Genomic DNA, 144179 nt, shown 5'->3' with positions numbered 1-144179 from the left:
AACATAAAAATGCATGTTTAAAAACGCAACAGCTTTCTTATAAATAGTGGTGCTTATTTAACAAATTGCAACTTTGCAACATTAGATACTCTCTTTAAAGAGGCTCTGTCACCAGATTATAGGTGCCCTGTCTCCTACATAATCTGATCGGCGCTGGAATGTAGATAACAGTGGTTTTTATTTTGAAAAAACATCATTTTTGACAAAGTTATGAACAATTTTAGATTTATGCTAATTATTTTCTTAATAGACAACTGGGCGTGTTTTTACTTTTTACCAACTGGGCGTTGTACAGAGGAGTGTATGATGCTGACCAATCAGTGACCGATCAGTGACCAATCCGCGTAATACACTTCTCATTGTTCCAGCCCAGCTTCTTTCACTGCACAATCACACTGTAACAATGGGCTGGAACAATGAGAAGTTTATGACGCTGATTGGTCACTGATTGGTCACTGATTGGTCAGGGTCATACACTTCTCTTCACACGCCCAGTTGGTAAGGCCTCATTCACATGAACGTATTTTTTTCCTCCCGTAAATACTGGCGTAAATACGGGTCCTTGGTCACACATATTCGACCCGTATTCCACCAGTATTTACGGATCCGTGCCCGTAAATACAGGTCCGGTGTCACCAGTTTTCTACCCGTATTTATGAACCCGTTTTCTCTGCACTAATCGGCAGCCCCTTCTCTCTATCAGTGCTGAATAGAGAGAAGGAACAGCCCTTTCGGGCAGAGTTTCCACAGAGATTGAAAGTAAAAGAAGTAAAGTAAAAGAAGATCATACATACCTTGGCTGTTGTCTTGGTGACGCGTCCCTCTTTTGACATCCAGTCCGACCTCCCTGGATGACACGACAGTCCATGTGTCTGCTGCAGCCTGTGATTGGCATGTGATTGGCTGCAGCGGTCACATGGGATGAAACGTCATCCCGGGAGGGCGGACTGGAGGAAGAAGCAGGTAAGTTAACTTTTAATACTATTAACTCAAGCGGTAGTAACTCTCCCGGGTGCTGAAAGAGTTACTGCCGATCAATTAACTCTTTCAGCACCCTGGACAGTGACTATCCCCTGACGCGTAATTACAGGTGCACACATGTAGCCACCCGGAATTACGGGAACCCCATAGACTTCTATGGGCTTGCCCGTGCCGTAATTACGGCCTGAAATAGGACATGTTCCATATTTTTCAACTAACAACAGAATGCCTTCAGGCAAGAATACCCAATTTCAACGGCACGGGCACCATCCCGTAAGCAAACGGGAAGGTTCCCGTGGCCAATAGAAGACTATGGGCAAGTAATAACTGCCGTATTACGGCTCGTAATTACGGGCGTTTTTACGTTTGTGTGCATGAGGCCTCAACAGGTAAAAAACGCCCAGTTGTCTATTAAGAAATACATTAGCATAAATATAAAATTGTTCATAACTTTGTCAAAAATGATAGTTTTTCAAAATAAAAACCTCTACTGTTATCTACATTACAGCGCCAATCATATTATGTAGGAGATAGGGCACTTATATTCTGGTGACAGAGCCTCTTTAAAGAGAGTATCTAATGTTGCAAAGTTGCAATTTGTTAAATAAGCGCCACTATTTATAAGAAAGCTGTTGCGATTTTAAAAATGCATTTTTATGTTTTGACAGATAAACATCCATGTTTTCTCATATATTTTATAATCCGGTGACAGAGCCTCTTCACACAGAAAATTCTGCCTCAAGTGTCCGTCTGGAATTTTGAGGCAGATTTTGATCTGCCTGCACGCCGTGTGCCACGTTTTTTGCCCGCTTTCTTTGCCTCCCATTGATGTCAATAGGAGGTCAGAGATGTAAATGCCCTAAGATAGGGCATGTCGCTCCTCTTTCCCGTGAGCCGGTTTTACCGCCCGTGGGAAAAAAACACCTCCGCCTCCCACCCAATGGCATATTCGGCCATTTTTTTGGCGTGTTTTCTGATGCGGTTTCCATGTCAAAAAATGTGTCAAAAAAACTCTGTGTGAACAGGGCCTAATTGTTTATTGTGTGGTTCCCACATGGGAAAGCTGGTGCAACAGTAGGGTAGTTTAAAACTACACCACTACTACATGAAGAAAATCACAGGGGAAAAAACGTACGCTTGTTGGGCATTTACATTTTTTTTTAAAATAATAACAGTTAGGGTAAGTTCACATGCGTAACTGCTGCAGATTATCCATCCGAATTTGCAGGTGGAAAATCCACAGCATATTACAGTATTAGCAAAGTGGATGAGATTTAACAATCATCCACATCCACACCATGCAGAAAATTTGCATGCAGAAATTGACCCGCGGTGCAGATTTTTTTTAAATTACAAAATCGGCACCACAGGCCAATTTCTGCTTGCAATTTTCTCACAGCATATTCATGATTTTTTAAATCTGTTCCAATTTGTTTCTACTGTAATACACTGCACATTGCAGATTCTCCCCATTGAGTTTAATGGGGAACGGTAACTCCACATCAAATGGCAAATGGAAAAAAAAGACCATAATCACTTCCCCTTTGTTAAGAAGGCTATCTCGGTTTTTCCCATGTGACTGCTGTAGCCAATGAGAGGCTGTAGTGGGAAAAGACGTCATCCCAGGAGGCTGGCTCAATACAGACCAGCCAGGGGGGCAGGGACTCTTTGCAATGGTAGAGCCAGGGGAGGTGATAAAATTTATTTTGGGGGTTTTTCAATCCCCTCTTCTCCTCTTTACTTTTTCACTGCAGCAAATATGCACGAAAATCTGCAATAAGTCAAACACGATTTGGTGCGGACTTTTGGCCGGTATTCCTTGTGTAATCTGGGTCGGATCTGTTGCAGAATTTTCCGCAACAAATCCAACCTGTGTGAACATACAGTATGTAACGTCCGTGGTCGCTGGCCACGAACTTCTTCCATCCAGTCGACGCCCTTCTCTCCAGAGATGTTTGCACATACGGCCGTCCTTTTCCACAGTGACCACCAGGGTGCACTCGCGAGCTCAGTCCAGACACAAGAAGCCAGAGCGCACGCATGTGAGAGATTGTGCTGATTGCTCCCAGAGCACCCTGGGCTATAAGAAAGTCTCAGCCCCTTCCTCCCACGTCTGAGCGTTGTTGTCGTATCCTAAATTTGTCTTGCAAATGGTCCCCTAGTGTTTCCTGCTCCCAGTGTTCCCTGTTCCTGTATCCTGTAACCTGTATACTGATCTAGTACCGTGTTTAGCTGTTGCGGTGCTGTGCTGTATACCACACCTGTCCTGTTACTCCACGCCTGACGTCTATCTGCTGCCTAGTCCCAGCCAAGCCTGCCTTGCTACTGTCTGAGCTACCACAGGTACCCTATATGAACTATAGACTCTGACCTGCACCCTGTTAGCCAGCTGCCATACCGTCAAGGCGGTACGGCTCAGTGGGTCCACGAACCCTACGTGACTGTTCGCTCAGGCCATGGACCCCGCTGGTCGATCCAAGACCATAACGACGTCACAAGAGATGCGGGCGGATATGCTAGACCTCCGGTCTCGACAGGACCAACTCCTCCAGGCCTTGAACATTCTCGCACGTTGGCCGGAGGCACGAGCTGCCATTCCTCCTACTACACCTCCTGGCAATACAGTTCCTCAGACTACACCTCCTGGCAGTGTTGATCCTCATTTTTCTTTGCCACTTCCTGACTGCTTTGATGGAGATGCAAGTTCCTGTCATGGATTTTTGAACCACTGCCAGATCCACTTCAGCCTGAATTCAAAGGCATTTTCATCTGATGGCGCAAGGGTCGCTATCATCATCTCTCTTCTTACTGGCAAGGCCCTTGCATGGGCGAACCCTATCTGGGAGAGACAAGGACCAGAGACCCGTGACTTCCAGGGGTTCCTCCGGACATTTCGCACAGTGTTTGAGGAGCCTGGACCTACGCCAAGGAGACATCTCTCTGGGTGAGTACGCCATCCACTTCCGAACCCTGGCGGGAGAAATGTTGTGGAACAATGAGGCCCTGGTGGCTACATTCTGGCATGTACTGTCTCCTAAGATTAAAGACGAACTTGCCGCTCGAGACCTGCCGTCTACCCTGGATGACCTCATCCTCCTGGCTGCCCGGATTGATAGAAGGCTCCGAGAACGGCTCCAAGATGTTCGTCGGGAGGGAGGCCTTCCTAGTCTGGCCCCTACCTTGCAGCAACCCCTGCCATCCTCAGATGCCGATCCTCCTCAGGAGTCTGTGAGGATGGACCAATGTAAGCTATCTACCCAGGAGAGAAAATGCAGACTCACTTCGGGACTCTTCTGGTGTGTTGTTGTTTGGCATAGCAAGCAGGGTAGCCCGCTCTATGAATTATCAAGGCGTCACAAATAGGCTTCTACCTGGCTATACACGTTGTGCCTCATGACGTACACACTATCCCTCCATGTTTCACTCACTTGCACCCCATTATCCATGTATTTCTATTGAGGCACTTCATTTATTACTGCCCCCTATATTTCACTTATAGTATTACACTTGCACACACACTATTCATTTATTATTTCTTACTACACATCCCATGCACCACACACCACTCCCCTCAAGACTAGTGGGAGTGGCTATTATTATTTAAAGCACCTGCTCGCCCTTTCATCAGCATTTCTGGCCTGGCTGTGTCCATTTGTAAGTATGGCCTTTTTCGGTGTTTTTGTATATGTCCCTGTGTTTTTATCGGTTCTGTTTGTGCATCAGGAACGTTCTGTTCCAGTTTAGGATTTAGGGACTCGCAAGTCTGGGGATCCTTGTCGTGGATTGCGAGCTTGCGTCCTTTTGGCCAAAATGATTACCAATACCCCAGGTATTTTTCATTATTATGTATATTCGCTTCTCTTGGACACAGCCGGGTCTTTGATGCTGGGAGAGCATGGTGTGTTGTTGTTTGGCATAGCAAGCAGGGTAGCCCGCTCTATGAATTATCAAGGCGTCACAAATAGGCTTCTACCTGGCTATACACGTTGTGCCTCATGACGTACACACTATCCCTCCATGTTTCACTCACTTGCACCCCATTATCCATGTATTTCTATTGAGGCACTTCATTTATTACTGCCCCCTATATTTCACTTATAGTATTACACTTGCACACACACTATTCATTTATTATTTCTTACTACACATCCCATGCACCACACACCACTCCCCTCAAGACTAGTGGGAGTGGCTATTATTATTTAAAGCACCTGCTCGCCCTTTCATCAGCATTTCTGGCCTGGCTGTGTCCATTTGTAAGTATGGCCTTTTTCAGTGTTTTTGTATATGTCCCTGTGTTTTTATCGTTTCACTTCGGGACTCTGTCTTTATTGCGGCCTCGGAGGCCATCTTGTACGTCTGTGTCCCCAAAAGCCCCAAAGCCTAGGGTTGGTCGGAGAGACAACCTTGAGACCATTGATGGTTGCATCAGTAAATGGACTACCTCTGCCAGACACAGTTATAGCTGTGACCAAGTAAGCTCCAAGTACGCTCTCCACTCCGAACTTCTACCGTTCTATGTCCTGTCCAAGGCCGTGAACCCTGTGCTGCTGGGTTTGCCTTGGCTCCGACTACATGCCCCATTCCTGGACTGGAGCTCTGGAGAGGTTCTCCAGTGGGGCCCCGAGTGTCACAGCCGATGCCTGGTGCAGATTCGTTCGATCTCTGAATTATTTGATCGTATACGTGATGCTAATTTTTTTTCCAAACTACACCTGCGTGGGGCTTACAACCTAATCCGGATTCGACAGGGAGACGAATGGAAGACTGCATTTAACACCCGTGATGGAAACTTTGAGTATCTAGTAATGCCCTTCGGCCTGTGTAATGATCCCGCGGACTTCCAGCAGTTTATTAATGACATTTTCCGTGACCTCCACTAAGTTTGTGGTGTGGTCTATCTTGATGACGTCTTGATTTTTTCTCCAGATCCCGTGACTCATCAGAGACATGTCTGTCAAGTTTTGCTGCGGTTAAGAGAGAATCGTCTGTACGCTAAATTGGAGAAGTGCGTGTTTGAAAAGGATGCTCTACCCTTCCTCGGCTACATTGCCTTGAATAGAGGTCTCAAGATGGATCCTGAAAAGGTAAAGTCCGTTCTGGAATGGCCACGCCCTCAAGGCTTGAGGGCCATACAGCACTTTCTGGGATTCGCCAATTTTTACAGACAGATCATTCCAAACTTCTCCTCACTGACTTCTCCTATCTCTGACCTCACTAAGAAGGGCATGAACGCCAAGGTGTGGACTCCTGCATTCAATAGCCTAAAGAGTGCCTTCCGGTCAGCTTCTATCCTCCAGCATCTCAACATTTCTCTACAGTACTCGCTGGAGGTGGACGCATCCTTTGTCGGTGCTGGTGTACTCCTGTTCCAGAGAGGTTCCAAGGGCAAGTCTATGGTATGTGGATATTTCTCTAAGCTCTTCTCTTCCACAGAACGCAACTACTCGATTGGGGATCTGGAGTTACTGGCCATCAAGATGGCCCTGGAGAAGTGGAGACATCTACTAGAGGGCACAGCTCATCCCATCCTTATTTTTACGGACCACAAGAACCTCACTTATCTCCAGACGGCCCAACGGCTGAATCCTTGTCAGGCCAGGTGGTCGCTGTTCTTTACCATGTTCCAGCTTGAGCTCCATTATCGCCCGGCCGACAAGAATGTGAAGGCTGATGCCTTGTCCAGGTCTTTCGAGACAGAGGACACCATGGAGATGCCACAGAACATTATTGATCCATCTTGCATTGTCTCTGTCAATCCCCTGCAAGTTGGGGGCATTCCTCCAGGGAGGACTTTTGTGCACCTAGCAGACCGAGAGAATCCTCCGCTGGGGACACTCCTCTAGACTGGCAGGTCACGCGGAGACCCGTAAGACGCGAGATCTGATTGCCCGTCATTTCTGGTGGCCCACGCTGCCCAAGGACATTTTGGACTTTGTTTCGTTCTGCTCAGTGTGTGCAGCTAACAATGTCGCTCACTCCAGACCTGCTGGTCTGCTCCAACCATTGCCTGTGCCCGATGCTCCCTGGCAGCATATAGCTATGGACTTTATTACTGACCTGCCTCTCACTGCTGGATGCAGTGCTGTCTGGGTGGTGGTGGATCGATTTTCGAAGATGGCCCACTTCGTTCCTCTGACCGGTCTTCCTTCTGCTCATCTACTGGCCAAGCTGTTCATCCAACACAACTTCCACCTGCACAGCTTACCGCAGCATATTGTGTCTGATCGGGGGGTTCAGTTCACCTCGAAGTTCTGGAGAGCCCTCTGCGGACTCCTAGGTGTAGAGTTGGACTTTTCCTCGGCCTACCATCCTCAGTCCAATGGTCAGGTCGGGAGGATCAATCAGATACTGGAGAACTACTTACGCCACTTCATCTCCAAGCAGCATGATGAATGGGTGCAGTTGCTTCCGTGGGCAGAATTCTCTTACAACAATTACACCAGCGAGTCCACACAGAAGACACCCACACCCACGAATTCCTCTCCCGGTGCCTGATACGTCTGAAGTACCAGCTGCTGACACGGCTTTTAGGGACTTTCTGCAGATCTGGCAGCGGACTTGATCCTCCATCCTGCTGGCAGTCGACCGCATGAAATGGAAGGCGGACACAAGGAGAAGAGCTGGAGAGAGAATTTAAAAAACACACGGTGCCAACATAGTGCAGGTCACCAGTGGTAAAGGTAGAGCAAGACAATGTAAATTGATAACTGCTCACCTATTAAGGTCGTGCTGCAACAAGCACAACAATGGTAAGGATGAAGATGCAGCTGGGCATAGAGGACCAGCCACATGAGAACAGGGCAACCGCTGGATATGGATATATGCAAAAATTGAACCTCAAAAATAGCGCTGCTAACATCCAAGAAGAAAATCAATAGTTCAAAATGAGACTCCATTTATTGAAGCAAACACAAAATAGACTACGCGTTTCTACTCCGAACTGGCGTCTTCCTCAGGTCAAATACAATGAATACCAGAATTTCATGCTGGTTAAAATTGAAAGACTTCTATGACGTAATGTTGATGAGAAGAAAAAAACACATTACGATTGGTCATATGTAGAACAACACAAGGGGTGGAATACAAATAGAGAGATCAATACATTAGTGAAAACAAAGTTTGCAAGATTAAAATATATATGTTAAAAAGAACAATATAATAGTGAAGCTGTATTTAAATGGCAGGGAAATAGCTATACGGGATTTGAGGTGTATCAGTCATCAAGCCAATGTTTTAATAAAAAAAGTTAAACTCATTCGGAGCAAAGTTCACTAAAATGAATAAAATCCATACAGTAGAAAGGTAATTACAGCTGTAACATTAAAAACATACAGTGCGGTGCAGGCACAGTTGGCAGGCAGCTACGGGTAACACAGGTGAGCGCTCGACAGAGCGTCCCTGGCGTCATTGCAACGCCAATCAGAAGACAGCAGAGGAACGGCGGCCGGAGAGGGCCAAGAGAAAACAGAACGAACCACAGACGGATTCGCAGAGGGAAGTCAAGCGGACAGCAGAATCAAGGTAAGTGATGCAGCAGAATGCAAACAGTATTCAAAGGGATAATTTTATGTTGGTATATAAAGAGGAAATTGGAGGACTAATCTAGGGCAGTTTCAGAAAGCTCATTCAGTCCTTCAGGATGTAAACAAGCCATTTTAAAAATCCAAAAGTTTTCATGTTGTTGGAGTCTAATAAATCGGTAAGGCGTATTGACATCAATTTGTTCTATTGGGGTGATGAAAATAACATTAAAATTACTCTTATGTACAGTAGTGAGGTGCCTTGATACGCTTTGTTTTAAAAACCCAATATGAGTATTGGAGCGATGTTTGTTGATTCTGCATCTTAATGTTTGTACGGTCCTCCCAATGTATTGGAGTTTGCAGGGACATTCAAGTAGATATATCACGTAGTCACTATTGTAATTTAAAAACTATTTTATTGGGAAAGTCTCTCCAGTAGTTGTAGCAGTAAAAGAGCTGATGCGATGTTAGATACTGGAGCAGCAGAGACATCTTTTATAGAACCATCCATTGCTCGATCCAAAGCATCCGATTTTACAAAACACAATTTTATAACTTAAGTTAATATTGCTAATAATTCTATACGAGAAAATTAAAATAAACATTGGCATATTCTAATGAATGACATCCATTTGAAAAAATTGCTGCCATATCGTCCACTAATTACATTTAGGAGATCGCATACGCTTAGGAATCTTATTGCTTCTAGTAGATTACGTTCCCTAGCACCAAAAGTCACGGGTTTGTTCCCCTCACTAAAGGGATCTTATCCATGTAACCATAAAAGAGGTCTCTGCTGCTCCAGTATCCATCGCATCAGCTCTTTTACAGCTACAACTACTTGAGAGACTTTCCCAATAAAATCGGTTTTAAATTGCAATAGTGACTACGTGATATATCTACTTGAATGTTCCTGCAAACTGCAAAACATTGGGAGGACCGTACAAACATTAAGATGCAGAATCAACAAACATCGCTCCAATACTCATATTGGGTTTTTAAATGGCAGGGAAATAGCTATACGGGATTTGAGGTGTATCAGTCATCAAGCCAATGTTTTATAATAAAAAGTTGAACTCATTCGGAGCAAAGTTCACTAAAATGAATAAAATCCATACAGTAGAAAGGTAATTACAGCTGTAACATTAAAAACATACAGTGCGGTGCAGGCACAGTTGGCAGGCAGCTACGGGTAACACAGGTGAGCGCTCGACAGAGCGTCCCTGGCGTCATTGCAACGCCAATCAGAAGACAGCAGAGGAACGGCGGCCGGAGAGGGCCAAGAGAAAACAGAACGAACCACAGACGGATTCGCAGAGGGAAGTCAAGCGGACAGCAGAATCAAGGTAAGTGATGCAGCAGAATGCAAACAGTATTCAAAGGGATAATTTTATGTTGGTATATAAAGAGGTAATTGGAGGACTAATCTAGGGCAGTTTCAGAAAGCTCATTCAATCCTTCAGGATGTAAACAAGCCATTTTAAAAATCCAAAAGTTTTTATGTTGTTGGAGTCTAATAAATCGGTAAGGCGTATTGACATCAATTTGTTCTATTGGGGTGATGAAAATAACATTAAAGTTACTCTTATGTACAGTAGTGAGGTGCCTTGATACGCTTTGTTTTAAAAACCCAATATGAGTATTGGAGCGATGTTTGTTGATTCTGCATCTTAATGTTTGTACGGTCCTCCCAATGTATTGGAGTTTGCAGGGACATTCAAGTAGATATATTACGTAGTCACTATTGTAATTTAAAAACTATTTTATTGGGAAAGTCTCTCCAGTAGTTGTAGCAGTAAAAGAGCTGATGCGATGTTAGATACTGGAGCAGCAGAGACATCTTTTATAGAACCATCCATTGCTCGATCCAAAGCATCCGATTTTACAAAACACAATTTTATAACTTAATTTAATATTGCTAATAATTCTATACGAGAAAATTAAAATAAACATTGGCATATTCTAATGAATGACATCCATTTGAAAAAATTGCTGCCATATCGTCCACTAATTACATTTAGGAGATCGCATACGCTTAGGAATCTTATTGCTTCTAGTAGCACCAAAAGTCACGGGTTTGTTCCCCTCACTAAAGGGATCTTATCCATGTAACCATAAAAGAGGTCTCTGCTGCTCCATTATCCATTGCATCAGCTCTTTTACAGCTACAACTACTGGAGAGACTTTCCCAATAAAATCGGTTTTAAATTGCAATAGTGACTACGTGATATATCTACTTGAATGTCCCTGCAAACTCCAAAACATTGGGAGGACCGTACAAACATTAAGATGCAGAATCAACAAACATCGCTCCAATACTCATATTGGGTTTTTAAAACAAAGTGTATCAAGGCACCTCACTACTGTACATAAGAGTAACTTTAATGTTATTTCCATCACCCCATTAGAACAAATTTATGTCAATACGCCTGATCGATTTATTAGACTCAAACAGCGTGAAAACTTTTGGATTTTCAAAATTGTTTACATCCTAAAGGACTGAATGAGCTTTCTGAAACTGCCCTAGATTAGTCCTCCAATTTCCTCTTTACATACCAACATAAAATTAGCATAATTTCTTGTTACTGTTATACGTTCCTTGGGTGCTTCTTATTCTCTTATGTTTTATGTTTATGTGAAAATAATTATGTATTAACTGTTGTATGGAACAACAAACTCCTTATGCCTCATGCACACAAACATATTTTTTTCCTCCCATAAATACTGGCGTAAATACGGGTCACATGTATTCGACCCGTGTTGCACTAGTATTTACGGACCCGTACCGGTAAATATGGGTCCGGTGTCACCAGTATTCCACCCGTATTTACGGCATGTTTTCGCTGCAAAATTGCACTACACTAATAGGCAGCCCCTTCTCTCTATCAGTGCAGGATAGAGAGAAGTGGCAGCCCTTTCCGCAGTAAAAGTAAAAGAAATTCCTACTTTCCCGGCCGCTGTCTTGGTGCCGCGTCCCTCTTTCGACATCCAGCCCGACCTCCCTGGATGACACGGCAGTCCATGTGACCGCTGCAACCTGTGATTGGCCTGTGATTGGCTGCAGAGGTCACATGGGCTGAAACGTCATCCCAGGAGGCCGGACTGGAGGAAGAAGCAGGGAGTTCTGGGTAAGTATGAACGTCTTTTTTTTTACAGGTTGATCTATATTGTCCAGGGTGCTGAAAGAGTTACTGCTGATCGTTTAACTATTTCAGCACCCTGGAAAGTGACTATCCCCTGATGTCGCCTATCAACGCTCCCGTAATTACGGGTGCACACACGTAGTCACCCGTAATTACAGGAGCCCCATAGACTTCTATGGGCCTGCCCGTGCCATAATTACGGCCTGAAATAGGACATGTTCTATATTTTTCAATGCCACGGGGAGGTACCCGTGGCCAATAGAAGTCCATGGGCCCGTAAAAACATGCCGTAATTACGGCCCGTAATTACGGGCGTTTTTAACGTTCGTGTGCATGGGGCCTTTCTGCTATTCAATATATCCTTTTGAATACTGTTTGCATTCTGCTACATTACTTACCTTGATTCTGCTTTCCTCTTGACTTCCCTCTACGAATCCGTCTGTGGTTCGTTCTGTTTTCTCTTGGCCCTCTCCGGCCGCCATTCCTCTGCTGTCTTCTGATTGGCGTTGCTATGACGCCAGTGGCGTTGCTTTGACGCCAGGGACGCTCTCCCGAGCGCTCGCCTGTGTTACCCGTAGCTGCCTGCCAACCGTGCCTGCACCGCACTGTATGTTTTTAATGTTACAGCTGTAATTACCTTTCTACTGTATATATTTTATCAATTTTACTGAACTTCGCTCCGAATGAGTTAAACTTTTTTTATATAACATTGGCTTGATGACTTATACACCTCAAATCCCTTATAGCTATTTCCCTGCCGTTTAAATACAGCCTCACTATTATTTTGTTCTTTTTAACATATATATTTTAACGTTGCAAACTTTGTTTTTACTAATGTATTGATCTCTCTATTTGTATTCTACCCCTTGTGTTGTTCTACAAATGACCAATCGTAATGTGTTTTTTTCTTCTCATCAACATTACGTCATAGCAGTCTTTCAATTTTAAACTGCTTTTGGCAGTTTTTTCGTCACAGTGTGTTACCTAATTACACTGCTAATCACTATTAAACCAGCATGATATTCTGTTCATTGTATTTGACCTGAGGAAGTCGCCAGTTCAACGTAGAAACGCGTAGTCTATTTTATGTTTGTTTCAATAAATGTAGTCTCATTTTGAACTATTGGATTTTCTTCTTGGATGTTAGCAGCGCTATTTTTGAGGTTACATTTTTGCATATATCCACAAGGAGAAGAGAACCTCCTCAGTTTCTTCCTGGCACGGAGGTCTGGCTGTCCTCCAGGAATATTCGACTGAGGGTGCCGTTGTACAAATTTGCACCCTGGTTCCTTGGACCCTTTGTGATCCTTCAGCAGATCAACCCTGTCGCCTACAAACTTCGGCTGCCTCCTACCCTCAAGATCCCCAACTCCTTCCATGTCTCCCTCCTGAAGCCGGTGGTTCTGAACCGCTTTACCAAGACTCCTAGCCCTGCGGTTGCCTCCAGCGGTCCTTCAGACACCTTCGAGGTTAAGGAGATCCTGGACATTAAAAAAGTAAGAGGAAGAAATTGGAATGGGTTTGGTCCAGAAGAGATGTCCTGGGAGCCAGAAGAGAATCCCAACGCTCCTACCCTCATTAAGAGGTTTCTCTCTCGTTCTGGTCCCAAGAGAAGGGGGCATAAGAGGAGGCATACTGTAACGTCCGTGGTCGCTGACGCCCTTCTCTCCAGAGATGTTTGCACATATGGCCATGCTGTTCCACAGTGACCACCAGGGTGCGCTCACGAGCTCAGTCCAGATTCAAGAAGCCAGAGCGCACGCATGTGGGAGATTGTGCTCCCTGAGCACTCTGGGCTATAAGAAGGTCTCAACCCCTTCCTATGACACCTGAGCGTTGTTGTCGTATCCTAAGTTTGTCTTGCAAATGGTCCCCTAGTGTTTCCTGCTCCCAGTGTTCCCTGTTCCTGTATCCTGTAACCTGTATCCTGATCTAGTGCCATGTTGAGCTGTTGCCAGCTGCCATACCGCCAATGTGGTATGGCCCTGTGGGTCCACGAACCCTACGTGATACAGTACCCTTAAAAGCACTGCAATGATGTGTACAGATTTTATAAGCTTGCAGATTGTGGCTTAGAAAAAAGCAGGTTTACCAAGATCAGTGCAGTTTGCCACCTAGATATATTGAAAATTTTAAAATATAATGGCAAAAATAAGAATAAAAAAAAGAATAAGATTTCAGTAATTATAACAAGAATCATATAATCATTTTTAGAATATTATTGCTTTAGTAATAACATTTATTTAAAAGAAACTATACTTAGGGGGTTTGCTCATAAAATAAAATGCAATCAAATACATTAAATCAAATAATCTCTTTACCCCATTCATGACTGCCATACAGCTACATACGTTCTAACTGCCGATGCCCCGTGCATTTATAACGTATATAGACATTTGCAGCATGCATCAGGGTTTAATGAGTGCAGAAGCTGCTTCAGCGTGAGCAGCTCTGCACTAATCTATGTGTCGGCTCCCTCTACAAGTGCCGACACCTCTTTGACTTAGTTTCATAAAACAAACATGTGTTTTTTTTTTATGAAACCAAAGTTACAAGTGCAGCGGTGCTCACACTGAAGCAGTCTGCACTTTTCTCTTTCCCCCGTGTCTGTCGGCACCTACCCCCTCCTTCTCTCTCCGTCTCCGATAAGGTACTCTCCTGGACAGTGAAGAAGGTTAACTGTTAAAGAGCTGCAACAGTGTATGTATATATATATATATATATATATATATATATATATATATACACACACACACACACACACACATAAATAACAGCTAAATATATAAAAAAAATACAAGTGTTTTTTTCAAATATTTTGTGATTTGTGTGCTCATAACTAAAATTTAAAACATGGAATTAATTAAACTAATCTAGAAAATGAAAGCCTCATAAGTCTTGTAAAAAGCCAAAGTTAAAATAGTTGTGATATTCAAAGCGGTTGCAAAGATATTATCATTTAAAGAATTGCATATCATAAATGGAAAATTTGAATTGGACACAGGGGCATCAATGACCCTTGGTCATGAAAGAGTTAATTATTACTTATTGTTTAAAGGGGTTTTCAAAATTCAGGAAAAAATAGGGTAAGAGCAGGAAATGTGTTTAAATAATAAACTAGCCAGTACTCACCTGGTAAATTCCCCATTGCTCCCCGCCAGTCTTTATTTACTTGGCTGCAGCGATGACGTGCCCATACACCCACATGACTGCTGCAGCCAATAAATGGCCTCAGCTGTCTTTTGCCATACACAACTGAGAGCAGTGATTTGCTGCAGCGGTCAAGAGGGTAAATGGGCACCTCATCGCAGCAGGCAAGTAAATAAAGACTGGCAGGGAGCACCAGAGCGGGGGATTTATCTGGTGAGTAAAAGTTATTTTATTATTTTAACATATTTCCTACACTTAGCCCGTTTTTTTAAACCCAGGAAACCTATTTAGGGCAGAATTCAAACTTGTAGTTTTTGATGCATAAAGGAAGGAAAAGTATAAAAGAAAAACTTACTTTTCTTATCTCTTTTTGTATCCACTCAGGGGCAGACAGTGACAGTAGTATCAAAGTGAGAAATATGTGTGGGTGCTTTAATGTCAACAAAATCAGACATAGTAATAATATATTCATCATATGCCCAGTGCTAATCTTCGATTATTATTCCTGCAGGTTGGAGAGAGATAGACCTCCTGCAGAGACTAAGCCACTCCCTGATATGAATAAGCCACATCCACTTATAACCTCAACGCTACGCCACTTCAGACATCGCAGTAACCTCCTAGAAACTTTGTAGATGACTGTCAGCTTATTCTCCCAGACGTATCATGGCAGAGAGGACCTTCCTTTCCCTCAGGGACCTTATGTCCGACCCTGCGTCCACTCTTTGCTTGGTCATCAAAAACTGCATCAAAAACTGCATGTGTGACTCCAGCCTTTAGGATGTTTTCAAGCATTTATTTGCTGCGAAATAAGTAAGAATAAAATCAGAGCATAAAACATTCACTAAACAATTTTCCTTTTATTGTCGTCGTCTGACTGTCCAAATAGTTTACTCTCGTAATCCTTTTTTAACAATCTGTGTTTTTTGAAATGAGGAAACTGAATTATTATTATTATTTAATCATTTAAACAAACATTTATTTTTAAAAGCTACACAGAAGAAATGTATAAATATTTACTTGATGTTTGCTTTGTGATTTATAGTTTACTGAATACCAAGTAACAAAAGTACATAGACCAAATGCAAAACAAACAGACATAATCTACTTCTTGTAGTTAGCGGGGTTGTAAAAACACATGATAATTATTGCGCTAATTTCAACACATGGGCAATTAAACTATAATAGTTATTTGTATTAATTGTAGGCCATGTAATACATGTTCAAGACTTTCCTTAACTTAAAGGAATACTAAACTTAGATATGAGTTATAAACAGTAAAAACTTTCCGACAGTGTTTGTCAGTCTGCAGAATTTTCTGCATGATACTGAAACAAAAGCTTCATAGAAGTCTTGTAGAGAACACAGGTGTTTATTTTTCTCCTGATAACTTCTATTTTCAGCTGATAGACACTGAGGAGGTGGTGCTTATTCAAGGGGTGTGGCTTAAAGAGGCTTTCCTTTGTTAACACAGTCACAGTGCCATAAATATGTTTGTGGCTGTGTCTAGTACTGCAACTCAGGGCAGGATTACAATGAAAATGATCATCTCTATTAGAAAAAGCTGGAGGCAAACAACACAGGATCCACTATTATCAATAGGTGAAGGAGACAGTTCAGCTATACCTCGCTCCCCTTACCATGCATTTTGACATCTGCACGTCACAGATCATGCTCATTTTCTGATTTAGTTTTCCTAAAACCAATGGCCTGGTATTAACCCCTTCAGGAAACAGCCTGTTTTGGCCTTGTAGACACAGCCAATTTTTCAAATCTGACAAGTCTTACCTAATGTGGTAATAACTTTGGAATGCTTTTACCTATCCAAGTGATTCTGAGAATGTTTTCTCATGACAAATTGGACTTTATGTTAGTGGAAAAATTAGTATGATCAATTTATTTCTGAAAAACCCCAAAATTTTTAGAAAATTTTCAGACATTTCTAAATTTAAATGTATCTGCTTGTAAAACAGATAGTAATACCACACAAAATAGTCACTAGTTAACATTTCCAATATGTCTAGTATGTTGGCATAGTTTTTTGAATAACCTTTTATTTTTTCAAGGCTTAGAACTTTAGCACCAATTTCTCACATTTTCAAGAAAATTTCCCAAACTTTATTTTTAGGTACCAGTTCAGTTCTGAAGTGGCTTTGAGGGCCTTATACATTAGACACTCCTATAAGTTACCCAATATTAAAAACTGCACCCCTCAAAGTATTTAAAACAGCATTTAGAAAGTTTGTTTTTTTAAACCTTTAGGTGTAGGTGAAATGTATAAAAAAAATTTTTTTTTTTTTAAATCCATTTTTATTCATTTTTTTCTGTAAGGGCTTGTAACTGATTTGCTGTGGAAAATCTGCACCATTTCATTTGTGTTTTTCAGTGCAGATTTTTGCCGTGTTTTTTTTTTTTTAAATTAAGGGCTGTGTGATGGTGATATTTGTTCTTCGTTTGATATCATTTCCACCCCTGTAAGAAATTCTGCAGCCTTTCCACAGAAAATTACGCAGTACATCAAAAAAACTGAGGAAATCAGTCCACTTTCCGCAGTAGTAATTGACATGCTGCGGTACTAAAATTATGCACCGCTGGTGAATTTCCGGACTGAATTTTTCCGCAGCTTGTGGATGAGATTTGTTAAATCACACCCACTTTGCTGCGACTGTATTCCGCTGCATATTTTCCATTCACAATTCCGTTACGCGTGGACAAGCCCTTAGACAGGAAGTTTAACCAGAGAAACGCAACACAATATTTATTTCCTAGATTCTGCTGTTTTTAGAAATATTCCACATGTGGCCCTAGTGTGGTAATGGACTAAAGCACTGGCCTCAGAAACGAAGGAGCACCTAGTGGATTTTGAGGCCTCTTTTTTATTAGATCATATTTTAGGCACTTTGTAAGGTTTGAAGAGGTCTTGTGGGGAGAAAACAGTGGAAACACCCCTAAAAAGACCCCATTTGGCAAACTACACACCCCATGGAATTTATAAAGGGGTATAGTGCAAGTTTTTGACCCCACAGGATTTTTGCTGAATTTATTGGATTTAGACCATGAAAATGAAAATCTACATTTTTTCCAATAAAACGTCGAAATTATCAATTTTTACAAGGCATAAAAGAGAAAAAAACACCTAACATTTAAAAAGCAATTTTACGATTACGGCAATACCCCATATTTGGCAATAAACTGCTGTTTGGACACATGGCAGGGCTCAGAAGGGAAGGAGCAAAATTTGGCTTTTGGAGCTCAAGTTTTGCTGGAGTGGTTTTCGGTTGCCATGTCGCATTTGCAAAGCCCCTGAGGGACCAAAACAGTGAAAACCCCACAAAAGTAAGCCCTTTTGGGAAACTGCAGCCCTTAAGGAATATATCTAGAGGTATAGTGAGCCTTTAGAAACCACAGGTCTTTTGCAGAATTTATTAGAATTAGGCCGTGAAAATGAATTCCAAAATTGTTCCACTAAAAAGTTGAATATTTTTATTTTCTCAAGGGATAAAAGAGAAAAAGCACCCCAACTTTTTTAAAGAAATTTGTCCCAAGTACGATAATACTCCACATACGGTCATAAACTGCTATTTGGACACATGGCAGTGCTCAGAAAGGCAGGAGCGCTATTTGGCATCCAGATTTTGCTGGATTGGTTTTCCAAAACCCCTTAGGTACCAGAGTACAGTTGAAGGCCCCAAAAGTGACCCCATTTTGGAAACTACACCCCTCAAGGCATTCATCATTTGCCTGGACATATGACAGGGCTCATAAGTGAACAGCAACATGCACATTTGAGACCTATTTTGGTAATTTTTACAGCATTGGCCCACGATTGCAGGGCTATGAGGTCAGATAGTAAAACAAACCCCCAAGTAGTGACCCCTTTTTTGGAAACTATACCCTTAAGGCATTTTAAGGGGTGTAGTGAGCATTTTGATCCCACAGGTGTTTTTGTCATTAGAAATGAATTAACCCTTTCAGGACTGATGACTTTTTTGCTTTTTCATTTTCGTTTTTCACTCCCTGCCTTCCAAGAACCAAAACTTTTTTATTTTTCCGTCAATAGAGCGGTGTGGGAACTTATGTTTTTCAGGAGGAGCTGTAGTGTCTACTGGTACTATTTAAATTACCACATAATGTACTGGGAAACTGAAAATAAAATTCTTTACGGGCTGAAATTGGGAATAACTGTCATTCCTCCATTGTTTTTTGGGTTTACTTTTTACGGCTTTCACCATGCGGTAAAAATGGCAACTTAACTTTTTTCTGCGGCACAGTACAATTACGGTGCTACCAAACATATATAGTTATTTTTATATTTTACTACTCTTACAAAGAAAAAACTATTTGTTAAAAAATGTTTTTTTTGTTTCACCACATTATGAGAGCCATAACTTATTTTTTAGCCGATTGAGCGGTGTGAGGGCTTATTTTTTGCGAGACGAGCTGTAGTTTTTATTGGTTCCCTTTTTTTGCTAAATACAACTTTTTGAGCACTTTTTAGTATATTTTTTTAGACCTAAAGTGACTAAAAAACAGCAATTTTGGCATTTTTAATTTCTTATTTTTTACGGCGTTGTGCGAGTTGAATAATTGTATATTATTCACTGTATTTCAAAGATATATTCAATTGTGCTCCCACAACATAACAATTTTAAAGGATTCACTGGTGTGATATGAGTAAAATATAACATTTATTTATAACTCTCTAAAAACAGGGGTACAATCACCACTGTGAAAAAAGCCCCACCGTGTGTATAAAAACGTATTAAATAGTAAACACTGAGTTCTAATTCAATTGTGAACCTACTATAGCTCAGTGTTAAACAAGAATCAGCATTTGAAAAGTGGGCATAACAATAGTCTTGACCCTAATTCACACTAGAGTCCGTGATAACCGCACCGGAAGCCCCTAGTGTTGCGGTAAACAAACAATGCTAGTGTTCCCTATGCTAAAAAATTCCTATTCACAACCGACCCTACGCGTTTCAATACCCATCATCAGGGGTCTGTAGCTTGGTCACTCTGGCCGGGATGCCAGCGATATTTAGTTCAGCAACAGGTATTCTGCTGTACACCACGGAAGCATGCTCGCATAGATGTCAGCGGCATGCTTCATTCTGGGACTCTAAGTTATTTAAAGCATCTGACTCCTCCCCCTGTCCTCGGCGCCGCCAATCGAAACAGCCAATCATACTCACCAATCGAATTCGTGACACCTGTCCATGTGACTCCCGGCCATCTGCTGACAGCCAGGAACCAACATCGACCGCATCAATTGCCGAACACGCAGGCGCAGTAGAGGCCACAAACGAATCGCCCATGCTGCCGGGAACTCACCACTGCAAGGAAGGAGTATAACGATATTAAGAGTTTGGGTAAGTGTTGCGGGTCAGCTCAAAACCCGCAGCTGGACTGCCATTGATAAAACAACTACACTGTAAGTACTGTGTAGATAAATGAGTGTCTACCCCACTATGAAGTGTCATTGGAACACCTGCTGAATAAGGACCATAGCCAGACTGCCCATACGATGATTATTATTGATGAAGAGTCCACCTATCCTGACGGCCATGTGGGTATCTTGCTCTCCTGAAGGGATAACTGGCCATGGAAATGCATGTTTGAATAAAAAATGCATGTTTAAATAAAACATGCATAATTTGTCTGCTCATTTAAACCCCCTGGTTGTACACTCGCCAATCTATAGATCCACTGGGCTTCCTTTCGCAGTATGAGGTTGTCACAGTCACCTCCCCATTTGGGAGGCCTAATGAGTTCAATTGCTTGAAATGTAAGACATTCTGCACGACCCTGATGTGTAGCGTGTACATGTTTAGATATAGGAGTATCTCTAGAATTCGCAATGTCGCCAACATGTTCTCTGATCCGGCGCCGAAACTGCCGCACCGTTTTTCCCACATAATTCAGTGGACATGGACATGTTATCAGATATACCACCCCTGCTGTTTTACAATTGACAAAATCACGAATGTCATATTCCAATTGCGTAACGACACTCCTGAACTTGTCACCTTTTTGAATAAAATCACAAGCCTTGCACCTGCCACATCTATGTGTGCCTGGTATTTGTCTGTCCAGCCATGTTCCTTTTGGTGCAATGGGGTCAAAACAACTATGCATAACTCTGTCTCTGATGTTTTTCCCTCTCCGGAATGTGACTGAAGGCCATTGCGTGATCTGATCTATCAAATCTGCATCAGTACTAAGAATACGCCAATACCTCTTCAGGATCTCCATAATTTCACATTGTTTAGAATCATAAGTACCTATGAGTCTCGTAACTCTCTCTTCCCTCCGTTGTCTAGGAACAAGAAGACTCTGCCTGTCCGCATCTCTCGCTCCCACATAGGCCTTTCTGATCACTCCCTTAGGGAAACCTCTATCCTTCAATCTGGTTGTAAGTTCCTGTGCCTGTCTCTCAAAGTCGTCCATGGAGCTGCAATTCCGGCGTACTCTCATGAACTGACCTTTGGGGATACCGCGTTTGAGGGGATAAGGATGACAACTGTTCCATTGCAGGAAACTGTTGGTTGCTGTTTCCTTACGATGTACTTGAGTGCGGATTGTGCCCTCTGATGTTTTTATAATTTTAAGGTCTAAGAAAGACAGTTCCTGATTGCTGATTTCACATGTGAACCTTAGCCCTAGATCGTTCTGGTTAAGGGCAGCCACAAACATATTGAATTCTTCCACTGTTGAATTCCAGAACCGTAGCACGTCATCAATATATCTGATCCAGATCCCTATTGACGAAGTCCACTTGGAAAAACTCTCCCCAAAAACAATTGTCTCCTCCCACCAGCCAAGAAATAAATTTGCATAGGTGGGAGCAGTTGGACTCCCCATTGCTGTACCACATTGCTGGTGAAAAATCCTGTCTTCAAAGATAAATACATTTTTCTCCAGCACAAAATGTAATAACTGCAGAACAAGCTGGTTATGAGCCACAAATTGAGTACCTCTAGATCTCAAGAAGTACTCTACCGCTTCACAGCCAAGTTTGTGTGGAATGGAGGAATACAAAGCCTCTACATCCAGGTTAGCCAGGAAAGTACTGCGTTCCAAATTGATACCTTCAATTTGTTTCAAAACATCCATGGTATCACGTACATATGATGTTAAACCCAGTACAAACGGACGCAACACCTGATCTATATAAGTGCTTACATTTTGAGTTAGATTGTTTATGCCTGAAACAATGGGTCTGCCACGTAAGGGGGGATACCCTTTGTGGATTTTGGGCAGGCTATAAAAACATGCCATGATGGGACATTGTGGAAATAAGAAATTAAATTCACTAGCACTGATCAAGGACCTGCTTTTTGCATCACCCAAAATGCCCAAAAGCTCCTTTTTGAACAGTGCTGTGGGATTATCCTTTAAGATGGTATAACAGTTAGGATTGAGCAAAATGTCCTCACACATTTTTTTATAGTCTTCCCTGCTCATAACCACGATGTTCCCACCCTTATCGGATGCTTTCAGAACAATATTTTGTTTTTTCTCCAATGTGGTTAGGGCTAGTCGTTCAGACTTAGACAAATTGTTGTCAATACCCCTCATATCCTGACTCAATAGTTTAATCTCCTCTCCCACCATGTCAACAAATAAGTCCACATTAGTGAAATCTCCTATTGGTTGCAGCTTCCTACTCTTAGTCTTTAAATTAGTAAACGGGCCTTGTCCTGGGGCTCTACTTGACTCCTCCAGTAGCAACATGCACATTTGAGACCTATTTTGGTAATTTTTACAGCATTGGCCCACGATTGCAGGGCTATGAGGTCAGATAGTAAAACAAACCCCCAAGTAGTGACCCCTTTTTTGGAAACTATACCCTTAAGGCATTTTAAGGGGTGTAGTGAGCATTTTGATCCCACAGGTGTTTTTTTCATTAGAAATGAATTAACCCTTTCAGGACTGATGACTTTTTTGCTTTTTCATTTTCGTTTTTCACTCCCTGCCTTCCAAGAGCCAAAACTTTTTTATTTTTCCGTCAATAGATCGGTGTGGGAACTTATGTTTTTCAGGAGGAGCTGTAGTGTCTACTGGTACTATTTAAATTACCACATAATGTACTGGGAAACTGAAAATAAAATTCTTTACGGGCTGAAATTGGGAATAACTGTCATTCCTCCATTGTTTTTTGGGTTTACTTTTTACGGCTTTCACCGTGCGGTAAAAATGGCAACTTAACTTTTTTCTGCGGCACAGTACAATTACGGTGCTACCAAACATATATAGTTATTTTTATATTTTACTACTCTTACAAAGAAAAAACGATTTGTTAAAAAATGTTTTTTTTTGTTTCACCACATTATGAGAGCCATAACTTATTTTTTAGCCGATTGAGCGGTGTGAGGGCTTATTTTTTGCGAGACGAGCTGTAGTTTTTATTGGTTCCCTTTTTTTGCTAAATACAACTTTTTGAGCACTTTTTAGTATATTTTTTTAGACCTAAAGTGACCAAAAAACAGCAATTTTGCATTTTTTATTTCTTATTTTTTACGGCGTTGTGCGAGTTGAATAATTGTGTCATGGTATAATTGCAATGGATGGAGTTTGTAATTTCTGTGATAGAAGGAATTTTGGCTCCTTTCCAATCTCTAGGTATTTGTGATCTAGTCAAGGTAAGGCTGGGTTCCCATGGGTCGGTAAAAATCACGCACATTGTGGTTTTGATTTTTCGGACGGAATTTCCTGCTGCATGAAAAAGCACTCATACTTACCCTTTTCCTCTTGTGACGTCCGCTCTGGCCTCCTACAATAACGTTACAGGCCACGTCACACTGCAACGTGTGATTGGCTGCAGCATTCACATGGGATGCAACGTCATCCCCGGAGGCCAGACTGCAGGAAGAAGGAGGTCATATGATTTTTTTTTCTGGAGTTGTGATTTTTGCAGCGTAATCACTGCGAATACGCTGCAAAAGTTGCAATGCTTGGCTTTCTGTTGTGGGTTTTGTATCCCCATTGAATTCAATGGGGAAAACCCGCAACAGAGAATCTACAAAAACACAGCATAAATCGACATGCTGTGGATTTAAATTCCACACCGCAGGTCACTTTATTAACGTTTATGCTGCGTGTGCATGAGATTTTCTTAATCTCATCCACTTTGCTGCTACTGTAAATGCTGCTGAATTTCCGCACAGAATTCTGTTGCAGAAATTCAACAGCGTTTACACTACGTGGAAACCCGGCCTCAATCCAAAACATCTCAAGATGTATGGCGTGACAAATTGTTGTAATCCATACAGATTACATCTTATTCAGGAATGAAACCAGATGACAAACCGAAATGCCGTGACTTTTGCACTGACTTGCAGGGCTGATTGGAAGAGTACAAATTCGCTGACAGGCTGGTGTTCACCGATGAGGTGACCTTTCACCTCAGTTGGAAGGTCAATCGTCACAACGTTACAATTTGGGGCTCAGAAAAACCATGTGCCCTCATCGAGAACATGAGGGACTCATCCAAAGTACACGTGTTCTGTGCAATAAGCAGGCGCAAAGTCTACGGTCCCTTCTTTTTTGTCACTGGCCACTCCTACCTGGAGATGTTAAAGGAATGACTTATGCCCCAGATAGAGGAAGTGGCTGGTATCAGCAGGATGGTGCACCTCCACATTTCCATTTGTATGTTTGCCGATACCTGATTGAAACTCTACTGGAACATTTGATCGGCCGCGCCAGTAACAACAATTCAGCAATGTTGCGCTGGCCTCCACGATTGCAAGATCTAAAACCCTGTGACGTCTTTCTGTGGTGCTACAGAAAAGACTCCGTGTATTTGCCCCCCCCCCAGCCACAGGATCTGGATGACCTGAGACAATGCTTCACTGAAACATTGGAGTCCATATCCGAGGATATACTGGCACACGTCTGAACAGAACTGGCCTACCGCCTAGACATCTGCCGTGTCACCAATGGAAATCACTTTGAACATTTTTAGTGTATAGATAAAACTTGGATAGTGTGTCTTTTTATGTTGATAAATTTGTGTTATGTTCTGTCGGTTATGAATAACGAGCTATAATTTTGCATTATCCTTTTTTAATCACCCTGTATATTAGAAAAGTGCTTTTTTTTCCACTATATGCATACATTAAATAAAATGGCATCAAAGGTTTGCATAGCTTTTAAGTAGTACAGTACAACAAACTATCCAGACCCAGTAGTATGTGTATATTAATATTGAGGGTATGTTCACACGCACTGTTTTCAGACGTAATTCAGGCATTTAACGCCTCGAATTACGCTTGAAAAAACGGCTCCATTACGCCTACAATCATCTGCCCATTGCTTTCAATGGGTTTTACGATGTTCTGTTCCCATGAGGTGTAATTTTACGCGCCGCTGTCAAAAGACGGCGCGTAAAAAGACGCCCGCGTCAAAGAAGTGCATGTCACTTCTTGGGACGTTTTTGGAGCTGTTTTTCATTGACTCCATTGAAAAACAGCTAAAATAACGTCCGTAAAATACGCCGCGAAAAACGTGAGTAGTTACAAAAACGTCTGAAAATCAGGAGCTGTTTTCAGGCGAAAACAGCTCCGTAATTTCAGACGTATTTTGCTTCTGCATGTGAACATACCCTAAGTGCCGTATATCTGCACTACTATGTCACACAACCAAGTTTAATAGGGTTATGTCTCTTTTCCAGTTATAAGGGGGGATTCACACGAGCGTGTATTCGGTCCATGCAGGCCGCGTGGTTTTCACGCGGCACGCATGGACCAATACAAGTCTATGGGGCAGTACAGACAGTCCGTGCTTTTTGCGCAGCGTTTGTCTGCTGCGCAAAAAGCGCGACAGGTTCAATAACTGCGTATTTCGCACATCACGCACCCATTGAAGTCAATTGGTGCGTGAAAACCACGAAGGTTGCACGGAAGCACTTCCGTGCGAACCGACTGAAACAGCGCACCAGCTGTCAAAAGGATGAATGTAAACAGAAAAGCGCCACGTGCTTTTCTGTTTCCGACCATCCAAACGGAGTGTCTTTGCGATGAGCGAAGCCGGACAAGCGAACCGTTTTGGCCGAACCCGGCAAAAAAATTATCGGTACGCGACGTCAGGAGATAGTCACTGTCCATGGTGCTGAAAGAGTTAAACTGTTTCAGCACCATGGACAGTGACTTCCGATCCCAATATACATGAACCTGTAGAAAAAAAAACGAAGTTCTGACTTACCGCTAACTCCCGGCTTCTTCCTCCAGTCTGACCTCCCGGGATGACAATTCAGTCCAAGTGACAGCTCCAGACAATCACATGCCAAGCACAGGCTGCAGCGGTCACATGGACTGGCGCGTCATCCAGGGAGGTGGGGCCCGATGTCGAGAGGCAAGGCAACGGCCGGGAAGTTCACGGTAAGTACGAACTTTTTCTTTTTTTTCAACAGGTTTCAACAGGTTTTTCGATAGGATGTGTTCGGCATTCACTGTCGAGGGTGCTGAAAGAGTTAGCTCTTTCAGCACCTTGGACAGTGACGGCCGTCGACTAGCCTCATCTCTATGATGGCGGCTGCGCGAAAATCACGCTGCCGCGCATCAGACACGGATGACACACGCAGCTGTCAGATGGTTTTTGCGCGTGCAAAACGCAGCGTTGTTTGCGTGCGCAAAAACGCAACGTCCGTCTGTACCTTACTCTGATACTTTTTTGCACAAATGGATTAGAACATTTTAAAATTATGAAAAATTAAATGCCTGGGTGCGACTGTAACCTCTTTACCCGCTATAGTTACACCCCTGCAGGTATATCTGCATATGTATAGGGAAGAATAGTGATGCTCAACTCAAACACTTTCACAGTGCTATAATCCTTTTTGAAGGTACAGATATATCTGTGCACTGGGTCTGGTGGATTTTAAGGTGCAATTCTATGTTTCTTAGTAAAATATTTATTATTTTTATTCCTTAAATAGTGCCATCATTTTGGTGTTGTATTTAACTGGCAATACACAATAGATAATGACATTCTAATGTGTATGGCCTGACTGGCTCACAATGAAAGAAGTCAGGGGACAAAAGGATCTGGCATTTTGGATTTTAAATTATTCAATCATTTGTTTCTCCTGGAGATAAGAGGTGTCTAGCAGCAGCTTATCCCCCCCTTTCTATTGAAATAAAGATACAGCTGAGATTTACCGACAGTCAAATGTGTTAGACCAAATACTTAATATATAATAAACATAAAAAAAAGCAATGCAGCAACTGTAGTTCACAGAGTTTTTTGCAGGCAAAATGGAAAACAATTGGTGTCAATTTCGGCCGTTATCTGCCACGTTTTTTGCAGCAGAAAAAAAAACGCGTCAAAAAACAGTGTGAACAGTTTATAGTGCAACTGGGCCATTACAAAAACATTGTTCTCCGAGCTTATCCTGTATATGTGTGAATAGTCGCCAGGTGATTCCACCATAGCTCAGGTAAGGTAGTGCTGTAATTACCCACTGTCTACTATGAAGAGACATTTCTGCTGTTCTGCTGCTATACTCTGCACTATCTTCTGCCCAACATGTGAAACACAATCTTTCCAGAGACAGGGAGGGAGGGGGAGAGTAGGAAACAGTGGAGATAAGATGTGTCGTGTGACCTCCCATACTGCAGGGTGGGGTGAGAGGGGACATAATCATGTGTCAAGTGTACGGAACATCATACAAGCAGGAGTTAAATACCTCAATCATGTGATTGCATATGAAACTGGTTCGCAAAGACATTTCAGCTACAGAGAGTACTTTATTAAGGGACTAATCTTACTGCAGTTAAACAATTTGCACACAAATTTTAGAAACCAGACCCCCCTTTAAATTAGGGTAGATAAAAGGGAAGGCATTTATACTGTTAATTTAGGGAGAAGCTGTTTTCCAGGTTATATGGTATGGAATAAAAAAAGTTGTTAGGGTGCCTTTTCAGATTTAGATAGTTGGAAAGATGGCATGAGAAGGACATACCAAAAAAGGAAGAAGATACAAGAGAACTCCTTAATATGAAAGTTTGAGGAGTGTCAAAGAGGAGAAGGTCATGGGTAAAGAGGAATGAGAATAGTGAGGAAAACTTTATAGGTATTCCATCTGTATTAGGCATTAAGTGGAGCGACTATCGAAGATGGGTTGAGAAACAAGAGGAGGTGAACAAGTTATACATCAGACGGTGATATGTTAGTCTGCCATTGATATGCCATAGAGGAGGGTGTTGCATTATTCAAGCCAGTATATAACAATTAGACTGTTTTTACCCTGTGTTTACAGTGTCCAGTGGAGGCATATAGTACATCTGGAGGATTTCCCAACATGACTCCCGTGGATGCCAATGTACAATGGCATTTGCCATGTTAGAAAAAACATATAAAGCACAATATATATTTTTTTACTTAATTCTTTGTATAGAATAGCGAAGAAGACCGCACTATTCCATACAGCAGAAAAAAGGTATACCAACGTGTTTCAACCCGATGGAGGCCTAAGGGAAACTGTTTTGGCCTCCGTCGGGTGATTTAGGGTCTATGGATACATTTGACCTATGCGCCGAGATCTTTCACGATGCATACTGCAAATGGATATTGCAAACGCAGGGTGAAAGCAGCCATACAAGGACCAACATTTCAGTTATATTATGCGTTAGTAAGGACCCGTCAAAGAAATATTTTTAAACTGCAAGAATTGAGAATTTTTTTAAATAGTAGTAGTACTACTAGTAGCAGTTGCAGCAGTAATAGAAATAGTAGCAGCAGTAGAATGTGGTGTATACGTATGTATTTAGATATTTCACTTCTTCATAACCACATACATAAAGTATCCTACTGTATCTAACTGGTGTAGCTTGCTCAACTCACATTGTAACATTTTCTGTAACATTCACCCATTTAATAAGCAGTTATTTTCAAAGATATAAAAAAGCAAGTGTAAGGTGCTTTACTAAGCTTATTTTTGATAGCCTATAGGAGAATTTGCAAAAGGCATTCCTTTTTTTGTTAAATCAAAGACATAGAACAAAGCAGCAACTTGATTTTTTTCTAAATCTGCAAAGTGAAGAAATATGCAGAAGCAACAGAACATGGCTTCTTTTATATAAATTTCACTGAAAGGGAGTAAAAGTCAGAGTGGAAATGCTAAAATTTATATCATTGATGTTATTGCTATGTAAAATGCAAGGAAACAAACAAAAAAAACCAGTAAAGCCATTCACAAACTCCAATAAATCAACTCAAGAGATTTGAAATAAGGAAGTTAATTTGTTGGGCTATATGTTTACATTGGACTGTATTACCAATTCTATTGTATAATTGTATAATGTGGTGATTGTTTTTTAAATGTACAATCATAAGGTCTATGATTGTTTTCTACTATCTGTATATTATGTTATATTAAATAACACAACTCATTCAAGCCCATCTATGATTAGTTAGAATTAACTCATTGGTAATAACTCGATGGGTGTTCAAGCTGTAAATGTAATTTTAGACTCATTTATCAAAAAGCAAAAAGGGATAAATTAGTGGTACAAATGTACGGCTTCTCATAGCAGATATAAAAAGAAATACAAACAGATAATTCCAAAACCAGTTATAAACCAGTTTTATTATTCACCTATTAATAAATTAGGTGCAATTTTCACCTACTCTCTCCAATTTCATTAGTGCAAAATACGCTATTATTCATGAATGTGGCCCATTATTTTTGCTGTCATGTTCTAATCCTGACTTTTTCTTTGAGCTCATCAGTCCTTGCTTGTCTGTACCATGTAGAGCTTTGGTGATTTCCATTCTGGAAAGTTAAATCTTTACACCAGACACTGAGGGTATGTTCACACGAGGGCGTCCGTAACGGCTGAAATTACAGGGATGTTTCAGCCTGAAAACATCCCCGTAATTTCAGCCGTAACGGCATGTGCAGGCGCTTGAACGCCGCGTCAATTACGGACGTAATTGGCGCTGCTATTCATTGGAGTCAATGAATAACGGCTCCAATTACGGCCAAAGAAGTGACAGGTCACTTCTTTGACGCGGGCGTCTATTTGACAGCGGCGCGTAAATATACGCCTCATGTGAACAGACAAACGTCTGCCCATTGCTTTTAATGGGCAGATGTTTGTCAACGCTATTGAGACGCTATTGAGGCGCTATTTTTGGACGTAAAAACGCCCGAATTACGTCCGTAATTAGTGCGTGTGAACATACCCTTACGGGTGGGAATTTATTTAAAAACTGACATTATATCTGACAGTTTTAATCTAAGAGCAGGGGAGGACGAGGCGCCTCTCTGGCCCTTCATGAAAGTCAAATCTACTACAGCTACGTGCTGGAGTAGATTTGCGCTATAATTTACTCCAGTTTCTAGAGTAAATTATAGTAAATTTGTCAGGCTGCAAGAATTACACACCCCCTAAGCCCCACCCATATTTAGTGACGTGGCTTGAGCAGCGCAAATGCTTCAAAAGTCACAAACTTTTTTTTGCCACAAGTTACGACTTTTGAGGCATTTGCGACTTTTCGACGCCAGTAAGCTGGCATAGAATGAATTATAAATTCCCCCTCAGTGTCTTACCGGACATCTAAAAATATTAACTCTCCCAGAAAGCAGTGAAGCAGAGAAACTTATCTAAGCTGCCAGCAGAATTTTGAATGAAGTTCTAAAAAAAAAAGTTAGACAATGTATTTGCAAAGTTTCAAACTCAACAATATACAGTATGTGAACTTATATAATGCAATGCTATTGAGTGCACCAAATTCTGGAAGGGTTTGTTTTTTTAGACACAAATAGCTACAATTTAAAATGTAGCCTGCTAAATGGAAGCGAGTGGAATTTCTAGCACACTTTGGAGCTACACAGTTTCATTCGTTATTTTGGGTGGCATTATACCCTACTAATGATCTGTTCACATCTGCGTTGGGGTCCCGTTCTGACGTTTCGTCTGAGGTTTCCATCAGAACAGGACCCTGAGCAGGCACAAACTGACACCGACGGAAACCAGAGGTTTCCGTTTCCATCACCACTGATTTCAATGGTTACGGATCCGGTGCCCATGGTTTCCATTTGTGTCTGTTGTGCACCAGACTCGTCGTTTTGCCGGAAGAAATAGCGTTGTCGACTACGCTATTGCTTCCGGCAAAACGACGGGTCCGGTGCACAAAAGAGACAAACGAAAACCACGGGCACTCGCTCCGTCACCATTGAAATCAATGGTGATGAAAACGGAAACATCTGGTTTCTGTCGGTGTCAGTTTGTGTCTGCTCAGGGTCCTGTTCTGATGGAAACCTCAGACGGAACGTCAGAAGGGGACCGCAATGCAAATGTGAACAGAGCCTAAGTGAGTTTTAATACTATTTTATATATTCTCTAGTACATGTAAAATAAACTTAGATGCCAAATACATACAAATTCTGGTTACCTGTAATTTAATCACAATCATCAACCCAATATGCGGTTATTAATACAAACTGTTAAGTCAGATCTCCATTTCTCTACAGTTAGGTTTCATCTACTTCCAAACTACTTGGCTCTATTGGGGGGTGGGGGGGGGTCTTATTTTTCACAGGAAGTTTTCTATAAAAACAAATGCCGAGATAGATCTGTATTATACTCCAGTAAGCACTATAGGGACCTGCATTTTCATAAGGGCATTTAATTATATTTTTCACTGCTCAGTAAGCGGTATTTGCTGTTAAGGTTCTTTTAATGTATTTGCAATAAATGTTACCTTTCCATGTGCAAAACAGAATTGTATTTTTTGAAAACTTACTCCTCTTCATTGGTGTATTGTAAATAAATGTTGTTTTTTTCTGAATAGCCAATCATTTGGAGGGAAGATGTAAAATCAATAGACTCCAAAGTAACATTGATATTGAGATATCATTTTTTAATGTATAAAATCAGACACAGTGCCTGTATAAGAGGTGCCCATTGAGTGGTGATGCAGACAACAGCCAATCAGAACTCACCTCTCATTACTTTATAAGTGACAACAAATATAGAAATATTCTACTTTTCTCAGACTTGCCCTTTATATCCAGTATATACTGTAAACCAATAGTGATAGATGTCATAAAATACCCCTATATTTACCCATAGCCTCATTTGTTTATATTCTTTATAAAGTGCTTTTTCTTCTGAATGGATATGAAAACAATATTGTAGTCATTAATTTCTTGGATATACTGACACATTTTCGAATACCTACATGTTAATGGATGAGGTCATAAAATATTGCTTCCTGTTTGAACTAATGGATGACTGTGAACATTTCTTTCCATACTTGCACTGATTCCTGTAGGAGATGAATAGAGGGACACATTTTGGCGGCTCGGATGATGCTTTACACGAATCATTTTGTATTAATTATTTACGATCCACGCTGTATACGCTCTACAAAAGAGACAGGAGAGAGCCATCAATGAAGATGGTGGAATTCATGGTGGATGACACAGAGTTAATGGCTTATCTAGAGTATATAGATGTTTTTAAAGATGTTTTATGACTTAGAAGTGGAGCAGTCTGGAGAGACTAGATGTATAAACTGGCTCCAGCCATCTGTGGCTGTCAAACCAGGAAGGATCCTGTTCAATTAGTGTTGTAAAATAAAATACTTTTTAAAGGAAATAAACACTGCACGAGCTAAGATTCATGCTCTCAAATAAATACAAGGTTTGAATTTTTAATTAGAGCTGCTAATTACAGTCATCAGAAAGTAGAATAGATTTTACCTTGCATTTAGCAGACAAGCCTTCAACCCCAGTGTATTTTTCAATTTCATTAATATTTCATGAAAATGGCCCTTGCAGCTTCAGCCTATTCCATGCCTTCTAGAAAACTGCCCTACATTATAGATTCCAATGCCTTTAAGCCATGTACATTAGGAAGATGACAAAATGCAAAACAGCGCCTTGTCAACTATCGCATCAATTGATTCTTTTACATAGTGTAAAAACTGTTGGGTGTGAGTTATAATCTTACTGACACTAATGATGAAACAAGACACTGGCTCGGAGCAGTCATTAGCTGTGTGCCAGAAATTAATGATTCTAATATTTTTGGACAAATTAACCTTAATGAACTGACCTAGTGTATAATGCTGATCTAATACACTAAAGGATAGTGAATTATTAAGTTACTACACACAAACACGACCCGTACAGAGAGCATGATCACTGCATTTTAACTCAAAAGTGTGTCGTTAAATGCACTTCAGAAGATAAAACTAATTTATAGTATACTTTAAGAAGTTTCCTGATTATTATCAGTTATTATGACACATGTAGTAAACTACATTATGGTGAAGGGAAAAATAAATTATGTAGAACAAACTGATTATTTCAATTTGATATATTCTATGAAATACATAATGCAGGAATAAACTCTTCTAATACAGAAAACAAAGACTTGCTCCATCTGATATCTGCACCACTTCACAGCAGGCTACCATCACCGTGCATGTCACCATCCAACCCTTTCATGGCAGACAACCAATCACATATTCTGCATTATCATATTCAAGGCTCATGCTTAGGCATATTAATGCAACATAGAACCTATACATGGATACGCAATATAGATAGGGCACCTCTAAACTAAAAAAAACCCAGAAAGCAAGAAAAAAATCCAAGGCTATATGCCCAATAGGATGCAAAAAATGTTGACGCTTATTAATTGGGCCATATAATATGGTCTCATAGGGCAGTGAAACGCGCGTCCATGTGCCTTTTCCTCCTTTTAGTCTTAACCTTATAGATGCCATGTCCATGGGTAACCTATCTGATCATCTTTTGATACTGATATATCTTTAGCATTATTTTTTCTGGGGATTAGAGCTTATTGGTAATTTTTTGAATGTTGGAAATATGCACAGTTCATTATTTATTTTCAATATCTTACCAATTACCATCACTGTAATATTATCTTTCAGAGTTATAAATCCTATAAACTCATCTTCATCTAATTACAATCTCAAATGGCTCAATTGGGAACCTAAAAGTAAGAGCCATTTTCTTAAGTGAATACTACTGAATACTGCTAAGAGAACAGAAATATGTAAGTCTGTAGATTCATACTGGAAATGCAGGCAGTTTTTTGTGATTGTTCCTCTCCCTCAATCCCACTGCGTGTTTTAAGCTGGTCATTCACACTAGATCAATGTCACCTGAACGTAACAGTTTTGTGATTGGTCGATGATCGAATATGTATCTGAACCTCCCGACTGCAGATGTTGGATTAGAACATGCTACATCTTTTGTTCCTATCAGAAATAAGCCTCTGCTAGTGGTGTCTGTAAGAGGCTTATTCCCCCATCCCCACTGAGTAGGTCGGGAGACATAGCTGTGGGCCAAAAAAAGCATTTGGCCGACAGATAGCTAATATTCATGGTCAGCTTTAGTTAGTGGCTTGGTAACAAATCTGTAAGGCAAGTTCAATTCATTTTCAATACATTTTTGTCCTGCCTGTTGTTAACATAATACTCCCATGGCTAAAGGGTGCACGTTTACATTATTATTCCAAAATCAACACTAATTAAAGTAATACATTCACATTAATATACTTTATTGTACATATGTAATATTATTTTACTGCACAATTTAATATCTTGAAAAAAGAGTAAGTTGAAAATTTTATAACATTTTGCTGAATGCTAATGTAAATATAAATTATCCAGATAAGTGTTTCTTTGAACATATATAAATACACGCTGAGATATGTAATATAAAGTTTAAAAATGTTATTATTTTTAAAGAGGCTCTGTCACCACATTATAAGTGTCCTATCTCCTACATAAGGAGATGGGCGCTATAATGTAGGTGACAGTAATGCTTTTTATTTAATAAAATGATCTGTTTTCACCACTTTATTAGCGATTTTAGATTTATGCTAATGAGTTGCTTAATGCCCAACTGGGTGTATTTTTACTTTAGACCAAGTGGGCGTTGTACAGAGGAGTGTATGACGCTGACCAATCAGCGTCCTGCACTCCTCTCCATTCAATTACTGAGAGGGGCATAAAAGATGCATTATTACTAAGTGGGGCATAAAAGTAAACATGTAATGAGTGGGGGCACAAAGTGGGCACTATTACTATTTGGGGCACTAAGAGAAGCACAGGAGCACTATTACTGTCTGAGGCCTAAAGGGAACTCTATTGCTGTGTTTGGGAACTAAAAATGCACACGAACGTAAAAACGCCCGTAATTACGGCACATTTTTACGGGCCCATGGACTTCTACTGGCCACGGGTACCTCCCCATATGCTTACGGGAAGGTGCCCGTGTCGTTGAAAAATATAGAACATGTCCTATTTCAGGCCGTAATTACGGCACGGGCAGGCCCATAGAAGTCTATGGGGCTCCCGTAACGGGAGCGTTGCTAGGCGACGTCAGGGGATAGTCACTGTCCAAGGTGCTGAAAGAATTAAACGATCGGCAGTAACTCTTTCAGCACCCTGGACAGAAACTACCGATCACAATATAGATAAACGTATAAAAAAAAAAAAGACGTTCATACTTACCCAGAACTCCCTGCTTCTTCCTCCAGTCCGGCCTCCTGGGATGACGTTTCAGCCCATGTGACCGCTGCAGCCAATCACAGGCTGCAGCGGTCTCATGGACTGCCGCGTCATCCAGGGAGGTCGGGCTGGATGTCGAAAGAGGGACGCGTCACCAAGACAACGGCCGGGTAAGTATGAATTTCTTTTACTTTTACTGCGAAAAGTGCTGTCCCTTCTCTCTATCCTGCACTGATCGAGAGAAGGGGTTGCCGATTAGTGCAGTGCAATTTTGCAGCGAAAACGTGTCTGCAAATACGAGTGGAATACTGGTGACACCGGACCCGTATTTACGGGCAGGGGTCCGTAAATACTGGTGCATTACGGGTCGAATACGTGTGACCAAGGACCCGTATTTACGCCAGTATTTACGGGAGGAAAAAAATAAGTTCTTGTACATGAGGCTTTACTGTGTGGGGCCGATATGTGGCACAAAAGGGCAGGTACTATTACAGTGTAGGTCACAAAGGGTGGTATTATTACCTTCTGGGGTACCATAGATGGGGAGTTTGTGGAGAAGTGGGGAATAGGTGGGTAGTGTGCTGAATAAGAAATGAGCCAAAGATGTTTGTGTCCCAAATTCTGCAGAGAAGCTTTCCATGACATATACGTTAAACGAATGCCATAATAGCCTATGTGTGATGGATGCCACTGCATGGCAGCCATCACAGGCATCCATTTAACTTACATTATGGCATTTATTAAACATAAATGTCATAAAAAGCTCATGACATATACTGTACGTTAATGGGGTTGTCCAGACACAGGGCTCTTTTTTTTTATACTGATGACCTATCTACAGGATAGGACACTAGTATATGATCGTGGGGGTCTGACACCTGGACTTTGCACCCATCAGCTGCCTCAGGACACCGGAGCTATGCAGTGGTCAGTGCCGGAAGCAAAAGGCTCTGGCCACAGTACAGCAGCTGTGCTGCAGTACTGCAGCTCTGCTCCTATTCAAGTGAGCTGCAGTAACCCTATCCTGTACATAGGTCATCAGTATAAAAAACAGCCCAGAGCCATCCCCTTTAAATGCTAGCCTATGCGTGACGGATGCCACTGTTAAACATACGTCACAGCCTCCGTTTAACGTATATGTCGGGTGTTTTTCCTGGCATACTATATACTCTAAGCGAATGGCCAAAACTGTAAAGGCTTTATCTCTGCATGTATATTTTTTATGAAAATTCAAAGAACTAGTTATTTCTTATACTATTTATTATAATAATTATAATAACAACAATAATAATAATAATAATAATTATATTAATAATAATAAAAATAATAAACAACAATAACTAATTTGCTCTGGCCCCACAATAACTCTGGCCCCAACAATAACTAAAAGGCCCCACATAGCGGAATTGCTCTGGAATTCCGCTGCGGACACTCCGCAGCGTTAATCCACAGCGGACCCTTTTCTCCATTGCCTTCCACTGCTTTTTAGTAGTGTTCGTTTAGACGATGCGGAAAATTCTGCTGCGGAGCATAGGCTGCGGTGCGGAATTTGGTGTCCGCAGCATACAGTGGTTGTTGCGGAGGTGTGGCGGTCACATGGACTGCCGCGTCATCCAGGGAGGTCGGGCTGGATGCCGAAAGAGGGACGCGTCACCAAGACAACGGCCGGTAAGTATGAAATTATTTTACTTTCACTAGGGAAAGTGCTGTCCCTTCTCTCTATCCTGCACTGATAGAGAGAAGGGAAGTACTTTCACCTCAATACGCAGCGGCTAGTCCGCATCAATTTATTGCCCATTTTGGGCAGATCCGCAACAGAATCTGCAACGCAGATTCTGTGCGGCATTGATGCGGACAGTTGCAGAAGAATTCCGCCACGTGTGGCCATGCCCTTATTGTACAGGTCAAACTGAGTATTTTTTTATGTATTATACTGCTTTGTTGACACAAACAACAGGAAATATAACAAACATTTCTGTGCATCTTTAGAAAGGATAATACAAAACATACAGCACAGATTTATGGTTTCGTTAACACATCATCAAATAAACAAGTACTATAAGCTTTAAAAGAAATTGAAGGGCTCACACTCAATTAAAAAGGGTAAAAAGAAAACCACTGAGTTATCGGATGATTTCTAGTAATAGTTTGTTAGTTTAACTTTGACTTGCTTTTATGCTAACGCAATAAAACTGAATTTTCGATGGGAGCTGTCAACTTTACTTATGACAGAGACATACTTGTTAAAAATTCAGAGTGACTTCTACATTGGCAGTATGATGTATCGAATATAGAAAAATAAAATTCTTTCAAGTTTCTGCTACAACTACGCTTAAATAATTTATGTTATTTATTTATTTTTATAAAACTTCCTTGACAGTTTTGTTGATAAGCACACTTTTACTTTTTTGTAGTTGATGAAGTTTTAACAGAAATGCACATCTGATTGATTACTATAAATGATATAATAAACATAATCTCGATGGAATCTCAAATATTCACTAATACTGCATGCCTGTTCTACGAGGTAGAATAATGATCAGTAAAAACACCTCATGTCAACCTTGCATCAAGGTAATGGTCACAAAATGAACTTTTCCATCTGTTTCTCTGATTGTAGCCAACTGTTTATAACTCTAGTCCCCCAAAGGGCTATTCCCATATTAGATATTTATAGCATATCCACAGGATATGCCATAAATATCTGATAGATGCAGGTCCCTGCTCTAAAACCCGCACCTATCTCAAGAATAAGCATCACAGACCCCATCTGTGCCTGGTGAGGTGGCCGGTGGCTCCGTGTAGAGTAGGCCAGGATTATGGAAACAGCCAAGCTCACTGTGTTACACTTTTTCTGTAACTCCCATGGAAGTGAATGAGAGTTACAGAAACAGTGTAGCATATTGAGCAACTGTGCTTTGTAACTCCTAAGTCTCGGAAACAGCAAAGCTAGCTGTGGATCCTGTGGATATGTCATAATTGTCCAATAAGGGAATACCCTTTAAAGAGACATTAAACCTAAATACTAAGATCAGAAGTCAATTCATATATATATATATATATATATATATATATATATATATATATATATATATATATATATATATATATATATATATATATTTTGGTATAAATCATGATGTTGGAGACCTGGTAGATTTAAGTAATTAATCCAGGATTGCCAGGTGGTTAAAAATGGTAACATGGTATCGGTCCTAACAGCATTCATGTTTTCATATAACATCATATTCAAGATTCTATTAATAATTTCTGAGAAAATAAAAAGAGGATTTTCATCGAGAAGCTATATGCGAAAGTTTTCATCCCTCTAGGTGGTTTTCCTGTTTTGTTTCACTACATCCTGGAATTAAAATGGATTTTGAATTTGATTTTATATAATGTGGCTGACAAAATATTCAAAATTGTTACAAAACAATAAAAAAAGCACTGGTTTAAAAAACAAACAAACATGAAAGGCTGTGAGTGCATATGCATTCACGCCCCTTTGCAATGAAACCCCTAAATAAAGTCTGGTCAAATTAATAACTTTAGAAGTCACATAATTAGTAGAAGTCCCCGTGTGTGCTATCACAGTGTCACATGATCTGTCACATAATGTCAGTATAAATAAACCAGTTTAAAGGCCCCTGAGTATGCAACACCACTAAGCAAGCAACATAAAGCCCAAGGAGATCTCCAAACAGCTTTTAACATCCCACAAAGCACAATTTAGACAGCCAGATACCAGGAATCAGAGTGGGAGACAGCACCATAGTGATGTCACCAGCGACGCAGTGGCTGCAACGCAGAATTGGCGAAAACATGCATCCATACAGAAAACAGCACCTGGTGTCTGGAGAACCTAATACAGTGCTGTACAAAGATGTACCGTTGGACCATTCCATGCTAGTCAGCAGGATCTACGTAAATATGGCGACTGAAGGACCTACATAATCCTCCAGACCAGCACATTTGATGGTACCCCTGGGCATGGCCGGCCTTAGCTATGTGCGACACGTGCAGTCGCACAGGGCGTCGGCCGCCATGCTGTAAGGGGGCGCCAGTGGGTATGAGCAGAAGAGAGGAGAAATGTTCCTCCCTCTGCACTGCTGCGTGAAGTGAACGCTGATTGGAGGAGCAGCAGCAGGTGCTTCTGTCTGCTCCACCAATCGGCACAGCATGTACTGCAGTGTCACACACACTCAGCACCTCACGCAGCTCTTTCCTGCTGTGCTGCTGCCCCAGTGAAGACTCCTCCACGGAGCTCCAGAGTCAGGTAAGTGCAGCAGCTTTAGATTAATCTATGTCTATTTATGTGCTGTGTGAGGGAGGGGGAGAGAGGGGGCTTTATGTGATGTGTAACAGGATGTTTTTTTTGTAAAGATCGATTTTGTGGGGAGGGGAGACTGGGTTATAGGTGATTTGAGTGTGTATTTTTTACAGATCGATTTTGAGGGTGAGGGGAAATTGCCCTAAATGCTATAGGAGTGTGGGGGATTCTTTATAAATGTATTTTGTGGGGAGGGGGACTTCTGTATAGTTTATTTTGTGGTGTAGGAGCTTATTATGAATCATGGGGGAGGAACTTAGCGTTATGTATGGGGAGAAAGGATTCTTTAGGGTACGGCCACATGGAGCGGCCCTCACACTGTCGCAACGCAGCCAACAACCGCGCTGGCTCTATGTAGGAGCGGCTGTCAAATACCTCATTAAGGGGTATTCCGGTTACATTCGCATGCGCACTGCCGCTCCATCCATTCTCTATGGGAGCGCCGGAGATAGTCGAGTGCAGTGTTCTGCTTTTTCCGGCGCTCCCATAGAGAATGAATAGGAGGTAAGTTGTTGTAATTTGCAAAATCGTGCGGCCATAAAGGGTGTATTAATTCATGGCCGCATGTTAACGCAGGTAAACCGTCCCATTATCTGCAAAATCGTGCGGCCATGAATTAATATACCCTTTATGGCCGCACGATTTTGCAAATTACAACAACTTACCTCCTATTTATTCTCTATGGGAGCGCCGGAAAAAGCAGAACACTGCACTCGGCTATCTCCGGCGCTCCCATAGAGAATGAATGGAGCGGCAGTGCGCATGCGAATGTAACTGGAATACGTGCGGCCACTAACAGGCTGTTTGACAGCCGCACTGAACATGGTGACGGCGTGGTTGTTAGCTGCGTTGCGACCGTGTCAGGGCCACTCTGTGGCCTTACCCTTAGGCTGGATTCACACGAGCGTGTGCCTTTTGCGCACGCAAAAAACACGGCGTTTTGCCTGTGCAAAATGCATTTGACAGCTGCGTGTGTCAGCCCCGTATGATGCGCGGCTGTGTGCTTTTTGCAGCCGCCATCATTATGACACTCCATTTGGATGTTTGTAAACAGAAAAGCACGTGGTGCTTTTCTGTTTTCATTCATCCTTTTCACTGCTGTTGCGCGAATCACGCTGTTCGCATGGAAGTGCTTCCGTGCGGCATGCGTGGTTTTCACGCACCCATTGACTTCAATGGGTGCGTGATGCGCAAAAAACCCTCAAAGAACGGACATGTCATGACTTTTACGCAGCGGACTCACGCAGCGTAAAAATCACACACATGTCTGCACGGCCCTATAGACTAATATAGGTCCGTGCAACGCGCATGAAAATCACGCGCGTTGCACGGACGTAATTCCCGTTCGTCTGAATAAGCCCTTAGAGATAATATTTGTGGGGGAGAGCAACTTGATTATAAGGGTAGGAACACACAGGGCGGATACGTAAAACCACACAGTGTATACGTCCTGAGAACCGCAGGGAATTTCAGCTGAAAAACTGCACCAAATTTTGGTGTCGTTTTTTGGGCGGAAAGACTGCTGAAATAAATTTAAGAAAAAGCTAATACTCCCGGCCGTAGTCCCTCTCTCTCTCTGAGCGTAGCCCGGCCTGCGATGACGCTGTAATCCATGTGACCGCTGCAGCCTTTGATTGGCTGCAGCTGTCACATGGGATGCATCGTCATCCCTGGAGGCCGGGCTACGCTCAGAACAGAATACGCATCGCTATGACTACGGCTGGGTGTACTACCCTTTTTTTTTCTCATTAAAGATTAACGATAAGCAAAGTTTTTATCATTGATCTTCCCCTTTGTTAACACTGACCAAATATCATTATAATTGGTCAGAAACTGGCGAATCATGATGATAATTGGCTAAACTAAATAGGCCTTTAATGGGGGTATATTCAGGCTTAGTGCCTAGGGCAGCGTGAGTTGTAAATACGGCTCTGCTAAAGACGCAGATACTATTCAACACTATAGCAGAGCAGGGAGGTATCTCACTGCTCTGTGATCTACTAGGCTGGTGGTTCCCAACATGAGGTTCCCATGAGAACCCTCCAGGGGTGCCGCGACACTCCTCTGGACAACTGCCATGGACGTGCTTTCTCTCCTCCTCCTCATAGTGCAAAGTGGATGTGAGGAGGAGGAGGAGATTTTTTTGCAGAACCCCTGTAGATGGCACCCCCCGAGTAAATGGACAGAGACGTCAGTGGCTTCTCCTGGAGTGGAATCCCCGGTCACAGCGTCGGCAATGCTGAGGACAGGGATTCCGCTTCAGGAGTTAGTTGCCCGATGTCACTGTTCACATATGGACAGAGACATCAAGCACTCCGTCAAGGAGCGGAATCCCCAGCCACAGGGAGCTACAGTGGCGCTATCTACAGGAAGGGAGTGCTACCTACATGGGGGCTGTGTGGCACTACCTACAAGGGTGTGTGTGGCACTACAAGGGATCTGTGTGGCACTACCTACAAGGGGGCTGTGCGGCAAGGGGGGGATTTGTGGCACTACTTACTAGGGATGCACAATGCATCGAAACTTCGATACTGTGCATCCCCAAATGGTTCGAGCCACACAGCTAAGTATAGTAATACATGATGAATGAGAGCGGGGCTGCGGCTGTGTAATACAGCCATTGCCCCGCTCCTGAGTCCTGACAAGAGCGCGCCGCGAGGATGATGCGATGCGGCCAGCGCTGCACTAATGAGCGGTGGCACTGAAGACAGAACATGGCGGCTGCACTGCAAAACACCCCCATGTTCTGTCTTCGGTGTCTGCGCCGCCGCTCATTAGTGCAGCGCCAGCCGCATTACCTCATGCTGACCGCGCACGCACTTCTGTCAGGAGCGGGGCAATGACTGTATTACACAGCCGCAGCCCCGCTCTATAACGGCGGAGATCAGAGAAACCGCTCATCTCCGCCGCTATTCTCCTGAATGCTGCGATCAAAGCTGACTGCAGCATTCAGGGGAAAGTGAGGAGGGGGGATTACCCTTGGATCGCGTCACAGGGAATTCCTGTGACGCAATTGAGGGCCATACCATATATGGGCAGACAGCCTGAGGAGGGGGGATTACCCTTGGATCGCGTCACAGGGAATTCCTGTGACGCGATTGAGGGCCATACCATATATGGGCAGACAGCCCAGGGTCCATTGAAGGACCCCAAGGCCGTCTTACCATATTTCCTGTTGCTAGGGCATACTTAGGTATGTCCTAACAACTGCCTGTGTGCTATACAAACACAGGCTAATATACAGGCATATATCTGATATATGCCAGTATATTAAAGTTTAAAAATAAAGTAAAAACATAAAGTAATGTTAAATTTTAAAAAATACACATACGCCTTTTTTACAATAAGCATTAAAATAAGTCTCAACACCTAAAACATACACATTCAGTATTGGCGCGGCCGTAATAACCTGCACAACAATTTTTTTGCGGCATTTATGATGTGTACTCTGTAAAAAAACAATAAAAAAAAACTGCTTTCATTTATTAATGTGGGGCACGAGCTGTGATGATGAATTTAACCTCCATGTGCCTCAAATTAATAGTAATTAACCCCATCATGTACCTCACACATTAACCCATTATGACTGAGAAACATGATGGGGTTAATTACTATTAATTTGAGGCACGTGGAGGTTAAATTCATCATCACACCTCGCGCCTCACATCTGAAAATGGAAGAACTTTTTTTTATTACTGTTGGCAAAGTATCGTTTTGGTATCGAAATTGCAATACTACACAAAGTATCGGTATCGAAGTCCAAATTCAGGTATCGTGACATCCCTACTACCTACAAAGAGGCTGTGTTGCACGACCTACAGGGGGCTGTGTGGCACGACCTACAAGAGGGCTGTGTGGCACTACCTACAGGGGGCTATGCAGCAAGGGGGCTGTGTGGCACGACCTACAAGGGGGCTGTGTGGCACGACCTACAAGGGGGCTGTGTGGCATTACCTACAATAGGCTGTGTGGTACTATCTATAGGGGGCATCTGTGAGTGGCAGGCTGATGGTCATTTTACTGTGAGTGGGGGCTGATGGTAGTTTTACTGTGAGTGGGGGGCTGATGGTAGTTTTACTGTGAGTGGGGGGCTGATGGTCATTTTACTGTGAGTGGGGGACTAATGGTCGTTTTACTGTGAGTGGGGGGCTAATGGTCGTTTTACTGTGAGTGGATGGGCTTATGGTCATTTTAGGGTATGTTCACACGGCAGCGTCTGTTACGGCTGAAATTACGGAGCTGTTTTCAGGAGAAAACGGCTCCGGAATTTCAGACGTAATGGCATGTGCAGGCGCTTTTCGCTGCGTCCATTACGGATGTAATTGGAGCTGTTTTTCCATGGAGTCAAGGGAAAACGTCTCCAATTACGTCTCAAGAAGTGACAGGCTTTTCTTTGACGCGGGTGTCTCTTTTACGCGCCGTCTTTTGACAGCGGCGCATAAAAAAATGACCGTCGGCACAGAATATCGTAAGACCCATTCTAATGAATGGGCAGATGTTTGCCGACGCTTTTGAGCCGCATTTTCGGACGTAATTCGGGGCTAAAACGCCCGAATTACGTCCGTAAATAGTGTGTGTGAACCCAGCCTTACTGTGGGTGGAGGGGCTGATGGTCATTTTACTGTGAGTGGGGGGTTGATGGTCATTTTACTGTGAGTCCCCTCTGACTTCCAATTGAAATTAATAGTAGGAAGAAAATAGCTGTGGCGCTCGTTTGGAGCTTTTTTTGCTGCGTCTTTTGCATTCGTTTCAACGGCTTAAAAAAAAACGCTAAAAAAAACCCATCAAATAACGCTGTCAATTCAAAAGCAGATTTTTTCTTACAAAAAACGCTGTGTGAACATACCCTAAGAATGTAGTGCTTATTTTTATCTATTTTCTGTCTTTCTCTAAACAATTTTTGGTAGGGGGGCCCTGAGGATTTTTTTTTTTCCAGGGGTGGCTCATGTCCGAAAAGGTTGGGAAACTCTGTAGCAGGCTACAGCGGCGCCTGCAGCCTATGAGGCGCAGGGACAGGATACCTGCGCAGTCGGCGTGATGACATCTCTGGATCAAGCCGGCCTACGCAAGGATCCTGTCAGGTGGAGGTGGGGGGCAGTATGGCACTGTCTACAAGGGGGAGGTGGGGGCTGTATGTCACTTTCTACAATGGGGAGGTGGGTGCTGTATGACACTGTCTACAAGGGGGCGGTGGGGGGCACTGTGTACAAGAGGGAGGTGGGGCTGTATGACACTACAAGGGGCAGATGGGGGGCTGTATGGCACTACAAGGGGCAGATGGGGGGCTGTATGGCACTACAAGGGGCAGATGGGGGCTGTATGACACTACAAGGGGCAGATGGGGGCTGTATGGCACTGTCTACAAGGAGGAGGTGGGGGATTATGGCACTGTCTACAGGGAGGCTGTACGGCACAATCTACAGGGGGCACTTTCTACTAGGGGGGCTGTGGGTGCATTATACTCTGTGGAGGACATCATACTGTGTAGGGGCACTACAGGGGGCAATATAATGTGTGTGGCACTTAGGGGGCATAACACTGTGTGGGGCACTAAAGGGGCATTACACTGTGTGGGGGCACTATATAGGGCATTATACTGTGGGGAGGAATTATGCTTTTTTATGGGGCATTTTTTATAATGGCGTGGGGCGCCGAAAGATAATTTCGCACGGGGCGCCATCTACCCTAAGGCCGGCCCTGCCCCTGGGTACCTGTGGGAGCTCTGCTAAATCATTTACCAAATTTTAATGGATCCAATATGTTATTAGAGGACTGGCAAGAGACACTAGAGGGGACAGGCTGACTATGTAATGTGGCACCACACCTAAAAGCAGAACTGAATCCAAGCATGATGGAGGTCGAGGCAAGAAGTACAGATGTAGCCGTCTTTACCTTGACTTTTAACGCAATAAACAAACAATGGCTAGATCTCTTAACTTGACTTTTTCAATGACTTTTCAATGGCTTTTGTTGTGTGATATCACGCTGCAGCAAGTTATCAGAATCAAGTTAAAGATTGCTACATCTGTACAGTGCTATTACAACCAACAAGAGACAGGTAGACATTAGAGCAGATTCCTCGCATCATCTGAGAGGATGCTGCGAAAGAGATTCTTTGCCCGGCATCAGAAAGAGGAAACACTGTCCCAGTTCACAAATGGCCTACAAGAATTGATGGCAGTGACTCTGCAAGCAGAGCTGTTGTTAGAAAAAGACAATAACATTAAAGCCCGAATGGCATCTCTGGAGGGGATGATGAAAGCGCTGAAAGAAGCGCCAGCTGGCAAATGTGATGCACCAGAAATCAAACCCAGAAGTGCCGTACACGTACTGGAAAGCAAGCTGGAGGAAGAGACCGACCAGGTAGAACAAAGCGCTATGAGTGTGGTCAAGAAGGACATTTTGCCCGGGACTGCCCATGCTGCCTTGTGACCACCAGCAACAGGAATTTAACCCTTTTCCGCCGCAGTCAATTTTCGTACTTTCACTTTTGTTGTTTTCTACCCACCATTTAAAATCTATAACTTTTTTATTCTTCCATCAATATGAGGGCTAATTTTTTTTGGGACGAGTTGTAGATTTCCACGGTATAATTTATTGTTCCATATAATGTTGTGGGGAAACTAGCAAAAAATTATTTGTGGGGTGAAATAGGAAAAGAACAGCGATTCCTCAATCTGTTGGGGGGTTTCGTTTTTATGGCGTTCACCGTGCGGGAAAAACTGCATGTTAACTTTGTTCTGCGGATCAATATGATTATGGCGTTACCAAATTGATATATATTTTTTTATGTTTTACTACTTTTACAAGGAAAAAACTGATTGTTAAAAATAAATTTTTTGTTTTATTGCCATATTCTGAGAGCCATAACTTTTTTATTTTTCCGTCAGTTGAGCGATATGAGGGCTTCATTTTTGCAGGGTGAGCTGTAGTTTCTATTGCTACCCTTTTGGGGTGCATGAAACTTTTTGATCGCTTTTTATTTCAATTTCTATGGGAGATGAAATAACCACAAAACAGCGATTCTGGTGTTTTATTTTTTACGTGCGGACTAAATAATGATATATTGTAATAGTGGAGGCTTTTATGGACACAGCAATGCCAGTTATGTTAATTTTTAAAAATGTTTACATTGTGTTTGGGGGAAATGGGATAAAGGGGGATTTTTTTGAACTTTTAATATTTTGTTTTTAATGTTTTAAAAAAAACTTTATTTTACTGTATTTAACTTTTTTGACTTGTCCTCCTAGGAAACATGAACCAGTGATTTCATGTATTGCAGTATATCATTATACTGACACTCTCCTACGAAGTCCCCTGGTTGCCATGCCAACCATTGGCACTCCACGATCACGTCACAGGGGTAGCCGTTGCAATACTACAGGGGGTTGCCCCCCTGTTTCTAACCGTTTAAATGCCGCAGTCGCTATTAACCGCAGCATTTAATGGATTAAACAAGCAGGATTTCACTAGAGCGGGATCTCGCTCGTTACACTGAAGTGTCGGCTATAAGATATAGCCAACACGCTCGTTCTATGGAGTAGGCTCAGCCCATGAGCCAGCTCCATACTCCCAACCCGATGAGCGCCGTATATATCCGGTGGATGTTGAGAAGGGGTTAAACTAGACCAGCCTGCGGTAGAGGCACAAACCGCAGGGGAGGGTGCCAAATTATACCCCGGTTCATACTAGAAAACAGCACCTAGAAGAGGTACAGCTGGATGGTGCAACGCTGTCCGCTGTTGAAATGAACGAGGTAACTGAAGTCCTTGGAGTGGAACCCAAAGCTTTCTCCCGCAACAAAACTGATTTCGGATGGACCTAGACCCTGGAACACGAGATCCCAATAGGGGATGCCCAACGTATTAAGCGCTACCGTCACATCTTTCCGGCACTCTATCAAAAAGCTATGGTGCTACTGAAATGAATGCTAGACAGCCACATCATCAGACCGAGCAAGAGTCCTTGGGCATCTCCAATCATGTAATTAAATACAAAGATGTAAGTTTAAGGTTCTGTATGTGTTATTGCCGAGGTCACGGACCGTCTGCATTACTTACCCGACGGCTGCGACCACAGACCCACGAGCTCCTGCCGACATCTCCATCCTCTGAGATGCTGGCACACTGTACTGTCCTTGGCTGCTGCTAGGGTGCGTGCGCTCGCTCCCGGACTTAAAGGGCCAACATGCGCACCTACAAAAAGCTCCCTATCCAATCCATACTTTCCCTTCTGTATAAAATGGACTCTGCCCTCTTCCCCCTTGCCTGAGGGTTGTTGTTGTTTCATATTGCAAATGGTCCCTTAGTTGTATCCTGCTCCGAGTGTTCCCGTATCCTGCTTCCCATATCCTGTTGCTGTATTCGTTCCTGAGCCTAAGCCTATTGTTGGAGTCATGTGTACCTTATCTGTCACGTCTGGTGCCATCTACCATGTCTGATATCATCTGCCATGTTTGGTGTCATCGGCCATGTCTGGTGACATCGGTCACGTCTGGTGCCATCTGCCACGTCAAGCATCATCTGTACCAGGAACCATCTCTGCCAAAGCCTCTGCTACATCTTGTGTCTGTCTGGACTCTTACAGGTACTCTTGTACTAAAGACTTTTGCATAGACTGCTTTTTGGCCAGCTGCCACTCCACCGTAGGCGGAGCGGCCTAGTGGGTCTACATACCCCAGGATCGTGACAGTATGGATTATAGGCATCTGAATTTCTGCACAGTGCAGGTTGCTTACCTCAAATAAGGCACTCCCTGGCGGCCCTAGGCTGAGCAAAACACTCTTCTACCTTAGACTTAGCCAGTGGACACTGGCAGGTGCCCATGGTCGAGAATGTGAAGAAGAATGCCTTAATCACAAATGGATCTGTTTGGGTTCCTGCATATGCCCTTTGGTCCCACCAATGCCCCAGCAACCTTTCAGAACTTGATGGAACTCTAACTGGAGGAGCTGAATTTTGAGTGTTTACTGATCATTATATTCTCGACCACCTTCCACGAGCATCAGGAGATATTGAAGCCCAGTTAATGCCATATGTTTAGGAAAAACATTGAGTACCTTGGAGACGTGGTGAACAATGAATCAGTCCAGCCAATGGACTTGACGGTGTGAGCTGTATAGCAGTAGTCTGAGCCCAAAAATGTGACGGAAATCCAAGCCATCCTGGCTCTGATTGGATATTACGAGCGGTTCAGAAGGGACCTAAGGTGGCTGCACCAATGTATGCTTTCTTAAATGGGGCAATCCCAGGATTGACATAAATAGCCCATTGTTTGGGGAGTTGAGGCGGATCAGGCTTTCTGAGAGCTGAAGAGACTGGTGCCCCCATTCTGGCCTGTGCTCATTACACGAAGCCCTTTTGAACTCAATACTGATGCAAGTTTGAAGGGGTTTGGGCAATTCTGACTGGAGTCCAAGATGACTGCAGGCCCTGAATGGACACATTCAGACTTTCAATTTTCTGCACGTGGTGTGTTAAAGGACTAAAAAGTCCTTACAAGGCCATGAGTATTTTCTAGTTATTTTGGGTCACATTCTCAAGTTCATCGTGGCCGTCTCCACCCAAAACCAGACTGCAGAGGTGGTAGCACAGGCCACGTAGTAAAATTTCATCTTGCCTTATGGGTGTCCCACAGAATGTTACATTCTGGCCAAGGAGTCTGTTTCGAAGCAGAGTTATTGAAGTGTTGTGTCGGCTGTATCAGATTAGGAAGATATGCACTGCACCAAGGGCAGCTATGCCATTGGTGCAACCTGTGCAGCTGCACAGGGGGCCCTGTAGGTTGGGGGATCCAATGCCACCTTAAAAGCAGCTTTGTTCTACCTAGTGCATTTATGGATTGAGCTAATGACAATGGCTCAGAATTATTAATGAATTGTTAGAGAGACGTGATGGTGGGGTGTTCTTTGAAGAGCTAATTGAGAGTAAGGGGCCCACATAGAGTTTTTGCACGGGGGTCCTGTGCGGTTTATGTCCACCCTTGCACTTTGCACCCTACAACCCTTATAGAAATTAAGCCTGTGAGCACCGAAACGGGACTTTGATACAGTTATTAAGAATCCTGGAAGACTAGAAGAAGGAGCAGTGGCCCGAGTACATTGCCGAACTGGTATGGGTGTACCTGCAGTGAAAGTGAAGAGTGGGCACCGCAGACCTGGATGAAGAGCACCAAAGGAAGATACAGAATTTGTACGATTTAGAGGCCCAGTGACTATGACCTCATAAAGCGACTATGACCTCATACAGTCGAGTGGAAGCGGTATACCGAGTCTGTGCATTAAGTTGGAAATCTGCCCCTATAAAGGTTGCACAGCAGCCCAATCCTCATATACCAGTTTTTGAGGTTCATAGAAATAAGACACCTTGCACATTCATGACCCAGGCACCAGATGACATATATATGTATATGTATAGGTAGAGATCAGCAGCACTCTGCGACAGATTCCAACACGGTAATGGGTGCAGGCAGGTAATCCAGATCCGTGGATTATAAAACATAAACAAAAGAAATCCCACAGCACTCCGATGGTTCCAAAAAGTATGTGATTTATTCAGTCAACAGCTGCAAGGTTTCCGTCGTGCTATAAAAGGTCCTATTGGAACCATCGGAGTGCTGTGGGATTTCTTTCGTTTATATATATGTATATAAAGTGTATACACACATATATATATATATATATATATATATATATATATATATAAATAGCAACTAGTAAGGAGCAGCACTGTAGCAAAATAAAAAACTTTCTCAGTTGGTGCAAAGCTTCAAGGGAGTGACCAACTCCCTATGTGATGTAGGAAAAAAAAATTGTAGGGAAGCAGCACTCAAGTAAAAAATGTAATAACCGGAACATCAGATATCGACGTTTCACTCTCTCAATGTGAGCTTTTTCATTGTTTGTTGTATATATAAAGTACTGTTCAAAAGTTTTAAGCAGTTGTGGAAAAATGCTGCAAAGTAAGAATCCTTTAAAAAATAGAAGTGTTAATACTTTTTATCATTAATTAACTAAATACAAAGTGAATGAACAGAAGAGAAATCTAAATCAAATCAATATTTTGTGTGACCACCCTTTGCTTTCAAAACAGCATCAATTCTTCTAAGCACACTTGCCTTCTTTTTAAGCTACATCCACTCTTCTGAGACCATGCCCACTTTAACTCTAGCATGGTAAGAGTCACCCTATAGATAGTTGACACCTCTGCAAATGGATCTTGTTTTTTTCTTGTCTGATAATAATGAATGTCTCTGGACCAGGCATAGCATGGATGTATGTTTTTTATCTGGTGTAGTCTCATTTCCTAAGGACTACATCTAACCCAGTTTAGTGAGTCAATATTTTCTTTCAGCCTGGTCAAATGTAAAAGGCCAGAATCTTGTCTGGTCCCTTGGACTGGATTTTAAATACGATCTTGTATAATCTGTAAATGCAGACATATTTTGAGTGTAGTTCTATGTAACAATGCCTGCCATCCTCAATTCTTCCTTCTCATCTTTGAATACTGTACACTAAGAACTCACGGTAAACCTGTGGTGAACCTAAATTGTAAATACGGATACTGGCCTTTCTGTACAACTTAATGTACCTGCCAGGCATGACAAATGCCGGCTAGGTGGGATAAGATGCTCCTTTATACACTGTACTCCCTTGATTCTGGTTTGTACAACACTATGCAAACGTAGCAATCCTGGATTTATCATACGTATGTAATTAATTTTTTTACTTGTTATTTGTGGTTTTAAACATATACCTCAGGATAGGCCATCAATAGCTGATCGGTCAGGGTCCAACTCCCAGGACCCTTGATGATCAGCTAATATGAAGGGGGTGCAGCGCTCGTACAAGCGCTGCTTCCCCTTCATTTCTACTTGCTCACTGTGAATCGTTGACAAACATGTAACGGCAATTCACATGTATTGCAGCTTTTTCCCATTCACTTAAATGGCCGCTACATGTGTGTCGACTATTCACAGTGAGCAAGTAGAAATTAAGGGGATGCAGCGCTTGTACGATCACCACAGCCCCTTCAAAACAGTTGATTGGCGGGGGTCCCGGGAGTTGGACCCCAACCGATCAGCTATTGATGGCCTATCCTGAGGATAGGCCATCAATTTTTATGGACTGGAAAATCCCTTTAAATGATAAATTCAGCTTTGCTCCAGATGTGTCTATAAATAAATGATAGTTAGGACCTGCCGCTCAGGTTGTAATGCAGTCAGGCCTACTGTCAGCTTGCCTTAAAGCTACTGTATACTTGCCAACTTTTAAGGAATGTAATTAGCGATAAATTAGGCCCTTGTTTTGTACATAAGCCCTTTCTTTTTTTACAGTCTTGGTCCATGCCCCATATTGTCAACCACAAGGGTGCCATAATGACAGCCATAGTGCTTACATACAGATGTATCCTCTCTTAACCTGACATATTCCGAGATGTATGGCACAAGATGTTAAACAAACATGTAAAAAAAAAGTATACCTTCTATACCCTCTATTGATATAATTTGCCAGCTATCCATCACCTATAGACTCCCATGTTTAAAAAAAAGTACTCTTCTCTTTATGATTTGACTTTGAATGTCTGGACATATTCCAATTGGCAATTATGAGTATTTGGTTAAAACAGAGATTTTGTAGAGATCAAAATAAGGTCTCTATAGTCTCTATGGTGCACTCCTGTGCATGCGCTATGATTCCTAGTTTATTTTCTTCTTGTGCTGTGTGTTACAGCTTTTTATGACAGAGATTTCAATATTAGAAGTTGAACACCATAAAAATAGCCTATGTTGCTAAGAATCTATTTCTATAACTTCTCTAAAAGTAGAAGAGTGTATAAATCATTAGCTACAGAAACAGACAGTAATATAATAATGCCTGCCTAGTTACATTCACATCTCTTAAAGAAGACATCCAGAGGAAAAACAACTTTCTATGTCTGCATTCCCCACCTGACTGTATACCACACTCTACACTTATTTTATGTATTCTGTTCTTACTTTTTGAACTGTTGTCTTGTCTGTGCTTTTAAAAAGCCTCCATCATGATCCTTAGATTTCCCCAGCTTTCTCTTCCTCTCTGCTTTGCTATCAACCCCATGATACTTCAGCACAGTATCACATGACCAACTAAATACCATACCATTTCTGCATGCTGGGGACACTGTGATTATCATCCTCCCTATATTCTCCAAAATAAGCTGAGAAAGTATACAGACAGGAAGGATGCACTATATTCTACTACATTATATCTATGTGACTGGAACCTGATGATAGAAGTTTCTGTCCCCCATGTGCAAAACTAGTGTGGTACAGGAACAGCTGAAGCTTGTGATGGGTGACACATAGATCTCCATAGAATTGAGTAGAGAAAGCGTGTCACCGAGCCTGATTCACACTGCTGCTAAGCAACCATCCCATGTCTGATATGTAACGATAGAAGCAGCAGGAAAAATAACAGGTGAGAGACTGACACATGGAATACCATAAAGGTACACATAGGAAAGTGTAGTTTTGGCTGGAGTGTCCCTATATAGGGTTATTCCAGGCTAAAACTTTTGTCATCTACCTGTAGGTAATAAATGTTAGATCGATGGAGATTCCTCAGCAATCAGGATGCTATCAATCGCTAGAATGGGGGACCCGATCCACCGCCCACCCTCCAAGCCGTATGACTGTAGCAAAGAGGAGTTTGAATGGAGTGGCTGTAGAGCATGTGTGCTGCAGCCCCATTTAAAGTCTTGGGGGCTGACAGAAACAGCTCAGCCATTTAAGAATTACATTTTTTTTTTTTTTGCAAACATCATCGTTTCAGCCAATTTCGAAAGTCCTATGGAAAATAAGAACAGGACAGAACAGAAGAAAATTGGCAGGTATGTGTTACTACAGGGTAAGCAATAATAAATAAATAAATAAATCACTGTTTAGCTACTATGACAATAGAAGTATAGCTATACCTATTACATAAGATTAGTGGTGACCTCATGTGCTACCAGACACAAACGTACATAATCTGTTGCCAAAGATTTTCCAACTAATGTAAATTATCTAGCAACCATAAAGTCAAATTAGATGTGGTTCCAGTAAAGTCTTTGATTTTATAACTGCTCTTGTAAAATGCAAGATTGAATATGATTGGTTGTTGTCAGCAACACTGACCGTTCCCGTTAGAACAGTTTATGCATGGGGCCTTATATATGACATATGTAGCAAAGGTGAACAGTGCTTAGGCTGTATAAAGCACTTGGGCTATGCTACTCTTTTGTTTTCTATTCCATTTTATGTTTACTTCATGGCCCCACTGATAGTCATGCCTGGTATTTCGCCAGGTTGCAATATCTTTTTGGGATTTATGTGCTGTTCTGATAATAGAGAGGCACAGACCTTGTACTCTCCCGGTTGTTATATGTTATTTTAACTCTGGCTATATTCCCTTACAATCAACAGAGAAAGGCTAGAACAGGAGTAATGCTGTCTATAGGTCAAACACATGAACAGATAGGAAGTTTATAATGTTTTCACAACCTGATTTTTCTGAAGTACAGTAGGCATTAAAAAGGTCACAGTGCTGAAAAAACAATTAATCTCCCAACCACAAAAATCCTCATATTTTTTTCCCCATAGATGCCCTATAGATCATTCAGCATGCAATCTGCTGCTGCAGCCTGTGCCTCCTCACTGTCTGTGGAGGCGACCATGTTGAATTTTAAATCCTATCCATACTGTCAGGGTATTATGTTAACACTTTTGTGCCGATAGGGAACTTTTTTTTCTTCTTAATATTCCCATCATTTTAAGGTTTTACTATTTATGTACCCATTGAATATTTACAATTGTATTTATAGGCCATTGATTTAAAGCAATTATTTATATTTGTTTACAAACCACTGTCTTTTCTAACTATAAAAAGTATTTGCTAATGCTAAGTACTGGGTATCACCTTTTGTTATTTAATAGTTTGGTGTAAAAGTAGCACATAAAATAAATCAATATACATTTTTTGTTTAATAAACAAATTACATTGTATTTGAAGAAAATACCCAACATACAGTATCTTTGTTCCCAACAAACAATGAGACAAAGCCACTGTGCAAGCTGTATTTTTTGGACTAGTTATACCTAATGCAGAAAGACAGGAATAAGCAGGGTAGAAAGCACCTGTCATCTCTATTTGCCAGTATCCTTGATTAGCATGAAACATTAATAGGTTACTCAGTAACCTGGGCGGAAGCGTGATGGTGCCGTGTGTATGTGCGTCTGTCTTCACAGGAAGAAGAATAGGATAGCAGAGATTATTTCTTAATGGTTGTACATGATTTCATGCAAAAGACAAATTATTTTAATAACACCAGTAATGCCATGGTGTTTGTATAATACCTTCAAACCAGCGTTCTATTATGACTGCCCCCCAGTTTTATTCCCTGGAAAACAGGATATCAATCAGTTGATGCATTTGGTTTTTATATAGAAACTGCAAATGACTACAAAGTGCTGGCTGTTATTTCAGAATTATTACTGAAATATCTGAATGATATCAGTCTAGCTTATTAGATATCAGATCCTCCGGCAATGCCTCAGGATATAACAAAATCATATTTATATCAGCTACTCCTACCTATAGCCCTTCACCATTCATACACAGTATCTGTCCATGAATGCGTCCATCTAAAGATCTGTCATTATATGAATTTCTTGTAGGACTTTTTATGGCACGTTAAGAATGTTTCTGCTAAACAACTAAATTATCTGAATTGTTATGAAAGCCACGTGACTTTCAGAGTTGACTTTTTTTTATAAGTCATTCTTAGTATATTCTAACATCTAGCATGGACTCTTTGTAGTAAATATATATACGTACATTATTGTTCGTACAAATCATAATAATAATAATAATAGTAATAATAATAATAATAATAAAAAAAAACTATTCTAATTATTCCATTATTGAAAACTGTATTATTACATATTACTTTGAATGTATACTAATAATAATAATAATAAAAATAATATTATTTTTATTTAAAACCAATGTATTTTATTGGCTGTAAATGTGTCCCAACATGCATTTATTTTATGCTATTTTATAATGTCATATTTAAATATATAAAATAATTTCATGCGGAGATCACAAATGTTTTTGTACTTGTGGGAAGCCATTTGCTGTGTAATCCTATTATTTGTTTACTTTTTGTAAATTTATATCAAATTCGTAATTGTTTTTTTTTGCGAGACAGAAATAGTTAAATTAGTGGCTCACTTTTAAATAAATCACTATCACTACTAACACGAGATGCAATTTTGGAAGGACCAATATCATTTTTGCAAAGATTAGCTGACTGTTATCCCCTATTTCCTCTGAAGTAGCCAATATAGCAGTGCTGTACTGTAGGCACTTGTCAATCACATGCACGGCGGTACCTGAGGTGAAACTTAATTGTGCCATTGTAAGTTAGAATCTCCCAGAGAAAAGACGTGATGTATTTATTATATTACGTATCATACATTTTAAGTACACATTGTCTGCAGCCTGCAATTCTACCAGTCTCTTGACTGTTTGTATTTATGACTATGAGATTGTAAGCAGCAATGTGTTTAGTAAAAAGTTACATTTAAATAATAATTTACATTATGGACATTTCTCTAAGGAGAGACATGTATTTATTGTTTGTAGTTTCTTCTAACACCTCAGGCTTAGGAAATATTGCAGTTTTTCCTTTTTCAAAAAGTTTTTTTTGTGAACAATAAATGAAAAAGCATATAGAGGAATTGATAGATTTTATTATAGTTTCTATTATTATTATTATTATTATTATTATTACTATTGGCTTACTATTTAACTATTTACTATTATGCTAGCAAAAATAACCACAAAATGAATACACATTTTTTTTATTTCCATTTTCGATCTTTTTAGCACATACTTAAATTTTCTGTTGTGTCTCTTTTTCAACTTTTTAATTCTTTTATTTTTCTTGTACTTTTTACAAGGTGTTACATTTACACCTACATCTACAGCTACATAAAGTAGATATTTATTACTTGAATAAACCTTAATGCATTTGAATCTTTTCATTTTAATTTAAGTCAAATAAGGCAACAAACTACATATAAAGTTGATGTTGCAATTGAATAGGACTACAGTATACAATGACATAACATACAGATTTCTAAAAATAAAAAACATACAGTAGAAAGAAAAAATGCAATGCAAAAATACATCATTAATAATTAAGAAACATGATTTCCCAAGTGACATAAAATATACAGATTATTAATCTCATTGGCATTAAAATAGCAAGAAACCTTGATGTTTGGACACAAGCATTCCCATCAACACTAAGTCAGTCTCGTCGTTCCTAATTAAATATGAAGCTTCTGTGACACTAATAAGGATTAAAGCAGTTTAAAGACCCTGAGTATATCAGTCAAACACATTAGCTTGGAAGTTGATAGCAGGCAGTTTTTTTTTCCTTATGACTTGCCAGGATTCTACCCCCTGACCCCATGTGTGTCTTAGAATAGAGACACTGGCACTTGCACATCAGTAATTCACCAGCAGAGACCCTTTATGAGGGAAAAGAGAAGCGAGTCACATTGAGTATACAACAAATGCTACAAAGCCTTGACCCACTACTAGCCTCAGTGAGCCACAAGTACAACAGCACAAGCATCACACCAAGAATGAGTTGCATTACTACCTACCCTACAAATCAGTGTGAAGAACAAAATGCAATTTGCTGCACAACAGTTCTCTCCACAAACAGCAGATTTCAGCTAGTACAGCACAGAAGAGATGACACACTTACTGTAATGTCCCATGGAGAAGAGTTCCCATCGAGACAGTGCCACAGTTGCTCTCCACTCAATGCAAAGGGTTAATCATCAGGAAGAAATAGCATACCATCTATTAGCAGGCAGCCCTCTTAGATAATACATATTTCCACATATGATAAATCCCGGGTAAACCTGTATTTCTATTTAAACACCTTGCAGAGTAAAGCCTAGCACTGCATCTGGTTGCCAAAGCACAATCAATATAGAAGGAGCAGTATTTTATGATTGGAGAAGTTGTTGTGTTTTTGGTGGTGAAATTCATTATTTAGTATCTGAACCCTCAGCATTTCAGTATCATTTATTCATAAAGTCCCTTTTTGCCAGGAGGAAATGGATACAGCTATAGAGAGGGAGAGAGAGTGTGTAAAAGAGAGAGAGGGAGATGGAGAGAAAGGGAGAAGGAATAGGAGTAAAGAGAATTGATGATATTGATCAGGTACTATCCTGAAACAAAGGCTAGGTGCTCTATTTTAGTTGACAACTGTGACAGATAAAAAAAACAAGCAAGTGAGGGGGAAGGCTAAGGCCTTGAACATCACAAGCTTTAAAGAACGTTTGAAGAAACCATTATGACAAGCAGGTCTAGGCAAGCTGCTGCAAACGATGTAGTCAGAAGATTCATTAAAAAGTGATGCTTTGTTTGCCTTGTGAATATGAGGTTTCTAGCTCGTGCGGTATACTTTCCTGTCAATGAAATTAGATTTCTCGATTGAACAATGTAGTGAAGTTTTGTCAAAACAAAAAAATAAAAATATTAGAAACAAATAAACACTGCAATTTGTTAGGTCATATAGAAAAAAACAAAAAAATGTCTGTCAAAGCTCTAAATAGTGGAACTCTTGGGCATATATGTTTTATGTGTATGAGGAAAATACATAAGCGACATTACCCTCATATTTGTATTCATTTTTGTCCTCTTTCAATTATATTTTTGTTTAAAAATAGAAGGCAACGTATTTGAATGTAATGTTTAAATCTTCTATGATCTATATGAATGTAGAAATTGTTATTAGTAGTTAAGAAGATATTTCAAAGTATAGAGGGTTTTTTTTTTTTTTTTTAGAAATGTGTAAAACTTTTTCTCTTATTTTTTTGTAAAATATTTTTGTAAAGAAATTAGAACATTAGCATTCTAGGTATAAAATCACATACATACTGATGATTATACATTTTTTTTAAATATAAATTGTAGTTAAAAAGAGAATTGTGATTCCAGAAAGTTATCAATTCAGGTATGTTTTATTTTTCATCTCATCAAATGCAATCATTTAATTGCATTGACAAATACATATTGCATTGATTGCTAGGTACAGTGGATGAAAGAGATAGTACGTATATAAGCGCCATGTTTTCTTCTAGTTAAAAGATGTTTTATATATACTTGTAATTCGTACTGACTAAAGCCTACCTAGGTAACATGCTACTTTGGTGATTAGTTGTTGTGATTTAGGACCATGTTTAAAGAGGACCTGCCAGCTCTCCTGACATGACTGTTTTAGTAAATACTTATATATCCCCCATGAAATAACAAGTCTGGAGCATTTTTTTATTAGATCTCTTAGGCTGGGTTCACACGTGGCGGAATTTCACTTAAATTCCGCTGCGGACACTCCGCAGCGTTAATCCGCAGCGGAGCCGTTTCTGCATTGACTTCCACTTCTATTTAGAAGTGTTCGTTTAGACGATGCGTAACATTCCGCTGCGGAGCATAGGCTGCGGAGCGGAATTTGGTGTCCGCAGCATGCTCTGTCTGTTGCGGAGCAGTGGCGGACTCACGGCGGAATTTCTCCATTGACTTCAATGGAGATTCTAAGTTCCGCAATGAAGTCCGCAGCTGTCATGCACATGTTATGTGTGCTGCGGATGCGTCTTGCTTTTTTGCCATGACATTTCTTCATTCTGGCTGGACCTATGTATTTCTAGGTCTACAGCCAGACTGAGGAAGTCAATGGGGCTCCCGTAATGACGGGAGCGTTGCTAGGAGACGTCTGTAAATAGTCACTGTCCAGGGTGCTGAAAGAGTTAAGCGATCGGCAGTAACTGTTTCTGCACCCTGGATAGTGACTACCGATCACAATATACAGCAACCTGTAAAAAAATATAAGTTCATACTTACCGAGAACTCCCTGCTTCTGTCTCCAGTCCGGCCTCCCAGGATGACGTTTCAGTCTAAGTGACGGCTGCAGCCAATCACAGGCCAAGCACAGGCTGCAGCGGTCACATGGACTGGCGCGTCATCCAGGGAGGTCGGGCTGGATGCCGAAAGAGGGACGCGTCACCAAGACAACGGCCGGTAAGTATGAAATTCGTTTACTTTCACTAGGGAAAGTGCTGTCCCTTCTCTCTATCCTGCACTGATAGGGAGAAGGGAAGCACTTTTCCCGCAGTCCGCAGCAGCTAGTCCGCATCAATTTACTGCACATTTTGTGCAGATCCGCAGCAGAATCTGCAACGCAGATTCTGTGCGGCATTGATGCGGACAGTTGCGGAGGAAATCCGCCACGTGTGAACATGCCCTTACCGTTCCTCTGTTATTCCTTCTACAAATTTATGAACAATTTGACCAGAAATGTTACCAGTTGGGGTGTGTCCCTACACAGTCTGACACTGTTCAATCAATGCTCACGGTCTCAGACTGTATGGGACACACCCCTTTGAAAAGGCAAATGGTACCACCCGGTTGTTAATTTATTCATAAATTTCCACTAGGAATAACAGAAAAACAATACAGAGTTCAAAGAAAAGATGCTCCAGAATTGTGAATTTATGGGGGAATACACGTATAAACTAAAACAGATATGTCAGGAGAGCTGAAAGGTTTAAGATATAAGAGTTACAAAATCAGTATGTCCAGCACTTAAAAGCGCTAATACATTGATGTTACTTGAAAATCATATAAAAATGGAATTTTTCTGGTCAAAGAATTTGCACCATTATAATTGCCCAAATGCAAACTGATAATTTTGGGTATCTCCTGTAGTCTTCTTATACTTGCCAGAAACATGACTTGGGTTTTATTCAGGTTGGAGAAGTTTTCCTTTTAGAACTTTTAGGAGCAAGCCCCTGCTTTCTTCTTCTCCTCACCTTTCCTTGGGTCTTTTTTGTGGAGCTCTCCTATCTTTGTAAACCTTTAAAAGGGATTTTTAAAAAGCAACAATTAAAAAGATCAATCAGTGTGATTAGTGCAACTTTATAAATAGTTTTATTAAAAATGATTTTTACTTTTTGAGATACAGCTGTTCTGTACAGACAGCAGCTGTATTGTTCGCTAAATCCTGCTCCTGTCCGGTCCATGGGACTGACAGGTTCAGTGAAAGCGGGTCCTGCATGTCTCTGACACGCAGGATCCACCTGCAATCTATCACATCTAAGTTCATAGCGAAATATACAGCTGTTCTGTATGGAGAATGCAGAGCAGCTGTAAAAAAAAAGAAAAAACGAAAAGGCCATTCAAATGTTTACATAGCCTTTAAGTTATTTTTTATGTTCTTAAGCATTATGCCTAAGTCCAATGCAATGCTTCTACGGGAGAATACCTCCATAATAAGGCATGTGATGGAACAGGACAGAATTTTTTTTTTCTCTTATTCCATATGAATCGAAGAGAGAAATTATCTGTGCTACTGCATATAAAATCTGATGCATACAGAAGTACAGTATGGGTCAATAGAAGGCGTATTATACAAATATGTGAGACACTCATGTGCATAAGCTCTATATGACAGTGGTCTGCCTCCTCATTTTCCATTTTTTGTTGTCCATATCATGCAATACTTCGCATATAGCCATATGGTTCATATGTTTGGTAAAGGTAGTGTAAAGGGTTTGCCTGACACAGGTTCTGTGTCGACGCCCGGGGTTAATCAGCCTTCATCAGCTCCAAGGTCTGCCAGAGTGACGCGATCTGTTACCACTCAGGCTTGCAGGTTGAGGAGAGGGAGAACCTATCACAGCCTGGCCTGATGGTTCTAGCTCCTGCCCTTGGTCTATTTATACCCTCACTTGCATCATGTTCCTTGCCTGTGATTCTCTTGTTTCCTGGCTCTGCTATTCCTGCTATTTACCTGATTGACCGCTGTAACTTTTTGACCCTGGCTTGCCTGACTATTCTCCTGCTCTGTTTTGCTACTACGTACTCTCCTGGTTTGATTTGGTTCGTTCACCACTGCCTGTTGCTCACAGTCTTCCATGGGCAACTGCCCTTACTCCCCTTTGCTTCTGTGTGCCCTTGTCTTGTGTTGTCTGTCTTTGCACTTACTGAGCGTAGGGACCGTCGCCCAGTTGTACGCCGTCATTTAGGACGGGCCGTGCAAGTAGGCAGGGACTGAGTTTTTAGGATGGGGTTCTGCTCCCTAGAACCTTCCTGAGAACAAGCTGTTTGTTCCTCTGCAATTCTGGCTAAGGTTGCTGAGGGAGAATCATGACTCCGCACTATCTGGCCATCCAGGCATCGTGGGTACCAAGCACCTCATTTCCAGAACTTATTGGTGGCCTGGGTTGCTTAAAGACGTTAAGGCCTACGACGCTGCTTGTGAAATTTGTGCTAGGCCCAAGACTCCCAGGACCTACTATGTTCTTTGCCCATTCCCCAGAGACCTTGGACCCATATCTCCATGGATTTTATCACCGATCTGCCTCCATCCCAAGGCAAGTCGGTGGTGTGGGTTGTAGTAGACCGCTTCAGTAAGATGTGCCACTTTGTACCCCTCAAGAAACTACCCAATGCCAGGACGTTTGCTACCTTGTTCGTAAAACACATCCTGCGTCTCCATGGGGTTCCGGTCAATATTGTTTCCGAAAGAGGGGTACAATTTGTTTCATTGTTTTGGAGAGCTTTCTGTAAGAAGCTGGAGATTGGTCTGTCCTTTTCCTTGGCCTTCCATCCTGAAACTAATGGCCAAACGGAGAGGACTAATCAATCTCTAGAACAATACTTAAGGTGTTTTATCTCAGACTGTCAAAATGATTGGGTCTCCTTCATTCCCCTCGCTGAATTTTCCCATAATAACCGGGTCAGTAGCTCGTCGGGGGTCTCCCCCTTCTTCTGCAATTTTGGGTTTAATCCACGGTTCTGCTCCGTTACACCTGGTGGTTCCAACAATCCCGAGGTAGATGTCGTTCATCGGGAACTGTGCACAGTCTGGTCCCAGGTTCAGAAGAACCTTGAGGCGTCCCAGAGCATCCAAAAGACTCAGGCAGATAAAAGACGTTCAACTAACCCCCTATTTGTGGTCGGGGATCTGGTGTAGCTGTCTTCTAAAAATTTGCGCCTTAAAGTTCCGTCCAAGAAATTTGCTCCCCGGTATATAGGGCCGTACAAGATCATTGAGGTCCTCAACCCTGTCTCCTTCCGGCTGGAGTTACCCCCGTCTTTTCAGATACACGACGTGTTCCATGCCTCCCTCTTGAAACACTGCTCCCCGTTCTTGGCTACATCGAGGAAACCTCCGGTCCCTGTTCTCACTCCTGATGGGGTAGAATTCGAGGTAGCCAAGATTGTGGACAGCAGGATGGTCCAAGGCTCCCTCCAGTACCTGGTCCATTGGAGAGGATACGGGCCTGAGGAGAGGACTTGGGTACCCACCCGGGATATTCACGCCGGTATATTGCTCAGGAAGTTCCATCTTCGGTTCCCAAAACAAGCCAGGCCTATCTATAAAGGGTCCAGTGGCCTCTCATAAAAGGGGGGGGGTACTGTAAAAGGTTTTCCTGACACAGGTTCTGTGTCGACGCCCGGGGTTAATCAGCCTTCATCAGCTCCAAGGTCTGCTAGAGTGACTCAATCTGTTACCACTCAGGCTTGCAGGCTGAGGAGAGGGAGAACCTATCACAGCCTGGCCTGACGGTTCTAGCTCCCGCCCTTGGTCTATTTATACCCTCACTTGCAGCATGTTCCTTGCCTGTGATTCTCTTGTTTCCTGGCTCTGCTATTCCTGCTATTTACCTGATTGACCGCTGTAACTTTTTGACACTGGCTTGCCTGACTATTCTCCTGCTCTGTTTTGCTATTACGTACTCTCCTGGTTTGATTTGGCTCGTTCACCACTGCCTGTTGCTCACAGTTTTCTGTGGGCAACTGCCCTTACTCCCCTTTGCTTCTGTGTGCCCTTGTCTTGTGTTGTCTGTCTTTGCCCTTACTGAGCATAGGGACCGTCGCCCAGTTGTACGCCGTCATTTAGGACGGGCCGTGCAAGTAGGCAGGGACTGAGTTGCGGGTAGATTAGGGCTCACCTATCGTCTCCCCACCCCGTATCATTACAGGTAGTGTGTTTAAATATGTTTATTTCAGGTACACACACCCCAAGACATAAACGCTTAGGTTTTTGAGTAGTGACAGCCCGAGTTAAACACTCAGCAACAGTGCAAGCCAAAATACCCCTACAAGTGGTTTTTAAATGGCAGCCACAGTATAAGAACCTTGCAAAGTACCACACACAGTATCTCCATAATTTCAAGCCACAGTGTATCCTTAACAGTGACATCTACAGTGCCTCCTCAGAACAGTAAGAGCACCAGGCCATTATCCTTTTGTCACCAAATTTTACAGTAGGCACTAATCATTTCAGTAGGTAGTCTTCTCCTGGCACCCAACAAACCCAAAATTATTCATAAGACTGCCAGATAGTGAATCGTGATTGCTCCCCCCAGAGAACATGTTTCTACTGTTCTAGAGTCCAGTGGTGCTTTACACCACTCCAGCCGACCCTTGGCATTGTGCTTGATGATCTTAGGCTTGCCTAGAGCTGCTTAACCATGAAATCCCATTTCATGAAGGTCCTCATGCACAGTTCTTGTACTAATGTCACTTTCAGAGGCATTTTTGAACTCCGTAGTAAGCGATGCAGCAGAGGATAGACAATTTTTACGTGCCTAGTGTTTAAAACTTAGTGGTCCTGCTCTGTGAGTTTGGGTCTACTGCTTCGTGGGGCTGAGCTGTTGTTACTCCTAGATGCTTTACAAGATCACTTACAGTTGACTAGGGCAGATCTTGCAGAACAGAAATTTCATGAACTAACAGGTGGCATCCTATGACAGCACCACGTTTATAGTCACTGAGCTTTTCAGTACAACCCATATTACTACTAATGTATGTCTATAAAGTTTGCATGGCTGTGTGCTTGATTTCATGCACCTGCTTGTCCTAGATGTGGCTGAAATATCTGAATTCAATAATTAGGAGTGTCCACATATTTTAATCATATAATATATGCCAGTCTAGGAAGAATATCAGCACTGATTAGAAATACACAGCTCCATATTTATATGAACACTCATGCAGGTATAAAAAATAATTTTAAAGAACTAGGCCCCCAGCTGAAAGGATGGACCTTCAAAGGTTGTATTCTCTGGAATAATCTCTGTGCCATATGCAAAACAGCAAAGATGGCAGAAGCTTAGGAAGTACATGATTGGCTACAGCAGTCATATGGGATGAAACAACATCCCAAGAGGCTGGACTGCACTCAGAACAGAGGGCCGCGCCGTTATGACAACCGCTGGTTGTACGTATAAGCCTTTTTATTAATTTGAAATAAAATTTCAGCTTTTCTGCTGCATAATTCAGAACATGCAGCCTCCCGATTGAATTTAATGTGGAAAACCCGCAACAGAAGAGCAGCGATTTAAATTTATGCTGCGGATTAAAAAAACGCGGCACAGGTCAATTTATGAACGGTTTCTCGGCTGATTTTTTACTGTTGTGTGTGGATGAGATTTGTTCAAATCTCATTCACTCTGCTGCTACTGTATGCTGCAGATTTTGAAATCAGTTGCGGAAAATCCGCAGAATATATGCTGTGTGTGTTCCTACCCTTAGAGAGCATTGATTAAGGCTATATTCACACGATCTGTCACACGACCGTTTTCACAACAATGATGTTCTATGGGTGTATTCACACGGACGTTTTTAACGGCCCATGATTATTGGCCGTCAAAAAACAGGACATGTCCTATTTTTGGCCGTTTTCATGGCCAGACGGCCCCCATAGAAGTCAATGGATCCGTTTTTAACGGCCGTCAATACATGTAACAACCGTTAAAAACAGATCTGTGACATGGGGATTCAAGAAGCAAGGAAACTATTGTTCCACTTGCAGGCTATCGGCGGCGCGATGACTCTGAATGCCCTACACACTCACCAATGCAGCGCCGTCTTCTTCAGGTGTGCTCTCTAGTCTTCACGGGTTCTGCGAAGGTGACGCAATTACGTTATCGTGCCAACTTCGCGGAACCCGTGAAGACTAGAGACCACACCTGAAGAAGACAGCGCTGCGTCATCGCGCCACATTCGCAGAACCCGTGAAGACTAGAGACCACACTGAAGAAGACGGCGCTGCATCAGTGAGTGTGTAGGGCATTCAGCCAGAAGTTTATTAATAAATGTCGGGTATTGGGTAGTGTGACGCTAGTACAGGGGGCATTGTACATAGTTGTCAACTGTAGCGAATTTTCCGGTACTGTCCAGAATTTACAGAGACAGTGCCGGAAAATTACTACAGGGAGGGGGGGATGGTGTGGTGCGTTCTCCGGAGAGGTGTGTTTGGCATCATTTACAGGGAGGCTTTGTTGCATCATATACAGGGAGGCTGTTTGGCATCATCTACATCGGGGCTGTGTGGCATCATCTACAGGGAGGCTGTGTGGCATCATCTACAGTGGGGCTGTGTGGCATCATATACATTGGGGCTGTGTGGCATCATCTACAGGGAGGCTGTGTGGCATCATTTACAGGGGGGGGGTTGTGTGGGATCATATACAGGGGGCTGTGTGGCATCATCTACAGGGAGGCTGTGTGGCATCATCTACAGAGTGGCTGTGTGGCATAATCCACAGGGGGACTGTGTGGCACAATATAAAGGGGGCTGTGTGGCATCATCTACAGGGGGCTGTAAATAGTGTCTAGGTAAACATGTGCCTTCCTTTGAGTGTTTTCAGGGGATTAGGACAAAAAAAAGCCTGACAAACGGATCTCAAAACTGATGTAAAACGGCCATTAAAAACTGACAGATGGACTGGAAATGGATGAACATAAAGGGCCTGTTCACATCAGCGTTGGCTTTCCATTGAGGGGTTCTGTCGGAGGTTTCTGTTTTTTGAACGGAATCAATAGCGCAGTCCATTAGCAAGGTTTCCGTCACCATTGATATCAATGGTGATGCAAACGGAAGCTAAGGTTTCCATTTACCTTTCTGTTGAGGGGTTCACCCGACGGAAAGCTCCGATGGAACCCCTCAACGGAAAGCCAACGCTGATGTGAGCAGGCCCTAGAGACACACTGATGCAAAATGGACAGGAAATACTGACAGTTGATCAGTTTTTATGGCCATTTTTTTCACTGTCGTGTGAATGCAGCCTAAGGATTAAGTTGTATAAGTACTGTATATAACTAGTCTTTCAAAAAAATATGGTGAAAACTGTTCCATGTAAAATCCCCTCTATAGACAAGGGAACACCGATTCCGTATGAAGAAAAAAAGGTTCAATCTCCAGAGGCGACAAGACTTCTTTGCCATAGAAATTGTGAATCTGTGGAATAGCCTACTGTAGGAGTTGGTCACAGCAGGAACAGTAGATGGTGTTTTAAAAAAGGCTTATAGAGGCTCTGTCACCAGATTTTGCAACCCCTATCTGCTATTGCAGCAGATAGGCGCTGCAATGTAGATTACAGTAACGTTTTTATTTTTAAAAAACGAGCATTTTTGGCCAAGTTATGACCATTTTTGTAGTTATGCAAATGAGGCTTGCAAAAGTCCAAGTGGGTGTGTTTAAAAGTAAAAGTCCAAGTGGGCGTGTATTATGTGCGTACATCGGGGCGTTTTTAATACTTTTAGTAGCTGTGCGCTCTGAAGAGAAGTATCATCCACTTCTCTTCAGAACGCCCAGCTTCTGACAGTGCAGATCTGTGACGTCACTCACAGGTCCTGCATCGTGTCGGCCACATCGGCACCAGAGGCTACAGTTGATTCTGCAGCAGCATCAGCGTTTGCAGGTAAGTCGATCTTACCTGCAAACGCTGATGCTGCTGCAGAATCAACTGTAGCCTCTGGTGCCGGTGTGGCCGACACGATGCAGGACCTGTGAGTGACGTCACAGATCTGCACTGTCAGAAGCTGGGCGTTCTGAAGAGAAGTGGATGATACTTCTCTTCAGAGCGCCCAGCTAGTAAAAGTATTAAAAACGCCCCGATGTACGCACATAATACACGCCCACTTGGACTTTTACTTTTAAACACACCCACTTGGACTTTTGCAAGCCTCATTTGCATAAATACAAAAATGGTCATAACTTGGCCAAAAATGCTCGTTTTTTAAAAATAAAAACGTTACTGTAATCTACATTGCAGCGCCTATCTGCTGCAATAGCAGATAGGGGCTGCAAAATCTGGTGACAGAGCCTCTTTAAATAATTTCCTAGAACTAAAAAATATATGTGCCTATGTCAATGTAAAGAATTCTTATTTAAATGTTGATCCAGACTGGATGAGAAATATTGGAATAACCTAAAGTTATCCAGCAAAGTTTCCTGTGTGCACTTGATCCTGACTACTATTGCTACCAGTTATCAGCCTGTATCCAGTTTTCCGTTACAAGCCTGCATACAGTAATCCGCTACCAGCCTGCATACAGTAATCCGCTACCAGCCTGCATACAGTAATCCGCTACTTGCCTGCATCCAGTAATCAGCTACCAGCCTGCATCCAGTAATCTGCTACCAGCCTGCATACAGTAATCCGCTACCAGCCTGCATACAGTAATCCGCTACCAGCCTGCATACAGTAATCTGCTACTTGCCTGCATCCAGTAATCCGCTACCAGCCTGTATACAGTAATTCGCTACCAGCCTGCATCCAGTAATCCGCTACCAGCCTGTATACAGTACTTCGCTACCAGCCTGCATACAGTAATCTGCTACCAACCTGCCTACAGTAATCCTCTACCAGCCTGCATCCAGTAATCCGCTACCAGCCTGCATCCAGTAATCTGCGACCAGCCTGTATCCAGTTACCTGCAGTTCACCAGTGTCCAGCTACCTGCCTGCGTCCACTTACCAGCTACCTGCCTGTGTCCAGCTACCCATTACCTGCCTGTATCCAGCTGCCAGCTACCTACCTGTATCCTGTTATTTGCTGCCAGCCACTACTCTCAATGGTGCAGTAGCCTAGTGGGTCCACAACTCGCGGGTTGCACTTTGTAACTCCAGTTTCAAGTTCAGGTTCACACTAATTAACATGAAGATTTCTAAAACGATTGCTGTAACAGCGTTTCCATTAAAAGGGTTCCCTAGTTTGGATAAGTCAATTTCAGATTGCGCACTCCTAGTAACACAAATTGGCATCTATTAAAACCTTTGACTTTCATATGAGCTTAGTGCAAAGATTTAGATAATAAAAAGTGAGTTCTCCCCCTATTCGCTTAACGTGATTTATTAAAGAATATGACATGGATTGTCTAAAGAAGACAGTCTCATCATCACTTTGCCAGATAAAGAATATTTGTACACCAAAACCTTTATGTTATTGGAAATCTTTCAAGCTGCCCGCAAAAAAAAAAATTGACATTTGAAACTAAAATAATAAAGTCTTGGAGGTTTACAAAAGTATTCTTTTACATCAGTGAAACCCTAAAATTTCTGATAAAGCTATTGATTCAATGCCTCAGTGTTTGCACTGTTGCCTTGCAACGCTTGGGTCTTGGTTTTGTATCTGACCAAGGACAACATCTGCATGGAGTTTTTATGTTCTCCCCGGGTTTGCGTGGACTTCCTCCGGGTACTCCGGTTTTCTCCTACACTACAAAAACATACTAATAGACTCATCTGGAATTTGGAATTTGTAAATGGGTACAGGGACTGATGTGAGTAATGATGATTTTTGTACAGCGCTACAGAATATCTTGGAGCTATATAAAATATATATATATATATATATATATATATATATATATATATATACACACATATAACTAAATAGTAGACCAACAATGTTTTAATTTGATTATATATGAGAGGTGGTTGTTTTATATTATTATCAACGTCACAACCTGTAAATGTATTTTACATGGTGTCCTACATGGTTGTACATGCGATACACTACATGGCTGAAATTCTGTGAACTTTAAATAAATATTTTTTTGTTGAACATGGCATAGCAAAATTCTTGGTATTAATATGGAGGTGGTTTCCCATTTGCATTGATAACAACCTCCTCTCTTCAAGGTTTTTGAACTTAGGGAAGCACACTCAGTTTTTAACTTTTTCTCTTTAAAGACAGCCAAAACCTGTCTTTCTCACTAATAAGACAAAAAAAAAATCACTATGTTGTATTTGATCTGGCACTAAAATTCATACAATAAAGACATAAATAAATACTTTTATAATATATCCATCTTTATTGTATGTATTTTAGTTCCATATCTATTACAACAGGTTTTTGAACTGTAGCTGCATGCTTTCACTCTCACAGTGGAGGCTGTGTATAAATAATGGCGTACCAGCAGAGTGCATGACTCTTGGGGAACACAGCTGCCCTCTTGAACAACTCCAGTTCCAACATGCCGTTGTCCACCAACACTTTTCTTACAAGAAAACATTTAAATATGGTATTTATGATGAATGGGTGCCAAAATTGCATTGATAAATGACAGGGTGCCTTACAACCATCTATATGATTTGTAGTAAATTCTGGAAATTTGACAAACTTACTTGTTGGAAAAAGTGGCATCCTATGGCAGCTGACACGCTTAGGGCATGTTCGGACGTGGCGAAATTCCACTGCGGGCGGGCTGCAGTGGAAATCTGCACTAGTCTTTTTTTCAATAGTTTTTTAGGGAACTTAGTTTAGACATTGCGGAAAATAACAGTGCAGAACTTAGGCTGCGGGGCAGAATTTATACTCTGCAGCATACACAGTCTGTTGCGGAGAAGCAGTAGATTCTCACTGCGAATTTCAGCCTTCAAGTCTGCTGTGATATACGCCACATCTGAATTAACTGTCAAATATGCAAATTTTGCTGCAAACTCATTGCGTAATTGCTTCAAATTTGTGGAAAAATCTGCAGCACGAAATTTCTGCCACAACTGAAGGTGGCATTAGTGACACCCAATGTACATCAAATGTTTGTCTATCCTTGCGTTTAATTACCTTTTTATAATTGGTTTGACCGAAATGGCTGAACTCACTCATTTAAAGCGGTTTACACATACTAATGGCCATGTAGTGTATAAGTACATGGTCCTAGCATGCGCAATTGCTTTGCAGTCCCTGGCCTTGTAGAGACCAGTGATGTTGGTGCACACTAGAGACATTAATCAAGCCAAAGGAGCGGTGTTTGGCTAGGTTTAAGCTAAAGAGCCCTTGACTTAGCGTGCCAGCTGTGGCGCATGTACCATAGGTTGCTGACCACTGCCTTAGTACCTAGGAAGATTCTAAGCTACGATTCTTAAGTTATCCCTTGGTATACCATTCTGTTTATGAAATGTTCCGATTTTGAACAAATTCACTAGCTAAAGAAGAATTATGGGTACACCTATTAACAGTCTACGTTCCTCACTATACTAAGTTAGGCATACTGTACCATCATCTATAATTTATACATGAGTGCATATAGTTACCCTACTTACAGTCTTCTTCTGCTAGAACTTGCAGCTGCTTTTCTCAGCCTGTGGAAGGGTCAGATTGCCTGGCTTACCCATGTCTAAACCTGTACAAGCTGCAGATTCGGACAGGTCCACCATAACAGATGACAGTCCAGTGAGCCCGGGTTCTAACAGATTAATGAGCCCCTAATACAACAGAGACCTAAAGGTCTATTAGAACACAACCCCATTTGAAGTTAACTTTGGAGCCAATAATTATCCTCTATGGTCTATTTTTATGGTCTGATTTACAAATAGCCTATTAGACCATATTGAGCACATATTATCTGTGTGCAATGATAACAGCAGATTTTATGGTGCAATGCTAAGTGAATATCTTCATGTTCTGTACAGATGGGACATGGGCCATCAGAACCTTTTCTTCTGGTTACCCAAGGTATCCTCATCTGACACTGACAGCATGAAAATGATCTCTTCAATCAGACTGTCACAGGCCACCATCTTTGAATAAAGGGTTAAAAAAAGGAAGAATGTTTATTGTCTCTCTGAGGCATAGTTCACATCTCGTTATTCAACTATGTTTAGCCTGTATGTTGGGAAAGCTCCCAGTGTACTTGCTAAACGTGTCCGGAGGGTTTCTATTGTCCCAACAGAGGCCTAAGAGTGTACTTTTGGCCTCTTTGAGCTGTTATAAGTCAGCATACGTTTCAAATTGAATAGCTTAATAGACCATGCTATTTAATCCTGAGGGATCCTGCAAAAAAAAGTATACTGTGCGGCATGTATTTTTAGCATGAGAACTGTATGGTATCCGTTACAAGTGTGTGTTAAATGTATACGTCAGGGAGCATCCGAAGGACCAGAGTCCCTTAGAAGAACATCTAGGAGTGCACGACCTGGGGATTATGGCCCTGGGGAAGCTCCTGACATGACTGTCCATATATGGACATTGACATCAGGAGATTCTCTGGGCACAGCACTGCAGATAGTCTCTTCCAGGGGGGTTTGGGCAACAAATAACACTGTGTTCCTTCACAGTGGGGTACGTTGTAGTCTTCCGTCAAAGTGTCCTCCCAACGTATACCTCCGGCAGAAGGCAATATGCTTATGTGAAGTGGGTCTAATGGGTAAATGAAGCTTTGTCTTGGAGAGCAGGATACAGAACCTGCAGATCCTGTAACATGCACTTCACTTACATTAAGGATTGATTGATGCAAATGGAATGAAAAGGGAGCTGGGATGAGACTGTGCCAGTAGGGGGAAGTAAAGAATGTTATGTATGGTGCTTGGAACACAAGTGGGTAGAGCATGACGAGTAGAAGAAAAGGTAAGAAGAAACAAGTTGTAGACATGATACACAGAGCTCTTCTATTAATAACCTGACTAACCTATATTTAAAAAAAAGAGTGCAACTGGCATCAATAGGAAAAGGAGGAAGAGTAGGTGTTGTGGATACTGCTTTATTGAGCTTTTCTTTATTTGTACTGGAATATTTAGTGTGATGTACGAAACATGCATTCAACATTCTAGGAAATATAGCAATGCATGTTGCATATTTAATTTGTTTAACTAGTCCTTTTTTCCAGTAGATAATACATTTATTTACTCATCCAATAAATTAATCATCATTTATCATGAATTTTATTTTTGACATTTAGAGATTTACCCAAGGGAAGGGTAGCAGACACAGTTATCCTGAAGGTACAAGAAAGACCCTTATCACTCATTATTGATCAAAGTTTTGTGACCTCTGAAGAAAAATACAAAACATAAGTGGACTTAAGATCATGGGAACAGAGAGATACCCAGAAGCTATATAAGCCACCGCTGGTGTTCCTTATTAACATTCTTTTCATGGCAGCAAAAAGGCTGTACTTTGAAAGGCTATAACTTCCAGTTATTTGGTGTGAACCACTAGTTTATAAAATACACATATATAAAGTGATTGTACATACAGTATATTTTCCATTAATTAAACTAACAGCTAATTTGATACAATACAGCTGAGTCACTAACCTGTATGAGATTAAAAAAAATCAAGTGGAAATGTACAAATATTACGAGCTTAACATGTCTCTCACATCACAGAGCAAAGTTACCACATCACATAATTCTGCCATTTAACAGACTGACAATTAAGTTCTTTGCACTGTGATTTGTATTTTTTTACAGGTGTATCATAAGGCATCAGATACTCTCCAAAAAGTAATACTGAGGCTAGTAACCCAAGTTTAAAATGTCATGCTTCACCTAACTGTACATGGCATCACATTATGCAGGATTTATGAACAATATAAAACATATTTATTAATTTGTGAAATCTATTTATCTATCTATATGAATCGCAACTTTTTTTTTTTGTTTTTTTCTTTTATGGGAAAAATATGTATTGCCCATTTACATGTTCTCATTTACAGATAAACATAGCATTATTTGCAGAGTTGAACCAGGTGCAACCAGGTGCTATAAATCAGGCCTCACTACTCTGTAGAGCCTGCTCTGTGACTTGAATTGCAAGTGGTTTGTATATTAAGTGGAGTTCCAAAAACCGGATTGATTTACTGTGTTGTGTGTGACAAAGTGGGGGGCCATTGTATGTGATATATGTATTGATTGCTTGCTTGCTACAAAGTTTGCAAAAGTGACATAATTTGTAACTATTTTTCCCTTGCAGTTTCCTGAGTAGCTGAGTAAGGGGGAGGGGTTAGCTGCAACCAGGTGCAACCAGGTGCTATAAATCAGGCCTCACTACTCTGTAGAGCCTGCTCTGTGACTTGAATTGCAAGTGGTTTGTATATTAAGTGGAGTTCCAAAAACCGGATTGATTTACTGTGTTGTGTGTGACAAAGTGGGGGGCCATTGTATGTGATATATGTATTGATTGCTTGCTTGCTACAAAGTTTGCAAAAGTGACATAATTTGTAACTATTTTTCCCTTGCAGTTTCCTGAGTAGCTGAGTAAGGGGGAGGGGTTAGCTGCAACCAGGTGCAACCAGGTGCTATAAATCAGGCCTCACTACTCTGTAGAGCCTGCTCTGTGACTTGAATTGCAAGTGGTTTGTATATTAAGTGGAGTTCCAAAAACCGGAGTTCAAAAGAGGAGTTAAAACCCAAGTAAGTGCTCTTCTACTTCTTTATCTTTTTGATTAACACCTGTTCGCTGTTTTTTTTGTAACTGGGATAATGGACAGCAAGATTGGAGGTTTTCTTCGGTGCACAGTTTGCCATATGTATGCACGACTGGAGCCGGAGTTCCAGGGTGAATATCTCTGTGGCAGATGTGAGCATATTGTTCACCTGGAAGCTCGTATTAGAGATCTGGAGGAGCAGAATGCAACACTGAGGAGGATAGACAATTTTGAACGGAGCTTGCTGCTCACAGAGCATGCAGTTAGTGGGTTACAACTGGAGGGTGAAGACATGGGTGAGCAGGATCAGGTAAGTAGCTGGGTTAATGTAGTTAGGGGCAGTAGAAAGGGGTCAAAGACAAGGAAGGCCGATCCGGTTTCTGACATTCCAGGCAAAATTGCCAAGTTGGGTGATGATGCGAGGGTGTCAGTCTCAGAAATGGCAGCCCTAGTGGATACTGATCTCCCTAACAGCCGGGAGAACAGCCCAGCTAGTAGTCGGCGGGATGGTAATGCAGGTAAGCCAAGACAATTGATAGTCGTAGGGGATTCTATAATCAGGAAGACGGATAGAATTATTTGTCGCCAAGACCACCTCAACCGAATGGTTTGCTGTCTCCCTGGTGCCAGGGTTCGGCATGTGGTGGAACGGGTGGACAAATTGCTGGGAGGGGCTGGTGATGATCCAGCTGTCGTGGTCCATGTCGGTACCAACGACAGAATAAATGGTAGGTGGAGGAGCCTTAAGAATAATTTTAAAGAACTAGGCTACAAGCTGAAGGGAAGGACCTCCAAGGTTGTATTCTCAGGAATACTGCCTGTGCCATGCGCATCACAGGAAAGACAGCGGGAGCTCAGGGAGTTAAATGCATGGCTGAAGTCTTGGTGTAGAGGAGAAGGATTTGGGTTCCTAGAGCACTGGGCTGACTTTTCATTGGGGTACAAACTGTATTCTGCAGATGATTTGCACCTAAATGGAAGGGGGTCCGCTGTGCTGGGGGAGAGAATTCTAGCTGGGGTGGCGGAGTATTTAAACTAGGGCTGAGGAGGGAGGCCAATGTAGAAAAAAAAGGGGTAGCCAGGTTAGAGAGGGGTCAGACTATATTGGTGGGGGGAGATACAGAATGTGGGGAGAGGACTAGACAACAAGATAAGGAGATCCTTTCGTTACAAAACATCAGTGTAAATAAAAAGGACCGATTAATGTCAAATCACATTTCTGATAATAAAAGTGAAAAACTGACAGGCAAGTTAAAGTGTGTGTTCACAAATGCCAGAAGTCTAGCAAGCAAAATGGGGGAGCTGGAGGCCTTGATACTGGAAGAAAATATAGATATAGTTGGTGTTGCTGAAACATGGCTGGACTCTTCACATGACTGGGCTGTAAATCTACAGGGTTTTACACTTTTTCGTAAAGACAGGACAAATAGGAAAGGTGGTGGTGTATGTCTGTATGTGAGAAGTGATATGAAGGCGAGTGTGAAAGAGACAATAGTGGGTGAAGACTGTGAGGAGGTTGAAACCTTGTGGGTGGAACTAGAAAGGGAGGTAAACACTGAAAAAATTACTTTTGGTGTAATCTATAGACCCCCCAATATAACTGAGGAGATGGAAGGTCAGATATATAAACAGATGGAGCGGGCTGCACAGGCGGGTACTGTAGTGATAATGGGAGATTTTAATTTCCGGGATATTAATTGGTGTCATGGTTCGGCTTCAACTGCAAAGGGGAGACATTTCCTCAACCTGTTGCAGGAAAATTTTATGGGCCAGTTTGTGGAAGACCCGACTAGAGGTGAAGCTCTGTTGGATCTGGTCATTTCTAATAATGCAGATCTTGTTGGGAATGTCAATGTTCGTGAAAACCTCGGTAACAGTGATCACAATATAGTTACATTTTACCTATACTGTAAAAAACAAACGCAGGCTGGGAGGACAAAAACATTTAATTTTAAGAAAGCCAATTTCCCCAGGATGAGGGCGGCAATTCAGGATATAGACTGGGAAGAACTAATGTCAAATAATGGAACAAATGATAAATGGGAGATTTTCAAATCTACTTTGAGTTATTATAGTGCAAAATTTATTCCTACAGGTAATAAGTATAAACGACTCAAATTAAACCCCACATGGCTTACACCTTCTGTGAAAGGGGCAATACATGACAAAAAAAGGGCATTTAAAAAATACAAATCTGAGGGTACAGCTGTAGCCTTTGTAAAATATAAAGAGCTTAATAAAATCTGTAAAAATGTAATAAAATTAGCAAAAATACAAAATGAAAGGCAGGTGGCCAAGGATAGTAAAACAAATCCTAAAAAATTCTTCAAGCATATAAATGCAAAAAAGCCAAGGTCTGAACATGTAGGACCCCTAGATAATGGTAATGGGGAGTTGATCACAGGGGATCAAGAGAAGGCAGAGTTACTAAATGGGTTCTTTAGCTCTGTATATACAACAGAAGAAGGAGCAGCTGATGTAGCCGGTGCCAGTGCTGTTAATATATCAGTTGATATACTGAATTGGATGAATGTAGAGATGGTCCAAGCTAAATTAAATAAAATAAATGTGCACAAGGCCCCAGGACCAGATGGGTTACACCCTAGAATTCTTAAAGAGCTTAGTTCAGTTATTTCTGTCCCCCTTTTCATAATATTCAGAGAATCTCTAGTGACTGGCATAGTGCCAAGGGACTGGCGCAGGGCAAATGTGGTGCCTATTTTCAAAAAGGGCTCTAGGTCTTCCCCGGGTAATTATAGACCAGTAAGCTTAACATCCATCGTGGGGAAAATGTTTGAGGGGCTATTGAGGGACTATATACAGGATTATGTGACAATAAATAGCATTATAAGTGACAGCCAGCACGGTTTTACTAAGGACAGAAGTTGTCAAACTAACCTAATCTGTTTTTATGAAGAGGTGAGCAGAAGTCTAGACAGAGGGGCCGCTGTGGATTTAGTGTTTTTGGACTTTGCAAAGGCATTTGACACTGTCCCCCATAGACGCCTAATGGGTAAATTAAGGACTATAGGTTTAGAAAATATAGTTTGTAATTGGATTGAGAATTGGCTCAAGGACCGTATCCAGAGAGTTGTGGTCAATGACTCCTACTCTGAATGGTCCCCGGTTATAAGTGGTGTACCCCAGGGTTCAGTGCTGGGACCACTATTATTCAACTTATTTATTAATGATATAGAGGATGGGATTAATAGCACTATTTCTATTTTTGCAGATGACACCAAGCTATGTAATATAGTTCAGACTATGGAAGATGTTCATGAATTACAGGCAGATTTAAACAAACTAAGTGTTTGGGCGTCCACTTGGCAAATGAAGTTTAATGTAGATAAATGTAAAGTTATGCATCTGGGTACCAACAACCTGCATGCATCATATGTCCTAGGGGGCGCTACACTGGCGGATTCACTTGTTGAGAAGGATCTGGGTGTACTTGTAAATCATAAACTCAATAACAGCATGCAGTGTCAATCAGCTGCTTCAAAGGCCAGCAGGATATTGTCGTGTATTAAAAGAGGCATGGACTCGCGGGACAGGGATGTAATAATGCCACTTTACAAAGCATTAGTGAGGCCTCATCTAGAATATGCAGTTCAGTTCTGGGCTCCAGTTCATAGAAAGGATGCCCTGGAGTTGGAAAAAATACAAAGAAGAGCAACGAAGCTAATAAGGGGCATGGAGAATTTAAGTTATGAGGAAAGATTGAAAGAATTAAACCTATTTAGCCTTGAAAAAAGACGACTAAGGGGGGACATGATTAACTTATATAAATATATTAATGGCACATACAAAAAATATGGTGATATCCTGTTCCTTGTAAAACCCGCTCAAAAAACAAGGGGGCACTCCCTCCGTCTGGAGAAAAAAAGGTTCAAGCTGCAGAGGCGACAAGGCTTCTTTACAGTAAGAACGGTGAATCTATGGAATAGTCTACCGCAGGAGCTGGTCACAGCAGGGACAGTAGATGGCTTTAAAAAAGGGTTAGATAATTTCCTAGAACAAAAAAATATTAGCTCCTATGTGTAGAAATTTTTCCTTCCCTTTTCCCTTCCCTTGGTTGAACTTGATGGACATGTGTCTTTTTTCAGCCGTACTAACTATGTAACTATGTAACTATGTAACTGAGATGCCAAAATCACTATGTAATTAGGCTATTTTAATGGTTTGGGCTGGACAGGGGGACAGTGTAGTGAAATAGTAGTGAAGAAGGAAATCTTAATGCTACAGCTAGGGGCGGACTGATCATTTAGGCAATTAAGAACTCCCCAAGAGCCCAGAATTAAAGGGGTTTTCCCATCAGGGGCATTTATGACATATCCACAGGATATGTCATAAATGTCAGATAGATGCGGGTCCCACCTCTGCGACCCACACCTATCTCTAGAACGGTGCCCCCCAGGGCTGAGCTATGTTGTTTCCGATCCCATAGAACTGAATGGTAGCATGCTACGCTGCTTCCGTAACTTCCATTCACTACTATGGGAGTTATGAAAGCGAGCTGCGCTGTTCTCTTCTTCCTGATCGGAAATCTTATGCTTCAGCCGCAACAGAGAGAGGTAGAACGAGGTTTAGGGGGCCCCGTTCTAGTGATAGGTGCGGGTCCCATCTATCTGACATTTATGACATATCCTGTGGGAATAATGGGAATACCCCTTTAATGCCCTTCCACCTAGAAACTGCACAATAAATCTTTTTGGTGTAGTTCATAGCATGCAAATTTCAGAATCCCCTTCATCTCATTATAGATTTTACTGATACAATTCTGTCTCCCTGCATCTATCAGTAGAGAGTTTAATGCAGCCATTTGCAGTTGATGACCTTCTGAATTGGGATCCAGATTTTGACTATTTAGTACCTCTAGCAGTCTTTGGAAGCTGTTAGGAATATCAGATATCCACAGACAGTCCTGTTGGTGTAATGTTTTCCTACCCATTTTATTGCTCACCCCTTCTAAAAGAGTCTATATTTTCTATATTGTTTCAAGTACTTTGTTGCTTTTCTGTGTCTCTCTAGCAGATACATAACTCTATCAATAGTCTACAAGACTCTTGGGACATACTGTATGGGTTTGTCAGAACTTAGCACCCACCAGCCCTTTGCTCTTGGCATTTTAGTAATCACAGTTGTGCCCCAATTAATTTTTGCCCTTAAACTGTTTCCCCAGCTTTTTGTCTAAGGATATTAGCAATCATGTCCACAGCCTCTAAATCATGTAAGCCATTAGGAGTATGTACAAGTGGCAGTAATGTTCTGCTGCCCTTGGCCTCAGATCTCCTAACACCTGTGATGATCTTTGGTACAAGTCTCACCAGAGAAGCTGTAATTGGTTTGACGCTGGCTAGACTGGATTGCGGATTCTAAAGAATCTTCCCATTCTTCACCCTTAACCCCCACAATGAGGTGTGGACTTTCCCAGTCAGATACACAGGTCATGATTCCAGAATAGTCACCAGGGGTCATCAAAGGATAAGTAATGAGAAAGTAGCATGAGACAGAACCATAGTCAGAAGTCTGACCGGGTGTCGACCAAGCAACAAATCCAAAGCTTAAGACCCAGTCAAGGTCAGGGTCATAATCAGAGTGAGGAATAGTGTCAAATAGCAATAGGAACAATGGCTAAACAAAGAATGTATCTTGATTTGCAGACGAGGAGCGAAAGCTGGAGATCCCTTCAAATAAGCCACCAAGACTGACATCAACTAGGAGCACCAGTTGTCCCGGCTGTGCAGCAAAAGACTGCGAAGGACTGCAAGCTGGATATGGCCGTGGCTGAAGACAGGAGAAGAAGAGAAGACTAGAGCCACTTGGAAAGAAGTGCCTCTGGAACCAGGAGAGGTGAGTCAAAGACTAGTCAGAGACAAGAACTTCCAGCATTAAACTATTGTAATGTCCGTGGCTGCGGGCTCTCAGCTCCAACCTCCCCCTGACAGCCGCAGCCACGAGTCGGCAAGCGCTGGCCCCAGCCTCCTCCTCAGGACATGCCAGTGCTCGCGTCCACTCACCTCTGCCGGATCCCGTAGGGTGCGCGCGCATGCTCGTGCCCGCTCTTAAAGGGGCAGCACGCACAACGGACCTCATGGACAAACTTTGACCTGTGAGTACGCTGGACTATAAGAGGGGTCCAGCCCCCTAGTTCTATGCCTGAGCGTTGTTGTGTTCCCTATAGTTTGTCTATGTGATGGCCTCCTAGTGTGTTTCCTGTTCCAGTCCCTGTTCCAGTTCCTGTCCCTGTACCTATACCTGTTTCCAGTTCCTGTTCCTAGCAATCCATACCTTCCTGGTCTAGCACTGAGCTGTGCCAAAGTTGTGCCGTGCTGCATCCACGTCTGACCTGCTTCACCTCGCCTGACGTTCGCCTGCTACCTAAGTCCCAGCCGAGCCTGCCCTGCTGCTGTCTGAGCTGCCACAGGTACCTATAGAACTATAGACATTCACCTGCTCCCTGTTGGCCAGCTGCCTTACCGCAAAGGCGGTACGGCCCAGTGGGTCCACAGACCCTTCGTGACAACTATGCAACTATTTTTATGGCTCTGTCCAGAGGTGAGACAAATAGAACATCTCACAATATTGTGCAGCTACATTTTATCAGGGGTTATTTGTTAGCAATAATCCCAAACACTTTCTATGGAAGATTTTACCATAACAAATCATATTAACAACTGTTTTACTATCTAGCATTAACAAATTTTTTAGCAGAGGATGAGAATTCACACAAGAGAATTATATTGTCTTTTATCAAAAACAATAATATCAACTGAAAGCATGTCTAACCAATTAGTTATGTAATGTGTAACGTAGTGTGGGCAAGAAAAAAAAAAGACATAGAGTCAAACTCACCCCACAAGTCAGCCTGGTAGTCAAATTAATTCATATACACAATTACACAACATATCTTAAAACTTCACTACTGTCACTGTCATGCACACGACCGTGCTCGTAATTACGACTCGTAATTATGAGCACGGCCGGGCACGGCCGGCCGCGGGCATCCGGCCGCTTTTGTTAGCCGTGCTGTCATTATAAAGTATAGCAGCACGGCCCGTAAAATAGAAAAATAGAACATGTTCTATTTTTTTAACGGCACGGGCACCTTCCCGTGAGAAAACGGGAAGGTGCCCGTGGGTAACAGAAGTCTATGAGCCCGTTATTGCGGGTTGTAATTACGACCCGCAATAACGGGTGTTTTTACGGTCGTGTGCATGAGGCCTTAATCTGAGCACTCTTGCTTGTATGGTGACACTGTTTATGGGGGGTACACTTTGACAGTGTTTAAGGTGCCACTCTCTTGCTGACCCTGTTAATGGGGGTACTTTCAGGCAGGCTTTGTCTATGTGGACATTGGCACTGTCTTTGGGGCACTCTGGCACTGTTGAATAGACTCTGGGTCTGATAATGCGGAAACTATGGCACTTTTGATGTTTTGATTTCTTGTTAATATCTGAGGGTGACAGACAGAAAAAAGGGTGCAGAAGCACATTGTAGGCAAGGTTGCACCTAGCCTTTCTGCTGTCTGAGATGAACAATTAAATGGCATCCCCGCCTGCACCATGGAGTGGTATCTGGGGGTGGGGGACATCCACAGATAGCAGAGAAAAAAAGACATATAACTTTTGTGTTCGCATTTTGTGGAAATCTGTTTAATACAAATGTAAATTATAGCTACAATTCTGGTCACAAGCTGCATAAATTCTGCAGTGTATCACTTACATGCAGAGAAATGGCATACCTTCCCATCCGCACACCTTATATTGCACCCATCCATTATAGATCCACAGTATATGTGCACATTCAGCATCATAGGCATGCACAGTCCATTAAAGTGGGCACTGGGAGATAGGGGTAGAGTTTGGAAAAGTTTGCCACTTTTTTCAACAGGAACTTTCATTTCATAATTACAGTACCAGAGCCAAACATAGTACACAAATATGGTACTAGAACTAAGAACAGTAAATAAGTATGATACCAAAATTAAGCAGTTAATAAATATGGTACTAGAACTAAGCTCAGTGGAGAGGTGAATTAGAAAGTCAGTGTAACCCGTGCTGCGAAACTACCAGCCCCCAGTAAGGATATGCAGGGAATTGTTGTTTCACAAATAAGAATGGGTCACCCTTCATCTCACTGAAGACCATACAGTGAATCTAGTACTGATCCGATGCAATCAGAGGCAAAATAAACAACTACATACAATGACTCACAGGTGACGTCCTCTCTGATGGAAGTCGTTCTGTTTTTCTCTTCATCCGGCCCAGACCTCTATAACTAATTCTCCTGGTCACCACTCATGTCTGTAGAGTTCGACGCCCAGATGTCTTTGGCTCCTCATCCCCTTTGTTCTTTTTAACAACAAAAATTTCTCATCCTACTGCGAGCTTGAACACTGTCATAATCTTAAATATAGCTGGCCTGCTAAACCCCAATACCTTGTCTGCTGCTGCCCAAGTATTGTGCCTGCTACTGCCACTAACTCTCTGTCATGCTGCTACAATACTACCTGTTTGTTTTTAAATATTGGGGCAGATATAATATGCCTTTCCTTTGGTGCCAAAACTTCAGGGCTACTTTGGTGCACGACTTCACATTTTAAGCCAGGCCACCTTTATGTTAGAATAATGACACATCCTGAATAGAAAATATGCCTCATTATTCCCATTGTATCACCAAAAATAATCCACATATAATGCCTTCTAAAATATTGCCACACGTAGTTCCCCCAATAATAGTGTTGCAAACAGTACTTTCTAAAATAGTGCAAGACACATATAGGTTATCCCAAAAATAGTGCCATACATGCGGTGTACATGAAAATAACGTCACATATATAAAGTGCCCCTAAACCGCACCTGTCCCTGTTCCAACAAGGCATAATGATATCCTCTTACAGCAAGGGGAATGCATGCTCCTGTAACGAGGGGAATAGAAGGGCAGGGGAGGCCAGACAGGTGCTGGTAGTGGGGAATTCAATTATTAGGGGAACAGATAGGGAAATCTGTCACAAAGACCGTGATCGTCGAACAGTGTGTTGTCTTTCTGGTGCTCGAGTTCAACTTATTTAAAGGTTACAGGTTTATAGATTACTGGGAGGGGCTGGTGAGGACCCAACTGTCATGGTGCACATTGACACCAATAACAAAGTTAGAGGTAGGTGGAAGGTCCTTAAAAATTATTTCATGGACTTTAAATATAGTACTTTCTGAAATATTGCTTTTAGCAAGTACCATACCAGAGAGGCAGCGGCAGATTAAGAAGGTAAAGAAGTGGCTCAGGAACTGGTGTAGGAAGAACAGGGCTGACTTGGCTACAGACTCTTCGATAGAGATTTGCTGCACCTGAATGGGGGGATGCAACGATGTTGGGGAGGAGATGGCTAGGGGAATGAAGGATTGTTTACACTAGTCATCAGGGAGAGACCACTATACTTGTAAAGGGGAACATAGTGTAGCTAGAGAACTGGAACTTATTAACCCCTTCCCGCAAAATTACGTGCCAGGTACATCATGGTGCGGGGGTGATGTATGGAGCGGGTGATCGCGCTGTTCCTGGCTGTTTATCCACTTAAATACTGCAGTCAATAGTAGCTGCAGCATTTAAGCCATTAGGAGCGGTACCGATGATACATTAATATTGCAGTGTACTATACCGGCGATCTGACGATCGCTGGTTCAAGTCCCCTAGGGGACTAATAAAAAGTGTGAAATCGAATTAAATAAAGTTTTCAGTAGTGAAAAATATACATATACAGTAGTCACAGTTAAAGGGGTTTTTCAATTCTTTATTTTTATTTTTTTAATTACTGTAATATTTCTCAATTAACCTATTAACCCCTTAATGACCGCCGATACGTCTTTTTACGGCGGTCATTAGTGGGCTTTATTCTAGAGCGCCGCTATTCTACGTCGCTGCTGTAGAATAAAGTAAACAGAGCAGGGAGCCGTGAAATCTCCCTGCTCTCATCTGCCAGAGGCAGCTGAGGGCTGGGGGCGTCCCTGCTCTGCCGGGTGAGATCGATATTAGTATCGATCTCACCCGTTTAACCCTTCAGATGCGGTGCACAATAGCGAGCACCGCATCTGAATGGTTTTGGAGAGAGGGGGGAGAGCTCCCTCTCATCTCACTGACACCCGGCGATAAAATCGCTGAGTGTCTGTGTCTTCTATGACAGCCGGGGGTCTAATAAAGACCCCCAGGTCTGCCTGGAGCGAATGCCTGCTAGATCATGCCGCAGGCATGACCTAGCAGATGCCTGTCCGTTTTAAACGGACAGGCAGTAATACACTGCAATACAAAAGTATTGCAGTGTATTATAATAGCGATCGGAGGACTTTTTCCCCTTACAAAATGCTTTACTATTAAAAAAAACTACAATAAAGCAAAAAAGTTACACATATTTGGTATCGCCGCGTCCGTAACGACCCCGACTATAAAGCTGTTACATTATTTAACCCGCACTGTGAACGCCGTAAAAAATAAAATAAAAAACAATGGAAAAATTGCTGTTTTCTGTTAATCCTGACTTTAAAAAAATGTGATAAAAAGTGATCAAAAAGTCGCATCTACTCTCAAATGGTACCAATAAAAACTGCAAGTCGTCCCGCAAAAAACAAGACCTTATACAGCTATGCCGACGCAAAAATAAAAAAGTTATAGCTCTTTGAATGTGACAATGTAAAAATGTAAAAAATGGCTTGGACATTAGGGCCCAGAATGCAAGCAGGGGGAAGGGGTTAATGCCCCCTGAAAATCAAAATCTACAGTTTTAATTTTTTAACCCCTTAACGACGGGCGACAGATATGTCCATCGCAAGCAGGTGTTAGTTCCCGCATAGTGACGGATATATGCTTCGCTCTGAGCGGGTGGGTACTGCCAGTGTACCCCCACGATCAGCGGCAGGAGCACGGCTGTTATACACAGCCTGGCTCCTGCCGAAACTGCCGGAATCAAAGCGCGCTCTGATTCTGGCAGTTGAACCCATTAGATGCCGCTGTCAATAGCGACAGCGGCACCTAATGTGTTTGACAGACGGATGGAGCTCCCTCTGTCACCCGATCGACGCCCCCGTGAAGAAATCGCGGGGCGCGGTCGGGTTTCCATGGCAGTCGGGTGCCTAACAAAGGCCCTCAGGTCTGCCTTCAGAATTTGCCTATTAGGCCATGCCAGAGGCATGGCCTAATAGATTGCCTGTCCGTTTTACACTGACAGGCAATAATGCTTTGGTATACTAAGTATACCAAAGCATTATATAAGCGATCAGCAGATCGCATGATGAAGTCCTCTAGTGGGACAAAAAAAACAAAATGTAAAACAGTTAAATAAAGTTTATGAAAAACAAGAAAAAAAATTACAGTAAAAATAAAATAAAACCAATTTTTTTCCCCAAAAAGTAGTTTTATTTAGTAAAAGTGTAAAAAAGTAACACATACACATATATGTATCAACGCGATCGTAACTACTCAAACAATAAAGTTAACACATTAATTAAACCGTCAGATGAACGGCGTCCAAAAAAAATGCAGAAAACAATGGCAAAATTCCTTTTTTTCTCCTATTCCCACCATAAAAAATAAAATAAAAGTTAATCAATAAGTCCCATGTCCCCCAAAATACTTCCAACGAAAACTACACCTTGTCCCGCAAAAAAACAAGCCCACATATGGCTACATCGATGGAAAAAAAAAAAGTTACGGCTCTTGGAATGCGGCGATGCAAAAACAAGTAATTGTTTTTTTTAAAAAAAAAGGGTTTTTGTTTTGCAAAAGTAGGAAAACATAAAACCTCTACATATTTGGTATCCTCATAATCGTGCCAACCCATAGGATAAAGGTAACATGTTATTTATGCCGCATAGTGAACGGCGTATTTGTATAACATGAAAAACTATGCCGGAATAGCCATTTATTTTAAAATCTTTCCTAAAATAAAGTTAATAAAAGTTAAACAATATATTATATGCAGCCCAAAATTCTGCAATTGAAAAATAGAACTGGTCCCGCAAAAAACAAGCCCTTATATGGCTATGTCGACGGAATAAAAAAAAGGTTACAACCAGGGGCGTAACTAGGAAAGACTGGGCCCCATAGCAAACTTTTGACTGGGGGTCCCCCCTCCCCTGGGTGTCACACAACCCCCCCTTGTAGATAGTGCCTTTTTTACAGCCCCCACCTGTAGATAACGCCATACAGCCCCCTGTAGATAACACCATACAGCCCCCTCTGTAGAGAACGCCATGCAGAGTCCCCCCCTGTAGGTAACGCCATGCAGAGTCCCCCCCCCTGTAGATAACGCCATACAGCCCCCCTTTAGATAACGCCATACAGCTCCCTCTGTGGATAACGCCATGCAGAGTACCCCCCTGTAGGTAACGCCATGCAGTGTCCCCCCCCTGTAGGTAACGCCATGCAGAGTCCCCCCTGTAGGTAACGCCATGCAGAGTCCCCCCCTGTAGGTAACGCCATACAGAGTCCCCCCTGTAGGTAACACCATGCAGAGTCCCCCCCCTGTAGGTAACGCTATGCATCCCCTATCCGCAGGATAGGGGATACATGTGTGATCACTGGCAGCGATAGGGAGAACGGGGGACCGAAAGTCCCCCGAAGTTCTCCATGACTAACCTCTGACTTCCGGCGTCTGCGCAGCTCAATAAAAATGAAAGGAGCGCTGGTCACGCATGCGCACAAGCGCGACCGGCGCTCCATTCATTTCTACGGAGCTGCCGACACAGAAACCGGAAGTCCGAGGTTTGTGATGGAGAACTTCAGGGGACTTTCAGTCCCCCGTTCTCCTTATCGCTGCCAGCGATCACACATGTATCCCCTATCCTGTGGATAGGGGATACATGTCTTTTGTATAATGGCAGAGCGGGGAGATACCTCCCTGCTCTGCCGTAGTGTTCAGTGGCGTCGCGCTGTAGCAGCCATAGCGGCTGCTAGCGGAGCCTCCGGCCATGGTGGGGGCCTGTGCTCGCGGGCGACACGGGCCCCCTCATGCCGTGGGCCCCGTAGCAGCCGCTACGTCTGCTATGACGGTAGTTACGCCACTGGTTACGACTCTTGGAATGCAACAGTGAAAAACCAAAAAATAAGGGGTTAATTTACCATTATCCTCGTTTGTTTATCTCTGTGTGTTCATTGTCTTGCTCTTCCAGTCATACAGCTCTCAGCATGCACCGCTTGTGTCCCAGCATGCAATGCACCAGCAGCAGGGACTCATCATGCCTACTACACCCAGCTATAAACAATCTCTGGTGTCATTTTGCTGCTCTCATTAGATCAGTGAGAGCTAACGATAAACCTGCAAAATATCAGTGCTGTACCAAACAACATAATGTTAAAAATAAAAAATAATTTGACCCCAGAGCCGGAGTCGCAGAAAAGAGCAGAGCGCTAGTATAGGCTCTGCACCGGGACTCTGTGGAATCACCTGACCTCACTGACCATATATGAACAGTATGTGGAATCCTTTGACATCACTGTCCATATATGAACAGTGTTGTCAGGGTCTTCCCCAGAGCGGGGTCCAGGGCAGAGCCCTAGTATAGACTCTGCTCCGGGACTCTGTGGAATCCCCTGACATCACTGGGGATAGCGCCGGAAGTAAGGATTTTGCTACTGGAGACGTATGACGTGACGAGTGCTGCAATAGGGTGTTAGAAGATTAAAGAAAAACGTAAGTATATTACAAATTTCATTATATTTATATGTGCAGTGAAATAAAAATTAGTTAATTGCTTCCGGAAAACCCTTTTAAAAAAACAAAACCTTTTCCCTTTTTTTCCCTAAAGTAATGTTAAGTTAACATAACTGGTATTGCCGCGTCTGTAAAATTCCAAACTATTACAATATAATGTTATTTAACCCACTCGGTGAATACTGTGACCCAAATTGCTATTTTTTGTCACCTTTGCTCCCCAAAAAAATAAATAATAATTGATCAAAAAGTTGCATGTACCCCAAAATTATACCAGTCAAATCTATAGCTCGCTCCGCAAAACATAAGCCCTGATACCGCTCAATCGACAGAAAAATAAAAAAAGTTATAATTCTCAGAATATGGCGATACAAAACGTTTCTTTTACAGTTTTTTATTTATTTAAAGTGGTAGAACATAAAAAAACAGAAATGTGTATCGCCGGAATCATATAGAATAAAGTGAACATGTATTTTTTACTGTGCAATGAGCGCCGTAAATACAAAACCCCCCCAAAAATTGCGCTATTGCTATTTTTTGCCCATTTGCCCCACAAATAATTTTTTTCAGTTTCCAAGTACATTATATGGTAAATAAATGTTGTCATGAAAAACTACAACTTTTCCTGCAAAAAATAAGACATCATATGGCTATGTCGGGGAGGAAAATAAAAAGTTATGGCTTATGGAATGTAGGGAGGATAAAATGAAAATGAAGAATCAAAAATTGGCTGCTGCGAGAAAAGGTTAATGAAACTGGTGGTGGAACTTAGGGAGGGGTTTGAAATGTTATTAAAGATAAGTCTAAAATAAAAAATAAACAAAAATCTCTGAATTGTATGCTAAGAAACGATAGAAGCCTGACAAATAAAATTGATGATAATGGAACTAATAATATCAGAGGAAAAGTATGACAGAGTGGGGATTACTGAGTCCTGTCTGAAGTCCACACTATGTCCATCAGTGGCGTAACTACCGTGGTAGCAGCCAAGGCGGCTGCTACGGGGCCCGCTAGCAGCCATTATGACTGCTACATCGGGAGCGCTGCTACTATGGGGCCCGAACGGCCGAGCCTCTAACATGTATAGGCCGGGTGACACGGGCCCTCTCATGCCCGTAGGCGTCGCTAGCACCGGAGGGTCTCCGGTGCTAGCGACAGCCACCCAGTCTTGCAGTAATTGTACCTGTGTCTATAGCACGCAGGTACAAATACATGCATCAGCGCTGAATGACCTGGCATGACCGTGCCCGACCATTCAGCGCCTTACAATGTGTTGTGCCCATGGCCGCGGGCCGTCGGGTTCACTCACCTCCCGACGCCCGCAGCCATGGATCTGTGAGCGCTGGCCTCCGTATCCCTCCTAGGAGATGCCAGCGCTCGCTTCCGCTCCGTCCGGCCGGGTCCCGTAGGGTGCGCGCGCACGCTCGCGCACGCTCGCGCACGCTCGCGCCCGCTCTTAAAGGGCCAGCGCGCGCACATGGAATCAATTATCATTAACCCACATGATTCCCTGCTCTATAAGAATGCCCCAGCCCTTCTGATCCTTGCCTGAGCGTTGTTAGTCTTTCCCTGTCTGTCTCGCAAATGGTCCCTTAGTGTCTCCCGTTCCTGCTGTGACCCGTGCCCTGTTACCGTTCCTGTATTCCGCATTGTTCCTGTGTCTGCCACGTCAAGTGCCATCTGCTACGTCAAGTGCCATCTGCCACGTCAAGTGCCATCTGCCACATCAAGTGCCATCTGCCACGTCAAGTGTCATCTGCCACGTCAAGTGCCATCTGCCATGTCAAGTACCATCGGCTCATCGGATACTGCCCGCCACGTCTGGCGCCACTTTCCGCACCTGTCTCCATCCGTGCTGAGGCCACAGTCACCGCCCGGACTATTACAGGTACCTAAACATTACTGTCTGCTATCTACTTTCACATAGACTGTGACCTGGCCAGCTGCCTCCCCGCTACGGCGGAGCGGCCTAGTGGGTCCACAAACCCAGTTGCCCGTGACAGTACGCTCAGGCCATGGAACCCGCTGGCCAGCCCAAGACCCCAGTACAGAAAATTCAGACGGAGATGCATGACCTACGCACTCGTCAGGATCAACTCCTTGAGGCGGTGAATTCTATTCTGGTCCGCCTGGATCTACTCGCTGTTCCACCCCCGGATCTTCCTCCAGAAGCTGTTGCCGTGCCACTGCCTGTTGCTCCCCCTGTTTGTTCCGGATCCTCAGTTCCTCTGCCTCTTCCTCCTCGCTATGACGGTGATCCCAGAGCATGCCGAGGATTTCTTAATCAATGCACGGTGCATTTTAGGCTACGGCCTCATCTCTTCCACTCCGAGGAGGCTAAAGTAGCGTTCATTATCTCCCTCCTCGCTGGCAAGGCCCTCGCATGGGCAAACCCAATCTTGGAGCAACAAGGTGCTGTATCCGCGGACCTAGCCTTGTTCCTGCAGTCCTTTCGTGCCGTGTTCGAGGAGCCGGGTCGAACATCCTCTGCCGCAGCCACTCTGTTGACCCTCAAGCAAGAAGGCTCCACAGTAGGGGAGTATGCGATCTCCTTCCGTACCCTAGCAGCCGAGCTGGCATGGAACAATGAGGCACTGGTGGCGACCTTCTGGCAGGGACTGTCCTCTCACATCAAGGACGAACTGGCAGCCCGCGACCTTCCTTCTACCTTGGATGCCCTCATCCTGTTAGCCACCCGGGTTGATATGAGAATCCGGGAGCGCTCTCAAGTGGTTCGTCAGGAGAGCCGGGTCCACAGACCAGCACCCCCTGCCCAGAGACCACAATTGTTCACTCCTAGTGCGCTACCTGAGGAACCCATGCAGGTAGACAGAGAAGCAGCGCAGACGCTCCTCTGGACTTTGCATGTATTGCGGCCTCAAGGGTCATTTTGTGCGTCAATGCCCACAGAAACCGGGAAACTCCAGTACCTAGGGTTGGTTGGAGAGGCAACTCTAGGTGGAACGTCTCCAAACTTTAAAACCTCTTCCAAATTATCGATACCTGTGGCCATCGTCACCGGACAGGCATCACATCCTTCCTCCGCCTATCTTGACTCTGGAGCGTCTGCTAATTTTATCCACCAAGATCTAGTGGATCGGTTTCAACTACCCACAGTCAGTCTGGAGAGACCCCTGGCAGTTGCCTCTGTGAATGGTCTACCGCTGCCTGATCCAATCATGCTCATCACTGAGCCGGTGACATTACGAGTCGGAGCTCTTCACTCAGAACAGATCTCCTTCCTGGTACTACCCAAGGCTATCAATCCTATCCTGCTGGGTCTGCCATGGCTCCGTCTACACGCCCCGACACTCGACTGGAGTTCTGGAGAAGTTCTTCAATGGGGTTCCAGGTGCCATAGCCATTGCCTGTCACAAGTCCGTCCTGTTGTGCCTCCTCTGCCTCAGTCACTCTCCGACCTACCTTCTCAGTATGCCAGTTTTGCGGATGTCTTCTGCAAACGAGAGGCTGAGACGTTGCCTCCTCATCGGAGTTATGACTGTCCCATTGAACTGGTGCCCAATGCTTCCCTTCGCCGTGGACGAGTATATCCTCTCTCCTTGCCAGAGACGTTATCAATGTCAGCCTATATCAAGGAGAACTTGGAGAGGGGTTTTATTCGAAAATCTTCTTCCCCGGCCGGGGCAGGATTCTTCTTCGTTAAAAAGAAAGATGGATCTCTCCGACCCTGCATTGACTACCGTGGTCTCAATCAGATCACGGTCAAGAACAAATACCCGTTGCCACTCATTTCCGAGCTGTTTGATCGCATACGAGGAGCCAAAATTTTTTCCAAGCTAGACCTGCGAGGGGCCTATAATCTAATGCGGATTCGCCGGGGTGACGAATGGAAGACGGCATTTAACACCCGCGATGGGCACTACGAATACCGAGTGATGCCCTTCGGACTGTGTAACTCTCCCGCAGTTTTTCAGGAGTTCGTTAATGACATCTTCCGAGATCTCCTCTATACGTGTGTTGTAGTTTATCTCGATGATATTCTAATCTTCTCCCCAGATCTGATGACCCATCTGAGGCACGTTCGTCAAGTTCTTCTGCGACTAAGAGAGAATCACTTGTATGCCACATTAGAGAAATGCACATTTGAAAAGAGGTCTCTGCCCTTCCTGGGCTATGTCATCTCGGATCAAGGCCTTAAGATGGACCCTGAGAAGCTAAATTCTGTCCTGGAATGGCCACGTCCTCAAGGCCTAAGGGCCATACAGCGGTTCCTGGGTTTCGCCAATTTCTACCGGCAGTTTATTCCGAACTTTTCTTCTCTGACGGCCCCCATCTCTACCCTTACCAAGAAGGGTGTGAACGCCAAGGTGTGGACTCCGGAGGCAGAGTCTGCATTCATTAGCCTCAAGAAAGCCTTCACTTCAGCTTCGATCCTCCATCACCCTGACATATCTCGGCAGTTCTCACTGGAGGTGGACGCTTCCTCTGTTGGTGCAGGCGCACTTCTGTTCCAGAGGAGCTCCAAAGGAAAGGCAGTAGTGTGTGGCTACTACTCAAGACTGTTTTCCTCTGCTGAGCGCAATTATTCCATTGGAGATCGGGAGCTACTGGCTATCAAATTGGCCCTGGAGGAGTGGAGACATCTTCTGGAGGGCGCTGCTCACCCCATCCTGATCTTCACCGACCACAAGAATCTCACTTACCTTCGGTCCGCTCAAAGACTGAACCCTCGTCAAGCCAGGTGGTCACTGTTCTTCACCCGTTTCCAATTTCTGCTCCACTACCGTCCCGCGGACAATGCCCTGTCCAGATCATTCGAAACGGAAGACACGGTGGAGTCCCTTCAGACGATCATAGACCCATCCTGCGTTGTCACCGCCAATCCTCTGCAGCTTAGAGATATTCCTCCAGGGAGAACTTTTGTTCGGTTGGCTGACAGAAAATGAATTCTCCGCTGGGGACACAGTTCTAAACTGGCTGGGCACGCTGGTGTCCGTAAAACCCAAGACCTGGTCGCTCGTCACTTCTGGTGGCCCACGCTACCTAAAGATGTTCTGGACTTTGTCTCTGCTTGCACGGTGTGTGCCTCTAACAAGGTGGCTCACAGCAAGCCTGCCGGCCTGCTTCAACCCCTGCCTGTACCCAGTGCCCCCTGGCAGCACATCGCTATAGACTTCGTCACGGACCTTCCTCTCTCAGCAGGATGCAACACCATCTGGGTGGTGGTGGATCGGTTCTCTAAGATGGCACATTTTATCCCGCTAACCGGCCTACCCTCTGCTCCTCAACTAGCAAGCTTCTTCATTCAGCACATCTTCCGCTTGCATGGCTTGCCTCTTCACATTGTGTCCGACCGGGGGGTTCAGTTTACCTCCAAGTTCTGGAGAGCCCTCTGTAAACTCCTGGATGTGAGTTTGGACTTTTCCTCTGCCTATCACCCCCAGTCCAATGAGCAAGTTGAGAGGATCAACCAGATCATGGAAAATTACCTCCGCCACTTCATTTCTTCACAGCACGATAACTGGGTACAGCTTCTTCCATTGGCGGAGTTTTCATATAACAACCACACAAGTGAGTCCACCACCTCCACTCCGTTTCACATCGTGTACAGTCAACATCCCAGAGTTCCTCTTCCAGTGTCGACTTCATCTCAGGTACCCGCTGCTGACTCTGCATATGGGGACTTCCTGCAAATCTGGCAACAGACCCGGTCCTCTATTTTGCAGGCGGTCGAACGCATGAAGCGTAAGGCAGATACCAAAAGAAGAGAGCCGCCTCAGTATCTTCCTGGGACTAAAGTCTGGCTGTCCTCTCGAAACATTCGCTTGAGGGTGCCTTCATACAAGTTTGCTCCCAGGTTCCTTGGTCCCTTCGAGATCCTGCAACAAATTAACCCTGTTTCCTATAAGCTGCGGCTGCCCCCTACCCTCAGAATCCCTAACTCCTTCCATGTGTCCCTCCTGAAACCAGTGGTCCTGAACCGCTACAGCAAGACCTCTAGTGCCACAGTTGCTTCCAGCGGCCCTTCTGATGTATTCGAGGTAAAGTAGATCCTGGACCGCAAGAGGGTAGGAGGAAGGACTTTCTATCTGGTGGACTGGAGAGGGTTTGGTCCTGAGGAGAGGTCCTGGGAGCCAGAAGAGAACCTCAGTGCTCCTGCTCTTATTAAAAAGTTCCTCTCTCACTCTGGCCCCAAGAAGAGGGGGCGTAAGAGGGGGGATACTGTAGCGCCCATGGCCGCGGGCCATCGGGTTCACTCACCTCCCGACGCCCGCAGCCATGGATCTGTGAGCGCTGGCCTCCGTCTCCCTCCTAGGAGATGCCAGCGCTCGCTTCCGCTCCGTCCGGCCGGGTCCCGTAGTGGTCGCATGGAATGAAACGTCATCCCAGGTTGCCAGCCTAGAGAAATTTTGACGGAATGAATAGTGCAGTCGACTTTGGTATGGATTCCGTCATAACGACGGAACCCTTACACAACAGTGACAAACAGAAACCATTTGCACCGGATCTGTCACCATTGAAATCAATGGTGATGGAAACCTATGCTTTCCGTTTGTTTCAGTTTGAATTCCATTCATAGGTTCCCCTGACAGAAAGCACTGATGGAACCCATGATCGGAGTCCCGACGCAGATGTGAACGAAGCCTTAAACAGAGAAGTGGCAAATCAGATTAACACTGATAAATGTAAGGTTATGCACTTGGAAAGGAAAAAAACACGTCACCATTACATACTAAATGGGAAAACACTGGGCAAAACTGACAAGGAAAAGGACTTGTAGTTCACAGTAAACTTGACTGTAGCAACCAGTGCCAGGAAGCTGCTGTCAAGTCAAATAAGATCATGGGGGTAAATCAAAAAATGCATAGATGCACATGACGATAACATAGTTCTACCTCTTTATAAATCTCTATAAGACCACAAATGGAATATTGTGTACAGTTTTGTACACCAGTTAGAGATGAGCGAACCGTTATGGCACTAATCGAATTCGGTCCAAATTTCCCAAAAGTTTCAATGTGAATATGACCTTTTACAAACAATCGTATTGCGTGTGTTTCAGGAAACATCGGTATAGGCGCTAGTATAGTACTAGCGCCTATATCAATAATTCCTCAAATACACCCAATGCGATTACTTGAAAAAGGTCATATTCACATTGAAACGTCACATGTATTACTGTGGATTGTCAATATCCATTGCGAGTAAAAGCTGAAGGAGTGCCGGATCTTACTTCAACTATTTTTACGGAGTGGTAGAATTCCACCCAAGCATTCCATCGCCGTGTTTCCATTAAAGAATACATGATAACCATCCATAATTTTTTTTTCGAAATTTACTATAACTGTATTTTCTAGTAATGTGCAATGGGCTAGTTTTTAACTTCACACATGGTAGAATGTATATTCAATAGTCCTGTTTTTAAAGAAATTAAATAATTTATAACTTTGAAGGGTAGAAAAATGGAAAGTTCATTTCCCGAGTGTATGCACTGGCATCTCTATTTTCTTCTGTGTTAAGCAGTTATAATTATTTGCCACATACTGTAGTGTAAAAGAACAAAAAAGCAAAACATGCCAGTCTTGCCTATTTCTGCAGATTCTCTGCCTTCATAAATGGGCTTTATATTTAAAGAATTGCATAGAATATCTGTGACTGTGTAATGAAATTGGTCCTATAAAAGGAAATTATCTCCTTAATGTAAAATGAAAGTGACAGTGCTCCTCTATTGCTGGGGTCTTATTAGGGAAACATCTTCTGACATCTGTTTATCCCCTGCAGCCAACCTTGTATTCAGAATACAGTAATTGATTCTTAGCATCCACAAGGGATAGAGCTGGCTCCGTTTTCTACACTGCTCTACACAGGTATCTCTGCAGCTAATTCTGAATGTACATCTACATCGTTATCTCCTGGTGAACTGTGACCCCAAACACTTTCGAGGCACAGATGAAAGTACTTCCTCAACCCTCCAGTGCTTGGGGTGTAGGGATTCTGTATCGTGGTAATACACATAGGACATCCAATCAGAATCACCCCCTTTGAAGCCCTTCTCAGCTGGGAAACCATGAATGATTCATAGTGTAGCTCTTTCTACAGATACTAAAGGCAGAGAGCAAAGCCAATGTGTAGTATTCAATGCTGCATCCACAATAAGAATCTGTGTTGAGCAAATTGTACTACAGTTTTTTGCTTGGTTGTCAGTTGTGTATATATTTGATGGCTGCTGTGCTTCAAACTGTACAATGATGTGATTTTATATATGTCCAATTAATTGGTATTATTAATGTAAGATTGGTTTCCATAGCTCGGACAGCTGACTCCAGGAACTTATTTAATGTGTGCATTGCATAAAACATTCAATGTCAGCAACATTCATAGGTAGGTTGATATTTTATTTTTGTTTTTTAGAGTTAGGATAATGGTTGAAGGTAGACATGGGCAGATGTGCAATGGCTAAAGCTTTGTCCATAATCATCCCTTGCAACCATTTACACAATGCTGTGAGTATATTCATCCAGCTAAATTCTCCAGGAACCAGAACATGGATTGGGCGGGACCCAGAACATGCAGAGTTGGCTCAAGGTGCATGTGGGCTCTTGGGCAACACAATCACAGTGAACAGCCTGTCTACCCAACCCTTGGCATAAAAAGCGTACAGAAATTTCCACAGTTTTTCCTGGTGCTGCCCATGCCTTATAGGTCGCATATTGTTATACATATATTTGAGCATTATATTTTTAAAATAAGGTAAAGGTAATTTCCTGTAGTTTTATTTTTATTTTTTTTTCACGCAATAATTATACTATTAGAAATGTATTCTAAAATGTTAGCAATATATGTCCAAGCCATCTGTGTTCCCAGTACTATGAGGAACAGGTGACATACTATCTTGTTCTTGTTCAGAGCAGCTATGGAGAAGAAAGTAATTTTTTTAGAATACAGTATATATAGATTTTATATGTATAATAAATATATGTGCAATTTTTGTTTGATTCAGTGTGTTTATCTAAAATGTTGTCTGAAGAAAATAGTTGTTTCTGAAAATATCTTTCTCGATGAAAGTCATGAAAAATTCATGTGCAACAAAATTATCAGAGGTCTATTTTTTTTCATTTCCACTGCAGATACTGTGGACCTTGGTCATTTTGCTGGATTGATGACTACAAGCTAAGACCCTATTCTCATAATTTATATTCTAATTAGGCCTTATTCAGACGAGCGTATTATACGTCCGTTTTTTTAATGGACAGCAGACGGACCTATGCAATTCAATGGGGCTACTCACACGTCTGTGGTTTTTCACACAGCGTGTGTCCGTTGCGTGAAACTCACTGCCTGTCCTTCATTTTTGCGCGCCACGTCACCCATTGAAGTCAATGGGTGTGTGAAGAACACGGACAGCACACGGATGACATCTACGCGCTGTCCGTGTTTTTCACGCACCAGTTGCTCACAAAATGCTGAGAAACAAAACAAAAACAGGAACACTGATTCCACACGGAAAGCACACAGATACCACACGAAACAGAAATCCATGAAGTACAGTCTGTTTATTTGCGGATGCAAAATGAACACGCTCGTCTGAATAAGGCCTTAGTCTGAAGTTCTACACATTCAGACTCTCAAAATAATGTGGTCTCAGTTGTCTTTCTTTTTTAATAAATTTCCACTGCGGACTGTCCGCAGCGGAATTCCACAGCAATTCCGCCACGTCTGAATGTACCCTAAGGGCATTCCCAGACGTGGCGGAATTCTTCCGCAACTGTCCGCATCAATGCCGCACAGAATCTGCGTTGCAGATTCTGTTGCGGATCTGCCCAAAATGGGCATTAAATTGATGCGGACTAGCTGTTGCGTATTGAGGTGAAAGTACTTCCCTTCTCTCTATCAGTGCAGGATAGAGAGAAGGGACAGCACTTTCCCTAGTGAAAGTAAAATAATTTCATACTTACCGGCCGTTGTCTTGGTGACGTGTCCCTCTTTCGGCATCCAGCCCGACCTCCCTGGATGACGCGGCAGCCGATGAGACCGCTGCAGCCTGTGATTGGCTGCAGTCATCACTTAGACGTAGTCACCCGTAATTATGGGTGCACACACGTAGTCACCCGTAATTATGGGTGCACACACGTAGTCACCCGTAATTACGGGAGCACCATTAACTTCCTCAGTCTGGCTGTAGACCTAGAAATACACATAGGTCCAGCGAGAATGAATAAATGTCATGTTAAAAAACCAATACGCTCCGCAGCACACATAACATCTACATTACATCTGCGGACTTCATTGCGGAATTTTGAATCTCCATTGAAGTCAATGGAGAAATTCCGCAATGAGTCCGCAACCAGTCCGCCACAACCATTGTATGCTGCGGACACCAAATTCCGCACCGCAGCCTATGCTCCGCAGCGGAATTGTCCACAACGTGCAAACGAACCTTCCTAAAAACCTGTGGAAGGCAATGGAGAAACGGGTCCGCTGCGGATTTCCGCTGCGGAGTTTCCGCTGCGGAGTTTCCGCAGCGGAATTCCAGAGCAATTCCGCCACGTCTGGCCATGCCCTAATAGTAAGAAGTACTCCATAGCTGGTCATGCACTGTTCAATTATATGCCCTATGGTCCCGCTGGGATAAAATATGCTGCACGAAACCAGCTTTGGACAACTCCATGATATACAAGAAAAAGTTAAAGTACTAAATAAAATTTCATGACAAAAATGTATCAGAACTACATACACCGCATTCCAAATTATTATGCAAATTTTATTTTTAGCTGATTTTCCTAAATAGTCGATGCAAATGGCAGTCAGTCTAATCTTCAAGCCATCAACTGTTGGAGTATAATGCAAATTTTATTGAACAAATCTCCTAATGATAACAGATTTTTTTTTAGAAGTAAAAAACTCAAAATGCACTGTTTCAAATTATTATGCACAACATAGATCAAAACATTTTAAAGGTTGTAAAGAGAACTAAAATTGTAATTTTTTGAATTTGCAGCATCAGGAGGTCATATTTACAGAAATCAAAAGCTCTTTCAATCAAAAAAAACTTAACAGGCCAAGTTACATGTTAACATAGGACCCCTTCTTTGATATCACCTTCACAATTCTTGTATCCATTGAATTTGTGAGTATTTGGACAGTTTCTGCTTGAATATCTTTGCAGGATGTCGGAATAACCTCCCAGAGCTTCTGTTTTGATGTGAACTGCCTCCCACCCTCAGATATTTTGCTTGAGAATGCTCCAAAGGTTCTCAATAGGGTTGAGGTCAGGGGAACATGGGGGCCACACCATGAGTTTCTCTCCTTTTATGCCCATAGCAGCCAATGACACAGAGGTATTCTTTGCAGCATGAGATGGTGCATTGTCATGCATGAAGATAATTTTGCTACGGAAGGCACGGTTCTTCTTTTTGTACCACGGAAGAAAGTGGTCAGTCATAAACTCTACGTACTTTGCAGAGGTCATTTTCACACTGTCAGGGACCCTAAAGGGACCTAACAGCTCTCTCCCCATGATTCCAGCCCAAACCATGACTCCGCCACCTCCTTGCTGACGTCGCAGCCTTGTTGGGACATGGTGGCCATTCACCAACCATCCACTACTCCATCCATCTGGACCATCCAGGGTTGCACGGCACTCATCAGTAAACAACACGGTTTGAAAATTAGTCTTCATGTATTTCTGAGCCCACTGCAACCGTTTCTGCTTGTGAGCATTGTTTAGGGGTGGCCGAATAATAGCTTTATGCACACTTGCAAACCTCTGGAGGATCCTACACCTTGAGGTTCGCGGGACACCAGAGGCACCAGCGGCTTAAAATACCTGTTTGCTGCTTTGCAATGGCATTTTAGCAGCTGCTCTCCTAATCCTATTAATTTGTCTGGCAGAAACCTTTCTCATTATGCCTTTATCTGAACGAACCCGCCTGTGCTCTGAATCAGCCACAAATCTTTTCACAGTACGATGATCACGCTTAAGTTTTCTTGAAATATCCAATGTTTTCATACCTTGTGCAAGATATTGCACTATTTCACGCTTTTCGGCAGCAGAGAGATCCTTTTTCTTTCCCATATTGCTTGAAACCTGTGGCCTGCTTAATAATGTGGAACGTCCTTCTTAAGTAGTTTTCCTTTGATTGGGCACACCTGGCAAACTAATTATTACAGGTGTCTGAGATTGATTACAATGATCCAAAAGCCCTAAGACACAATATCATCCATGAGTTTAATTGAAAAACTAATAATTAAATGTTTATGACACTTAAATCCAATGTGCATAATAATTTGGAACACAGTGTATTTATTATTTCTGCAAAGCGGAATATTTCCATTAAAAAACAACAACAGCCATTTCTTGTAGGTATTTTGCATACCTGTAAACCGTGTTATTGTCCAAGCAACTTTTTGTTTTTCACATTAGTAATTCGTCAAACTTAAAATTGTCCAATTTTGGGTGATTTGTATCTGTGTATATCTTCCTTCACAACCAAGGATGTTACTGTTAAAATGTGTTTCAATCTATTGTCAAATTCCCTATAATATCTCCTTTATGCATGAAAATAGGATTAACATAATGGGAAAAAATTGCCTGCATTTAATATCCTGCCTGAGTGGTATTTATGTAATCTTAGTAAACTGCATTGTATAATGATAGCATTTGGCTACCAGAAGCATACTTGTCAGTCAGTGGTTTATGCTACGGAGATTAAAAAGAGGAATGCCTTTTTGTATTGGCCCATTTCAGAAAACCCTCTATAGAAAGAAGAAGTTGCCTCATAAACGGGTATGCACATCTGCTAAAATGTACATACAAAATTGTAAATGAGCAATTATGACACATAGGGGCACATCGTGAAATTGGAGCGCAGGGAGTTATGCTCATAGTTATTGTTAATGTGCATAATGCAGTGAAATCCCTATGCAATACTTTAAAAACTTCATCCAATAACACCACCATTGTATCTCTAATAGCGGATATTTATATTTAATGTGAATTGGTAACATTCAGTAAAAATAACCGTGTACTAAACTTCATAAAATTGTGCTGTGTATACAGATAAATGTATTACATAATTTTTTACTTATTTGTATTTAAACATGAAATGGACGAGAAAGAATTCTAAATTCACAATATATAGAGATTGCAACTTTTGAAGTTCTGTAACCACTTTTTCTCTAAGAAATAAACATAGGAAGATTTACAGGCCTAATGTATGTTAGGGGTCTTACATTTCATAAATTGCTCTATAGGGCAGATTGGAACGCCAACATCTTTCCTACTACTAATATCCCAGACAAATATTTCTATTCCAGGTTTTGAGGACAAATAAGAAACACTACTGTCATTGGCTAAAAAGCGGTACATGACGAGCAGTGCAAATCCTGTGTGCTTGGGACACTAGAAACATGATTACATAGATTTACTAAGCAAAATGCAGCAAAGTTCGGGCACATATTGCTCCAAAAACGTAGAGTACATGACATGGGCCAAATTTATTATGCATTTTTGCACTTTACCAGTTTTAAAAAGTGTCTAGAAAAAGGGGTTTGGCTAATAGGAGTCATAAAATGTGCCATATTTAATAACTGCATGTGCCAATTTTTATGCATAAAATATTGGTGTAAAGTACACCAGCCTAGAGGTGGGATCAGAGAGAAAAAAGTGTCTAGCATGTTGAGCAAGAAACACTAAATTAATCATACAAGGTCCGCCATTATAATAAATTTAGCACAGTTTCTGCCCGTCTGGTCTAGTTTAATCCTGTCTGAATGTAGAACTGAATTAAAAAATCTTCCCCAATTTGTATTGACTATTTTGGAGTTTCAACTCCCCAATTTGTCAAATGATTCCTGACATTGTTTAGAGGATACACTCCACTAGGGTTATAAAATAGATTAGAAAAACGGGTCTGTTTTTTTTTTTCAGAAACATCACAACACTTGTTGGCACAGGGCTGTGCCTGATATTGCTGCTTTGCTCCATTTACTTAAATAGGTCTAAGCTGCAGTACCAGACACAGCCCATGAAAAATATTTGAATCTGTGCACTATACAAATTTGTATACATACATTCCCATACATTCCCAATGTCTACATATTACAAAGTTAAAAAAAATTAACCCCTGGCGCCATCCGCTGTACATTTAAGTGCTAGTGCTATGTAGTTAGCGCCAGATGGCGTAAATGGACGGCGCGGGGATGGTGCAGGCACAGGAGTATATTACAGCTGACACTCTGCAGAAATGGCTGTCATTAGAGAGAGCTCTGATCCCAGCTGTTTATCCCTTCAGATGCTGCGGTCAATAGCAACCATGGCATCTAAGTGGCTAGACAGAGGGAGGGGACTTCCTCTGTCACCCTATGGGAGCTTCGCCACACAATCCTGAAGTGCTGATGATTTTCCATGGCAGCCCTGGGGCCTAAAAAAAGGTCTACCCTGTGTATATGCCTGTTAGGCATAAAATCTTAATACATGAAAGACATAATACACTGCAAAACTCAAGTATTGTAGTGTATTATTGACGTGATCAAGTGATCACATGGTCAAGTCTCCTAGTGGGACAAACATTTTTTTTAAGTGGATTAAAAAGATAAATATAATGTTAAAAATTATTTTTAAATTCAAAGAAAAAAACATTTTTCTTCTTACAAAATGCTTTATTATTAAAAGGAAATGTGTGCATAATTGGTATCTCTGCAATTGTAACAATTGTAATTTATACTGTATGGTGAACGCCGTTAAAACAAAACCTAGAAAACGTCTTCCACATACCACACGTTGGTAAGCTGATGTTGTCTATGCTGAGCTACATTTTTTCGTGGGGAGTAATTTGTCCCTAGACCTGTTTTCCCTTAAAGTACTCGTCCCCTGGCAGTTGTACTCTTCTCTTCTGTTTGATCCACTGCTACCAGGTGACCTTCTGCCTTTCATTTCTGCATTTTCATTGCAGATTAGAGTCTAGGTTCGCCATGCCCTTCCTCCTCCTTCCCACTGTCTCTTGTATTGTCTTTTTACTCTCTCCATACAGGCGAGGTTCATTCCCTCCACCGGCAGCTACCTGCACCAGCATTTACCCGTATGACGAGCATTTGCTCAACATTGATAGCTTTGGCATGTTCATATATCTACTTCCTACTCCGTGTTTTTCCACTACTCCTGATTGATATGTTGGACTGTTTCTATATTGGAATTACCATGGAACCCTACCTGTTATTTATTTCGCTCATTTTATTGTATGATTCTGACTTGTTTACAACTTGTTTAATACAAAATAAAAATTTAGAATTTGAAAAAAAACCTACAAAACAATGGCGGCATTTATGTTTAATTTCCCTGCAACACCAAAAAAAATCTATTAAAGCTTTTCAATGCATTATATGTACCCCAAAAATGTGCCATTAAAAAAATAGAACTCGTACCACAAAAAAAAGTCCTTTTTTACAGCCCCCCTGTAGATAATGCCATACAGTCCCCCTGTAGATAACGCCATACAGCCCCCTCTGTAGATAGCGCCATACATCCCCCTGTAGATAACTCCATACAGCCCCATGTAGATAACGCCACACAGCCCCCTCTGTAGAGAACGCCATACAGCCCCCCCTGTAGAGAACGCCATACAGCCCCCCCTGTAGAGAACGCCATACAGCCCCCCCTGTAGGGAACGCCATACAGCCCCCCCTGTAGGGAACTCCATACAGCCCCCCCTGTAGGGAACGCCGTACAGCCCCCGCCTGTAGGGAACGCCATACAGCGTCCCCCCTCCCAAAAAAATGTGACCTACAGTTTGTCCTACAAAAGACATGTATCCCCTATCCACAGGACAGGGGATACATGTGTGATCGCTGGCAGCGATAGGGAGAACGGGGGACTGAATGTCCCCTGAAGTTCCTCCATGACTAACCTCTGACTTCCGGCGTCTGCGCAGCTCAATAAAACTGAAAGGAGCGCTGGTCACGCATGCGCACAAGCGCGACCAGCGCTCCATTCATTTCTACGGAGCTGCCGACACAGACCCTGGAAGTCCGAGGTTTGTGATGGAGAACTTCAGGGGACTTTCAGTCCCCCGTTCTCCCTATCAATGCCAGCGATCACACATGTATCCCCTATCCTGTGGATAGGGGATACATGTCTTTTGTTTAATGGCAGAGCGGGGAGATGCCTCCCTGCTCTGCCGTAGTGTTCAGTGGCGTCCCGCTGTAACAGCCATAGCGGCTGCTAGCGGAGCCTCCGGCCATGGTGGGGGCCCGTGCCGGCGGGCGACACAGGCCCCCTCATGCCGCGGGCCCCGTAGCAGCCGCTACATCGGTAGTTACGCCACTGGCTACGTAGATGGGCAAATTAAAAAATTATGGCTCTCGGAACCTCGTGAAAAAATTGCTGTGTCCTCAAGGGCCAAAATAGCAGCATCCTTAAGGGGTTCAAACGTAAACTAGTGAGACAACTAGAGCTAAATGCTGCAACATACACAAGATATATTCTAGTATATGAATCAGCAATAGAACACATTGTATATTACAAAAGAGGATATTCATTCTACACAAATCAATCATTGACATCATAGATGGGGGTCCCTGACGCAGGACCCCCTCTCTTTGCCAGCTTCTGCTATGATGGAGGGTAACCTTGTATAATATGTATCCACCCGCAGCTCCCCTGACAACAGCCGATCACCATGGGTTTTAGCTGCAAGATCCTTTGAAGATAAACTTCAGGACGTAAAATCATTATTAAATCATTATACTACTGTATGTATAAGACACTAACTCCAACAAGCCCCAAATCACATTTTTTACTTACATTATGATTATTATTATTATTATTATTATTATTATTATTATTATATCCTATAGTTTACTATTTACTATACACTAATCAATCTTTGCTACGCTTTTTAGCAGTTAATATATCTTCATTATGGTTTGTGTTTTTGTAAGATATCACTTCTCTTGGAGTTTACTTATTTTATGTAAATAAAGTGTAACAGTTGTATAATCAAACATTCTGCAACTTATTAATAAACTTTGTTTTAATTCCTCATCCTTGTCAAGATCTGTGTTTGCTGTCGGTGAATTGAAACTCTACTTTTTTTCTTGTTACCCTGTATATTCGACATTAATATGAATATACATCTGCATCATAAATCAGTCTTTGTCATGATTTTGTATTGACTTTATTAAGTGGACATTCTAGTCCTTCCAATATGCGCCACTTTCCTACAGTAAGTTGGGAATCAGAACATAGAATATTAGTAGTGAATGGGGACAATCTCATTTATATCCAGAGGCTGATTACCTGTATAGACCTAATTAGGGCATGACCACACATGGCGGAATTCCTCCGCAACTGTCCGCATCAATGCCGCACCTAATCCGGGTTGCGGATTACGGCTGCGGATCTGCACAAAATGTGCAGTACATTGATGCGGACTAGCTGCTGCGGACTGCGGGAAAAGTGCTTCCCTTCTCCCTATCAGTGCAGGATAGAGAGAAGGGACAGCACTTTCCCTAGTGAAAGTAAAAGAAATTCATACTTACCGCCCGTTGTCTTTATGACGCGTCCCTCCTTCGGCATCCAGCCCGACCTCCCTGGATGACGCGCCAGTCCATGTGACCGCTGCAGCCTGTGCTTGGCCTGTGATTGGCTGCAGCCGTCACTTACACTGAAACGTCATCCTGGGAGGCCGGACTGGAGACAGAAACAGGGAGTTCTCGGTAAGTACGAACTTCATTTTTTTTTACAGATACATGTATATTGAGATCGGTAGTCACTGTCCCGGGTGCAGAAACAGTTACTGCCGATCGCGTAACTCTTTCAGCACCCTGGACAGTGACTATTTACTGACGTCTCCTAGCAACGCTCCCGTCATTACGGGAGCCCCATTGACTTCCTCAGTCTGGCTGTAGACCTAGAAATACATAGGTCCAGCCAGAATGAAGAAATGTCAAGTAAAAAAAGCAAGACGCATCCGCAGCACACATGACATGTGCATGACAGCTGCGGACTTCATTGCGGAACTTTGAATCTCCATTGAAGTCAATGGAGAAATTCCGCCATGAGTCCGCCACTGCTCCGCAACAGACAGAGCATGCTGCGGACACCAAATTCCGCTCCGCAGCCTATGCTCCGCAGCGGAATTGTACGCATCGTGTAAACGAACACTGCTAAATTAAAGTGAAAGTCAATGTAGAAACGGCTCCGCTGCGGATTAACGCTGCGGAGTGTCCGCAGCGGAATTTAAGTGCAATTCCGCCATGTGTGAACCCGCCCTAATTCTCACAGCTTGGAATTTGCTACAATTGTATCAAATCTAGACAAATATTCTAAATGAAAATATGGTAGTACAATATCTCTTCTGTCCATATAGTTTGCTACAATCTATCAATATGGGTACAATGTTTCAGACAGTCCAGGCTTTTTAGCTAACAATGGATTACGTAGATTTGATACACATGTAGGAATTTTATTTCTATAGTGATTAAGTATAATTTACTTAAAACCTAAAAACTCATTTAATTTAGCTGTTTATTAGATTTTAATGTGTGATGAAAAAACTTGCCTATTTCTGTAACATGTACAGTAGATGTCCCCTGCAATTCAGTGAAATGCAGCTATTGACTTTCCTGCTGGAGCAGCGCATGTTCTTCTAATGTAACATGGTATATAATGTATGGACAGTGTAGAATAACTGCTATTAGCTGCTGAGAAATTTGACTTAGGCCCCATGCACACGACTGTGCATGTAATCACACGCGGCCGTGGACAGTCACCCGCATTTGCGGGCCGTGCTTCCATTATAAAGTATGGGAGCACGGTTTGCAAAATCAAAAAATAGGACATGTCCTATTTTTTATGGAAACTTTCTACCGCCCGCACACCTTCCCATAAATATATGGAAAGGTGTCCGTCGGCCATAGAAATGAATGAACCGTAATAGCAAACCGTGATTACAGATGAAAACTACAGTTGTGTGCATGGGGCCTAATTATGCTCTGTCAATCTGATGTTACATGGATATATTCAAACTGATGTTACATGGATACATTTATTTTACCCCATTCAATAGGGGAGAATCACAAAGAAAAATGTGCCAGAATGTTCTGTCTCAACTTTCATCATAAAACTGCCGCATATGCCGTGTACCAAATTTAATGTTTTATACACTTTTCACACCTCACTTGAAAGTCTTGATAAAAGTGTCTAGAAAGGGGAAAGTACTCGAGCCATGATGTGGTATAAGGAAGAGAAAAGTATCTAACATGTCTAGCAAGATGCATCAAATTTATCATACAGTATTTCCTAGAGTTCTATTAAGGGTAGATATGATCCATGATAATTAAAGTGGTTTTTTTTGGGAACCAACATTTATGGTCAATCCTTAAGATAGCCCATCAATGTGTGATTCAACCCCCAAAACCCCACTGATAAGCAGAAGAAAGTGGTAGCAGCGCTCTCTAAAAATCTATGACTCTTTTACTGTTTATCCAAATAGAACAAACAGGTAACAGCGCACAGACTTGAATTTCGAAGGTAACTTGTTGGTTTATTTCCCACTTGTGACACGCAACGTTTCAGAGTATAGTGGAGCCTTTCTCCATAGTAAACCGAAATGTCGCGTGTCACAAGTGCTGAATAAACCAGCAATTTACCTTTCAAATTCAAGTCTGTGCACTGTTACCAGTTTTTTCTATTAGGATTTGGATTTTGGATATGCTTATAAAGGGATAGTTCCATTACTGGTAGTGGAGAGTGCTGCACCCACATATTTCTATTTTCACTGTTTATCCAGACACAGAGTCTCAATGGTATTTTCTGTGCTTAGTATTGAAGCTCATCTTCATTCGCTTAACTGCACCCCCTCATTCTGCTGATTTATCAGGGTCCGAGGGGTTAGACCTCACCTATCACACATTGATATCCTTAGCATAGGCCATCCCTGTGTTTTTTCAGATCTCCAGATTCATGGAAATAATGTTTACGCAACATCACAAGATATGGTGTGTACAGTATATTGGGTTGGTATTTGAGTTCTGATCTTAAGGACTGCTTCTACAGGGGCATAAGTAAGAATTTTTTACATGAAGTATATTGACTAAAAAAGAATGTGCATATTGGGATCGATGTCCACAGATGAAGAGAGTTCTATGTTAACAGATACAGGGTGCACACAAAGGCATAGGCTCATACATACGCATGTATATTCACAGGCAAGGAATGTTGAAATAGGGCTCTATCATCAAAGCTCCAACCATCAAAGCTCTGGGAATCAACAGAGACATATACCATGTTAAAAGTATTTACACATCCTCTGCTCTGTTCATATTATTTTATATTAATATACAGTATATTATTATTTACACAGTTTTAAGGAAACATTGTAAAGCTAACTTGTAAGCTCAGCAAATTTTGTTAAGAATGTTTTTAACACATTAGATGGAATTAATCATAGTCACAAGTTATTGGCAGCTCCATACATCAGAACTCATAAGAGTATATACATGGAGTAACCATAACGTTAAAATATAAAAATAGCCTGCCTAATATTGAGTAGGTCCCCCTCAGACTGCCAAAACAGCCCTAACCTGTTGAGGCATGGACTCCACAGGACCTCTGAAGGTGTTCTGTGATATCTGTCACCAAGATGTTAGCAGCAGATCCTTCAAGTATGGTAAGTTGCAAGAACGAGCCTCCATGGATCAGACTTGTTTTTCCAGCACATCCCACAGATGCTCTATCAGATTGAGATCTGAAGATTTGACGGCCAAGTCAACACCGTGAACTCTTTCTCATGTTCCTCAAACCATTCCTGAACAATTTTTGTAGTGTACTGCTATTAGGGAGTATTACCAATGCCATGAAGGGGTGTACTTGGTCTGCAACAATGTTTAGGTAGGTGGTATGTGTCAAAGTAACATCTACATGAATGCCAGAACCCAAAGTTTCCCAGCATAACATTGCCCAGATCATCACACTGTCTTCATCCCTTCACTTCCCCAGTTTAACTACGCATATGCACTCGGCTATCCACATGATGTAAAAGAAAAACTGATTAATCAGACCAGGCCACTTTTTAAAATTGCTCCATGGTCCAGTTTTGATGCTCATGTGCCCATTGTAGGCGCTTTCAACATTAGACAGAGGTTAGCATGAACATTTTGCGGCTATGCAGTCCCTAATGCAGCCAGCTGCGGTTTCTGACATCATTTTATCATAGCCAGCAATACTTTTGCAGCAATTTGTGCTACAGTAGCTTTTCTCTGGGATTGGGCCAGATGGGCTAGCATTTGCTCCCCATGCACATCAATGAGCCTTCGATGTCCATGACCCTGATGCCGTTTCACCAGTTGTCCTTCCTTGGGCCATTTTTCGTAGATATTAACTACTGTATATCAGGATCAATACACCTGTGGTTTTGGGGATATTCTGACCCAGTCGTCTAGCCATTACAATTTGGCCCTTGTCAAAGTCGCTCAGATCCTGAAGCTTGCCCATTTTTCCTGCTTCCAACACTTCAAACTTAAGTACTGACATAACTTGCTGCCTAATGTATTCCATCACTTGACAGGTGCCATTGTAACAAGATAATAAATGGTATCACCTATCAGTGGTTTTTAATGTTATAGCTGATTGGTAAATAAACCTATTCTGTAGGACTTTTCCTCTTAGGTTGCGTATACTCATGCAGTATTTGATGTAGTTTTTTTATGCAGGTTTAGATGCATTATTTTTGTCAAAGTCAGGAGTGGAAATTGGATACAGAAAAAGAGGATACACAATAAGTCTTATGCAGACATCGTGGCTCCTTACAACCTCAGTTTTGTATGTAGCCACAATACAGCACCCATAGACCCATGACAGGTGCCGTATTACTGATATATGCCCTTCTAAAACAAATGCTTCTAACATTTTATAATACAACGGAGCACCATATGGTGGCACATAGAGTGCCTACACTACCGTAGTATGTAACCACAGGAACTCTGTTAACTCTGTTTGTCTCCATACAACCTCCACCACACAGTTCTGCTGAATTACATGATATATAAAGTTTTTTTTTCCTAATCTGTCATAATTTACCTACTACCTAAAAAATAATTGCTACATCTAAAAAAAGAATATGTGAAAGATAAGCATATCATTAATTTATTATATCACTACTAGAATTAACTGTAAATAATTGTATTGTAAGTTCTACGGGAAAACTTTAAGAAGTGTCTCTAAATTTGAAGCTCTTTCCAATTTTTAGGCAGTAATTGCTTTACTTTAATCTATGAAACATCACTGTCAATTTGATAGTTTAATAGGTTTGAAATTTTAATCAAAAGAACATTTCAAGCCGCTGCAGGATAATCATAAACAACCGTCACAGCCGCATAGCTTGGTAAATAAAAAGCAGTGCATGTAACACAGCAGTACTCGGAGAGAAATCAATCAATGAATAATATGTCTAAAATGGAACAGGAAATTATATTAGTGCTTCATACATCTATCCACATAGTCTACATGAGCAGAATATCAGTAACTTTTCTATTTATCTGTTATTTATTTATGTATCCCTTTTATGCAGCACTTCTGAGAAATGTAAAGCACCCTCGAAGTGTAAGTGGAAATTTGTATACTAGATGCAAACTGCCCTGTAGACTACAAATAGTGATTCACAGAATCTTAAAATATGATTTTTGGTGTACCGGATCTCTTTCACTATTGCTCCATTACAGACCAGACATGTTAAATTAACCATTTGAGTTGACATGCACATATTGAATATCGTGCATATATTTACTATACCAGTATTTCATTTGCACTCATTATATGTAGCTCTTCAGCTTTTACTAGCATGTGTTACCCATTTGCCCTCACTCTACTAGGGGGTCCAGCTTGTAAAAGTTCACCAACTGTTTCCTATTAATAACAATCTTCTGTTTCTTTATAAACACAGCACACATTTGCCTCTTGGTTTAAATACTACCCTTGACATACCATCCTGCTTGTTAGGCCTCATGCACATCACCTTATTACGGCTTGATATGAATTCTAAAGTATATGGAGCCATAACATGGCACCCATAAAATTAATGGACACATACACACACATGGCCAAACCTTCCCAAATCTGCATCCCTACTCGTGAGACACTTTTAATCCCCGTCACCATCAACATAGGTACGCCCACAAAACATCCAAGGAACACCCACTTTTATGCAAATGCATAAGCACTGTCCACCCGTTACCGGGACAATCTTGCAAAAAAAATGGGTCAGTTGGGAGGTATGCAGATATTTCTGCTGTTATTATTCTGTTACATTCAACTTTGATTTTGCTTTTTTACTTGATTTCTCAACCTCAACTTTGTCTGCTCACCAGCTGTGACCACATGTGGTCTACTACAGGTTCTGTGACCTGGAAGTATAACTGGAAAAATGTATGCCTCCATGAACGGATTAACGGTTCAGCATGGTAGTTTACCTACTGTAAAATGTAGGGTTGGTGGTTTTCATTAGGATCATCAATTGGCCAACTGGTTGACTTAAATATAGTGACTAGGATTTCATCAGGACAACTAATTTAGGAAGATTGCTATGAAATCTTTCTCCCCTACACTTTTAGGTCATCACTGGGAATTCCTGCACATAGGTTATCCTCTAGATCAGTAAGACCGAGGAATCTCACTCTTAAATCTTCCATACTGGAAAAACATATTACAAATGAATAAATGATAATAGATGAAAATAACCATACTCATATTTACATACCCACTATTGCTACAACTGCTAAAAATAAGACACACATTTCCCATATTTATATTATTCTTGTAAAACGAATTATATATAAATTAAAAAAATTTAAGACAAATTTAACTTTTTCTACTGAAAAAAAATGTCCTGACAATTGATCAGTCAACAACAGTTTGCACTAGAAGGGCAGATCTAATGGGAAACCAGCTAACGTGATTCTTTCTTGTGAAGGCACCTTAGTGAAAAACTGCCACTCAGTTTTCAATATTTAATGTAGGAGAGAGAAATTGTAACTGTAAACCTAGCTGTGCAGCACTCTTTACAATATAATCTTTTTTTTTCTTTTAAATCATTTAGGATATATTGATATTAAACAGTCAGTAGTCTGTGCAGAACGCTGCACATAACTATACAGTAGGTTCAGGTGCCAGGCCACCAAGTGCATAAACATGTTAGTGTTATAAACAAGAAGTCACTAATACAAGAGCAAGTTCCCATCAGGATGCAGACAAGCCACAAAGCTATATGGAGGAGATCACACTTGTAGAAAATACTGATGAACATCCACTCACACGCCTTTCATCCATGAGGAGGGTGGCTGCTTCTCATTAGAACTACACAAAGATTAGGCTTCTGTGGGGTGACAGAGACACAGTTATGTGTAATGCTTACAGACTATTGGCCAGGTCCATACTATTAGATCAAACTGGCCTCATATTACCTTCTTTATGCACCACACAAAGCTCTAGAAATATTAAACTCTGTAGCATTTAAAGTTGCTGTCTAAGGGTATTGTCACACGGCTTATTTTTGGCCGTTTTTCGGGAAAAACTGCGTTCTGTTCCGACGCAAAAAAAAATGCCTGTGAAAAGGAAGTGCATGACACCTGTGACTGCAAATATACAGTCCTTTGGAGTGCTGCGTCTATTTCCTCGTTTGTGTATCCAATTCAAGACCATGTGGATGACGGTCAAGGACGCATAGACCGTGATACTTGAATTCTCTGAAGTGCTGCTTTTTTCTACCTACTATATATATATATATATATATAGATAGATAGATAGATAGATAGATAGATAGATAATAGATAGATATATATATAGATATATATCTATATATATAGATATATATATCTATATATATATATAGATATACATATATTTTTATATATATATATATATATATATATATATATATATATATATATATACAAAAAAGAGAACGTGAAGCAGCACTCAAATAAAGTAAATTTATTCATCCAACATGGAACCACAACGTTTCACCTCCTCTATGAAGGCATCTCTGAAGTGCTGCTTTTTTCTACCTACTATATATATAGATAGATAGATAGATAGATAGATAGATAGATAGATAATAGATAGATATATATATAGATATATATATCTATATATATAGATATATATATCTATATATATATATAGATATACATATATTTTTATATATATATATATATATATATATATATATATATATATATATATATATACAAAAAAGAGAACGTGAAGCAGAACTCAAATAAAGTGAATTTATTCATCCAACATGGAACCACAACGTTTCCCCTCCTCTATGAAGGCATTTTTAAACTTGAAAATGCCTTCATAGAGGAGGTGAAACGTTGTGGTTCCATGTTGGATGAATAAATTCACTTTATTTGAGTGCTGCTTCACGTTCTCTTTTTTGGATATCTAACACATAAGGAGAGGTCACTCCTTTATTTTTGAAGCTTTGCACCAGCCTAGTCAGGCATTTGTTCACAGTGCTGCTCCAATCCTCTGCTTTTTTCTATATATATATATATATATATATATATATATATATATAGACATAGAATATATATATAAAAATAAATATATATATAGTATTTTAAATTCCTTTAGGCTGGATTCACACACAGGATTTTTCTGCATTTTCAAGGCTTTTTCATTATCATTTTTCACAGCTTTTTTTTTTTTTTTTTAAATGCTGTGGCCAAATGTTACTTTAAAATCTATAGTGAATTATTAAAAATGCTACATACAGAGTGTTTTGGTTTGCGGCAGCTTTCGGGTCAGTGGCTTTTTTTTTTTTAAATGCAGCATGCTCTGGGTGGGGCATTTTTGCCATAGGTCTCTCTGTAGGACTATAGAAGCATTAGGAACAACACATACAAAATGACAATAAATAAAAAACACCACCAAAAACGCATGTAAACTTTTAAAAAATGCTGGCGTTTTTACTTGCCTTTTATTATGTGTGTGTGTTTTATATGTGCTGTGGTTATTAGGCAGTTCATTAATATCCTCAGCAATTGGTAAGTTTTTTGTTATTTTTTATTTTTTATTATTATATTCTATCCTCAGGATAGGTGATAATTGTCTGATTGCTGGGGGCACAGTGAGAAGAAGAGAGTTTCTGTCAGTGCCATAACCAGTGAATGGAGTGGTGGACGCATGCTCGACCTCCACTCCATTCAAGCTCCTCCTCACTGCGGGTGGTGCAGTAAGAAGGATCTAAGGGTTCAGGACCCCCATTCTTGCAATCGTTGGGGGTCCCAGTGTTGGGGGACACTGCAATCAGAAAATTATCACCTATCCTGTTGATAGGTGATAATTGTCGATTCAGGGGCAACCCCTTCAATAAACACCATCCCTAGGATCACTACCTCAGTAGGTAAGAAATTCACATGCTGACACGATCGATCATTCTGATGGGCCGCCTACTGTGCGGTTGCTCTTTCATATTAGATCCCCTGATAAATTACAGATCAGGAGTAAACGCATTGGGATAGGAATGAGACAGGGTCACGATGCTGAGCCGTGCTGTCCCTGTCAGGACGAAAACTCACCATACTTCTTTAGGGTCTGAGTAGGGTTAAAACACCTTTGTGGTTTATGGTTGTGTACCTCTGCTGTGTACTACAACCACAGGGCCCAGACTTACGTTTGATGTTGCCCTGTGCGATACCTTCTATTGGCGCCTCCTTCCCCATATGGTGTTTTGTTATATAGTCTACAAATAACCATACCAAACAGTGCTGAATTATAACTACCATACATTGGTCAATTAACACTTCTATAAAGTTGCCTAAATAACAATGCTATACAGTGCAGCCATGACCCCTATACATTGCTCGAATAATACCAACATACAGTCACCAAATAACAGCTCCATAGGTAATTGAATAACAGTGCCAACACTAATATCAAGATTTCTGGTGGTCACAAATGTCCCTGGGGTGCTCTGAGATGACTCCAAAGGCTGCACACCCCGGTGCACAACCATCAGATCTTCTAATCACGAGTAATGTTAGTTACATTCCTTCTTTATTCCAAATAGGCATGGTATGCAATTAATTGAATGTGCTATCTTAACCTTATAGTAACACTCCTAGTGAAATTGTGCCATCAAACAGTGTCCAATATTCCAATTTTCCAAAACTGTGTATGCACTCATATCGTTCAGTCTGAACCATACATACCCTAGAGGAGTCCCTATTACGAGACTGAGATTGGTGTCTTACGGAGTCTGGAATCCTCCAATTCGTGAAACAAATATCATATTTATAACCTTATAGTAACACAAGTTTGGTGAATTTATTTTAAGGCATATCAATAAAGGTTACATTCTAAATATTTTTTATTTGCTACTATACTCTCTGAATTTCTAAATATAATAAATTTGCCTTAATGAAGAAGCATTAGACATCAGTCATTTTTCTTCGTAGGTTACCTCAAATACACTTTATGCAGGGTTTATAATATCTTCCAATAATTTTTGCCACAATTTCCAAACCTCTTTGACTAAGTTGTCTATTATTCATATCCATGTTGTTATAATACATCTATCCTTATTATTTTATGGTTTATGCATGCCAGTTTTTTGTAATAGAAAGTCACCTGTACATTAATGTGTATTAGCATGTTAACATTCTGATTTCAAAAACTAGAATTTGCAGAAATCTGAAAGTATAAATTCTTAAATTGTAATTTTAACTTTCTACTCTTCAATATCATAATTTTCTGTCATTAATTCACTTTGAAATATACATCGTAATATGTACTGTATATATCTATTTTAACAAATAAGACCATCTCCCTCTTGTTAAGGTCATAAAATATACTGCATGTCCATCCCTTGCAGTTTACTCTTTTTAAAGAAGTCCCAAGACTCTTCACTGACAGATCTTTCTAACCAAGAGGGAGTCTACTCAAAGGATTAAAGCCGAGAACCTCAATTAGACTCTCTCTGATTTCTTCAGATGTTGTTTCTAATCTTTTAATATGGGATTACAGTAAACTATATCTTATGGTTTTTACATAACTGATTATTTTTCATGTATTAAAGCTTGCTCATTAGATGTTTTTAATAATTTTAACAGATCACGTGTCCTTAATCTTATTTCTAGTCCTTGGATTCTCCATAATAACATGTTGACATTTTATGCTGCAGCCAAAAAATTGTGATAAAAGAATTGAGACACACTACAGACTCTCTTATACATGATCTGCGGGGTAACTCCCTAAGAGACTGATTAGACCATGCTTGTCACAAATGGGATAGATAATTATAAGGGCTTATAAGGGCTCAGCTCACTATATTTAAGATGTTTGCAGAGAAAAAGAAATAGGAGAGTACTTTAAAGCTTTATTATGAGTCCGTCAATATTCTGTAGTTAATCTATCCATCTATCCATCTATCTATCTATCTATCTATCTATCTATCTATCTATCTATCTATCTATCTATCTATCTATCTATCTATCTATCTATCTATTCTAATATTATCTATTTAATTAAATTTGTTCTTACCTGTCACAGATAGTCATTAATAGTCATAGGGAATTTACAAACAAAAATAGAGATAGTTGAATACTGCACCTTTTGTTAAGTTGTCCTCCTTAATAATTATCAATTAATTTTGAGTTTTAAACTTAACATTTCCAAAAGAGATATTGAGCCACTGAGTGTGTTATAGGATTTTGTACGCAAGTAGGAGAGGAATAAGCAAAGTCTCTGTAGCTCCTAAGTCCTTGTTCACACGGTGCAGATTTGATGCAGATTTTGCATCCATTTTTTTAAGCCAAAACCAGAATTTAATTCAGGAGAGTTTACACTTTAAGAACTTTAAAGCCTTCCTTTATATATTTCTTCTGTTTAGGTTCCGTTCCTGGCTTTGTCTTAAAAATTACATGTAAAATCTGCATCAAATCTGCACGGTAGGAACAAGGGACAACACCAAAAAAGAGGCAGATTTTCTTTAAACTTTTTTCCTGGATTGTTTATTGCCTTAAATATGTATTTCAAGATTATCAGGCTTATTTACCCCATATTACAGGCATTTGTACCTGGCAACCTCTACTTTACAACCTAATAATCTTTCAATTGTCATTTAGTTGGTTATAATCATTCTGTCCTTGTTGTAATGGATACCAGGGCTACATGGACTCCCTAGTGAGCCTGTAGAGGTTTTGTTTTTGCATTGCAATGAAAAGCATAGGGGAGGAATTGAGCTATAGCAGGATCAACTGATAACACCCAATGGTCCACATTTACTAATGCTGCCTAAGGCCTCATTTACACGAGCGTGTGCGTTTTGCGCGCGCAAAAAACGCTGCGTTTTGCGCGCGCAAAAGGCACTTGGCAGCTCCGTGTGTCATCCGTGTATGATGCGCGGCTGCGTGATTTTCGCGCAGCCGCCATCATAGAGATGAGGCTAGTCGACGCCCGTCACTGTCCAAGGTGCTGAAAGAGCTAACTGATCGGCAGTAACTCTTTCAGCACCCTCGACAGTGAATGCCGAACACAATATACACCAACCTGTGAATAAAAAAAGACTTTCATACTTACCAAGAACTTCCTGCTTCCCCCAGTCCGGGCTCCCGGCCGTTGCCTTGGTGACGCGTCCCTCTCTTGTCATCCGGCCCCACCTCCCAGGATGACGCCGCAGTCCATGAGACCGCTGCAGCCTGTGATTGGCTGCAGCCTGTGCTTGGCCTGTGATTGGCTGCAGCTGTCACTTTGACTGAACTGTCATCCCGGGAGGTCGGACCGGAGTTATCGGTAAGTCAGAACGTCTTTTTTTTTTTACAGGTTCATGGATTTTCGGAGCGGAAGTCACTGTCCATGGTGCTGAACCAGTTTAACGCTTTCAGCACCGTGGACAGTGACTGTCTCCTGACGTCGCGTACCCGAACATTTTTTACCGGTTTCGGTCAAAACGAGTTTGGCCGAACCCGGTGAAGTTCGGTGCGCTCATCTCGAATTTGACACTCCGTTTGGATGTTTGTAAACAGAAAAGCACGTGGTGCTTTTCTGTTTACATTCAGGAGTTTGACAGCTCTTGCGCGAATCACGCAGTTCGCACGGAAGTGCTTCCGTGCGGCATGCGTGGTTTTCACGCACCCATTGACTTCAATGGGTGCGTGAGTGCGCGAAAAACGCACGATTATAGAACATGTCGTGAGTTTTTTTCTGCGCACACGCGCTGAGTGCAATTCACGCATCGTCTAAACTGCCCCATTGACTAATATAGGTGCGTACGACATGCGTGCAAAGCACGCGCGTCGCACGCGCGTATAATACGTTCGTGTAAATGAGGCCTAATACTGTAGTTAGACAGCGTAAACTTAGACCAGGCAGCCACAAAATGCTCCAAATTTATTTCAGTGGTGCATGCTGTATGATAATTTGGGGGAATCTTGCATGACCTGTTTTCTCATACCACTTTTGAGTTGCCTTATTTTGCACCAGAATTTTGTGCCAGCTTTTTGGCGCACAATGGTGCATTACAAACAACATCCATTTTTGTGAACCACACCCTTTCCCGATAAACCACACCAACCTTTTTGGAATGCAAAGAATTTGTATCAACTTCTACACTTTCTAGAACCAGACACAGTAGTAAATCTGCCACAATTTGAATTTCCAACTACCTCAGACTACGTGTGGACAGAATTTTTTTCTTACACAAAAAAAAACAAAGTTTTGAGATAATTATAATTAAAAAATAGAGCTCTCATTATGAGTTAATGAGAAAGTAATTCTGCCATATAGTACTTAAATTACAGTGCAATAATACCACTGTAAAAAGCTAAAATAATTCCACGGTCGTTTTAGAACTTGGAAAGTCCTAATAATGATAACATAAGTCTGCCTTCCTTTACCCAAATAATTCTAATGTTTTCTTCCTAAAAATTAAGCAATATCATACTGAAATAATTATGCTATATAGTACCCAAATCATACCACCATACTGTGCCCAAAAATTCTGCTGTGTTTGCTCAAATAATTAGGCCTTATTGTGTCATAGAATGCCAAAGTCCAAAGATTTCCACCCACAGTGCCAAAATAATTTTGACATACAGTTCCCAAAAAAGAGCACTCACATAGTTTGGTGGTACAGTGGTCAAATAATACCACTGAAAACCATCTTAATGACTATTCTTTGCCCATATAGTATTGCCATACAGTGTCCATTATGCTATACTATTACCATAAAGTTATCATAAAGTTGCCATACAGTGTTCAAGCAGTGCCATGCTTTACCCTCATGACAACATTAACTATACAACATAAAAGTTTGTGTACATGCACACACTGTACATGCAAAACTTCAAGGTCAAGTGATTTCTTAAGGTTCTTAAAGCTCATTGTACCACCTTAGGCCTCACAGCAGCCATTAATGCTACAATTTACCCACAGCCCCCTTCCTTCAGATTGTGGCACGGAAAGCACCCATGCCCTGCATTAAAAGAAAAATTGCAGAGATATAATTTTCAACTCACAAACCTACCTACTTCAAATATGGGTACCTTTGGTTAACCATGTATCATTGACAACAATAGTGGTAACATGAAAATGAGTAATATCTAATATCTCCAGCAATAGTGACCAAGCAATGGAAACCAAAACATTAATATTACTTGAAATAAAAGTGTACGGTGATTGTAGCAATATTATTATTATTATTATTATTATAGTATAGTAAAGAATTGATAACTATATACGATGGAATCCTTCCTTTTGTTCCTCAATTTGACAACCACATATTCAGAACTGCTGGAAATTGTTGAGTTAGGCTTCGTTCACATCTGCATTGGGGTCCCGTCTTGAAATCAATGGTGATGGAAACGGAAACCTCTGTATTCCATCAGTGTCAGTTTGTGTCTGCTCAGGGTCCCGTTCTCACGGAAACCTCAGACGGAACGTCAGAACGGGACCCCAGAACAGGATGCAGATGTGAACGAAGCCTTATTAAGTCAACACATTCAAAATGTATGTAAAAAACTAAATATGTTTACATGACATTCAAAATGTATGTAAAAAACTAAATATGTTTACATGACATTCAAAATGTATGTAAAAAACTAAATATGTTTACATGAACTACATGAAACTAGCTGATTGTATCAGTTTTTCTATCTGGATGTGACAGTCTTAGGCTTGGTTCACACCTGCGTTGGTGAGTTCTGTTGTTCTGCTCCGTCAGAGGAGCAGAACAAGGGAATAATGGAACCAACGGTCACCGCCGATTCAGTTGGGGTGTCCGTGATTTTACCGGACACAATAGTGCAGCATGCTGCGCTATTGTCTCCGGTAAACTGCGGCAAACCCTTCCAGATCTGCGACGGAGGCACCTAACCGAGCCTCCGACGCAGATGTGAACATAGCCTTACTATAATAGTAGTCTAAACATGCGTGAGAAACATATAAAGGCTTTCATTGGTAAACAGAATGTGAACAGATTATCAGTAAATAAATGCTGTATAAGCCCACCTCTACTGACTTATATATTGGCTTTACAATGGCCATATTTACTAGCCATATTATAAATATTACAGAGCATTTACTCAGAAATAATGACAAAAGTTTGTGCAAAATTGGTGTAATATCATTTAGATAATATTTACTAGTTTTATTAAAAGTATCTATAACAACATTGCAATTGCTCCGTGGCAGTTGCAATATGAGGATGTTGTTAAGTATGGCCTTATGCTGATAGGTTGAAGGTTAGAGATGCTTCCTCAATATCATATTCTTATGTTAGACATGTGAAAGGGTTATAAATAAATAATCTAGCATGTGTTTCCATATTTCTTTTCAGGGTCATGCTATGGCTTCCACAGGAAAATACCCTTGACCTGTACTTTCTAGACATTGATAAAATAATCCTTTGTACATTTCCCTCAGCAATGAAACTATAACTATTTCTAAGGTCCGATGGCAAAATGCTGGGTATTTAGATATAGATACATAATATACATTTTTATATATTTTTTATTCTTATCTTGTCCTTGTGAAAGCTTTCCTTAGCAATTTGACTGGATAGAAAATTACAAAAATATTATAGATTTCCATGTAAAGAATAATATTCTCCTGTAAACAGATCCAATGCAATATAACCAGTGCACAAATCTCACCCCATCACATTTTGCAAGCCACGTTTTTTTCAATTTCGGGTTGGATTGCAATTGATCCCCCCTCTATTAGCTACAGTTGCAAACTGCCTGCCAGCTTCAAGCCTTTTAAGCTGCAGTCAATGCACAGGAATAAAAGCTAATATCCACCTCATCACTAAAAAAGATGATAAATCTGAAAAACTATTTGTATCATATATTACCAAAAAGGATGTGTGTTATTCAAAGCATAGAGAAGTTAAATAAAATAGATAGTAGACTATTGACCTCAACCTGAGCAAAGAATATATCACAAATGACAAATACATTACATATACAAATACTACATTAGGCTATGGCTGGATAACATGAAAGATGGCAGACAGTTTATTGCACTTCTTTAAAAGGTAGGTTCAATGAAGAGTAATAACTCTAATTTTGGAGTATTGCAACCTCAGGACCCAGACATTGTTATGTGAGCCTAGATTCATTCAATCATTATCAATTGGTTATGTCATGCCAGGTTGTGAATCTACACAAGATATTTACAAGAGATATTATATTGTGTTGCCATCTTTGATTTTGAACCTGAATTGCATAATTCTCTAAAATTGGACTTGGAAGTTACCTTGACACCAGACAATCCGTTTTCTACAACTAACAACATGCCTAAAATGGCAGATACTCTATTTTTTGACAATGACGTAGAATACGTTTACAATTTCACTCTCATCACTCACACTACTTAACAATATTGTCCTGTTTAACACATGCCACCAGTTACAAAAAACTACTGATAAGTTATAAATATAGCAGATTCAGCTTACAGGGGTTTTCTCATAAACTATATTTATCACCTATCCACAGGATAGGGGATAAATGTCTGATTGCTGGAGTTCACCCGTTGGGACCCCCAGTGATCACGTGAATGCAAGTCCCCGAATCCCCTCTGTGAATTGAGCGATAGTGCCCATGCGCGACCATTGCTTTATCCACTGTCTATGTGACTGATGGAGATAAACAACCACAGTGCTTGGCTTTCTCAGTCAGTCCCATAGACAGTGAATAGAGGGGTGGTCACACATGCGCACTACCACTCCATTGGCACAGGGTAGTCAGGGTCATTCATTCTCGTGATCAATGGGGGTCCCAGCGGTCAGACCCCCAGTGATCAGATATTTATAGCCTATCCTGTAGATTGATGATAAATGTTGTTTATGTGAAAACCCCTTTAAAACAATGTAAGCGGTAATATTTATTGTTTTTAAGGTATTTCAGTATCTAATGATTGTTAATAGTCTTATCACGAGTGCATTCCATGTTTTGTCATACCATTTAATCGTAACTGGAGAATCAATAAAATTGATATTTAAAGGGAACCTGTCAGCAGAATTGATGCCCCCAAACCGCCACCAACCTGTTATCCAGCAGGGTAATAGGTTAACAATGATGCTCCTCTGTAATCTGATGCAGTATAATCGAGAAAAAGATATTTGTGAACAGCGCAAGCTTTATGCAAATTAGCTTTAAGGAGCCATCTGGGTGTAGCTGTTATTTTGAAGAATCAGGCATTCCGGTGCCTAAACATGCCCCTCAGCTGGCTTGATGTCTCAAAGGTAGAGCTACCTTATGTCATTACTAGATCCTTGAAATTCCATGCCTGCGCCATTCCATTCATCTTCCCCGGCATGCCTTGTGAAGTGCGGTGCTTTCAGTCCCTGCGGCGTTGGATAGAATAGCGCAGGCGTGGCATTTCAGAGATCTAGGAGTGACATAGCACAGCCTCTGAGATATCAACCAGGCCATGAGGCGCGTGATTAGGGACCATAGTTCCTGGCTCTCAGGATAACAGCAACGGCCAGATTAATTTGCACATAGCACGCCATTTTCAAAGAGATTTTTTTTTTATTATCATGCTGCATCGGCCATATTACAGAGGAGCATCATTGTTAACCTATTACCATGGTTAGTAACTTGGGTGCCTAAATCCTACTGAGAGATTACTTTTCTTACCTTGCTATTTTCTTATATAGTAATAGGAAAGTAAAATAAGCATGCAGAAGACTTTAATAAAGGTAATAAAAGTCACTAAATACTCATTTTATTCTATAAATACTGGTTCCTAAATCAAATTTATTGTGCAACATCAGGTCATTTGACTTTAATATTTGTCGTAATTATGTAATTTTTGCGCAGTACCATTATCATTTAAATTCATTTACATCAATTACCAAATCAAGGGATAAAACAAAAGTACATTGTCAATTATTAATGTATGAAGATAATTGTGCAATGCTAAAAAACTAAATAAATGAAACCATTTCCCTTAATTTTGTAATATACACATCTGTAGTGCTAGTACTTAAAATGCATGTCTACTTAACCCCTTAATTACCAGGCCATTTTGCATGTTAATGACCAAGGATTATTTTTTGTTTTTCCACGCTCGCATTCCAACTGTCATGTCCATGGCCGCACCACCTGACGGCCACAGCCATGGGTCTGCGAGCGCTGGCCCCATTCTCCTCCTCAAGAGACGCCAGCACTCACTTCCGCGTACCTCGGCCGGGTCCCGTAGGGCGCGCGCGCATGCTCGTGCCCGCTCTTAAAGGGGCAGCTCGTGACCCGGACTTTAATGTCAAATTTACCCATGAGTACCTGGGACTATAAGAAGGGCTCAGCCCCTTACTCCCATGCCTGAGCGTTGTTGTCGTACCCAAAGTTACTATATGCAAATGGTCTCCTAGTGTTTTCCAGTTCCCAGTGTTCCCCGTTCCTGTATCCTGTATCTCATGCTATCCTGGTCAAGTGCCGTGCTGAGCTGTAGTCGTGCTGTATACCACGCCTGCCCTGCTACTCCACGACTGATGTCTGCCTGCTGCCTAGTCCCAGCCGAGCCTGCCTTGCTACTGTCCGAGCTGCCACAGGTACTGTAATGAATCGTGGTAGGGAGACGACACGTGAGCCCTAATCTACCCGCAACTCAGTCCCTGCCTACTTGCACGGCCCATCCTAAGTGATAGCGTACAACTGGGCGACGGTCCCTACGCTCAGTAAGTGCAAGACAGACAACACAAGACAAGGGCACACAGAAGCAAAGTGGAAGTAGGGGCAGTTGTCCACGGAAAACCGTGAGCAACAGGCAGTGGTGAACGAGCCGAATCAAACTAGGAGAGTACATAGTAGCAAAACAGAGCAGGAGAATAGTCAGGCAAGCCAGGGTCAAAAAATTACAGCGGTCAATCAGGTAAATAGCAGGAAAAGCAGTGCCAGGAAACCAGAGAATCACAGGCAAGGAACATGCTGCAAGTGAGGGTATAAATAGACCAAGGGCAGGAGCTAGAACCGTCAGGCCAGGCTGTGATAAGTTCTCCCTCTCCTCAGCCTGCAAGCCTGAGTGGTAACAGATAACGTCACTCTAGCAGACCTTGGAGCTGATGAAGGCTGATTAACCCCGGTCGTCGACACAGAACATGTGCCAGGCAAACCCTTTACAGGTACCCTATATGAACTATAGACTGTGACCTGCGCCCTGTTGGCCAGCTGCCATACCGCCAAGATGGTACGGCCCAGTGGGTCCACAAACCCAATGTGACAGTACGCTCAGGCCATGGAACCCGCTGGTCGATCCAAGACCAAGATGACGTCACAAGAAATGTGGCAGAGATGCTAGACCTCCGGTCTCGACAGGACCAACTCCTCTAGCCCTTGAACATTATTGCACGTCGACAGGAGGTGCTAGCTGCCGTTCCTCCTACTACACCTCCTGGCAGTGTTTATCCTTAGTGTTTATCCTCAGACTACACCTCCTGCCAGTGTTGATCCTCGTTTTTCTTTGCCACTTCCTGACCGATATGTTGGAGATGCAGGCACCTGTTGTGGATTTTTGAACCAGTGCCAGATCCACTTCAGCCTGTATGCAAGGGCATTTTTGTCTGATAGCGCAAGGGTCCCTTTCATTATCTCTCTTCTCACTGGGAGGGCCCTTGCATGGGCGAATCCTATCTGGAAGAGACAAGGACCAGAGACCCGTGACTTCCAGGGGTTCCTCCGGACATTTTGCACGGTGTTTGAGGAGCATGGACGAGTCTCCTCCCTGCTGAACCTACGCCAAGGAGACACCTCCGTGGGCGAATACGCCATCCACTTCCGCACCCTGGCGTGAGAACTGTTGTGGAACAATGAGGCCCTGGTGGCAACATTCTGGCATGGACCATCTCCTAAGATTAAGGACGAACTTGCCACTCGAGATCTACCGTCTACCCTGGATGACCTCATCCTTCTGGCCGCCCGGGATGATAGAAGAATCTGAGAACGGCTCCAAAAAGCTCGTCAGGAGGGAGGCTTTACTAGTCCGTTCCCTACCTTGCAGCAACCCCTGCTGTCCTCAGATACTGACCCTCCTAAGGAGTCTGTGAGAATGGACCAGTGTAAGCTACCAACCCTGGAGAGACAATGCAGACGCACTTCGGGACTCTGTCTATATTGCGGTCTCGGAGGCCATCTTGTAAGTCTGTGTCCCCAAAAGCCCCAAAGCCTAGGGTTGGTAGGAGAGACATCCTTGGGCAAAGAGAGACTTCCGTCTAAATTGTCCATACCTGTGACCATAGTGTCCGGCGAGAAAACGCATCGGGTCTCTGCGTATCTGGACTCTGGATCCGATGCTAATTTCATTTGTAGAGACCTGGTGGATCTTCTTCAATTGCTCACTACCCCCCAGGAGAGACCGTTGATGGTTGCATCGGTAAATGGACTACCTCTGCCAGACCACTTATAGCTGTGGCCAAGCCACTGAGGCTCCAAGTGGGAGCCCTCCACTCCAAGCTTCTATCGTTCTATGTCTATTCAAGGCCATTAACCCCGTGCTGCTGGGCCTGTCTTGGCTCCGACTACATGCCCCAGTCCTGATGCTAATTTTTTTTCCAAACTACACCTGCGTGGGGCTTACAACCTAATCCGGATTCGACAGGGAGACGAATGGAAGACTGCATTTAACACCCGTGATGGAAACTATGAGTATCTCGTAATGCCCTTCGGCCTGTGTAATGATCCCGCGGTCTTCCAGCAGTTTATTAATGACATTTTCCGTGACCTCCACTAAGTTTGTGGTGTGGTCTATCTTGATGACGTCTTGATTTTTTCTCCAGATCCTATGACGCATCATTGACATGTCCGTCAAGTTTTGCTGCGGTTAAGGGAGAATCGTCTGTACGCCAAGTTGGAGAAGTGCGTGTTTGAGAAAGATGCTCTACTCTTCCTGGGCTACATCGTCTCGAATATAGGTCTCAAGATGGATCCTGAAAAGGTAACGTCCGTCCTGGATGGCCACGCCCTCAAGACTTGAGGGCCATACAGCGCTTTTTGGGGATCTCCAATTTTTACAGACAGTTCATTCCTAACTTATCCTCACTGACATCTCCTATCTCTAACTTCACAGAGAACGCCAAGGTGTGGACTCCTGAGGCAGAGTCCGCATTCAATAACCCGAAGAGTGCCTTCACGTCAGCCCCTATTCTCCATCATTCAGATGTATCTCTACAGTTCTCGTTGGAGGTGGATGCATTCTCTGTCGGTGCTGGTGCACTCCTGTTCCAGAGAGGTTCCAAGCGCAAGTTATTGTTTTGTGGTTAGTTCTCTAAGCTCTTCTCTTCTGCAGCACGCAACTACTCGATTGGGGATCGTGAGTTACTGGCCATCAAATTGGCCCTGGAAGAGTGGATACATCTACTAGAGGGCGCAGCTCATCCCATCCTGATTATTACGGACCACAAGAATCTCACCTATCTCCAGACGGCCCAACGGCTGAACCCGCTTCAGGCCAGGTGGTCGCTGTTCTTTACCAGGTTCCAGTTTTAGCTCCATTATCGCCGGGCCGACAAGAATGTGAGGGCCGATGCCTTGTCCAGGTCATTCGAGACAGAGGACTCCATGGAGATTCCACAGAATATTATTGATCCGTCTTGCATTGTCTCTGTCAATCCCTTGCAAGTTAGGGACATCCCTCCAGCAAGGACCTTTGTGCACCTGGCTGACAGAGGGAGGATCCTCCACTGGGGACACTCCTCTAGACTGGCAGGCCATGCGAGTACCTGTAAGACTCGAGACCTGTTTGCCTGTCATTTCTGGTGGCCCACGCTGCCCAAAGACAGTATGGACTTTGTTTCTTCATTTTCAGTGTGTGCAGCTAACAAGGTCGCTCACTCCAGACGTGCTGGCCTGCTCCCTGGCAGCATATAGCTACCGACTTTATCACTGACCTGCTTCTCTCTGCTGGATGCAGTACTGTCTGGGTGGTGGTGGATCAATTTTCGAAGATGGCCCACTTCGTTCCTCTGACCGGTCTTCCTTCTGCTCCGCAACTGGCCAAGCTTTTCATCCAACACATCTTCCGCCTGCCCGGCTTGCCGCAGCATATTGTGTCTGATCGGGGGGTTCAGTTCACCTTGAAGTTCTGGAGAGCCCTCTGCGGACTCCTAGGTGTAAAGTTGAACTTTTCCTCAGCCTACCATCCTCAGTCCAATGGTCAGGTCAAGAGGATCAATCAGATCTTGGAGAACTACCTATGCCACTTCATCTCCAAGCAGCATGATAACTGGGTGCAGCTGCAAAAAGTGGGCTGAATTCTCATAGAATAATCACACCAGCGAGTCCACAAGGAATACAACGTTCTTTATTGTCTATGGCCAACACCCTCGAATTCCTCTCCCAGTGCCTGATACGTCTGAGGTACCAGCAGCTGACACTGCTTTTAGGGACTTTCTGCAGATCTGGCAGCAGACTCGATCCTCCATCCTGCTGGTGGTCGAACACATGAAACGGAAGGCGGACACAAGAAGAAGAATAACCTCCTCAATTTCTCCCTGGCACGAAGGTCTGGCTGTCCTCTAGGAATATTCGACTGAGGGTGCCATCATACAAATTTGCTCCCAGGTTCCTCAGACCCTTCGAGATCCTACAGCAGATCAACCCTGTCACCTACAAGCTTTGACTGCCTCCTACTCTCAAGATCCCCAACTCCTTCCATGTCTCCCTCCTGAAACCGGTGGTTCTGAACGGCTTTACCAAGACTCCTAGCCCTGCGGTTGCTTCAAGAGATCCTTAAGACACCTCTGAGGTTAAGGAGATCTTGGACACCAAGAAATTAGGAGGAAATACTTTTTATTGGTGGATTGGAGGGGGTTTGTTCCTGAAAAAAGGTCCTGGGAGTCAGAGGAGAACCTCAATGCTCCTACCCTTCTGAAAAAGTTTCTCTCTCGCTCTGGCCCCAAGAAGAGGGGGCGTAAGAGGGGGGATACTGTCATGTCCATGGCCGCGGGCCGTCAGGTTCACTCACCTCCTGACAGCCGCAGCCATGGGTCTGCGAGCGCTGGCCCAAGTCTCCTCCTCTAGAGACGCCAGCGCTCACTTTTGCTTACCTCAGCCGGGTCCATGAGTACCTTGGAATATAAGAAGGGCTCAGCCCCTTCCTCCCATGCCTGAGCGTTGTTGTCGTACCCAAAGTTTGTCTATGCAAATGGTCTCCTAGTGTTTTCCAGTTCCCAGTGTTCCCCGTTCCTGTATCCTATATTCCGTGCTATACTGGTCAAGTGCCGTGCTGAGCTGTAGTCGTGCTGTGCTGTATACCACGCCTGTCCTGCTACTCCACTCCTGACGTCTGCCTGCTGCCTAGTCCTAGCCGAGCCTGCTTTGCTACTGTCCGAGCTGCCACAGGTACCCTATACGAACTATAGACTGTGACCTGCACCCTGTTGGCCAGCTGCCATACCGCCAAGGTGGTACGGCCCAGTGGATCCACGAACCCAACGTGACACCAACAGTTGTAACTTTTTCTTTATTCCGTCGACATAGCCGTATAAGGGCTTGTTTTTTGCGGGACGAGTTGCATTTTGCAATTGTACCATTTTTGGATGCATATATTTTATTGATTAACATTCTCTTGGAGAGAATTGAAAATGAGCAGCTATTCCAGCATTGATTTTTACGTTATAAATTTACGGCGTTTACTATGCAGCGTAAATAATATGTTACCTTTATTCTATGGGTCGGCACAATTATGGGGATACCGAATATGTAAAGGTTTTGTATGTTTTCCTACGTTTGTACAATAAAAACCCTTATAGAAAAAATGTACTTGTTCTTGCATCGCCGCATTCCAAAAGCCGTATTTTTTTTTTTTTCCCGTCGATGTAGCCATATGTGGGCTTGATTTTTGCGGGGCAAGCTGTAGTTTTCATTAGTACTATTGTGGGGTACATGATTAACTTTTATTTTTTTATGGGGGGAATGGACGCCGTTCATCCGGCGGTTTAATTAATGTGTTAATTTTATTGTTTGAGTCGTTATGATCGCGGCGATATATATGTGTTATTTGTTTTGACACTTTTACTAAATAAAACCACTTTTTGGGGAAAAAAAGTGGTTTCATTTTATTTTTACTGTAATCTTTTTTAATCTAATAGGCAGTTGCTGAAAGCAGACCTGGGGGCCTTTGTTAGGCCCCCGGCTGCCATGGAAGCCCAACAGCGCCCCACAATTTCTTTGTGGGGGCGCCCTGGGGTGACAGAGGGAGCTCCCCCTCTCTTTCAAACACATTACATGCTGCTGTCACTATTGACAGCGGCATCTAATGGGTTAAACTTCTGAACTCGGAGCCCGCTACGATTCTGGCAGTTGGGGCAGGAGCCAGGCTGTGTATAGCAGCCGTGCTCCTGACACTGATCGTACCCACACAATAAGAGAACGAATATATCCGTCCTTATGGGCGAACTGGCTTCTCCATAGGACGGATATATCCGTCCTTCGTCGTTAAGGTGTTAAAGGAACACTAAATCTGGAAATGAATGATAAAAGTAAACAGGAGAAAAACTTGCTTACAGATTCTGTCAGTCTGGAGGATTTTCTGTATGTTCTTGAAACAGATAGTATTGTAGAAGTCTTGTAGAAAACACAGCATTCGTTTTCTACTGATTTTCTCTATTTTTGTCCGGAAGTCGGCTGAGAGGTGGGGCTTAGCCAAGGAGGCAGGGCTTAATGTTTGCCTCCTATGGCAGACAGAGCAGTAGGAGGTGGCTCATGGCCATAACAAGATTCAATAGGCCCCATAGCAAAGTCAGAGCTGGGCCCCTACCAACTAGATAATAGTAAATTATACTAAAGACAACAGTACAGGGGATAGAGATAAATAGACAGCTAGATACACACATAGGTACCCACATGAGACAGAAAACAGAAGGTCACTGACTTGCTTTTCCCCACAAAGGCTGGGTTCACACGACCTATTTTCAGACGTAAACGAGGAGTTTTAAGCCTCGATTTACGTCTGAAAATACGGCTCCAATACGTCGGCAAACATCTGCCCATTCATTTGAATGGGTTTGCCGACATACTGTGCCGACAACCTGTCATTTACGCGTCGCTATCAAACGACGACGCGTAAAAAAGACGGCTCGTCAAAAGAAGTGCAGGACACTTCTTGAGACGTAATTTGAGCCGTTTTTCATTAATTCCAATGAAGAACAGCTCCAAATTACAGCCATAATTGATGCCTCGCAAAACGCTCCGTAATTTCAGACGTAAATGCAGTTATTGTGTGCACATACCCAAAAAGTTATGATACTCCGGCACTTGATTGGGCCCCCTCAGCCTCTGGACAAGATAGCACCAAAAGAGAAGAGAATATTAAAGGAGGGATTGCTGGGATTTATAAAAAAAAATGTTTGTGTATTTTCTACATTTAGTGTTTATTTAAAATAATAGAGACAAGCCTGGAAGATTGTTATAAAAATTCTCTTACTGTTGTTGTTTTTTCCCCCTTTATAATTTCCAGAAGTGACAACAGGAATGGAAACCATTATAGAATTTATAGGGGACAACACATATTTTTCTGAATTTCTTGAATTGCAAATCTGTCAATCACGCTGTGACATCACTTCCTCCTGCATGTCCTTCACCGGAGCGACGGAAGACTGAACAGACATTGCCTCCAGCCGTGCCAGAATGTTTAACCGAATCTGCAGCAGCAGATATGTGTCCCCATGGTTACAGACTACAAACAAACTATGTCTGATCCTGAAGTAATTTGTTACTCTCTGCCATCTGACATCCATCAACAGTAGGTTAACAAGACGAGGAGGGAGATGGAGAGAAGTAGTACATAACTTTAGAATCAGACAACACAGGGTTTGTTTGCAATCTGTAACCAGGGAAACATATAGTCCTGCACAGGAGCTGTATACACACAATAGTAGAATATGTTTAATTAGGACTTGTTGCATTCATTTTTTTTAAACTTCTTTATTTTAGCAACATTTTTTATTGTATTCTTAAAGCTGGGTTCACACTGAGTTTTTTGCAGGAGGAAAATCTGCCTCAAAATTCTGTTTGGAATTTTGAGGCAGATTTTACTCGTCTTTCTCTGCGTTTTTTGCCCGTGGCCGTTGAGCCCCGTGGGCATAAAACACCACGAAATAAGCTTTTTCTGCATCCCATTGATGTCAATGGGAGGTCAGAGGCGTAAACGCCGGAAGATAGGGCATGTTCCTTCTTTTTCCCGCGAGCCGGTTTTCCTCCTCACGGTAAAAAAACGCCTCTGCCTCCCATTGAAATCAATGGGAGGCATTTTCGGCCGTTTTTTGGCGCGTTTTCCGATGCGGTTTCTCCGTCAAAAAACTCAGTGTGATTTCCCCCTAACAGAGGAAAGGTACACAAAGCACCAAAGAAGAAAATAAAGCCAAAATATATATATATATATATATATATATATATATATATATATATATATATATATATATATATATATATATATATATATATATAGAGTGAAGGAAATAAGTATTTGATCCCTTGCTGATTTTGTAAGTTTGCCCACTGTCAAAGACATGAACAGTCTAGAATGTTTAGGCTAGGTTAATTTTACCAGTGAGAGATAGATTATATAAAAAAAAAAAAAGAAAATCACATAGTCAAAATTATATATATTTATTTGCATTGTGAACAGAGAAATAAGTATTTGATCCCCTACCAACCATTAAGAGTTCAGCCTCCTCCAGACCAGTTACACGCTCCAAATCAACTTGGTGCCTGCATTAAAGACAGCTGTCTTACATGGTCACCTGTATAAAAGACTCCTGTCCACAGACTCAATTAATCAGTCTGACTCTAACCTCTACAACATGGGCAAGACCAAAGAGCTTTCTAAGGATGTCAGGGACAAGATCATAGACCTGCACAAGGCTGGAATGGGCTACAAAACCATAAGTAAGATGCTGGGTGAGAAGGAGACAACTGTTGGTGCAATAGTAAGAAAATGGAAGACATACAAAATGACTGTCAATCGACATCGATCTGGGGCTCCATGCAAAATCTCAACTCGTGGGGTATCCTTGATCCTGAGGAAGGTGAGAGTTCAGCCGAAAACTACACGGGGGGAATTTGTTAATGATCTCAAGGCAGCTGGGACCACAGTCACCAAGAAAACCATTGGTAACACATTACGCTGTAATGGATTAAAATCCTGCAGTGCCCGCAAGGTCCCCCTGCTCAAGAAGGCACATGTACAGGCCCATCTGAAGTTTGCAAATGAACATCTGGATGATTCTGAGAGTGATTGGGAGAAGGTGCTGTGGTCAGATGAGACTAAAATTGAGCTCTTTGGCATTAACTCTACTCGCCGTGTTTGGAGGAAGAGAAATGCTGCCTATGACCCAAAGAACACCGTCCCCACTGTCAAGCATGGAGGTGCAAACATTATGTTTTGGGGGTGTTTCTCTGCTAAGGGCACAGGACTACTTCACCGCATCAATGGAAGAATGGATGGAGCCATGTACCGTCAAATCCTGAGTGACAACCTCCTTCCCTCCACCAGGACATTAAAAGGGCTTGTGGCTGGGTCTTCCAGCACGACAATGACCCAAAACATACAGCCAAGGCAACAAAGGAGTGGCTCAAAAAGAAGCACATTAAGGTCATGGAGTGGCCTAGCCAGTCTCCAGACCTTAATCCCATCGAAAACTTATGGAGGGAGCTGAAGATCCGAGTTGCCAAGTGACAGCTTCGAAATCTTATTGATTTACAGATGATCTGCAAAGAGGAGTGGGCCAAAATTCCATCTAACATGTGTGTAAACCTCATCATCAACTACAAAAAACGTCTGACTGCTGTGCTTGCCAACAAGGGTTTTGCCACCAAGTATTAAGTCTTGTTTGCCAAAGGGATCAAATACTTATTTCTCTGTGCACAATGCAAATAAATATATATAATTTTGACAATGTGATTTTCTGTTTTTTTTTTTTTATATAAGCTATCTCTCACTGGTAAAATTAACCTAGCCTAAAAATTCTAGACTGTTCATGTCTTTGACAGTGGGCAAACTTACAAAATCAGCAAGGGATCAAATACTTATTTCCTTCACTGTATATATATATATATATATATATATATATATATATATTATATATATATATATATATATATATATATATATATATATATATATATATATATATATATATATATATATATATATATATATATATTTAAAAACAGTGCAGCACAATGCCCAATCATATCAGGGCTGGTAAGGGCTGGTCCACACGTAAAGGAAATGCTGCGTATTTTCCATCCAGAATTGCGGTTGGCAGATACAGTAACAGCAAAGTGGGTGAGATTTAACAAATCTCATCCACACGCTGCGTCAAATTTCCGACCAGAAATTCATCGGTGATGCGTATCGTTCGTACTGCAGCATATCAATTCCTGCTGCGGAAAGTGGACTGAATTGCTGCGTTTTTCAGAGGAGATGTCACCATCTCACAACATTGAGAAAAACTCAGCAAAATCCGCACCATTTTCTGCAGTAAAAAATGCAGGAAAAGGTACGTTTTTTCCAAAGCGGAATTTCTGCTAGTTTCTACGGAATAAATATTTATATAAAATAAATATTTAAAACAAAACAATAAGCTGATGCCTTTGTTATTGAGAAAACTGCCATGAAAATGTAGGTGCAATATATACCATATAAAATATTTTTCAAAGCATATAAAACAGGAAATGTTATTACATGTGTATGCTATGGTTCCCCATATTTCTAAAATGAAAACAACAGTGTTCTCCTTTTTCTTATTAAGTATCTAAGGGTGTCTCAGGGGATGTGTCCCTGGGGGACTACCTCAGTATGAAAACAGATCTTTCCTAAGTGTTCTGAGCAGATGGTGAAATGAGTACATGATACAGGAATTAACCTATTGCCTACCACAGAGACACATTATTTTATAGCTCTTGATTTCAATGTTGTCCTTTACATCAGCATAAGAGTTAACCACGCACCAAGTACTTTCACCCGCACTGCAGGAATTATTATATAAAACAGTAATTCTAGTTAGGATTTAACTTTCCTGGCAGATGTTCCGAAGAAATAAAACAAGATTTGTAACCCATTGACTGGGATTAAACCTCCTGTTTGTGTTAAGAGGTTTATAATATTTATCCTGGGAAAATCATCCTGTGAATTTGTGAAGATGATACCTTAATTGGCTGAATGCTGCTAATAGATTTACTCCCATAGGATAATTTTGACCTTATTGTTAGAAAAATGTCAGACTGCCAACGTTTTGCTAATTTGTAGCAAATTGACAAAAGAACAAGCCGGACAAATTTGTATTATTATTCATCTCAAAGAATAAGCATATTTAGACATGTAATAAGTGAATAAAAAAAAACTTTTGATAATTACTTCTGGGTAGCTCCACTATAGGAAATGTGTCCATTGGAAAATTGGGCAGATTTTCATAAATTTGATCATTCTAATTACAATGTCTTGAGAACAGTAGTAATTGATTATTTAGTGTAATATCAATCTTTATTATAGAGGTTTTTCCAGGATTAGTGTTTTTTTTTCAGAAACAGTGTCACACTTGTACATGGGTTGTGTCTGGTATTGCAGCTCATTGAAGTGATTGGGGCTGATCTGCAATACCAGACACAACCCATGGATAATAGTAAAGCTGTTTCTGGGATAAAGCAGACCCTTTGTTCTAATCTTAGAAAACGCTTTAAGCCCTCATTTTTCATTTATGGTATCTGTGAATCTCAGTCAAAAATTGCACACATCCTATCATGATATATTAATACATTTAGAATAATTTTATAATACTATATTCTGTATGACACTCAAACAGAACAATATAATATGCAACTATGTCTGATTATTTTCATGTAGAAGACGACAAGCAGAGATACAAGGTAGATGTTACCAAAGCACATTTTGGCTTTTAGTTGATTCTCCTCAGGGAATTGTACGAATAATTTCTGTTGCATTATCCCATATCGGTTCATATTTTTCATGGATGCATACTGTACAACGGTTAATGTATGAAACCCATTGGTTGAGAGTAGGTGGGTGATTGAAAATAAATTTTCAGACAATAAATAGCGCATCATAAAGCACACTTTTATCCTCAATTTCACTTTTATGATGGGCAAAGTTCTAAGAAGCAATGTTTTGATACTGAAACTACATAGGATGCCATTTTAACATTAAGAAACATGACTACCTTCTCCTAAAAGCCTAAAACATAAGCACATGGAAACAACAAATTAAAGAAGGTTCCCAGGATTATACCATCGATAAGAAAAAAGGACAGCTATTGACTTGAAGTTAAAGATTAATATATGTTCTGTATTGTCGGTCAATGTGTTGTCCCAATTGTTTAGACTGTTTAGCATCTTGCAGTGAGTAGGACTGTAATTCATGCATTGTGAATAAAAACTCTGATATAAAACCGCAGGACCTGTTGTATTGGGAGACCACTGCACATAGCAAACAGCATTGAAAAATAGCACGTGTGTGCGTCTTTAAAAATGATGACTTACAATACTGATGTAATGACGGGGGGTGGGGAGACAGACAAGTGAGCCCTAATCTACCCGCCACTCAGTCCCTGCCTACTTGCAACGACCCGCCCTAGGCGACGGGGTACAACTGGGTGACGGTCCCTATGCTCAGTAAGTGCACGACAGACAAACAGACAAGGGTACACAGAGCTAGGAGGAGAAAGGGGCAGTTGCCCACGGCAACACCGTGAGCAACAAGAGAAGTAACAGTATTAGAAGGTTTTGCAAATACTCTCACTTTTTATGTTATACCAGTGAGTGTTGGAACCAAAATGGTGTATACCACCAGTGTTATATAAATTTGTATTGAGGAAAGGACAAGTAGGACAAGAGTAATGGTTCCTTTGAAGAAATGTGAAAAATAAGAAAACTTTATTAGAGATTTTTAAAAATAAATAATTTTTAATATTTAAAAAATATATTCCAATGTTGGTCTATTATGTTGTGGTGTGGATGACCCCTGTCAAACACCAAGGGCAAAATAAGCCTAAGAGTTAATTATCTATCGTATATTCCTGTAATACACTATTATAATCAGACTTGCTTGTAGTATAATACTTTATAACAAGCTTAATTGTTGCTCTATTTTGAGCTAGGTCTATTATATCAGAGTTAAGTAACCATAGGGCAGTGATTTTTCAGTATGCTGTATTCACATATTCCCAATGTATAAATGCTTTGTATTTGTATACTTTGAGTGTATCAATGTTGTGCTGTATTCACATGCACTGATTGTATCAATGTTGGCTGTGAGTTGGTGTCTTGTCGTTCTCACCATGTGAAGGATGATAGGCAAAACCGCAATAGATATATTGCTGGGAAATTTGAATTCACCGTTGGTTACACTTATTGTGATGTGCCAGTTGATCAGCCTGGCAATCTAGATCGAGATGATATAGGTCAATCACCAGCACTATATTTTTCTGCCAGTGGTGAAGTGCACTATATGAGGTACACTTATAGTTGGATGCTAATAGTAGGTTAGACACCAGTCAAGTGTCATGTGCATCGCTAACCATCGCTAACACCTGCTTCTAGGATAAACAGTTTTAGTATAGTGCCCTGCGTTAATATGCCTTGAATTTACTATGTCAGCGGCTAGAGCGTAAGCACCGCTGGATTCGGAGAACGCAGGGCAGAATTGTCTAAAGTATTAGAACTGAGCAATCTCTGTGTGCCGTTATGATGATACAGTGGACGCTAGCAGTGATTTCATCTGTCAGCGTTCGGCGAGATTGCCGGGTGAGCTGTCTCATGTGCCGCTGTGAGAGCTATGTGGACATTCCCAAGAGGAAGCCGGAATGCCGGCGAAACGCGCGTCGGGTGTCTAGCCATACGAATGTACGATACCAATGTATAAGGTCTAGCATCTATCAAAATCTGTAATACAATCCAATAGTCAATCTAACTTTGAGCCCAGCTATTTTCTCTTGCCTGTCCCAGTGGGAGATCGAGGATTTCTGGCGAACGCTGCCGAGTTAATTCACTGACAGCGTCCACATAGCTCTCACAGCGGCACATGAGACAGCGGTGCTTACGCTCTAGCCGCTGACATAGTAAATTCAAGGCATATTAACGCAGGGCACTATACTAAAACTGTTTATCCTAGAAGCAGGTGTTAGCGATGGTTAGCGATGCACATGACACTTGACTGGTGTCTAACCTACTATTAGCATCCAACTATAAGTGTACCTCATATAGTGCACTTCACCACTGGCAGAAAAATATAGCGCTGGTGATTGACCTATATCATCTCGATCTAGATTGCCAGGCTGATCAACTGGCACATCACAATAAGTGTAACCAACTGTGAATTCAAATTTCCCAGCAATATATCTATTGCGGTTTTGCCTATCATCCTTCACATGGTGAGAACGACAAGACACCAACTCACAGCCAACATTGATACAATCAGTGCATGTGAATACAGCACAACATTGATACACTCAAAGTATACAAATACAAAGCATTTATACATTGGGAATATGTGAATACAGCACACTGAAAAATCACTGCCCTATGGTTACTTAACTCTGATATAATAGACCTAGCTCAAAATAGAGCAACAATTAAGCTTGTTATAAAGTATTATACTACAAGCAAGTCTGATTATAATAGTGTATTACAGGAATATACGATAGATAATTAACTCTTAGGCTTATTTTGCCCTTGGTGTTTGACAGGGGTCATCCACACCACAACATAATAGACCAACATTGGAATATATTTTTTAAATATTAAAAATTATTTATTTTTAAAAATCTCTAATAAAGTTTTCTTATTTTTCACATTTCTTCAAAGGAACCATTACTCTTGTCCTACTTGTCCTTTCCTCAATACAAATCAACAAGAGAAGTAAACAAGCCGAGTCAAACCAGGAGTGTACGAGGTACCAAACGCAGAGCAGGAGAGTAGTCAGCAAGCCGGGGTCAATATGAAGCAAGGACAATAGTACAAGAAGCTGCAGCAGGGCCAGGAAACCAAACGAAAAGAATCACAAGCAAAGGAGGAACAGGAAAGGCAGGTATAAATAGACAGAGGGCGGGAGCTAGCTCCGTCTGGCCAGGCTGTGATAGGTTCTCCCACTCCTAAGCCTGCCACCCTGAGTGGTGGAAGATGGAGTCAGTCTCACAGACATAGAAGCAGGTGCAGACTGATTATCTATGGGCGTTAACCCCGAAGCTGTGCCTGGCAGATCCTTTACAGTACCTTCCCTTTTATGAGGGGCCACCGGACCCTTTCTAAGTGGACCTGGTTTACTGGGGAAACGAAGGTGAAACCTCCTGACCAATATCCCAGCGTGAACATCCCGAGCGGGTACCCAAGTCCTCTCCTCAGGCCCGTATCCTCTCCAATGGACCAGGTACTGGAGGGAGCCTTGGACCATCCTGCTGTCCACAATCTTGGCCACCTCGAATTCTGCCCCCTCAGGGGTGAGAATAGGGACCGGAGGTTTCCTCGAGGGAGCCAAGGACGGGGAGCAGCGTTTAAGGAGGGAGGCATGGAACACGTCGTGTACTCGAAAAGATGGGGGCAACTCCAGTCGGAAGGAGACAGGATTGTGGACTTCAATGACCTTGTAGGGCCCTATAAACCGAGAAGCAAACTTCTTAGACGGGACCTTAAGGCGCAAATTTTTAGATGATAGCCACACCAGATCCCTGACCATAAACAAGGGGTTAGCAGAACGTTTTCTATCTGCCTGAGTTTTTTTGTATGTTCTGGGACGCCTCTAGGTTCTTCTGAACCTGAGCCCAGACTGTGCACAGTTCTCGATGAACGACCTCTACCTCGGGAATGTTGGAACTACCAGGTGAAACGGAAGAGAACCGTGGATTAAACCCAAAATTACAGAAAAAGGGGGAGACCCCTGACGAGTTACTGACCCGATTATTAAGGGAAAATTCGGCGAGGGGAATGAATGAGACCCAATCATATTGACAGTCAGAGATAAAACACCTTAAATATTGTTCTAGAGACTGATTAGTCCTCTCAGTTTGGCCATTAGTTTCAGGATGGAAGGCAGAGGAGAAGGACAGATCAATCTCCAACTTTTTACAGAAGCCTCTCCAAAACAATGAAACAAATTGTACCCCTCTATCAGAAACAATATTGACAGGGACCCCATGGAGACGCAGGATGTGTTTGACAAACAAGGTAGCTAACGTCTTAGCATTGGGTAGTTTCTTGAGGGGCACAAAGTGGCACATCTTACTGAAGCGGTCTACTACAACCCACACCACCGACTTGCCTTGAGATGGAGGCAAATCGGTGATAAAATCCATGGAGATATGGGTCCAAGGTCTCTGGGGAATTGGCAAAGAACATAGTAAGCCCGCTGGTCGGGATCTGGGAGTCTTGGACCTAGCACAAACTTCACAAGCGGCGACGTAGGCCTTAACGTCTTTAGGCAACCCAGGCCACCAATAGTTTCTGCCAATGAGGTGCTTGGTACCCAGGATGCCTGGATGGCCAGATAGTGCAGAGTCATGATTTTCCCTAAGTACCCTTAGCCGGAATTGCAGGGGAACAAACAGCTTGTTCTCAGGAAGGCTCCCGGGAGCTGAACCTTGATCAGCCGCAATTTCAGAGACTAAATCAGAATCAATAGCGGAAATGATTATACCTGGAGGCAAAATACAAGCAGGGCTGGCCATGGCCGAAGGAGGGCTGGCCATGAAGCTACGTGACAGTGCATCAGCCTTAACATTTTTAGACCCAGCCCTATAGGTAACTACAAAGTTGAATCTGGTAAAAAATAACGCCCAACGAGCTTGTCTCGGGTTTAGCCTCCGGGCAGATTCTAGGAAATCCAGATTCTTGTGGTCGGTAAGGACCGTTACCTGGTGCCTAGCCCCCTCCAGGAAGTGGCGCCACTCTTCAAATGCCCATTTAATGGCTAAGAGTTTGCGGTTGCCAATATCATAGTTACTCTCAGTGGGTGAAAACTTCCTGGAGAAGTAGGCACAGGGACGGAGATGGGTGAGGGACCTGGTACCCTGGGACAAGACAGCACCCACTCCCACCTCGGACGCGTCAACCTCCACGATAAATGGCTCCATTTGGTTGGGCTGAAACATCACCGGGGCCGAGATAAAGCACTTCTTAAGGACCTCAAAAGCCTGGACAGCCTCAGGAGGCCAGTGGAGGAGATCAGCACCTTTGCGAGTGAGATCCGTAAGAGGCTTAGCGATGACCGAGAAGTTAGCAATAAACCTCCTGTAATAATTAGCGAACCCCAGGAAGCACTGTAACGCCTTCAGGGAGGCAGGTTGGACCCATTCCGCCACAGCCTGGACCTTGGCGGGGTCCATGCGGAATTCATGAGGAGTGAGGATTTGGCCCAAAAATTGTATCTCCTGCACCCCAAACACACATTTTTAGGTCTTCGCAAACAGTTTGTTTTCTCGAAGGACCTGGAGCACCTTCCTGACATGCTCAATGTGGGAGGACCTGTCCTTGGAAAACACAAGTATGTCATCAAGGTACACTACAAGAAATACCCCCAGGTAGTCTCTTAAAATCTCATTTATGAAATTCTGGAAGACCGCGGGAGCATTACACAACCCAAAGGGCATGACGAGGTATTTGAAATGACCTTCGGGCGTGTTAAACGCAGTCTTCCACTCATCCCCCTCTTTGATGCGGATAAGGTTATATGCCCCCCGTAGATCAAACTTAGAGAACCATTGGGCCCCCTGAACCTAATTAAAGAGATCAGGAATCAGAGGAAGGGGATACTGGTTCCTTACAGTGACCTTATTCAAGTTACGGTAGTCAATGCATGGCCTAAGACCACCATCCTTCTTCCCTACGAAGAAGAAGCCAGCACCTACCGGAGAAGTAGAGGGGCGAATGTAACCCTTGGCCAGGCATTCCTGGATATACTCTCTCATGGCTTCACGTTCGGGACAAGAAAGATTAAATATCCTACCCTTAGGGAGCTTAGCTCCTGGTACCAAATTGATTGCGCAATCATATTCTCTATGAGGAGGCAACACTTCGGAGGCCTCCTTAGAGAAAACATCGGCGAAGTCCTGAACAAACTCAGGTAGCGTGTTCACCACCTCAGGGGGAGAGATAGAATTAACAGAAAAACATGACGTCAAGCATTCATTACCCCACTTGGTAAGATCCCCAGTATTCCAGTCAAACGTTGGATTATGCAACTGCAACCAGGGAAGGCCTAAAACCAAATCGGACGATAATCCCTGCATTAACAGTAGAGAGCACTGCTCCAAATGCATGGAGCCAACAAGGAGTTCAAAAACAGGGGTATGCTGTGTAAAATAACCATTAGCAAGAGGAGTGGAGTCGATACCCACTACCGGGACAGGTTTAGGCAAATCAATCAAAGGCATAGCTAGAGACATAGCAAATTCCACAGACATGATATTAGCAGACGACCCTGAATCCACGAAGGCACTGACGGTAGCAGACCTACCACCAAAAGAGACCTGAAAGGGAAGCAAGATTTTATTACGTTTCATATTTACGGGAAATACCTGTGCGCCCAAGTGACCTCCCCGATGATCACTTAGGCGCGGAAGTTCTCCGGCTGCATTCTTACGCTTAGGACAGTTGTTCACTTGATGCTTGTCATCCCCACAATAGAAGCAGAGACCATTCTTCCTGCGGAACTCTCTACGTTGTTGGGGGGACACGGAGGCCCAGAGTTGCATAGGTACCTCCGAGTCTTCCGGGGAGGAACGAAGCAACGGAACCTCGGGAGGCATCATGGGGGAGTCAGAGGAGAAAACACATAAACGTTCACGTTGTCGTTCCCTGAGACGTCGGTCAAGTCGTACCGCTAAAGCCATAACCTGGTCTAGGGAGTCAGAAGAGGGATAGCTAACTAGCAGGTCTTTCAGGGCGTTCGACAGACCCAACCTAAACTGGCACCTTAAGGCAGGGTCATTCCACCGAGAAGCTACGCACCACTTCCTAAAGTCAGAGCAATACTCCTCAACAAGTCTCTTACCCTGACGTAAGGTCACCAGCTGACTCTCGACAAAAGCAGTCTTGTCAGTCTCGTCATAGATGAGTCCGAGAGCAGAAAAGAAAAGATCAACGGAGGAAAGTTCAGATGCGTCAGGAGCCAAGGAGAAGGCCCATTCTTGGGGCCCTTCCTGGAGCCGGGACATAATTATACCCACCCGCTGGCTCTCAGAACCTGAGGACTGGGGCTTTAAGCGAAAATAGAGCCTACAACTCTCCCGAAAGGAGAGAAAAGTCTTCCCGTCCCCTGAGAACCGGTCGGGCAACTTGAGGTGGGGACAAGAGGTGAGGTGAGGGGGACTACCATGGTAGCATCAGGCTGGTTGACCCTCTGAGCCAGGGCCTGGACCTGTAGGGAGAGACCCTGCATTTGCTGAGCCAGGGTCTCAAGGGGGTCCATAGTGGTGTCAGGGACCAGGGTAGACTAGGTATGGGCTTGTGATTATGTAATGACGGGGGGTGGAGAGACAGACAAGTGAGCCCTAATCTACCCGACACTCAGTCCCTGCCTACTTGCAACGACCCGCCCTAGGCGACGGGGTACAACTGGGCGACGGTCCCTACGCTCAATAAGAGCACGACGGACAAACAGACAAGGGTACACAGAGCTAGGGGGAGAAAGGGGCAGTTGCCCATGGCAACACCGTGAGCAACAAGAGAAGTAAACAAGGCGAGTCAAACCAGGAGTGTACGAGGTACCAAACGCAGAGCAGGAGAGTAGTCAGCAAGCCGGGGTCAATGTGAAGCAAGGACAATAGTACAAGAAGCTGCAGCAGGGCCAGGAAACCAAACGAAAAGAATCACAAGCAAAGGAGGAACAGGAAAGGCAGGTATAAATAGACAGAGGGCGGGAGCTAGCTCCGTCTGGCCAGGCTGTGATAGGTTCTCCCTCTCCTAAGCCTGCCACCCTGAGTGGTGGAAGATGGAGTCAGTCTCACAGACATAGAAGCAGGTGCAGACTGATTATCTATGGGCGTTAACCCCGAAGCTGTGCCTGGCAGATCCTTTACAACTGATGTCTTCACAGAATATGTGTGTTTGTGTGTGTGTGTCTTTGATAATAAGGGTTTGTGCACATGAGAAGTGCCTTTTACGTCTGCGTAAGAAAACAGCTGCGTCGTTTCAGACTTAAAAGCTCCTCCTCGCATTATGCGAGGCGTCTGTGACGCTCGTAAATCTTGAGCTGCTCTTCATTGACTTCAATGAAGAACGGCTCAAATTACGTTGCAAAGAAGTGTCCTGCACTTCTTTGCCGAGGCAGTCAATTTACGTGTCGTCGTTTGACAGCTGTCAAACGACGACGCGTAAATGACAGGTCGTCTGCACAGTACGTCGGCAAACCCATTCAAATGAATGGGCAGATGTTTGCCGACGTATTGGAGCCCTATTTTCAGACGTAAAACGAGGCATAATACGCCTCGTTTACGTCTGAAAATAGGTCGTGTGAACCCAGCCTAACAGTTATAGCTCTGATAGCTATGTGTAACAATCTACCAACACAGCAATAGAAGATACATCGCAAGCAGCGAAGAGTGAAAAGACGTGAAAAGACATATTGGACACAGCAATTTAAATTCTACATTCAATGGTTGGACATACTGCTTCCCTTGAATACCAGACAGCATTGTATTTTTACAACTTCAGACCTGTCAGAACTAGCTCTTTAACCCCTTAAGGACGCAGCCTAGTTTTGGCCTTAAGGCTCAGAACTCATTTTTCAAATCTGACATATTTCACTTTATGTGGTAATAACATCGGAATGCTTAAACCTATCCAAGCGATTCTGAGATTGTTTTCTCGTGAGACATTGGGCTTTATG

At 42.3% G+C, this 144179-nt stretch overlaps 1 long non-coding RNA gene across 2 annotated transcripts; it reads left to right on the top strand.

The window, feature by feature from the left end:
- Window positions 1–39496: 39496 nt before the first annotated feature.
- On the top strand, window positions 39497–103440 carry LOC142740839 (uncharacterized). 2 transcript variants are annotated; one of them, XR_012880892.1, is made up of 6 exons: window positions 39497–39578; window positions 53443–53500; window positions 72712–72754; window positions 79845–80034; window positions 80450–80608; window positions 102877–103440. It is a non-coding gene; the product is annotated as an uncharacterized LOC142740839 (long non-coding RNA). The 2 variants fall into 2 exon arrangements; XR_012880893.1 differs by lacking the exon at window positions 80450–80608.
- The last annotated feature ends 40739 nt before the right edge of the window (window positions 103441–144179 follow it).

The sequence above is a fragment of the Rhinoderma darwinii genome, chromosome 2, assembly GCF_050947455.1.
Source record: "Rhinoderma darwinii isolate aRhiDar2 chromosome 2, aRhiDar2.hap1, whole genome shotgun sequence".
NCBI lineage: Eukaryota > Metazoa > Chordata > Amphibia > Anura > Rhinodermatidae > Rhinoderma > Rhinoderma darwinii.
The sequence above is the reverse complement of the archived record's forward strand: the minus strand, read 5'-3'. Positions and strand labels throughout refer to the sequence as shown.